The sequence below is a fragment of the Pelophylax lessonae genome, assembly GCF_965119305.1.
Source record: "Pelophylax lessonae genome assembly, chromosome: 4".
Lineage (NCBI taxonomy): Eukaryota > Metazoa > Chordata > Amphibia > Anura > Ranidae > Pelophylax > Pelophylax lessonae.
The window spans coordinates 277572685-277716863 of NC_138771.1; the positions used below are offsets into that span (position 1 = coordinate 277572685).

Below are 144179 nucleotides of genomic sequence, written 5' to 3' on the forward strand. Positions count from 1 at the left end.
TTGCTTTCCACCACCCCCCCTCCCCTTTTTTTTTTTTTATTTTACTTATCTATTATACTTTATTCCCTTTTCGGTTTTTCCTTCTCTTTTTTTTATCCTGTGTTCTGCGATCAAAAAATCTGCACTATTTTATCGTGGGTGGTCATAGGTTTGCATATGTTGCCTGATAGTGGGGTTTGTCCTATGGTAGTCTTGGGAAAGGCCTAGCGGCCGGGTGATTGAACCCTGGGGACCTCTGTACTTATTTGCTGGTGTGTGATTCCAAAATATTTCAAAGTGTGTTCTAATGCATAAATATTTACCCCACAGTTTGTATATCAACTTTGCACTGTATCTGTTGTTAAGAGATGATGCAGTATTATATCTCCTACGATTCTTGTATTTTCTGCAATGTTTGTTCTGTTTGTTATTTAATAAACTTTGGATTAAAAAAAATAAATCTCAGATATTTGGCCCGAGTGAATAACAGCTGGTCTGACAGAAGCCTACCGTTTATTGAGGGGGGGGGGGGGCAGGGCATCCCCCTGTCAGAATACAATAGCTTAGTAGGGGAGATTGCTGTACTAACCTTGGGTCATTAGTACAGCAGCTCTGACCGGAGCTGTCAGTTTTTTCCTCGCTGGGTTAAAGGAAAAAAAGTTAGCAGTGTGTACCAGGCTTAAGTATGAATGGTTAAAAAGAAAACTGTTAAGATTCAAACAAAAGCATTTCCCTTTGTGAGGTTAAAAAGGGACTTTTCTCTTGTGAGGTTACACTGTTAGTTTTGGGATTTTTTTTGTGCTTACCAAAGACCAACAACGCTAGAATGTAGAAAAAGAACTTAATGACCTTGTGTCTCTTTTCATAATCATAACAAAACACAAGACATGCCTTGAATCAGAATGCGAATACATCGTGTTCCCTGAAGTTTAGAAACTAAAAAGGAATTTTGCACTAAGCAAAGACAAAAAAACAAAAATAATATGCTGCTACAGATGACGCCCTGGAAGGAGGGCGAAATGCGTCTAGCTATTGGCTGAAGCGTCCTGCATCACGATGACGTCATATCCGGCCGGTGGAGCGCACGCTGCGAGAGCAGCTAACCACCGAGCCATCTTTCTGTTCATTTTTAATCTATGCTTGTAAGTAGGTTTCTATTTATTTCAATAAAATATTACTCTTATGTACTTCACCATGGTGGGCTTTATATTTTTATGAGGACACCCTGGATCTATATACCATTGGCAATAAGGATTTATCTCCTAAGCTAGGTCCCTAAGGCTGCTCCCACCAGGATGTATGGTCACACACCAGGAGATTATATTGTCCAACGCCCGATTTCCATCTGCTTGTGGTGAGTAGGGAAACATAAGGGGAGCACCAGCACTCTTGTTTCAAGCAATTGGAGCACCTTAACATTAGCACTGAAGGACTAATTAATATATATTATTGCACAATTTTTTTTTTGCACTTTTTGCACACATTTATTTATTGAAGTATCACAGTGCATGGACATTTGAATTGAAGGACCATTTATGTATTTATTTATGATATTCTAAGCACATTTGAATCGTATTCAGTTTTTATTGATGTGAATTATTGATAATTATACACATTGATTTATGCATATTGGGTTATTGTCACATAAGTTAGCAGCGCTGATTATTTTAGTTTCTTATGCTATATTGCATTTGTGGTTATACATGGCTGCTGACTAAGACACTTGATTTGCAGCACAATTCGAACAATGTGCCAAAGTGCATATATAGCCATATTTTTTTTAAATTTGAAAGAAGTAGGGATTATTGCTGTCTTTTATCTTGCTGGGGAGATTCACACTCACTATTTCTTCTGTCTACCATTATCACCTGGACAGAAAGCAATGGAAAATCCAATATTTTAAGCTTAGTACACACTAGTAGTGGGCTGAACAAAAAAAAAAACTGAAAGCTCAGGGGGAGCCACTGTACTAACTATGCAATGTTAGTACAGTGATTTCTCCTGCTGTGCTACTGTGTTCTAACAGGGTGATGCCCCCCCCCGCCAGAATATTCTCGCCATCGCTCGCAGCCATTGACCGAGAGTGTCTGCCGGTCCTTTTTTTCGGTCATGCCCCATCGACAGAAACTAGTCATGCGGCCAGCTTCTGTCTGACCAGCTGCAGGACACATGGGCAAAATTTCAGCTGGTTTCCGCCACCCGACATTTGAGCCATGTGTACTAGGCTTAAGAGTTGTCACCAGAATGGGAAAAAAAGGAAAGTCTTACAATGGAGACACCTGTTCAAGTGACAACTGTATAAGAGGGGAACTTCTCTCTCTTTGTAGAGATTTGGAGGAAGACTTAGTTAGCTACATGCTTTTAGGAGTGATTTCTGCAGCATGGCACCCTTTTATGCTAAAGTATACCTAAAGAAAAAATACTTTTGTAGATGGGAAGCAGTTCGAAGCACAATAAGGTTCTTATTGTCTGTGTCCCTGTAAGATACAGTAGACTCTCTAATTGTCCTGATCACCAGTATTATCAGGAAAGGAAGTGAGGGTAAATCCCAAATTTTGGGTTGCCCCCAGAACAGGACTAGAGGGGAAAGTCGATAAGGACGCCTTCTTCCTCGACAACTTAAAAGGAGATTTTCCTCAAACTGGAAGGATATCATATCATTTATTGCTGAGTATACTGGACACGTGAAGGGAAATCTCCTTAATAAGAAACAGATGGCAAAAAACTGACATCATTTTTAACCCTCCTCTAATCTATCCAAAATTAAAAAAAAAAAAAAAAAAGTTTTGACTCCATGTGTGCTTTAATGCTGTCTGCTCTGAAGAATGATGATACCTCTCATAATAAAGGGGAATCTGAAATATGATCCTTGGAATCCTTGTATTTCACTTGTGTATGCAAGCTATAAATGTATCTCTGAGGAAACATGTGTCATATTTCAAATTAGGCAAATTTAAAGGAACTGAAAGTGACAGTAGGCGACAGCTGACTTTGATAATGAGATAATCTTGTAGATCCGAGGGAAAAAAAATGCAGAACATAGAAAGTAGGAATAATGTGTGGCAACATGAAAATAATCCTGTGTAAATTGTTAGAAAACATATCATTTATTGAGAGAACAGGAAATGTATCACAATTGATATACAGTCAGGTCCATAAATATTGGGACATCAACACAATTCTAATCCTTTTGGCACTATACACCACCATAATGGATTTGAAATGAAACAAACAAAATGTGCTTTAACTGCAGACTTTCAGCTTTGATTTGAGGGTATTTACATCCAAATCAGGTGAAAGGTGTAGGAATTACAACAGTTTGTATATGTGCCTCCCACTTTTTAAGGGACCAAAAGTAATGGGACAATTGGCTGCTCAGCTGTTCCATGGCCTGGTGTGTGTTAATCCCTCATTATTCCATATATTTGCATTTGGAATCTGTTGCTGTCAACTCTCAATATGAGATCCAAAGAGCTGTCACTATAAGTGAAGCAAGCCATTATTAGGCTGAAAAAACAAAACAAACCCATCAGAGAGATAGCAAAAACATTAGGTGGGGCCAAATCAACTGTTTGGAACATCCTTAAAAAGAAAGAACGCACCGGTGAGCTCAGCAACACCAAAAGACCCGGAAGACCACGGAAAACAATTGTGGTGGATGACCAAAAAATTATTTCCTTGGTGAAGAAAACACCCTTCACAATAGTTGGCCAGATCAAGAACACTCTCCAGGAGGTAGGTGTATGTGTGTCAAAGTCAACAATCAAGAGAAGACTTCACCAGAGTGAATACAGAGGGTTCACCACAAGATGTAAACCATTGGTGAGCCTAAAAAATAGGAAGGCCAGATTAGAGTTTGCCAAACAACATCTAAAGAAGCCTTCACAGTTCTGGAACAACATCCTATGGACAGATGAGACCAAGATCAACTTGTACCAAAGTGATGGGAAGAGAAGAGTATGGAGAAGGAAAGGAACTGCTCATGATCCAAAGCATACCAAATCATCAATGAAGCATGGTGGTGGTAGTGTCATGGCGTGGGCATGTATGGCTGCCAATGGAACTGGTTCTCTTGTATTTATTGATGATGTGACTGCTGACAAAAGCAGCAGGATGAATTCTGAAGTGTTTTGGGCAATATTATCTGCTCATATTCAGCCAAATGCTTCAGAACTCATTGGACGGCGCTTCACAGTGCAGATGGACAATGACCCGAAGCATACTGCGAAAGCAACCAAAGAGTTTTTTAAGGGAAAGAAGTGGAATGTTATGCAATGGCCAAGTCAATCACCTGACCTGAATCCGATTGAGCATGCATTTCACTTGCTGAAGACAAAACTGAAGGGAAAATGCCCCAAGAACAAGCAGGAACTGAAGATACTTGCAGTAGAGGCCTGGCAGAGCATTACCAGGGATGAAACCCAGAGTCTGGTGATGTCTATGCATTCCAGACTTCAGGCTGTAATTGACTGCAAAGGATTTGCAACCAAGTATTAAAAAGTGAAAGTTAGATTTATGATTGTTAATCTGTCCCATTACTTTTGGTCCCTTAAAAAGTGGGAGGCACAAATACAAACTGTTGTAATTCCTTTACCATTCACCTGATTTGGATGTAAATACCCTCAAATTAAAGCTGAAAGTCTGCAGTTAAAGCACATCTTGTTTGTTTCATTTCAAATCCATTGTGGTGGTGTATAGAGCCAAAAAGATTAGAATTGTGTCAATGTCCTAATATTTATGGACCTGACTGTACATACGGAAATATGAAGGTAAGATCAGTGATTTGAAAACTTTTCTGAAGTGAAAAAAAATTAATTGAAAATGTGTTTTATTTTTGAAAAGAATTAGAAAAAGTCATCAAATTGTGACTAAAGAGGTATCAAATAATCTTAAAGTGATAGAATTCAGGAGCAATGATGGTGACAATGTTCTACTAAATTCATAATGTCTTTTAAATAGGTTGAAGGTTAAGGAAAATCCATCACAGTTAAAATTAGCACATACTTGAAAAGTACGGACCAGACACTTACTGGTATAACCCAGGGTGAACTGTAGTTGCTCAGCATTGACATTAGGAAACATTGAAATCGATATTGCAGGGGTCCTGGTTTGAAGGACTTTCATGGCACAAAAGCAGCCTTAAAGTTTCCTAGTAATTAATGCCAGGAGAGACTTTTGGCATGTGCGGGTAGACAGAGAAGTTATTCAGGTCCATGACCTGTTTCTGTGCATGCCCACATGTTCTACAGGGCTCTGTTAGGTTCTGTAGTTGGGAGATCTGCACATGCATGGGATATAAAAATGTTGGCACCGGTGAAAGAGGTGAGGCCATAATTAGGAGGACTTAAGTTCCTCTTTAGGGATAATTAGTTTACTGAAATGAAGGTATGTTCCGTTGGATGTTTTACGAACACTTTTTGAATTGCCTGATAAATATTGCTACCATAGACTGATTTCTATATTTTAAAACAGCTGCTAAGTATGGCTCCAGTGGGCTAAGAAGAATTAATTTTCAAAAATCATGCCATCTGAGGTCATTATAGTCCAATCTATTCTGTTTGATTCAATGAGCTCATCATGTTGAAGAAAAAAAAATATATATTCAAGCAATGTTAGTTTGCACAGATATCTAATCCAGGGGTAAGCAAGCTTGGAGAAGTGAAGATCAACCTGGACAACGTGGAGGAGATCAAAGATCACCAGGGTTTAGTGCCCTATTCTTTTTTTAAAAGAAACTATCTAGCAAGCTTTCAATAAAAGGTAAAGACATAAATTAAGAAAACTTAGAAAATTCTAATAAAATGAATGCCACTGTAATAATATAAACTCAGCCTATCTCAAAATTTACCTTCAGTGAGACACTTGCTATTCATTTTCATTTAATTATTTTTTCATGTCTGGGTAATAATTGGTCACCCCTTAAGCCTGAAGCTGGAGTCCATCATAAAAGCAGAACATTTGGTACTGCAGGCTGATTTGCTTGACTTGTTTCAGGTCTGGCTGGCCTTAATGGTAGTCTGGCTATCTGTTCTGAGTTCTGGCCAGCGCAAATAGTATGTAGGGCAGTGTCCAAGGGTCAGCAGTACGTAGGGCAGTGTACAAAGGTCAGTAGTATGTTGGGCAGTGTAAAGAGGTCTGTAGTTTGTACGGCAGTGTCCAGGGGTCAATAGTAAGTAGGGCAGTCTACATACAGAGGTCAGAAGGATGTAGGGCAGTTTACAGAGGCCAGCAGTATGAAGAGCAGTGTATAGGGACAGGGGTGAGCAGGTCAGGGGTTAGTATAACAAAGGACAGGAGTCTGCAGGGTAGAGGACAGGGCATCAGCAGGGCAGAGGACAGGGTGTCAGCAGGACAGTGGATGAGGTTTTAGAAGGGGGGTCAGAAAGGCCCAGTACTAGGGGGGGGTCAAAAGGGCATGGTAATTGGGGGAGCAGGAGGGCACTGTAATGGGAGGTCGGGAGGGCATGGTAAAGAGAGGTTAGGAGGGCATGGTACTGGGGGGGTCAGAAGGGCACTGTACTGGGGGTTCAGGAAGGCATGGTACTGAAGGGGCAGGAGGGCACAGTACAGGGGGCAGGAATGCAGAGTACTGGGGGACCAGTAGGGCATGGTGTGGGGGGGGCAGGAGTGCATGGTACTGGGGGGTGTTAGGAGGCAACAGTACTGGGGCTGTCAGGAGGGCATGGTAATGGGGGTCAGGAGGGCATGGTACTGGGCGGTCAGGAGAGCACAGTACTGGGAGGTCAGGAGGGCACAGTACTGGAGGTCAGGAGGGCATGGTACTGGGGATCAGGAGGGTACAATACTGGGGGTGTCAGGAGGGTATGGTACTGGGGGTCAGGAGGGCATGGTACTTGGGGACAGGAGGGCACAGTATTGGGAGTCAGGAGGGTATGAAACTGTGGTGTCAGCAGGGCATAGAAGCACAGGAAAGCTGCTGTGGCAGATCTACCTGCAACTGATTCCCACCAACCCTGCTCTCTTCTCCATCTCACATATTATTACCCATAAACACCACAAGCCCTTGAATGGATCAGAGAGAAGGAATGGTGGGTTGAGAGTACTACACTCAGAGAAAAAGCTCAGGCATGTTTGGAAGAAAGCCCAAAGCCCAAATGAACCCTCAGTTTTATTCAGCTAAATACATTTCAGGTACATCATCATTTTTTATTATTTGTGTATGTTATTATGAATATACAGAGTGGTACTGTAAATATATATTTTTTTTATTTCCTCGTTATTTGGATGCATATATACAGAAAGACCCTGAGATTATGTGGTGTTAATACTGCTGCCCCCCTTTTGTTGCTGCCCATGGTAAAGTGCCTTTTGGATCGATATTTGTGACCCCATGCACACGTGACCTATTCACCTTTAAGTTTAGGGACATTCTGTCAGAACAGTTTTCTGTATGATAATGTGGGACAGGAACTATGAAGACAACCACTAGGGACTTTCTAGCCCTCTCCCTAGGAATGCAATCTCACCACATTTTACATCTATAGTTAAACATGTGATTTCCTGCTTCCTCCTTTTAGCATTTCCATATGTGTGATGATATCATCATGCATGTGGAGCTGCATGCGTACACTCATCAGGCACTCAGTGACATCATGCAGCACCATCAAGCGTGATTCATGAACATGGCTGGCCTGATGGAGAGTGGTAGGTAGGAGATAAAAGGAGAGGGTATTTTTTCACACATTTTCTTGTTTCCAACAGAGCATTTGTGTCAGGTCCTATATATATAATGGCTAATTACATATTATATGCCACTTGTGGACCAATGGGGGTGTATATACGAGAGACCTAAGACCAAACTTAGTATAGGCTCAGAAGGAATATTTCAACAGTATAAGCAATACTGTAAGAGAAGTCCAGTTGAATCCGAATGGGCGTTGTTGCGCATGTGCGGGCATGCTAGAGTGTGCACAAGAGGAAATGTGTGCAAATGTACGCGTGTACGTGTGTGCAAATGTACGTGCATGCATTGGTGCCAAACAGCCTATTTAAGCCGAACAATGGCATGAACACATTGCTGAGTGGTCTTTCAGCTTATTCCTTTTTACCTGTGCCCTGATTTGTTTTTTGCCTAACTGTGTTTTACCCGGCTTAACCTCGACCCTCCTCTGGATTCTCGCCTGCCTACCTGTGATCTCGGCCTGTGCTTTGACCTTGCTCTTGTACCTTGCTGCCCAACTCCGGCTTGTATCCTGACCCTGCTATTGTCTCATGTTCCTCTACCTGCATTGCCCGGCTGTTAATGACTCCTTTGCTTGTGTTGTGGCTATGCTGCTGCCTACTGATCCAGCGTCATGGAGTTCCAGTTACGGGTGTCTGTCCGGTGATCCATGGCCATCAGTTTCCTGTCAAGCCTCAGTGAGACATAACATGATTTAAAGAACTATAGGCAAAACTTTTTTCAATTTGTAAAAGAGGGCTGTAAACCCTATCAGTTTTTTTTTTTTTTTTGCTATCTGTGTCTCATTGGGGAGATTTACCTTCGTCCCATAGCCAAAACAGAAAGTGAGAGAAAATCTCTGCAAATTAAGGGAATCTAGAACTAGTGTCCCCATTAGAAGATTTCCCCTCTATTAATGTTCTGGGGACAATACAAATTTTGGGATTTTCATTTGCTTGCATTTTCAATGATAATGGAAACCAGGAAAAACAGAAAGGGTGAATCTCCCTATTGTGGGCACAGACAGCAATAAAAACCGAATCCCTCCCCTCTCTGTCCAAAACTAAAAAAATATTTAGCCATTAGTTATAATTTAATGTAAGCCGTAAACAACATGCACACATTGGAAAGATTTAAAACACTTAATTTTAAGAGAGCAGAGGCAGAGAGATGCCCTCCAAGGCTGGGAGGGAATATTGTAATCAAAGAACACCAAACAGAAATGGGAATGTTTCAAATCAACTGTATGCAAACACACTGTAAACATTATTACCATAGGCAATATGTTTAAAAGGCTAAAATTAAAACCTATGTAGCTCATGACCAAATTAAAAAAAGCTAAGTGAGTTGAGGTCACGGCGTGCTGACGTCATCCTCATTAGCGTCTAGGAAGTACGGGCGAGCGGAGCCGTCCGACCGGCGGCTGTATTCCTCTCCCTTTCCGTTTTTCTTCTCTGCACTGTAAGTGTGATTCTTTTGTTAATTAAATAAATTGTGGGATTTTATGCTATTGGCGCCCCCTCTTTTATTTCATGACTGGACTATCCACCGTATCCTGAGCTACCATTTGCGGCCACATGGGTCTCCCATTCCTGTATACGCCAGCCATTGTCATTCGCCTACTTTTTATCATCATCTGGTAAGGTTATTTAGGATTTATGGTGATACAGCTTCAGCATGCTTGTGATTCTTGCATTTCTGTATGGGCGTTTTGGATAGAGCTATCTGATAAGCTGCATTCCTATCGGTGGAGGTGTCTGTTCACATCATTTCACAACATTATTCAGCTTGATATCTTTTACTTTTGGTAAGAAGTACCTTATGGGATCTGTTGGTGGTGGTTTCTCATTCTTTCACCCTATTTTTTATACCATTTATTTAAATTTTTTGGCACTTTGATGATTCACATCTCTAGAAAGTGCTATTTTTTCTTTTATTACCCCACACTTGTTTTTGGTTTTACGCTATGGCGTTCTCACTTTTATTCCACATATAACCATACCACTGAGGGGGATCGGTCTGGACTGTGAGATCCATTGTGTATCGCCCTTGCCGAATCTCTGGAATTTGTGTTCTCATTTGGCACGTTTTTATTGGTTTCTGGTAAGCCTCCCATTCATATGGATATTCTACAAGTCATCTTTTTAATATCTGGATTTTATGGACTTTATGGACTATTCAATTATTATCTGACACAATTTTAATATTGTTTGATCACCTTTAGCACGACTTGTTATTATTATTTGTCTTTGGGGTGTTGATCACACTTGAAGTCGCTGCTTTTACACAATCTTTGTTGGATTAGCGCAGTTGTTTCTTTTAAATTTATTCACACAACTTAACAGCAGGTTGCAAAAGAGAATAGGAAAAAGCCAAAAAATATTTTCAAATATATTAATAGTAAAAAAAAAGTCAGGTCTGGCCATTTACAAGATAATTTAGAGTTGGTGACTCTGGACCAAGATAAGGCCAATTTATTCAATACTTTTTTTTTTAGCTCTGTGTATATAAAGGAAATGGGAGAGCTCAAGTCCATAATGGAGATATTATTGATATAACCCAAAAAGAACCCCAATGGCTTAAAATTTATAAGAGCCAGAAACATTTAGACAAAATGTTAACCACTTGACAACAAAAAGGTTAACCACTTGACCTCTGGAAGATTTTACCCCCTTCATGACCAGAGCATTTTTTGCTATTCGGCATTGTGATACTTTAACTGGTAATTGTGCAGTCATACAACACTGTACGCAAATTAAATGTATTATTAAATCATTTAATATTCTTTTTTTTTTACACAAATAGAGCTTTCTTTTGGTGGTATTTACTTACCACTGGGTTTTATATATTTTTTTCATTTAAATGAAAAAAGATGGAACATTTTGAAAAAGTTTTGCAAAAAACATGTCCAATAAAAATGTAAAAAATCTAATTTACTCATGAATTTAGGCCAAAACGTATTCTGCTACATGTCCTTGGTTAAAAAAAAAAAAAAAAATCTCAACAAGTGTATAATATTTGGTTTGCATCTGGTATAGATACTGGAATTTTTATTTATTTATTTTTTTATACTAGTAATAGTGGTGATCAACGACTTATAGTGGGACCGTTACTAGTACGGCGGGCAATCTGAAACTAGTTGATGCTGGCTGGGAGGTACACTAACTAACTAACTGACACTGACATCAATGTTGACACTAATACAGTGATCAGTGCTAATACTATACACTGTCACTGTACTAATAACACTGGCTGGGAAGGGGTTAACATCAAGGGGCTATCAAGGGATTAAATGCGTGCCTAACAATGTTTACTTTGTGTGTTACATGCTGCTTTTACTAAGCAATCTTGCTGTTTTTTTCCCTGCTTTGCAGGGAATAAAAAAACAGCAAGATCGTCTGCCAGTGTACAGAGCTACCTTCCCTGAATGACAGGCGATCAATCATTGGCCAGCACCTGCTGATCTGCTTGTACTGTAACAAATAACAGCACAGCCGGGGCGGTGGGTGTGCGCCCCCTGCCTGGAAGTATCAGATATGTAATCCTGCGCAGAGCGGCCACCCTGCAGCAGCATGTCTGTGTGGGGAGGTCGGCAAATGGTTAATACAGCCCCTGGACCAGATGGCATACACCCATGAGTCCTCATATGGTTAGGCTCTGGTTTTCAACGCCATTGTTACTAATTTTTAGAAACGCTTTAATGACTGGCTTGGTACAACAAGACTGGCACAATGCCAATATTTTAAAGGGGATCAAAGACTTTACCAAGTAAATACAGACCGGTTAGTTTTACTATAGTTGGGAAAGTATGTTTGATAAAAGATCACAATAATTTTTGCTTAAAAATGATATTTTAAGCAATAGACAGCATTCATGGAAAACCAAAGTTGTCAAACAAACGGCTTTTTTTTATGAAGAAGTAAGCAAGAACTTAGATAAAGGAGTGGCTGTGAGTATAGTATACTTGGACATTTTAAAAAGCATTTGGCACAGTTTCCCAAAGTCTGTAGGCTTAGAAAAGTCAGTTTGTAATTGGATAGGAAACTGGCTAAAAACCCAAATTCAGAGAGTAGTAATTAATGATTCATACTCTGAATGGTATAAGGTTATTAGTGGTGTACCCCAAGGTTCAGTATTGGGACCCTTACTTTTTTAATTGATTTATAAATGATATATCGTTTTGTAATACAAGTACCATTTCTGTGTTAGCAGATGACACAAAGCTGTGTAATGGAAGAGTATCTCTATAGGATGTCCACAACTTACAAGGAGACCCTAATGCACTATTTAACCTCTTCACGCCGTGCCTCCCGTCTCTTTAAAAAGTTTAAGATGCGGGGAGGCGTGGCTTAGGATCACGTGACCACCGTGACTGGCTGTAATGGTAGTCCCGTGGTCCGAAAACTCCTGATCGAATGCAGTGATCAGGAATTTTCGGTTAGATGTCAGTCACGGTACCAGCAGTGCGCAGGGCTCGCACTGTCAGCACAGCGCTATTAATCTCAATTCACGCAAATATGCCGCCCCTCCACGGCAAGGCCAAGGCACTGAGAAAATTAAAAGTTAGGGGTGCACCCGCGCTATGGATAGCAACACAAATACTGAACCAATATGTTTAAATTCAGAATGTGGGGATCAGATGGTTATGCTGCCTCCAACTTACCACAAGGGTAAAGAAATGTAGGGGTTGGGAGGTGTTGGTATGGGGCACTACCACCTTGCAGAGCGAATTTCTTCGTTGTATGTGATCCAAAAATGAAAGTGCACAGTGCTTGTTGGTGAGCAGATATTGTGCAAATAAAATGTTTTTTTTGTTAAAATCTTAAATGTGCAATATGGTGCAAATATATAAAAAGATGGTACTTTATAGTGTGCCGATTGGATTGTACCGTCTATGTATCACTCAACGGATGTAAACAATCATGTATAAGTGACAAGTGCAAAGAAAGTGCTAAGTGCAATTGAGTGATTTAAGCAATAAATTCTTTATTGTGGCCTCCTGTTATAGAGGAAACTGACATCCGTGGTGAATATTACAAACACTATGCAGTGTAAAGTGAGAGAATAAAACGCCTGTTGTGCGTGATGAGAGTGAGGAGTGCTAATACCGTGGGTAAAGCACTTACCAATATCCTCTCCCTTCTCACTCTAGTATACTGTGTCTCCCTTCTCTTGATGCCTGTAAGAGCTGGTTGTTCCGCACATATGGTTGCGCTTGCATCTAGGGAGTCAGTATACAAAAGACCAAGAGAGCTTCCATTGCGTAGTATAGTACAACATTGAGGGAAAAAATAGTAGCGACTCACTGTTAGGAAGTTCACCATCAGCTTGTTTGGTGTGTCTCAAGTGTTCGGCCGCGCGGTGCTTCCGCGTTCCACCGGCTGGAGCCACCTAACCGGAAGTGACATATGACGCTGCTTTGCCGCTCTACGCGTTTCGTCACTGCGACGTCATCTGGGGCGGTCAGATGACGTGATATGTGCCGGCGTCAAGGGGTTAATTTATCAACTAGGTGGCAAATGAGGTTTAATGTTAAGAAATATAAATTTATGCACTTGGGAGCTAAAAACATGCATGCATTAAACATTTTAGTACAACTGGGAGAGTCAACTGAGGTCCTACATTCACTTGGCAACACAGAGGGCTCACTTCTTCCTTGACACCAGCATACTACAGAGAAAGCCCATTGCTCTCTCTGTGAAAGCAGGGGTCATTCTACAGATGTTTAACACACTTATAATCCATTTATGGCCATTCTCACCAATCCAACAATTACCTTTTGTTAAACAGGACTGTTCAAAATTTTTGTTGATTAGGAGTCCAACTGTCAAAATACAGTGCTACAGTGGAGGGGATTCCTCTGTCCACCATAATCGTGTGGATGGAAGAATCCGCTCAAAGCTCAGCCTTATACCAGCCATAGATGATTTTACATTTAGCTGGTTAAGCAGAAACTGGCTGAATTTCAATCCATCTATGGGCAGGATGGTTGTACTAAAGTCGATCTATCGATTAACTTCAGTATAGCCAGTCCGTCATTTTTTTTCTATAATCACTTCCGCTGGCTATAGCCGCCAACCATGAGCATTGTATTCTGACAGCAGGGATACCTCCCACTGTCAGAGTAACATAGTGCAGCGGAGGGATTCTCCCATGAACACTGAGTGTTTATTGGGGAATCAAGCGATTTTCTTTCCTTTGACCTGTGGTAAAGGAAAGAAAATTTCATGATGTATGGCCAGCCTTACACTTCTGCAGAGAGACCACTGATTTCACACAGATAGCAAGGATCCTTCTTTACAGAATGTTGGCAGGGGACAGGCTTCCCTATCCAGGCTATGGTTATTTTCCAAAGAACAAACTGTAGAATTTGCAAACCTTTTGCTTTGATGCACAAGCTGTTTTTAGTTAAAGCATAAATCCATTTTGTTTGAGAACCCCCCCCCCCCCCCGAGTGATATATGTACATTGCAAGGATTTTAACAAACTTTGTTGTAGATTCCTACCTTTTGTTATTCTGGAGAAATGCGTGTGTGATTCTCTGTGCCCATGTGGGAATATGAGTCTAATGGGAGTGGTTTAATAATTATCAACCAGCTGTGCAGGTGCAGGGCTCTAATGATGAAAGCTGCTGGGCCATTATCTATTTAGACGTGTTCCTATTGGGAGTATCTCACCAAAAATGACATTTTTGTTCCGGGGGATGCCTGAAATCTGACTTGCATCTTAGATTCTGGGAAAATCAGTGATCCAATCACACAAGCAGGAAATTATGTGTCTGGGGTTGTTCTCTGGGTAGCCATATTGCATTGCATTTTCAAAAAATTCAGATTGAAAAGTAAAGGTAATTTTTAATAACATTCACATTACAATATGACTTGTGTCGCAATTGTATATGCTATATTATTTTTTCTTTATTTGCTTCTTTTTTTCCTGAAAAAGCGGAGTTACCCTTTAAATTTATACAAACAAACGAAGGGTCCCCGTGATCAGACATAAGCATTACTCAATCCCCAATGTTCCAGAAAAAACAAAAAAGACAATTTGCCCAAGGGATTTTTGAGAGTGGTGCTAAGTAACAGTACAGCAAATGTATATAAAAATACAAAGTTTATTTCAATTTACTTAAAAAACATATACATATTCACATTGATTGTGTAGAAGTAAGGTCACCGTTTTACCAATGTACATTCAAGATGCCAACATGATTAATAAGTCATTGTTCATTTGCAGACAATGTGATCTCTATGCATTTCGCGGTACAACGCCCACTTCATCAGGAGACAGCCACAGTTGGTTTATATTTGCATCAATGGAAAAACCATATCAGTCTACAAATAAATTAAAATTGTGTTCAACACTTAATAAGAAACAAAAATGCAGATTCTATTGGGCAGTACATCAGTTTCTGTAAATAGAGTCCAAAGATATATAACTAGGTATACTCATGGAAGTAAATGGGATATAACTTAAAACCACATGGTAAAAGATAAAAAAGATGACATCTAGATCTCTATTGCTGGGAGTAATTACAGCAGAAGTTCCCCCAGAGAGTAGATGGGTTACCAGGAGGTGGGGAAAAAAAGGGGCGGGACCCCCACTGCAACCCCTATAAAATAAATGAGTTGAACAGTGAAACCGTGGGAGGGATGATAATATTATTTTATTTCTAATATCATCTCTCCAACGGTTTCACTTTTCAAATCATTTTTTATGGGAGTTCTGCACTGGGTGTTGTGCCCCCTTTTTTGTCCCCCCTCCTGGTCACCCATCTTCCTCAGCTCCCGGGGGGACCTCTGCTGTCGTTACTCGCAGCAGTAGGGATCTAGATGTCATCTTTTTTAAATTTTACCATGTGGTTTTGAGTTGTACCCAATTTACTTCAATGAATATACCTAGTTATGTATCTTTGGACTCTATCTACAGAAATTGATGTACTGCCCAATAGAATCCTCCTGTTTGTTTCTTATTATATGTATATGGTTTTTAAGTCAACACAATAAAAACATCCCATCCCTTCTGTAACATAATGTTATGTGCCCTGTGTCTGTGGTATATAAAAAGTATGCCAATCTGTACCTTTATCAGAGTGTTGTCCAGGCGCTCACGTGACTCCTCAGCTCTTTCCTCTGCCCTGCTGACAGCTATAGTGGGCGGGGCCAAGCACTCCCGGTTTCGTCAGCTGGGGAGGAGAGAGGAGACAGAGTTGAGGAGTCACGTGAACGCTGGGAGATGCTCTAATATAGGTACAGATCGTCATATTTTTTATATAACACAGACACAGGGACACATAATGTTATGTTACAGAGGGGATAGGATGTTTTTATTGTAGTTATAATAGAAGCAGGAAGTGGACAAGCACTGACACAGAGCAGACAGTCAGGGAGGGGAGGGAGGGGAGGGGAGGGAGGAGAGGACGGAAGAGAGGACAGAAAAGGACAGAGCAGGGCTGCGGATGACATAGGCACGTAAACTGACCACGGTGTCAGGAATCAGGAGCCAGGATAAACAATGGTCAGTTTACAGGGGGGAGTGAATAACCAGGCAGGATCAGCCAGGTTTTTCTAGGTGATAGAAGGGGCCAAATGCACAGCACAAGCACTGTGCGGTTATTCATGCTTTAGGGGAACAGGATCTGCTTTTTTTTTTTTTTTTTTGTAGGGTAACGAACACTTTAAGGGTACCTATACTCAAATTGAATATAAAGCTATATTAACAGTCTTACTAGGATTATTCAATTAAGTAAAGGAAGGGCTGAAATACTCACCTTTCCCTGAGCAAATGTTACCCCAGGCTTACAGTTGTGCTACATAATCTGTGCTAAAGGGAACGATCACCCAGGCTGAACTCTGATTCTCCCCTTCAGCAGAGATCGCATGACCAAGAATCTAGGTCTTCACATACAAAAGCATCACTAAAGGGAACCTGGAGAAGTATTTTTTCCAGAAAGGTGAGTATTTTTCAACCCCCCAATTCTTTATTTTTGTGTCTTGATAACACAAAAAAAGCATAGTTTTTTTTTAATATTTAATTATACTGTAGCTGTAAATTACATTTTACCAAACCTTAGGGAATTGGGTAATAGAAGTGAACATGGGTACACTGGCTTTCTGTAATAAGTACACTATCAGCAATATATCTTGAATATTACCTCTAACCATTTCAAACAGGAAGCAAGTTGCAGTAAAAATGAGTAGTATTTTATACTATATGAATAGTTATTACATTTTGTATTAGAAGGAAAATTATTAATTGAATGACATTGCTTTGAATGGTAAGCCTATATCCTTCTATAAATACAGACATGATTGCAGTTGCACCTGGTCTTAGCCTTGGGGCAGGCATGGTGGTACATGTCAAGTCTCTGAACTTTATGCATATTTGTTCCCTATAGGTACATGTTTAGCTTGCGTTCAAGATTCAAATTAAAGTGAATATAAAGCAATAGTTGTTCCTGTGGTTAGACACCTATACACAGATGCAGACACACACTTTAATTACTCTACAAGTTCACAATTTTTTTAATTACACTTTACATATGCAAACATGATGTCATTCAATTTTACTTTCTTTGAATACATGGACCAAGAGAAAAGCTTCATGTTTGTCCTGGGAAAAGACATACTGGGCCCAAAAGCTCACCTAAATTATAAAAAAGAGACAGCCTTTTATTTGTTCCATTTATTTTTAACTCTGGGAAGCATGTCATATGCTTCCAATTTTGGATCATGTATTATTTGCTGAATTATTCGAGCTAGCAATGTTGGAGTCTCATAAAATGTGTGTTTACACTGATGAAATATCTGTACACTTGCAATACTTGTATAATTCCCTGGAGGTGGTGGAATAAAACAGAAACGGACAATAAAATACACTCCGCAGCAATGAAGTTTATTTAAAGTACTGCCTAAAACTTTTTATTTTAGGTTACTGACTGTTGTGACCTAGGTCAACAACTCTGTTATTTAGCTACATATAGAAAGCTTGGCTGAAATGTGCTGTGCCAGCCACCCCTTTTTCTGAAAATTTGGTATACTATCTGTTTGTTAAGGGAAAAAAAATCCTCTTTCCCAAAACTACATGGTTACAGGAGGCAAACAAATAGCACTTAAAAGTACAATACAGATAAGTAAGAAAAGTGAAAGAAAAGGCTGATATAATCCTGGCTAAAGACGTTGGAGACATTACCATATGATCTAATGTGGGTGTCAGCCTGGATTGTGTTCATTGAAGGAAACTGTATTCTCTAACAGTGCTTGGGAATAGGAGCAGGAGGGTTTTCACCAAGTGACAGTCGCTCAGCACTGGGTCTACCCCCTCCTCCTCTGCACACCTGTAAGATCCTTTTGTCTGGACTGAATATTTAAATTACATCTCTACTTTGAAAGTTCTTCTTGCAAATCCCAGGATTACAAGGTATGATTTATATTCAGTCTGAATGTTGGACATTAATGACAAAACTTATTGAGCTTTAACTAAAAAAAAGATAAGAATCATTGTAAACTCTCAGCTGTTGTTTTCTCAGTTTTAATAATTTTCGAAGTTATGATATATGGAGGAATGCAAATATTTCCAATAATTATTGTTGTTCATTTGATTAATTTGCAAAGTTCTAAAATCTGAAGTATAGATTAAGTGCTATATATTTGTTTGCATGAATGCCACAATGAATGTTAAGCATTCTGCAGTCTTACAGACACGTGGAAAGAATATCAGAGGCAATGCTATGATTTAGAGTAGTTAAACATTTTCCATTGATGACACAGAAGAACTATATATCTTTGTTAATATCTTCCAGACCACTTAATACAGCATATTACACACTGGACTTTCAGTATTGTAAACTATAGCAGTGTCCTCATCCTCAAATGTAATTGTCAGTTGTACGTAACTTAATTGTGTAAAAACAATGCATTTAACTCATGAGAAGGATAATTTTGCTGGCTGTGGTTTGTTGGAATGTTGTTATTTGACATGCTGAAATCTTGTAACATAATGATCAACATGAAAAGCATACTCTGGAACATTCTTACTATTTTATGCTTTTATGTGCATTTAAACAGCATTTAAACAGAAATACTGACTTGGAGTTTAAAATATTTATTTTTCAGATTGAAACTTGTTTGAGTTACAGTCTGTGTTAATTACTTAAATATATATATCTTAAAATAGTCATGAGTGTTCAGAAAGCCAAACAAATTATATATTCTTGTATTACTAATTCCTGTAAAATGAAATAGTAGCATTACCACATTGTGGACTACTCAGTTTCCTTGCACTGGAACTATGCATGCACATAGGATGTGCTACTGAAACATCAAGTAAGTGTATAACAGGAATCATCCTGCCCCCTTAAGCCATGTTTTAGAACCATTCAGCCATTTTACTATTATTATTATGTGTATATATGCACATAAATCACAAACTACAATATGTTAGTTTGTATTTTGCTTATAAGTAACTCTATTTATATCAGATACTGGAACAATTTACATGATTTTAATAGCAATCTGTAAGTTATCATTGCAAAAGTAGGACAGCTATCTTTATTTAATGTGCTGTTCAGCATCCGAGAGCAACCAATCACAGGTCAGCTTTTATTAATCAGACTGCAATAAACTGCTAAAAGGAGTAATCCCATTGGGTGCTGTTCATCACTGGACCTTGCGCTGTGTTTTACAAAATAAGTGCCTATTTGTGATTTAGGTATACATTCCTCCCATGTCCCATAAATTTATACTAAACAATTCAAGAACTTTTTTGGCAATGCTTTCAATTCAGCCCTTAGTTTACATTATAAATTTAAGCAAGCATGAACATAATCAGGCTTCAACTTTTTATCTGAAAAATGGTATTGTTGGAAAGTTGGAATTGAAAAGTTATTTTCCAGGGATTTGGCAAGCTAGATCTTTTCAGTCTATCCAGTGCTTTTAAACTAAAACTTTCCATAACCCAATCATACTATTTTAAAACATATGTGTGTCATAGCTTTTAAATGAACGGCAGACTTTAGGCCTCAGGATCCCATATTTCTAAGTTACATTTTTTTTAAGACATCACATATGTTTATTATAAGGTACATCAAAATAAAAAAAATGAATTTCTGATAATGCTCTGGGGGAAAATGTGCAACACTGCTACCTACATTGGCAGTTTTGAGTCATTTTGAAACTAATTACTATGTTTTGCTGAATGAACCTACAGGTTTTTATTTTTTGTTTTTGTTATTTTGCCTGATTAATAGTTTATTGGCTTTGCTAGGTAACAAGACCTCTTGAAACTAAATATTGTATCTGTTTCCAGCTTGCCATAGGCAAATGAATATATTTTGATCATTGATTGCTGAGAGGAAAGGAAGTGGTCAAAGTACTTCCTGTTTATCTAAGACTAGAAACTAGTACTCATACATGCTATCTGCCTTCAGTAGATTCCATATGATCATCCTGGAATTTTCATTGCACTAATCATTGGAATGAAATGGAAATGGCATTTTCTGGCTATATTCCTATATATAGTTCTGTATATCACGTATAAAATAATGGTGTATGATAAAATAAAGAATAATATAATATTAATATAGAAATAACTTAGCACTTCAAATTTTTGTTCTGTATAAAAGAAAAAAGGAAGGAATTATTTGATTTTATCTATATCTTATATATCTGAACACTAATTTAGATTAGCATATTAGAATTAAGATTTTAATACATGAAAGGATTTTATCTGTCATAGTTTTTTTTTTTTTTTTTAAGTCGAATATGTTCTTCTGCACAATGAGGTTTACTTCTGCTATTCTCAAATGAAAACAAAATATAATATAATATAATATACTATAATATAATATAATATAATATAATATAATATAATATAATATAATAAAATATACCCTATTTTCCGGCGTATAAGACGACTGGGCGTATAAGACGACCCCCCTATTACATGATCTACCAGTAATACTTATACTTAGGTTACCTTGGAGATATTATACTCGGCGTATAAGACGACCTCCCATTTTTGGGGGATTTTTTTGAGGTTCAAAAGTAGTCTTATACGCCAGAAAATACGGTAATATAATATACAGTAATATGGATTCATCATTCATGGTAATTGATTACAAAATTAGACAGACATTGATACATTACCATTCATGACATGACTTGCTCCTATTTCCAAGGTTAACAGCTCTTCATAAAACTGCATCTTTGAAATTTGAAACACTTATCTACATAGGTCACATACCTAATACTAGTGCAGAAAAAAAGAGAGAATGATGTGACATACCCATTAAAAAGTTACTCATGGATGAAGGCTGTCAGTCTTACTTTACATCCTGTCATACTGACATACTGTTTAAAGCTCAATGCTTAAAAATATAATTTATGTCTTATCTTATGCTATTCATATTAGATTACATCAGAATCAGAATTATATCTTGGTCATGTTAATTGCAATCCATGATTCATTGTTAAAGTCTAGTCAAAGTTAAGGTAAAGTCTACAGGCTTGGAAAGATTAGTTTGTAAATGGATAGAAAATTGGCTAAAAGATAGAATTCAGAGAGTAGTGCCTAATGATTCTTACTCTGAATGGTCTAAGGTTATCAGTGGTGTACCCCAAGGTTCAGTGTTGGGACCCTTACTTTTTAATATCTTTATAAATGATATAGGGTCTGGGATTAAAAGTACCATTTCAGTCTTTGTAGATGACACCAAGCTTTGCAATGGAATAATGTCCTTACAGGATGTCTCCAACTTACAAGCTGACCTCAATGCACTGTTTCATTGGGCAACTATGTGGCAAATGTGGTTTAATGTTGATAATGTAAAGTTATGCATTTGGGGGGTAAGAATATGCATGCATCATACATACTAGGCAGAGTAGAACTGGGGGAATCCATAGCGGAGAAGGATCTGGGTGTTCTGGTAGATCCTAAGCTTAATAATAGCATGCAATGCCAAGCTGCGGTTTCCAAAGCAAGCAAAGTCCTTTTTTGTATTACCAGAGGCATGTACTCCAGAGAGAGAGAGATATCATTTTGCCCCTGTACAAATCATTAGTAAGGCCACATCGGGAATATGCAGTTCAGTTTTGGGCACCAGTTCTCAAAAAGGATATCTGGGAACTGGAGAAAGTGCAGAGAAGGGCAACCAAACTTATAAGAGGCCGGGAGGAGCTCAGCTATGAGGAAAAATTAGAGGAACTGAATTTATTCTCTCTTGAGAGATCAAGGGGGGGATATGATCAACATGTACAAATACATAAGGGGTCCATATAATGAACTTGGTGTTGAGATATTTACTTTAAGGTCAACACAGAGGACAAGGGGGCACTCTTTATGTCTGGAGAAAAACAGATTTCATCTCCATATATACAAAGGTTTCTTCACTGTAAGAGCTGAAAATGTGGAATAGACTCCCTCCAGAGGTGATTCTGGCCAGCTCACTAGGCCAGCTCACTAGATTGCGTTAAGAAAGGCCTGGATTCTTTCCTAGGTGTACATAATATAATTGGGTACTAATATTTATAGGTAAAATTGATCCAGGGAATATCCGATTGCTTCTCGGGGGATCAGGAAGGAATTATTTTCCCCTGCTGTAGGAAATCGGATCATGCTTTGCTGGGGTTTTTTCACCTTCCTCTGGATCAACTGCAGGTATAGGATTGTGTGTATGGGATTGTATGGTTGGGTTTTCTTTACTGTTTTTTGTTTTTTATTGGTTGAGCCAGATGGACGTGGTCTTTTTTTCAACCTGACTGACTTACTATGTAATATTAAAGGCTGTAATTTTATTTTTCAAATCACCGGGGAAGTTAATGTTATTTAAGTTACAAAGCTATTATTGCAGGTTGTAAAAAATATTATAGAACAATATGATTGTTGTGAAAGTTATCAATGAGCTAAACTACATTTGAAAATAGGTGGGCTTAGATTTCAAGATGCTTGCCAGACATATGCCCCTATGCACCACTTTTAGATACACCCACATCACCAAAGTTATCTTGGGAAACAAAGCTATGAAATGGGGCAGCCCATCCCACTCAGTGGACTTTTACCCATAAATAAGTTGGTTGGTTGGTTGATTGATTGTTAACATTGGAATGTATCAGTAGATATTGCTATGGTTAAAATGCATCCCATCTTTGCCATGGATACCTGAAGGGCATGCTGATAACTCAATGTATACTACAGTTTCTGATAATTGTGATGAGTAAATAAAGTAAAAGACATCTTAATGGCCCATATATTATAATTTTTGTATCACATACTGAACCATTAGATACCTTAGGCTGCACTGAGATCAGGCTCCATCCCTCTATGCCTGCCGCTGGCACTTGGAAGCTGCACAAAAACAAAGGATGGTTAAAGGCCATGTAATTTTTCATTAACTACAAATATGTTATGCTACGTTATTTAATAAAACAGTACAAAGAGGAGTACCGTACAGAAACCCATAGATCCAAATAGAAAATGAGAAATGTCTAATAATTACAGCAGACCACAGACATTTGATTTAGTCATAGTCTAACAATATTACCAGTAGAAGAAAGAAGAAAATTAACTGTATATTATAAAACACCATTGTTTTGATGCACCTAAAAATTAATTTAGCTGATTTAAACTGATAGCTCAATTGGACATTAAAGTTTAATTCCAAGAAGAAAAATTTATTTATGACATATGCTACGTAAAAGTAAATTACTCCCAAGGATAGTTTTCCCATGTGTGAATGGTCTTACATTAGATATAATTAAAAGTTTCGTTCATCCCAGACATTACTGTAAGCACTACATTTCTGGAGCCGAAACTGACAGTTCTGACTCTAGTACAGTGAAGAATGTTCTGTCAATGGGCAGGAGGAGAGGAGGGGTGAATGAATATCACAATCTCCCCTTGTCCCATCACATAATGCCTTGTATTCTGTGAACGAGTACAAGACTTTTGTGAATGGATGAGGGGAAGGTGCAGAGCTAATAACCTTTTGTCTTTCAGTGTATGAGAGCCAGAACTGTAAGTCTCAGTGCCGAGAAGTTTGGTGCTTACAGTAGTGTTTGTGATGAATAAAACTAATAGTTTTACCTAACACAGCACCTATCCACACACGGGCACCCATCCATGGAGGCAATTTGTTTTTACAAAAAAAAATGTATGAAAAACATTTTTTCTCAAAGTTAATCTTTAAGTTTCTTTGTCTGAAAAGCCAGTGTATGTGTTACCCATAACAGCCAATCATAAGTCTTTTTTTCCAAGTATAAAATGACAGCAGAAAGTTGGATAGTTGGTAAAAATAAACAATAGCATGTTACTTCAGAAAGCAAATGTAATTGCCATTTTAGCTAAAGGAGACCTGTAGTGAGTAAGTTTCTTCCACTACTTTCTAGGCTGTCATGATGGTCTGATTGCTTCAATTTTTTCCAAGTCTCTGATGTTGAGCAAGAATAAAAAGTAGAAATATTAAGTCAATGTTGACTTTCTTGATTTGTGTGCTTTTTTCAGGTTAGTGTCTCAAAGTAGTGAAACCTGGGACTACCAGGCAAGTAGAATTTTGAGAAGAAGGTCAGCAGTGGTAGCCTCAGTGCTCTCAAAGCAAAGGTCCTTGACTGGTCAGGCTAGTGAACTGAATGACAGTTTATTTTGCAATTGTATCATGCCAGCACTATGCAAGATTAAAATGCACCTTAAACACACATTTGCCCTGTCCTTTCAATTACTAATACATTTTTCTTACAGGTTACATTACAGTGACAGTGCTAAATGATCTGACAGTATGAGGGCAGCTATCATTCTCACTTTGTTTGTCACATTCTGCTACTCCAAGCCCTTCCACCAAAGAGGCATATTTGATTTTATGCTTGAAGATGATGGATCTGGTATAGATGTCAAAGAAGATGTAGAACCAGTTGGACCTGTGTGCCCATTCCGCTGTCAATGCCACCTTCGTGTTGTCCAATGCTCTGATATTGGTAAGTTCTTTCACCACACCTTGAGGGATATTAATAGGGAATGGCTGAATCCGGTACTGCATTATTGGACCACCCGCCGGTACTCCCCCCCCCTTCTATCCATAGGATATAACTATTTGTTGAAGTAGGTGCAAAGGGAAATTAATCAATGAAGATGCAAGAGGCAGGGTTGAGAGTGGGGGGGTCTGTATAGGAATTAATGGTTAATTCTTAATAAATTCTGTTACACCACTTGTACCTACAGATAAGCCTATAATAAGGTACTGTGAATATCTCCTAAACTTGCACAGTTTAGGAGATATTCAGAGTGCATGAAGCCAGTGACATCACTGACGCATGCGCTATGAAGGTCTGGCTTACAGTACCAGACCTTCAGAGCCCCTGCCATAAATGGCGGCTCCCACACACGTCGCTCCCCCGACCACTCATGTAGCCAGAGGCGGTGAACCCATAAGGAAGATTAGGGAAGATGTCAGCCCTCTCAGTGGTGACAGCGTGGCGCTGGAGGGCTTCATTCTAAGGTAAGTTTCTCAAAGTGTGTTTGCAGGGAATTTTTTTTATTTTTTTCTAACCACATGCGGTTTACTACCGCTTTTAATACTAACTGCCTTAGGTATGTTTAGGAAACTCTGGGTTCCTTCATTTTGTACCTGTAGTCGGAGTCACAGAGTCTCTTTAGGTGTCAACCTAAACAAATGTGCTCCTTTTCACTCTCTCACTCAAGGCCCAAGGCCCATTGATTGCTGGGCAACGGTTTCTAATGATTGGGCACAGCTCATGCCTTGGACTGAGTTCTTCATTGTTAGGCAGAGGGTCAGCTTCATCTACCTAGTCTCCTCTACCAGCAGAGCTGTGGCATTCTATTTAAATGTGAAAGGGGGTAGCAGTCTGTTTCTTTGTGTCTGATGCCTGTCCCTGAGTTGCACTTATTATCTGAGACCTACCTTGACATCGGCTTGTTTCTGAATTATGTGTACTGTCTGCCACCTGTCTTGACCTTTGCCTGTTTTTAAATTATGCTTACTGTCTGCTGCCTGCTCTGACCTCTGCCTTTTTCTAGATTACGCCTTTTGTCTGTTGTCTGCCCTGACACCTACCTTTGCATAGATTATGCTTATTGTCTGCAACCTGCCCTGACCTCTGCCTGTTTCTATAATATGCATATTTTCTGCCACCTGCCCTGATCTCTGCCAGACCTAATCTACATCTGTCTCTGGATTTTACTACTGGTACTCTCCTGCCTGACTCACCTGAGGACTACAGATTCTCTTTGCTGTATGCTTGCTCTGTCTTTTGTAGCACTTGGCCAGCATTTATAGCATTGTGTATTAAGTCCTGTGGACAACCAAATCTCGAAAGGCCTGCTTGCCTTAAGTAAATGTGAAAGGTGGAATGAAAATTGCAGTAGTATCTGACCTCTGGTACTGGAGTGAGCAATACAACTGCTCTATAATGTATACAACTACAACTACAAGGAGCATGTGGCATTAAAGTGGTAGTAAAGCCTACCCTGTTTATTTGTACCAAAGGTAAACCTAAAATAAGGCCTACCAGTAGGTACAATAAATGTCTCCTATACGTGCACGGTTTAGGAGATATTTACTATAGCAGCAGCCAGTCGCGTGCACGTTGCGTTCTCAATCAACAGCTTGCCATTCATTTAGAGAGCTCTATAGCGGCTGTGACTCCTGTAGACATGCGCAGGAGAGACATCATCGCAGCTTGGCCAGTCAAACAGCCGAAGTCCGCGAACCCTGAAGGAAGACAGGGTGAAGATGGAAGCATGCTGCTAGAGAGCTTCATTCTAAGGTAAGTCTTTCATAATGTGCTGATAATTGATTATTAAGATAAAAAAAGGGGGGGGGGGCAAACGGGATTGATGTGGCATCAGGTGAGAGGAGTAGATGAGGCGCAGGGCATTATGCTCGTGCCTCCAAGCGCTCCAGCCAGGAGATGGCGGCTTCTGGGTCCTCAAAGAAGTGCACCCTATTTTCACCTTCAACCCAAAGGCGGGCCGGGAGTAGCATTGCATATTTGATGTGCTTAATGCGGAGCCTGCGTTTTGCCTCAGTAAAGGTTTTACGCCTCTGCTGCACTTCAGCTGAAAGGTCCGGGAATACAGCAATCTTGCCATTACCAAAGGGGATATTGCCCTTCTCCCTGGTCAATCTAAGGATGGCATCTCTGTCTCTGTAATTAAGTAGCTTTGCAATAAATGTACGTGGAGGCGCTCCCTGAGGTGGGGGTCTGCCTGAAAGACGATGGGCCCGCTCAACCGCGAACATAGGGGAGAAAGCAGTGCGGCCATAAGTGTTGATCAATAGCTGTTCAAGAAAGTCAGAGAGGTCAGACCCCTCAGCCCCCTCCGGCAGTCCAATCAGCCTGATATTACAGTGCTTCAGCTGGTTTTCCATATCGTCCTGTTTGAGCAGCAATTGGCTCACCTAAAGCTGGAGATGATCTGAGGCGTTCTGAAGGGGGGGCAGGGAGTCCTCCACTCCACCAAACCTGCGCTCGGTTTCCATGACACACGCCCTCAATTCCTGGAGATCCTGGTGGATCAAGGAGCTATCCACCTTGATTTCCTCGATCTTGGAGGTTAAGGATGCCTGGCAGTGAGAGATTGCCTCTCAGCTCCCGCCGTGTTCGTCTCTGCCCCCTGCCATCTTGGGGAGAGGGGTCCTTCTCATTCCGGCGGTATTTGTCAAGTTTGGCAAGTGTATCGGCTGTTTCTTTCGGCGGAGACATGGCTCGGCTGGTACAGGGCAAACTAAGGAGTGTAGCTAGCCCAATTCAGGATCTCAGGGCGGCAGGATTAGTGTAAAAAGGAGATTGTGCCAGCAGAGCTCTGCTCACCTATGTCCTACAGCATGCCACTCCAGGCCACGCCCCTCGCTAATAAGTGATTATTGTGCAGGTGACATTTTTTTGCTAATTTTTTTTTTTGGTGGTTTACTACCACTTTATCTGCAAAAGGTCTGCAGTGCTCATGGAAGTTGTTTAGAAAAGTCTGTTACCATTTGAATTTATATTTGGAAAGAATTAAAACTGACCAGATGATTGAAATGCATAAAAAAGCAAATGTTGGAAGAATCAGGTATAACGCCAACCTGCATTCATGATTGGTTACTCATGGTATCTTCAGGAAAAGGTCCAGCTTCTTGTTATGCTTCTGCAACAGACATGCTTTGATTTCCCATGAAATGTTTTACTTTGGAAAGGAGCTGATGTTCAAATTGGAACTTTTGAAAGTTTTGTTTTGGTAATATTGTTCAATTTTTCCATAACGATTTTCTGGTAAAAATAATTTTTGGAAAAAAAGGAAAGAAGCAGAAAAGGAAAACTATAAAATACAACACTAGATCGAATGTTAACTGTTCCATCTTGTTTCTTGCTTTGGATAAATGTAGTCTCATTTTTAAATATGTCATACTCATAATAAATAAAGATGATCTTATATAACAAATTCAAACAACATTTCACATTGCCATTCCTTTATTGAACAAATGGTGTAATCTGCCAAACTCTGTGATGGAAAAAAGTATACCATTTAGGTAACTGAACTCAGGTTTTCCATGATGAATGATCAATGGATGGAATAGAGGTGTGGTTTGTAAGTTACATGACCTACAGTATATAAATACTCACAACGTTTTTTGACTGACAGACTCTAATCTCAAATTAGATCTGTAACTTTTGGACTTCTTTCATCCTTAGTCCTTAATCATTTTCATCTAGATTGTCTTCAGATTTGTCTTCATAATATTTTTTTTTTGTTATACCTTTGTATATCAGTATTTCTTAAACCTTAGAAAAAAGGGGTAGGCCCCAAAAGCCTATCTTAAAAATGTAACTATTAGTGCAAACAGAAAAGTATCCTAAACAGTACCTAAAGTGGCTGTTACCTCAAGTGTCCCAAATTGCTTTAGCATAAAATATATTTTTATTCAAGCAGTGCAGTGTTTTTGCTTTTATTTTTGTTACATGGTAAACACCTCTATATTGTTGTTGAAATCCTGGTCACATGTCCCCTCTCCGATCACTGTCTGCAGCCGAGGGATCCGAGAAGTAGGGGCCCAGATGTCTCCCGACGTATGCAAGGTGCGTCAGAAGAGGAATCTGTGATCTTTGACCCCGTGGCCATGCAATATATTTTATTTTAATGTTTAAAATGTTTAGTGTGTGAAAAGATACAAGACTTACCTGCAAGCTGCTCTCTCCCTAGATTTTACAGTGTTTAAATAAATGCAGCTTTTACTACGAGTTGGGGGGGGGGGGGGGGCAGCTTCAGGTAAGCATTGTACTCCACGAAGTCCATACGAGAGGAGAGGAGAGTAGTGGAGAGGCGAGGGAGGAGGAGAGGAGAGGGGCGGGGTGGAGCAAGCAGGACTGAGAATGGAGGAGATTGTTTTCTCACTCCTGACTACAAGCTGACAGGAAGAGGGAGGGGGAGGAGGGGGGAGATGGAGAGACGCACAGAGGAGAGCTGCAGTGACGGAGACACGTATCCTGACCATGATCTGATAGCACAGCAGCCATGATAAACGTGGCCTGCTCTCAGGAGGGAAGTCAGGACCAGGCAGGATCAACCAGGTAATGTGGGAGATACAAAGGAGTAATTTAAAAAACAGAAGCACTATGCTACAGCTTGCATAATGAAGGGACAGGAGCATCATTTTTTTTGGGGGGAGGGGGGTAACAACCACTTTAACTGCCCTGATCAAATGAAATGACAAAGAATCTTATCAGAAGCATATAAAGCTCTCACAAGTGCCCCTATAGAAAGCAGTTTGCACAGAGCAGTCCCTATCCTTCTCCTCTTCGGTGCTCCTGGCTCCTTCCACTTGCTGCGTCCCCCTATCTTATCAGAAACATATAAAGCTGGAAACGTATACAAACACATTTTTAAAGGCTTGGATGCCATTGCTCATTAATCCACAGAAAGACAACTTGTTTACAGATGAAGGAAATACAGCATCTTGTTATCATAGAGGGGACAGTGAAAAAATAACCGAATGAAGACTGTTTATAGAATATCAGGGTAGCTGTCCAAAATGAGAAGCAGTAGAGAAGTTGAGTGATACAACTAGATAATAAGGCTGTTTTACTAAAGAAGTTGAAAATCTTTGCTCAAAATACTGTGTGACTATTCACTTCAATCAGCCATGCAAAAAGCAAATTCCTCTTCACTTTGAATACCCAATCATGTGTAGATGCTTTTCACATAATTGGATAATTTAGGTGAGTATTCACATCTTTGAGTGAATATTCACAACTTTCTTTAGTAAATCATCTCTGAAGACCCAAAATGCAATTGCAATACTGTTGCATGAATTAAAAAGAGCCTAGTATTCCCACTTACCATAATACAAACCTGATAGTATAGGTCTGCGCACAGGGTGTGACAGGTGTACCTTGGTACACCCTAATAACCCTGTGATTGCCCTTGCTGCCTCCCCCCCCCCCCCCACCATGTCTTTCTGCAGCGCTGCTGGCTTTCCTCCTCTCCCGTCAAATGCTGTGGCAGATAATTTTAGGATGGAGAACGGGAAAGGGGGCCAGTAAATATGTCATTTACCAGCCCCTTCTTTTTCTAAATAAACACAATGAGTGTTTGGTGCCGATCACTCATTGTGTTCATTCAGAACTAAAGCATAGTCAACAGATTGTTAATAAACAGGAAGACGCTCAGCACAGAGCAGCTCCCATTCATTCACTGTCCAGTTCAGGTAAGGCTGCAGAGAAGGTGGCTGGTGAATCTCTGACCTCAGTCCCTTTCTTTGTTTCAAAAGTGAGAGGTTTTGAGCTTTGGGGATCCCACCCTAATGCAATAGGCTGTGCACACCTATGCCTGATAGGCTGTAGGACGTGTTACTGCTAAAGGAAGTTCTCTCAACTGATAAATAACAATATAATTGATAAAGACATAAAAAGTATTACTGCTTGTGTTTAAAGTATTTCTAAACATATTTTTCTTCCTTTAAAATAGTAAACATGTCATACTTACCTGCTCTGTGCAATAGTTTTGCACAGAGCAGTCCTAAACCTCCTCCACTTGGGTCACCCGCTGGTGCTCCTGGCTCCTTCCAGTTGAAAGCTGCTTTCTTTTGGGACACTTGTGAGAGCTCACTTCCAAACCTTGCTGTCTGCATCTATTGACACAGACAGTAGAACCTGGCCCCCCACTCCCTCATCACTAGTTGTGATTGACAGCAGTAGGAGCCAATGGACTCCACAGCTGTCTCTGAGCCAATGAGGAGGGAGACAGCAAAGAGCCTCAGCTCTCATGCATATTGCTGGATTGAGATTGGATAAGTATGAGAGGGGGCTGAGAGGGGGGCTGCATGCAGACATTTTTTTTAACCTTAATGCATAGAATTCATTATGGTAAAAAAAAGGATCCATAAATTGTTTCTTAAGACTGTATGCAAAACAGCATCAAGGTACAATAATCTATTTTATAAATGTTTGATAGCTCTCAGGTATTAGAGGACATGTATTTAATTTGTTTAATAATTTATAGAACACCAGAATATATCACGTGTACTAAAGCAGAGAAGCATCTGTGGGTTAGCTGACACATGGGCTGATTCACTAATGGTGAATGGGTTGTTTTCTGTGCAAGGGAATGGGGTGAAGGTCTGCTGACTTCTACCATCCAATCTTGTGCAAGAGGAACCACTGTATTTTCCTTGCATATGATTGAATATATTTTGCAAAATTGATTCTCATCACAATAACTAAGCTAAAGGAACATTTCCTTGCAGAGTAAATAGTCTACTTGGCTTTAGTACATTTACCCTATGAAGTAAGTATCAGCTGGGTTAAAAATGTTTTGGATCAGATTTTATTTTGTGGATCAAAAACACTGTATCTTGGTTCCAGTTTAGAGCATATCAGTACATATTCTTATAGAAGAGATATGTTCCCATATGCTCTCTGGGGAAGCAACAATACAGGTCCATTGGCTGAGAAGGAAGTGCATAGGAACACAGAGGGGTTGATTTACTAAAGACCAATAGAAAGTTTACTTTCCAGTTGCACTGTCTGTCTCCAAAGCTTAAAGGATAACTCCACTTTGGTGGGGGAAAAAAATAACAAATAAAGAAAAATAATATAGCGTATACAATTGCAACACAGGTCATATTGTAATTGAATGTTATTAAAAATGACCTTTCCTTTTCAGTCTGCAACTGTTGTAATTTTCTGAAAAAGCAATGCAATATGGCTACCTGGAGCTGCTCTGTACACAGAATGTATACTGAACACACCCCAGAAACATCATTTCCTTCTTGTGTCACTGGCTCGCTGATTTTCCCAGAAGTCTGCCTAAGATACAAGTCAGATTTCAGGCATCCCCTGCAACAAAAAAAAATGTCAGTTTTTGTGAGCTACTTCCAATAGGAAATCACGTCAAAAGATATGCAGGTCCAGCAGCTTTCCTCATTAGAGCTCTGCAGGTGCACAGCTGATTAATAATTTAGAAACCACTCCCATTAGACTCACTCTCCCACATGGATATACACAAACTTACAGGGATATCTTCAGAATAACAAAAGGTAGGAATCTGCAACAAAGTTTGTTAAAATCCTTGCAATGTACAAGGATCGTCGAGAAGGGAATGTTTTTTCTCAGCAAGACAAAAACAGAAAAAATTCCCAGCTCAATTCACCAACCAGTTTGCTTACCAACCAAATTAACCTGTCCAGCAGTATGCGTTAAAAACAGGGGTTTAGATAGCACACATTTGCAAATGCATGTACAAGCTGCAGGGCCACTTCACAGCAGCCTGTATTACCTGCAGTCCTAACTCCTGTTAATTTATGAGAGTCTCCACAGTGGAATCACACGCACTCTAATGGATAGATAAGGGGCAGGTGGGCCTGGAGGTAGCCCAAACCTCCTTAAAGGCACTTGGGGGCACAGTGGATGCCCAGTTCATAGCACAATGGCAGAAGAGGCATCCAGTGTGTCCACTCACCAGGATACATCAACAACAAAAAAAAATGTTTTTTTTCTCAACAAAAGTGGAGTTACGCTTTAATGAATAAAGTGAAGATTTACTGAATTCCATCTTCCAATCAAGTGCAAGCTAATATGCAATTTGTTTCATTTTCCTTGCACGCAATTGGGTATTCTTTGCAAAGTGAGCAGTGTATTTGCCTTAGTAATTTAACCCCCAATCTGACACAGCATATTTTGCTATGCTCTCTCTTTGTGTACTGAAACAATCAGCAGTATCTTGCAATGTATGCCATTTTTTGAAGTCTCTAATGGCATATGAAAGCAACCAACAGCCTCTTGCAATATGGCAGCTCCTATGTTACATATAAATAGTTAAAGTGTATGTATAGCTAAAACTTTTTACCCTTGGATAGAGAAGGGTAGGGTTAGAAACACAGCAAGGCCGAATGGCTTTGGTGGTCAGTAGTGTGTTACTGGTAATTTCTTTTGGAAATGTGATAAGCAATGGTAGTACTCATGCCCTGCACCATCACCAGCCCTATGCTGCTATTGAGGGTTGAGTAGAACAAGTTATTTGTGTTCAAAGAAATTCTACATGAAAATGTGCCACCTCTGCTAACTTTGCCACCCTATGTTAAGGGTTTAGTAGCTAATGTAGAAACCCTGATAGGACACTGTCCCATGACACCTCTGGCAATTGTAATCACACTGTTCTTGGTAGCAGTTGGTAGCACTTGGCAGCACTTTTTTCAAAGAGGTAGTCTGAGTATCTGCAGTAGGTTGCCATGTGGTATTATCTTTTGCATCAAGTCCGTAACATTTATTTTTCATTTGGTTCACACTCCAAGGCTGTTCTGAATCAAGAGCTTAAAGCTGAGTTCCAGCATGTCTTCTATTTTAATAAAAACACCCGCAATGGTGAACTACATTATGGAATTAATAATAATATTAGGTTTACTAATTCATGTTCTATTTTAAAAAGCCACTCTTCTCTCCTCATCGAGCATGCTCCCATCTTCAGTTTTGGCATAAGAAGCCCACACGTTGCTCCTTTTGGGATATGGTGCTGCTGACTACCCAGCATGCACTTCCTGATCTCGTTCACGTGCAGTACATACAAAGCATGGCGCACCCATTGAAGCAGAGGATGCCCATTGACTTCTGGCATTGATGACACTTATATTCCAGGAGCCAACAAGTGGGCAGAAATGACGTACCTCGCCACGACGAGGTACAGCAGAAGCAGAACCTTCAGCTTCACAAATAAGGTAAAAATCTTAAGGAGAAAAAAAGGGTCACACGAGGCATTTACATGTGATCAAAAAATGCAGGGGTACAAACTTTAAAAAATGGGTGAATGTGAAAAATCCAGAATTTTAGTAGTGTCAAATACCAAAGTCAAATATAAACTATTGTGATGGTAATGGTAATGTTTTAAATAGCTACGCTGTATAACATTAAACTAATTAATATTCACCAGTAAGTGACTGCCAATGCTAATCCCAGTTAGCTAGAATGCATTTTATAACACTTCACCTGTCACTTGCTCTTTTCCACATGGTTTTAGTGACAAGTCTAAACTTAAATTGAAATGCCTTATTGGATTACACAGAAATGCAAATAACATTTTTTACACCTGAATCAAAATAGTATATCATGGGTTAAGACACTTTACTTTTGTTGTTACATGTTTCAATTTCCATGACTTCATCAATGCTACATATCAGTTTTTCATAGAATTGTCCCACTGAGAGTTTTTAATTTAAACTGTCTGATGTTCTTTTGGCATTTAGGGTGAAAATGAGAAATCTGTTCTCCAGAGCTCTTGGATTCACATTCCATCTTTAAGCTTAATTTGGAAACACTTTTGGTATAAGAGTCATAAAACGGTCAACTCCCACTCTATTCATTTCATGTCCAATGTGCTGAGGTGAACAATTTACTGGAAAGGAGAAAGGAAAGAGAGTTTAGAAAGAGAATTGAGTTTTCTATTTTATAAAGCATTCCGAGAAGGAGAATTAAAATAGAGAATACTAGGTATATTTTAAGAAAACCTCCAAACTTCAGGCAGTAATACAGTGAATATGTTGTGTGTTTTATACTGAACTGTTAGCTTTGTATAACTAACAGTTTTTCAACCAGTGGTACTTGTATACAAAAGAGTACTTCCATTGTGGTAAAGACATTTGTTTACGTCCTCTTTTTCCCCACAAACAGAGCTTTTTTTGGTGGTATTTGATCACCTGTGCAATTTTTACTTTTTGTGCTATAAACAAAAAAAGAGCATAAATTTTGAAAAAATAATATTTTCACATTTTTTATATGAAATTCCCCCCCAAAAAATGTAAAAATCAACATTTTTTTTAATTATTGGCCAATTTGTTTTCCACTACCTATGTTTGGTAAAAAAAATCACAAGAAGCGTATTTTGATTGGTTTGCACAAAAGTTATTGCGTTTACTAACTAAGGGAAAGATTTCTGTCATTTTTGGTGTTTTTTTTTTAACGAGTAATGGCGGCGATCTGCGATTTTTTTGCAGGACTGCGACATTGCGGCGGACAGATCGGACCCTTGACTGACATTTTTGACACTTTTGGGGGTACCAGTGACATTACTACAGTAATCAGTGCTATAAATATGCACTGTTACTGTAAAAATGACACTGGCAGGGAAGGGGTTAATTTTATTGGAGAGGGAGGGGTTAATGTATGCCTGGTGCTTACTAACGTGGGTGGGGGGAGGTGACTGAGTGACACAGGGACAGATCGCATGTTCAGCTATGCTGAACCCTGCAATCTGTCACTGTCTGTCACTTAGGAGATCCGCCCGCTTTGTTTACACAAGCGGGCGGATCTCCACACTCGACTCCCCGAAGATCGGGGAAGAGCAGCGGCGATCGCCGCTGCTCCTCCCCTGGCCCGACTCCCGCTGTGACTGAATACAGCGGTAACGAGCCTCCGGCGGCACGCAAGCGCCACCCACAAGGGGAGGAGTCCAGCGATGTAGGTCTACGTCGTTGGACGGGAACGAGCCAATGTGCCGCAGTAGAGGCACAGTGACTGGTCGTAAAGTGGTTAAAGTGGAAATAAACTCAGCAAAAATTCTAAATGGGCCCCATTAAGAAAATACCTTAATGTGCTATTATGTACCACATTTTAACACATTATGACAGACCTACCTATAAAAGAAAGCCCTCCGGGGCTGTATAGTCAGTGCCCGAGCGCTTCCATCTTCTCCTAGTCTTCCTTCTGGATTAACACTGTTTGACTGCTTAAATAGCCAGACCACAATGACATCACTTCCACACATGTGCATAGGAGTCACTTCATCACAGCACACAGTGTTCCTTAGGCCCCTTTCACACTTATGCAACCTAAAAGTTGCGCACTTTTACCACGATGTTACCGCAATTTCGACGCAATTTTGCCTCAATTATGACTGGACTTGAAGCAATTCCTATGTCCTCAAAACGCATTAAAACTGTCCCAAAGTAATGCAGGGACTACTTTGAAGTCATTGCGACTTGAAGTCGTGCAGATATGAATGGTATTCATTGGAAATCATGGAGTACGACTTGTCATGCGACTTTGCAGTCCCAAATCACAGGACAAGTCGCACAAGTGTGAAAGGGGCCTTAAAGGTACTCTGAGACTATTGGGGTCTATTCTGTCATTAAAACCCTACCTGTCAGTGATTTTGTTTTTTAAATTAAGTTCGATATCACTTGAAGCAGGTCCGTCAGGGATAATTAGCAGGCATCATTGGTAACTGTTTTTTAAGAGTCTACAAATTAACTGCAGCAAAGCTTTTTTTTTTATCTCTCTAATGTAAACATAGGAAAAAAAATCCTTTTTAACAGAGTTGAAAAGGTTTGAATTTGTATAAGATTTTTATTAATGTCTGCATGTCCATTGGGGGGATTCCCCACACTTTTCTGTCATTGTGATTGAGGATATACTGTATAGAAACATAGAAACATAGAATGTGTCGGCAGATAAGAACCATTTGGCCCATCTAGTCTGCCCAATATATCTGAATCCTATGAAAAATCCCTGGCCCTATCTTGTATGAAGGATAGCCTTATGCCTATCCCATGCATGCTTAAACTCCTTCACTGTATATGCAGCTATCACTTCTGCAGGAAGGTTATTCCATGCATCCACTACTCTCTCAGTAAAGTAATACTTCCTCATATTACTTTTAAACCTTTGCCCCTCTAATTTAAAATGGTGTCCTCTTGTGGTAGTTTTTCTTCTTTTAAATATGCTCTCCTCCTTTACCGAGTTGATTCCCTTTATGTATTTAAAAGTTTCTATCATATCCCCTCTGTCTCTTCTTTCTTCCAAGCTATACATGTTAAGGTCCTTTAACCTTTCCTGGTAAGTTTTTTCCTGCAATCCATGTACTAGTTTAGTAGCTCTTCTCTGAACTCTCTCTAGAGTATCTATATCCTTCTGGAGATATGGCCTCCAGTACTGCGCACAATACTCCAAGTGAGGTCTCACCAGTGTTCTGTACACCGACATAAGCACTTCTCTCTTTCTACTGCTTATACCTCTCCCTATACATCCAAGCATTCTGCTGGCATTTCGTGCTGCTCTATTACATTGTCTTCCCACCTTTAAGTCTTCTGAAATAATTACTCCTAAATCCCTTTCCTCAGATACTGAGGTCAGGACTGTGTCAAATATTCTATATTCTGCCCTTGGGTTTTTACGCCCCAGGTGCATTATCTTGCACTTATCCACATTAAATTTCAGTTGCCAGAGTTCTGACCATTCTTCTAGTTTTCCTAAATCCTTTTCCATTTGGCGTTTCCCTCCAGGAACATAAACCCTGTTACATATCTTTGTGTCATCAGCAAAAAGACAAACCTTACCATCGAGGCCTTTTGCAATATAACTTATGAAGATATTAAACAAAATTGGTCTCAGTACAGATCCCTGAGGTACCCCACTGGTAACATGACCTTGTTCTGAATGTTCTCCATTGACTACAACCCTTTGTTGTCTGTCACTCAGCCACTGCCTAATCCACTCAACAATATGGGAGTCCATGCTCAATGACTGCAGTTTATTGATAAGTCTTCTATGTGGGACAGTGTCAAAAGCCGTACTAAAATCTAGATATGCAATGTCTACTGCACCTCCACCGTCTATTATTTTAGTCACCAAGTCAAAAAAATCTCTAAGATTTGTTTGACATGATCTCCCTGAAGTAAACCCATGTTGTTTTTCATCTTGCAATCCATGGCATTTAAGATGTTCCACAATCCTATCCTTTAATAGGGTTTCCATTAATTTGCCTACTATTGATGTCAGACTCACTGGTCTATAGTTGCTCGATTCCTCCCTACTACCTTTCTTGTGAATGGGCACGACATTTGCCAATTTCCAATCTTCCGGGACGACTCCTGTTACTTTTTCTAATTTTATCAAAAACTTTATAGGGAATTTTTATTAGGTCAATTTTATTTTAGGTAGTTTTTTTTAAAGTTCATATTGATGCTTCATATGTGCTTAGTGAACAGCTACTACTTTTTTAGTAAATCAAGAGAAGTGATGGAGTTGAGTCTCTGCTCTGACCCATTTACTGTGTACATGCTCAAGCTGTTGAGCTCTGTAAACAATATCTTTTTTTCTCAACAAAGTAGATAAAAGTTGAAAACATGCCAGGATCAGTATTCAGGGCACACTACTACAAAGATCCTACCACTGCACCATGTAAAAAAAGAGTGCATGTAATCAGCTACCACCTAAACATTAAATAATATATCTACTAAGTGAAAAGCAAACATAGTGAAGAAATACTGAAGTAGATAGTAGCGCTCACAATATCACCTGTGAAACAAGTGAATAAATGGATTTAAAGTCCACAAAACAAATAAAAGTCTATATTTATATTAAACAAAAGAAATGTCCATGAAAAATGAATTTAAATCTTTCAACGACTGTCCACCACACCACGTTCACCTATGTCACCACTTCCTTATGGATGTCCACTCACCAGATGTATATGCCAAATATTCTTATATTGGCAAAAACAGCAGGTACCCACTCTAGGGTTAATGATCGTTCAAAAGTAGTGTTCAATCCTCTATGGTGCTCCATAAAAGGAATGACATAGGTGTGAAGAAGAAAAAAAATACAGATAGTGTAATAACTTAACCACTTAAGCCCCGGAGGATTTGGCTGCTAAACGACCAGGGGGTATTTTGCGATTCGGCACTGCGTGACTTTAACGGACAATTGCGCGGTCGTGCGACGCTGTACCTAAACGAATTTGGCGTCCTTTTTTTCACACAAACAGAGCTTTCTTTTGGTGGTATTTGATCACCTGTGCGATTTTTTGATCATGCGCTATAAACAAAAAAAGAGCGTAAATTTTGCAAAAATAGCAATATTTTTCACATTTTTTTATATGAAATTCCCCCCAAAAAATGTAAAAATCAAAATTTTTTAACATTTTCGGCCAATTTGTTTTATGCTACCTATGTTTGGTAAAAAAAATTGCAAAAAGCGTATTTTGATTGGTTTGCGCAAAAGTTATCGCGTTTACTAACAAAGGGAAAGATTTTTGTCATTTTTGTTGTTTTTTTTTAACGCGTAATGGCGGCGATCTGCGATTTTTTTGCGGTACTGCGACATTGCGGCGGACAGATCGGACCCTTGACTGGCATTTTTGACACTTTTGGGGTTACCAGTGACATTTCTACAGTAATCAGTGCTATATATATGCACTGTTACTGTAAAAATACACTGGTAGTGAAGGGGTTAACTTTATTTGAGAGGGAGGGGCTGTGTGTGTCCCTAGGGGCATGCTTTCTACTGTGATTGGCTGTGGCTTCAGCTGTATGAATGGTGATCAACGGTTCTACATAGTAGAACCGTATGATCATCTCTCATACACAGGGGAGAATGACAGGCAGCTTGTTTACACAAGCCGCCTGACTTTCCCCCTCTCCCCCGACGATCGCAGAGTGACCGGCGGACATCGGGTCTGCCGGTCACACGCGCGGGGGGGGTCCGTGACCACGCGGGAGTGGGAGCGCGTCTCCGGGGGCGCGCGCTCGCTCCCTAGACCCTCACAAGCAAGCGACGTAGACCTACGTCAGTTTGCCTGGGAGGGGCTGACCGCCGACGTAGATAGTCGTGCGGCGGTCGGCAAGTGGTTAAAAACACTTTATTAAAAGCCAGCTAATCCTCATGTAGTACACTCACAATGTGCATGCTAAAATGGCACATAACAAGGTAGCAGGTATGCTGACATATCTTGGTCGCGGTGGACTGAACATAAACAAATCTGTGTCTCACTCAACCACTCGCGATGTTTGGGATCGTCACTTCCGGATTTGCGTAACTTGTCACCTCCGGTTGCCGTTCAGCCACGTCCCGATGCGTTTCGTCATACCGACTTCGTCCTGGGATTCTATTTCTCCTCACGTTATGTCCCAGTTACAACGCCCACTGAAAGACCAATAGGTAGGAGATATCTCTCTAATGTAAACATAGGGAAAAAAATCCTTTTTAACAGAGTTGAAAAAGGTTCAAATTTATATTAGAATTTTATTAATGTCTGCATGTCCATTGGGGGATTCCCCACACTTTTCTGTCATTGTGAGGCAGGATATACTGTATCTCTTTCTCATTTTATCAAAAACTTTAAAGGGAATTTTTAATAGGTCAATTTTATTTCAGGTATTTCAAGTTCTTATTGATGCTTCATATGTGCTTACTTTACTAAGTAAACAGCTACTACTTTTTTAGTAAATCAAATGAAGTGATGAAGTTGAGTCTCTGCTCTGACCAATTTACTATGTACATGCTCAAGCTGTTGAGCTCTGAAAACAACATCTTTTTTTTCTCAACAAAGTAGATAAAAGCTTGTGAATTGGTATGAAGAGCTTCAGCTTATGGCTAAATATAAAAATGTTATTATGTAGAAATTCATGTTGCCCTGATTACACAAATATAATGATAAAAAAAATACAGTAACTTGGAAAATTGTAGAACCAAGAAACATACTATGACAAGCACAATAACTGTTAAAATTTCACTTTCTTTCAGGACTGGATCAAGTGCCGAAAAACATTCCTCCTGATACCACTTTACTTGATTTGCAGAACAACAAAATCGCAGAAATTAAAGATGATGATTTTAAAAACCTCAAACAGCTTCATGTGAGTTATTTTATTATTATTTATGTAAGCCTAAAAGATAAAGCAGTTTAATAAAATGCTCTGAATAAGAGATATGCTTAGAATGAACAGTCTGCATGTAATAAGAATTACATATGTAATTTGGCTCATTTCTATAAGCTACAATCTTCCCCTTTTCTGACAATGTATTTGCTACACTGTAGATTTCCCAACAGCAAGGAAAAACAGTTTTAACACACAGAAATTACATAGTTAGTGAGGTTGAAAAAAGACATCAGTCCATCCAGTTCAACCTATGATGCGTGTGTGTGTTTGCTTTTAACCGTACATTGTATACCCCTGTATGTTGTGGTCTTTAAGGTGTCCATCTAATAGTTTTTTGAAACTATCAATGCTCCCTGCTGATATGACTGCTTGTGGAAGAGAATTCCACATCCTTACCGTTCTTACAGTGAAGAACCCCTTACGCACTTTAAGGTTAAACCGCCTTTCCTCTAGTTTTAGTGAGTGGCCACGTGTCTTATTGTATCTCCTTTCTCTGAATAGTTTGTTCCTTATGCTCGGGTCACCAGTACAGTATTTGTACATTGATATCATATCCCCCCTCAATCGTCTTTTCTCCAGAGAGAAAAGGTTCAGGGCTTGTAGTCTTTCCTCATAGCTGATGTCCTCCATTCCCCTAATTATTTTTGTTGCCCTTCTCTGGACTTTCTCCAGTTCCAGCACATCCTTCCTGAGGACCGGTGCCCAGAACTGGACAGCATACTCCAGATGTGGCCGGACCAGAGTCTTGTAGAGTGGGAGAATAATCTCTTTATTTCTGGAGTGAATCCCCTTTTTTATACATCCCAGTATTCTGTTGGCTTTGCTTGCGGCGGCTTGGCATTGCATGCCACTGCCAAGCTTGTTGTCTACCAGTACCCCCAAGTCCTTTTCCATCCTAGACTCACCCAGAGGTTCCCCCCCTAGTGAGTAGCTTGCTTTCTGGTTTCTGGCCCCCAAGTGCATTACTTTACATTTATCAACATTAAACCTCATCTGCCATGTAGTTGCCCACCCCGTTATTTTGTTCAGGTCTGCTTGCAAGGTTTCCACATCCTGCATAGAAGATATTGGCATGCCTAGTTTAGTATCATCTGCAAATACTGAGATTGTGCTAGATATCCCCTCCTCTAGATCATTTATGAACAAATTAAACAGGATTGGTCCCAGGACAGAACCCTGGGGGACCCCACTTTCCACACCCGCCCAATCCGAGTACTCCCCATTAATCACCACCCTCTGTACTCTCCCCTGGAGCCAGTTCTCTATCCAGTTACTCACCTTCTGATCCATACCTACCTTCCTTAGTTTGTACAGTAATCGTTTGTGGGGAACGGTGTCAAAGGCCTTTGCAAAGTCCAGATACACCACATCCACAGGCTTACCTTTATCTAGGTGGCTGCTCACTTCATCGTAGAAGGTTAATAGATTGGTTTGGCACGAACGATTTTTCATGAATCCATGCTGATTACTACTTATAATACCGTTTTCATTACTAAAGTCTTGTATGTGGTCCCTTAACATCCCCTCCAAAATTTTGCAGACTACAGATGTTAGGCTGACCGGCCTATAGTTACCCGGGATATATCTCGGCCCCTTCTTAAATATTGGTACCACGTTGGCTTTTTTCCAATCAGCTGGCACCATACCCGTCTGTAAACTATCCTTAAAGATCAAGAATAATGGTCTGGCGATCACCTGGCTGAGCTCATTAAGAACCCTCGGGTGCAAGCCATCCGGTCCCGGGGATTTATTTATGTTAAGTTTCTCTAGTTTGGCTCTAAGTCTATCTTCTGTTAGCCATGGTGGCACTTCCTGAGGTGTATTATTTAGTTCGGCCTTACAAGCTGGGTTTGTGTAGCCCCCCGATTCTTTTGTGAAGACTGAAGAGAAGAAATGATTTAACACTTCCGCCTTTTCTCTGTCCTCAGTGGCCATATTTCCTTTATCATCTTTTATGGGGCCAATGTGTTCTGGTCTCGCTTTCTTACTGTTTATATACTTAAAAAACTTCTTGGGGTTCTTTTTGCTCTCCTCCGCTATATGTCTCTCGTGTTCTATTTTAGCCGCCCTGATTTCGTCTTTACATTTCTTATTACACTCTTTGTAGTGCTTAAATGCTGCCAATGAGCCCTCAGTCTTGTATTTTTTGAAGGCCTTTTCCTTAGCACTAATATGCATTTTTATGTTGGAGTTTAGCCATCCAGGGTTTATTTTTGCTCTTTTAAATTTATTTCCCTTTGGAATGCACTGGTCAATCCCCCTGTTTAGTATACTCTTGAAGCACTCCCATTTTTCCTCCGTGTTCTTTGTTCCCAGGGTTCTATCCCAATTGATATTTTCTAGCAGTGAGCGCAGTTTAGGGAAATTGGCTCTTTTGAAATTCAGTGTCCTTATATTACCCCTCTGCTTCCTATTACTGTAATTAATACTGAAACTTATTGACCTATGGTCACTGTTTCCCAAGTTGTCCCGTATTTCTATATCCGTGATCAGGTCTGTATCGTTGGTAATCAGTAGGTCAAGTACCGCATTGTTTCTTGTCGGTGCATTCACCATCTGACCCATGAAATTGTCCTGCAGAAATGGAATGCTAGAAATGAAAACAGTGTGAACAATGATAAATTGGCTACCAATGACATAGTCTTCAGCAATTTTCTAAAAGTGTTTTTTATCTTTTTTACAGGCATTAATCCTTGTTAACAATAAAATCAAGTCAATCAGTCCTGGTGCTTTTGCTTCTCTGACAAAACTGGAACGACTGTACTTATCAAAAAACAGCCTAAAAGAGCTTCCAACCAATATGCCAAAGTCACTTCAGGAATTACGTGTGCATGAGAACTTGTTAACAAAACTAAAGAAGTCCGTGTTTGATGGGTTAAATAACATGATTGTCATTGGTAAGTCATTTTTAAATATGGGAGTCTATGTTGATTTATTAAAACTGGAGTGAAAAATCTGCTTCAGCTCCGCACAAAAACCAATTAGCTTAATTTTTTTTTTTTGTCAAACTTTAACCTCCCTGGCGGTATTCCCAAGTGTGGTTCGGGGTGGAATTTCAGTGCCATTAGCAGTAACCCAGAGCCACACTCGGGGTACCGCCAGGGAGCATCGCTGGTTCCTGGTAGAGGGTACTTACCTTGTCCCCGGGATCCCGCGATGTGTCACTGCAGCATACGGCGACCGGATCTTCCGCCCGATGCTGTGAGCCCCGGCTTCTGTCTCCTGTGAGTATCACGTCGCAGGGGGGTGGAACCGGTGGCAAATTCAAATAGTAAAACACACAAACACACTGATATATTGTAATCCTATTGCATTACATTACAAAATAAAATAAATTGACATTAGTTTGCCCCCCAGTGCCCTTTCCTGCAGTTTTATTGTACTATATATATATATATATATATATATATATATATATGTATACACATATATATAAATATATATATATATAATATGTATATGTATGTATATATATATATATATATATATATATATAATATATGTATACGTATGTATATATATATATATATATATATATATATATATATATATATATACTTTATCTTATTTATAGTCATTTATTATATTATAATTTATGATTTTGTGTTTCAAACTTTATCATACCCGAGATGTTATAAAGAAGAACGCACAGTAAAAAAAAAATGCAAATAGTTGGTTTGGGCTGCTCGTCCTTAAGAATTACATGCAAAATAATTGTACCGCTTTCAGCAGCTAAAATCGGAAACAATCCTACCGCCAGGGAGGTTAAGGCCCTGTTTACACCTGAGGTATTTTCAGTTTGTAAAACACTCAGCTCTGAAGCTCCAAAACGCCCAACAAGCAAAATTCCATTCATTTCAATGGCCCCTTTTCACATATGAGCATTTTGTCACCTAAAGCAAAACGCCTTAAGCTCAAAAAAGAATATGAGCTTCTTTTTGGCAGATTACAAGCCTTTTTAGACCCATAGACTTCAATAGAAATGCCTGATTTGAGCAGAAAAATGCTTGTAATACCCTCAAATTGCATCTTTCGACCCCTAATTTTCTCTCCCTCTCCTCCACTCCTTCTAGTGCTTTCTATTGGCTAAACAAAAACACCTAAAACTATAAACTCTTGTAATACACTTCTAAAACGCTTTAAAAAAGCTACAAAAAAGCATTAAAAACCACACAAAAAATGCAAGTAAATCGATACGCTCAGGTGTGAATGGAACAGTGGTGGCTGGTGCATTGGGGGCAAAGGGGCTCTAATAGGGTAAAAAAAAAAGGGTGGACTTGGGGCGCAGAGCACTGCGCCCCAAGCCCACCCAGTTGTGTGACAATAGTGAATGAATATTCGCTATTGTCACAGGGATCCTCCTCCTGGGCAATCAGGAACCGGGTCTGAGACCTGTTTCCCGATTGGCTGAAAGGAGAAGCCATGCCATTGGCCATGGAGGAGGAGGGAAGAGACGCAGAAGACAGAGGGAAGAAGCCAAAGCTGAAGCCGCCGCCGCCGCCACTGCCGCCGTGTGCTGCTGCCTGCCCTCCCTCTACATATCCAGGCAAGGTGAGTGGGGGGGGGGGGGTGGTATGGTGTGCGGCCTGGTGTGGTCCAGGGGGGTAGTATGGTGCGGTCCATCTGACGCCCCCCCCACGGCCCATGAAGCACCGGCCGTCACTGGAATGAAACCTAATAGAACAAGCTGAAGTTAGAAGCTGATTGGCTACCATGCACAGCCGCACCAGACTTTTAGTAAATCAACATATATATATATATAGCGGTTTTGGCTGGTAGGTTTTCTTAATGGTATAATTTTGAATTAGTGTGAGCATCCAAACCAAAATATAGAACATTTTCTATAAAACCTGTTTTTTTTATAGTTGATGTTATTACAACACCATTGAAACCTAGCAATATGCTTTAATAAACTAAGATGTTAGGAAAAAATAAGTTGAAGCTTGCAGTTGTGTACAGTGCAGTAATTGTACTACCTATTGCATGTACATTTAGGTCTTTTTTTTTTAAATACTGACTAAATGAATTAAAATATTTTTAACCAATTGGTGGAAGTTGTCATAAAGATGGTGATGGTGATGTCTACTTCCTGTACCTGCCCAGGTTCTCATCTCAGAACTCAGTAAAGGGTATGCATTTTCCTCTTACCATGGCAGTGACAGCATCTCAAGGTTTGTTCTTATCAGCTGGGATAGTTGGTAAAATACTTAAAATTATTTTGTCATGAGAGAATTATGGAGGCTGCCATTGCTGAACATTCCTTTTGGGAATTCTTTACTTGGCTGTGAAGGTTTTTATTTGGTTTCAGTGCTGTTTAAGTCGCTGATCTGCATAAAGTATAGGGATACGCAATTATGAAATTTATTGACACTTAAAGCATGCTTGTTTTGGTCATTTGATTCTAAAGTACTTCAGTCAGACACAGCTAGGCAACTAGCTTTTTCTTGAGAAGACCGGAGTTGGCAGCCCTCATACTTCTCTCATTACTGGGTCATTCTAAGCAATTGATTGCACCCAACTAAAGACAATTGAGTAATGTTATTTTGCAACAATCAAGTCTGACCAATCAATGTTCATGCCACCAGTACATAATGTGCAAGGTCTGGACACGTAAATACTGCTTAATATGCAAAACATAGTACAGTACCTAAAGCCAGATGAAAATCTGCTGTTTGAAAGGTATGTATAGGCAAACAAGAGTTTACATTTTGTATAGAGAAGAGAAGAATCAGAACCCTTGTCTCGTTTTTGCTGTCCATGCTGTTTAGATTATAATGGCTATGTTTTTGATTTTTCTATGATCACAGGATTTGCATTTTTCCCTTCTAACTGGGATCCAAAAGGGAGGCCAACCATTAATGGTCCCTTTCCTTAATGGACTAAATCCTGGTGTCCTTGCACAGACATTGCAGCATGAATGAGACCATCCACTACAAATTTCTGGTGACAGAAGAACCTGACCCAAATATAACTTCCAGGATTTGGGAGTCAAGAAAACTATCCCTGAAAGCCTACCCTGTGTCCTTCTCCTAGCACCCTAACCCTCCTCATCCTCATACTTCTGTTGTGACTGATGTTACCCCAGGAGATGGGGAAAGGATAAAGCAGTCCTCCTTTTCCTCCTGTTGTCGTGCCTCCAGTGCCCTGTCTATTACAAACTGGAGTGTTTGCTCCGGCAGAAACTTCAGAGGGATTGTGTTGCTGATCTCTGCCATGTCACAGCTTACCATTGTGATTGCTTCCTCAAATGGTGAAAAGTCAGTACATATGTTGGGAATATGGAGCCACTGACATTGTATACAAAACACAGATCCCGAGAGCCTGTCCTTGCCCCGTACTTAAACAAATACTCACCAGTGCTGCAGCATAGTTAAGGTCATATGGCATATCAGGAGGTTTGGCAAGGAGCAAATGTGGTTTGTGTAGCTGAAAATTGCAGCCAAACACTGGCTGGGTATGATTACATAGATAGCGGTAACACTCTTCTGGCCTGCCACAGGAGATCATGGCTGTTTGCCAGGCAAGACACATGTATTAACTTTCTCTGCCAAAGTGCAGACATCAAGTTGGTGCCTTTATCACACAGAAACTTTCCTGGTGCAAGTTTGCATAGTGTTAGCCATCTTTTGATCTACCCCTGAAGAGGTGACAGAATCTCTGCCCATTCTTGCTCCTGTACTCCACGCATACCAACTGAAAAGGGGAGACTTGTGATTTTGACGATTCACTGAATGAGACCACTGATAAGGAAGGAGTAGAGGTGATTAAGATGTCACCATCACCAATTTTAAAGTCAACAGGGTGGCAAATTTATTGGTGTGACTCACCTAAAAAAGAAAAGGGCTACCAAAAAGGTAGCGCTACAAGGACTGTTGGATTTATTCACAGTGAATACACAAGGATATGTAACCCACATGACACAATTCACAGTAATGGAGCACTATGCAGCACAGTGAACACAGGGGGGTACACACCAATGGTTGTAGCCCACAGTAAAGCAATTAACTGTAATGTAGCAGTAGCACTGTGCAACTTTATGTATAGCACTGTACAGCAGTATTTTCACTCTCTGAAATCTCTGTCAGCTAGTCATACCTTAACTAACTTAAAAACAGACTGACAAAAGTCTGATGAGTGAGCTGACTTTTATAAATTAGGGGTTGGCCCATTTACAAAGTCCCATTATTTGCCAAACTATGCCATCTGACCACAGTTCAGGAAATGCATGATGGGAATTGGATGTGGGCGCAGGGGTGAAGGAATTTAATAGTTTGCCATTTTTTCTAACTGCAGACATGCAAAGATAGAGTGAAACAATACCTTCACCCTGGCTTGAATCTCATCCCTACTCTGGATATTTGATTAGAGAATGAACCTTTCAGATATTAGGAAAACCACTGTGGTGTATGTGAAGTAGTTCAGACATTAGGAGGTATTTTGTGACGAAGTTGTCACATTATTATTGGTGGTGGGATTGTGGATGTCTTTTTGACTAATTTAACTTTTTGTACCAATAAAAGATTTTCACATGTCTGCAGTCTGCAGAAAAGTAGAACAAAGGTTTAAAAGCAACTCAAGTCTGATAGGAGGACAGAAATCAAAATTAACATTGAAGATGAACTTTTAAAGACCTTCTTATAATACATGACTGTACACATGTGCTTATAAAGATTACATAGATGGCTAAATTTCCTCAATTTAAAAATCTTCAGGAAACTGGTGTAAAATGGCTTAAGGCAAGTCACACACAGTTCGAATCTAGGCCGGTCCTGGTGAGATTTGAACAGTATATGGACAGGCTGAATGTACCAAGTTGATTGATCGATCAGCTTGGGTACAACCAGCATGCCGGGTTTTACCTGCTTTAGCCACTAGCAATCACTGTTTTCTCCCTGTCTTCTCCCAGCGGGGATGGCTTCCTTGCCCTCCCTCATCCCCCGCCTGGTGAAGACAATGGCCCGGCAGGAGGGATGCCCGCATCAACACTGTCTGTGTTGATGGGGGAATCAAGCAAATTTCTTTCCTGCAACCTGTGGTACCTATTCAGACATTCAGGCAGCTATGAATGTAAAAAATGGAAATAAAAGAGGGTCTGCTTGAATGCAATAGCCTGCAGTGGAGATTGCATTGTCCACTCTGTTAGTGTAGATAGCGGAATAGGCTGAATTCTTGTTCAGCTTGCAGAAGATCAAGCTGTGCATGGTGGCCTAAATTGTACAGCCAGTTCTGCACAGCATCTGATCTCCAAAGAATTATGCCTTTTAGGAATTTATACAGTCATGATTCATGAACTGAATGTATCTCTGCAGAGTGGTGACTCCAATATTTCAAATGTGAGTTATTTTATAAATCTAATATGTTATCCCTAGTAGCAGATATACTGTATATTATTGAATCATTATGTAAGATGAACTTTTTGCATCTCTGTGTAATGGGTATTGTTCTATTTTATTTTGCAAAACAGTTAAAAATAATCTTACCTTCTACTTATTGTAAAGAGAATACTATGAAATGTCTACACCCCTAAAAACACATTCAGTTTAAGAATTTTGGAATGAATAATAACACGAAGATAAACTTTATTGGGGGTTTTCTGTTGTATTTGTAAGGTACAGTGAAGATGGATGGTATATGTTTGCAAATATATATAGCTACTGAGATAAATTAAAGTAAGCTGCATTATGTTTTACAGAACTAGGTACAAATCCAATAGATAGTTCTGGGATTGAAAAAGGAGCTTTTCAAGGCATGAAGAAACTATCCTACCTCCGCATTGCAGACACTAATATAACCAGCGTTCCTAAAGGTAAGAAAAACAAAATATTCAATTTGGCTTGTATCAATTATTTTACTGGCAATGCGAGCAACATCTTCAAACCATATAAACCTTAACAATAAACTGGGTCTGTCTATCTACCACTGACAATGCATCATCTTTCAAGACAGCAATTGCTGTCTTCAACCATAAAGTTTTAGTTAAAGATTAACTGCACATTTAGTACTGCTATATTTTATCAACAGCTCCCAAGCCTTATACCTGTCCTCATTCTAAGATCTTCATTGTGCATCCTGTACAGTTATCCTTTATACATTGCCTGTGAGTTATTTACTGAAATTATACAAGCCTAAACCTGAACCCAAGTCAGATATGATTCTTATGTGTAATGCAGGGAACTACCTTATTCCTTGATCTTGTGGCAGCCGCCAATCTTCCTCCATCCTGTCCTGTAATGTAGTTGGACCCTTAACATCATCCCGTACAATGCAGGACCAGTTGTGGCCACTGGTCCAGTACTGTAAGTGATGATGGTGATGGATGGGGAGCATGACCAAGAGAACAGGAGTCACTTCATGGGACTGATCGTCCATTCTGGTGGTGAAGAAACTATGCATTAAGATAAAAAGCCTTCTGTGTGCAGCAGTTCCCCTCAGCCCCCCCTAATACTTACCTGAGCCCCCCTCTAGATCCAGCGATGTTGCTAAGGGTGTCTCAGCTGCCTGCGTCTTCCCTCCTCATTGGCTGAGACGGCAGCACCATTGGCTCCTGCTGCTGTCAATTAAAGCCAGTTAGCCAATGAGGAAAGAATGGGGCGGGGCTGGGCCATAGCTCCGTGTCTGAATGAACAAACACAGAGCTGCAGCTTGGCTCGGGTGCCCCCCTAGCAAGCTGCTTGCTGTGGGGGCACTCAAAAGGAGGAAGGGGCCAAGAGTGCTGAAGAGAAGGATCCGGGCTGCTCTGTACAAAACCACTGCACAGAGCAGGTAAGTATAATATCTTTGATATTTTTAACTAAAAAAAGCAAAAAAAAAACAAGACTTTAGTATTGGTTTAAGAGACAACATTTGACCATTATGCTTGCAAGCACTAAAATATTGGTTTACTTTTTAGAAATGTCTGTCAAAGAGTGTGAATGAGTATGTAGGGTACTATATATGTACACAATACTCATTTATGTAGGGGAGTGGATATTTGGGGGCCCCCGTTATTTAAAAGGGGAACAGGATGTAGGGTGAGGCCCTTTTACCAATTTTGATGCGTTAGTGCTACAGTAGTTTATCCCGAGAAGTATGATTGCGTGATTAAGATGTTGCTGTGGTGTAGTGTGACTGAATAGTGTTTTTTTATTTTTTTATTTTGGTGAACTAACCCTATAAATCTAAAAAATGCCCTATCAAGATAAAATAAAAAACAATATGCCCCAAATAAATAATTAAAAAAAAAAAACACCACCCTTCTGAAACTTAAAAAAAATAACTTTGAAAGGGATAGTAGCTTAAAGGGGCCTCTGACTTTAAATCAAGCAGAAAATAAAAATAAAAACATAAAAGCCACCAATAATAAGAACAAATGAAGCAAATAGGTTAATTGCTCTAAGAACTAGCAATTAAAATGAAAATACAGTTTCCTAACTGGCCCTTGTCTCTCCATATGCTGATATGCAGTTTGTCACTTTTCCCTATCCTTCCTACAGCACTTTCTAATACACCGACACTATGGCACTTCCCTTCTTTCCTTTTGTAATGAGGTGACTGTCTTATCTCCCCCCCCCCCCCCCTTTTTGACCCTTATAAGTCTGCTGGTCATAATACAAAGGTCATGCATCATAGTTGAAAAATAGTATTCTAATTTTAAATTTTAAATTTCTAAAACTTTAAATCTACACATACATTTACCAGGGCCATGAATTTAGAACTCACGGGAGTTGCCTTGAACTTTATGATAGTGAAACACCAAAAGTTTACCAAACCTTTAAAATGTATGTAAATATTAACAGTGAACTTTTCCTACTTGCTCCCATTTGGTCATTGAAATGCACCATTTAAACAATTTGTTATATCTGTTTGATAAGAACAATAAACCCTGTTGATTTTGTCAGAAGTACAGAGCTGCCCTGTGTCCTATACATATCTTCATTGTTATCTCTCAAATCTTCCTAGTTCTTGTTGGACAACAACAGAAAGGTTAGCCTTTATGTTGTAGAGATATCAGAATGGGAGCGATTGAGTATTTTAGTAAAAGACTTTGGATATGGTTGACACCACTCATGTCACAAACATTAAATTTTTTGTCAGAACACAACAGGGTTTAAAGGTTCAACCTTACAAAAAAAAGAAAAAACTGCCTATGCAGGTAAGGGGTGCTTGTAGATAAAAATAAACTGTGCAGATCTGACTAAAGTTGAATATTACTATAGGTGTAGGCCATTTACATAGCTCCCAAAGCCTTAAGCTGGTCATGGATGCCCCCCCCCCCCAACACTGGCAGAACATAAAAGCTCCTTGGGGGGACGGGGGAATCAAGTGATTTTCTTTCCTGCAACCACGGGTTGAAAAAAAAAAATAAGGAAAATTTATATAATTTATTGCCTGCCTTACTGCTTACCTCCACTGTCACAGGAAGGAGCTTTTCCTCTAATTTAAACCCCCTCACATGCACTTTCTTCCCCCTGAAACAGAAGCTCTGAGCTCAGCATTTGAGACCTCCCTCCTGTGATGGAGAAGGTGAGCAGTAACAACTAGGCCTAAATTAGCAATGTCCTACTTCCTGTAAGTATTCCAGTCAGGCTTCAGGAGGCACGTAAATGACCTACATCTAAAGCAAGGCCGTAAATGGCCTAAAGCACCTAAAGCACACACCTATATTCAACTTAGATCAGAGCTGCAGAGTTTTCATCTACAGATCCCCCTTACCGGCATAGGCAGTTTTACGATACAGGTGAACTAACCCTTTAAAGTAATTGTAAGCATACAATGTTGTAGACAATTTCAAATTCTGTTATAACTATGCAAGTACCATAATTAATTTTGATTCGTTTTCAACATTATCTTTCCTACCTGTTAAAAAGTTCTTTCATTTCTCTATAGACCCACAGCTGGATGTGTCATCTCATGCGCAGAGGAGTGAAGCGCAGCATCTCAAATTAATTTAAAAAAACACTATATCAACATCAATTGATATCTGGAGAATCTAACACCCTAGAGTGAGGGATTATACATTTTACTCCTCTGCGCATGGGACATATTAGAGATTGGATTACATACTAGTGGAACATAGATTACTGGATGTAATGGTTAAAACGTCTATTGAAGTAATAACAATGTCTGACCATGCACCCGTAACAGTGGAAATTAAGCTAGCAGAGGTACAAAATAAGGTAAATAACTGGAGTCATTAATACAAGATCGGGAGATTGAAGAAAAAATAAAGAAAGAAATAGAGCAATATTTTATGTTAAATATGACACAGGAGAGATCGCAAGCTACAATATGGGAAGCCCATAAGGCCTATATTAGGGGGATCTTACTTATCAATAGGGACACAAAAAAAGAAAGAAAGATTGAACAAAATAAACAAAGGAACTACAGTATATGAGTTAGAACAAAGGCTTAAAAAAGAAAAAGGAAGAGATATACATCTGTTAAAAAGAGATTAAATAAATATGCTAAGGGAGCAGAAAACAAGGCAAATCTTTAATAAAGTAAGTAAAGAAAGATATCAAGGGGGAAATAAACCGGGAAAATACTTGGCAAATATACTAAGGAAAAAAAGTTGATAAGCTTTATAGAAAGAGTAAAAAACAGGACAGGAAAATGCGTATATTCAGCAATAGGTATTGCAGGAGTATTTCAGAAGTTTTATAATGCACTATATGCAGTAAAATCACCCCAGGAACTTACATAAAAGAAGCTAAATTACCCAAATTAAAGGAGGGAACATTGGTAGAATTAGAGAGACCTATAACTCAGGAGGAAATCTCCAAAGCTTTAAAGAAGACAGTCACGAGAAAGAGCCCAGGGCTGGATGGCTTCCCGGCTATTTACTACAAAAAATTCAAAGAAATATTAGCTACAAAACTATGTTCATACTGTAACTCTTTAGAGGACGGAAGTGAAATGAGAAAGGAATCACTGCTGGCTCATATCCCAGTGATACCAAAGGAAGATAAGGATGGTAGGCAATGTTCTAGTTAATAACCAATATCATTACTAAATGCAGATACAAAACTATATGTTAAAATACTAGCCACTAGATTGAAGGGATTAATGCCAGAATGGATACATATGGATCAAGTTGGGTTCCTCGCTGGGAGGGAAGGAAAAGACAATGGGGTGAGAACATTGTTACTCTTACAAAAAGTAAAAAAAGATGGACCCCAGCTCTATTCCTGTCAGTAGATGCTGAAAAAACATTTGACAGGGTAGACTGGGGATTAATAATAGTAACATGGGAAGAGTTAGGGATTGGCCCAAGAATTAGCCATTGGATCAAAATGTTATACAAACAGCCAACAGTTAAGATAAATGGGACACTGTCCCAAGCCTTTGAATTGAACAATTGAATGAGACAGGGGTGCCCTTTTCACCCTTACTGTTCACATTGACGCTGGAACCTTCACTTGCAACTATTAGAAATAGTATAGATATAAAGGGAGTAATAGGAGAGGAGGAAAACAATTGGCAGCATATGTGGATGATATTTTGTTTTATGTCTCTAGCCCTAGAACAACCCTACCAAATATAATGAAACTTCTGAAATACTATTGAGAACTATCAAATTTCAAAATTAACCCCTTAAAGTCAGAAATTTTAAATATAAATATAGACAAAAAAGAGGAACAATGCTTGCAAGAAGAATTTCCATTTAAATGGCAGAGAAAATGAAAATATTTTGGGGTAAAAATAACAGCAAAATGGAATGATCTGTACCAAATAAATTATATACCGCTATTAGGTTAAATCAAAGAAGAGTTAAGAAAATATTCAACAAGATCACTCTCCTCGGTAGGACTTATAAATGTAATTAAAATGGGAATCTTACCAAAAATACTCTATAAGTTCCAAATGCTCCCGATATATGTGTCACAGGGTTATTTTAATATATTAACCACTTGCCGACCAGTCACGTTGACTGTACTGCGGCAAAGTGGCTCGTTATCGTCTGGCGACGTAGACCTACGTCACCAGACATTCCCCTCCTGCTGTATTCAGTTACAGCGGGAGTCGGGCTAAATACATTTTGGCCTAAATATATGACAAAAATTGAATATATTGGATATTCTTTAACTGTCAAAGTAGAAAAATACTGTTATTTTTTCAAAATTGTCGCTTTTTTTAATTAATATCGCAAAAAATGAAAATCGCACAGGTGATCAAATACCACCAAAGGAAAGCTCTGTTTGTGGGAAAAAAAGGATGTAAATTTCGTTTGGGTTGCGCAATTGTCAGTTAAAGTCGCACAGTGCCAAATCGCAAAAAGTGGCCTGGACGTAAGACAGCAAAATCCTCCGGTGGTAAAGTGGTTAAAAAAAAGGATACTTGGGTTCATATGGCAAAACAAAAAAAAAACAAGAATACAGTTTGCAATAATAAGTAACGATAAAACACAAGGAGGTTTAGCTGTCCCAGATTTTAAAAGATATTATAATGTGGTTCTATTAACAAGAGTTATTGATTGGACCTTTAATTTGCAAGGGAAAAGTTGGGTTAAAATAGAAAACACGTTAAGAAAGACACTATTTAATAAGGTGATTTGGGTACCACAACAACACATCACCTCTCTAAAGGCACATGCACATTCACAATGTATGTGATTAAGGTGTGGGATTTATTGTACAGACAAAGGAATTTGTCCACTAATACCGCTTTCGGAAAAAAATTGTTTTTTACCAGAGAATGAGACAATATTTTGAGCATGGATAAAAGATACAAATGCACAGTTATAGGATATAATGAATGAGGGGGAAATATTCACAATGCAGGAATTATTGTTGATAGATGAAATAAGATATCATCAATTAAAACACTTTGCCACATCCAATAAGATCAGGAGAAAACGTATTACCATTTGAAAAAATCATCAGCCTACAGGTTGCTCTGAAGCACTGTGTATCCCAGAATTATAAGATTCTCAATAAAATGGCGTAGCCAGTCAGCCCTCCCTTTCATGGAAAACGGAAGACGGAGCTCAGGGCAAACTGGAACGAGCAAGAAAAAGAGAAAATATTGAAATTAGCAGAGGGTACTGCAATAGACATAAACAAGAGGTAAATTATCTACAAGTGTTTGTCAAGGTGGTATATAACACCTACTGAAGCACATAAATACCAACTGGAAAAATCACTTTTCTGGGTGGGGTGGGTGTTAGGCTGAACAAACTACCTAATACAGACATGCTGTTTGTGTACAGTGTCCTGTACCTCTGAATGGTCAGCCAAAGGATAAAAAATGACCATGCAAGCGCAGCTTAGCTTTTGTGCTTTGTGTGGTCAGTTTAGAACAAGGAAGGTAGGTGACTGGCAGGATTACTCAGGTACTTCAGATGAAATAAGTACACTTATAAAATGCACATATGTGAACACACATACCCTAATAAAATAATTAGGGTAACATACACTTTAAATGCTATGAAATGTATTTTACATTACCGTATAGTATTTAGCACATTTAACACATTAGTATTTAACACATTTGGAACTATAATGCAATATACAATTGAGCCAGGGATAAACAAACTGCCCGTTTTACACACATTATAATTTGTATGAAGTGAGTTGTGGAAAAAAATGGGAACATTCTATATCACCCTAAAATTGTGAAGCAGGTTAGCTTACTTGTGGATACATTGGGGTTGATTTACTAAAACCGGAGAGTGCAAATTCTGGTGCAGCTGTGCATGGTAGCCAATGAGCTTCTTACTTCAGCTTGTTCAATTAAGCTTTGGCAATACAACCTGGAAGCTGATTGGTTTCTATGCAGAGCTGCACCAGATTTTGTACTCTCCAGTTTTAGTAAATCAATCCCATTGCTAATAAGCTGTATGTAGAAAAAGCATCAATGGAAACAATTCAAGTTTGCAAATGCATAACTATAATAAAACATGCTGAGTTGCTGGCCTTGGCTTTGTATCAACCAGAAGTTCATTTTAATGACCATTGAATTTCCTATGAGTTAGCTGATTGGCAGTCAGTAAAGGTATTTTAAGGACATTCTAATGTTAAACTTTTTTTGATTTCTACAGCTGTTTAAAATGTCTCATCCATTTATTGGCTGACTAATAAGGGAGTTTCCCTAAATGTGTCTGCATTTGTGACTAGGCAGTTTGTACCCCTGTATTTTTTATTCAAGGGTGTTGCTTATTTCTATGTACACAAATGACACTCACTGAGGACAGACACTAAAAATCTACATTAATCTTTTTACTGGGTAGAAAGATTAATTTCTTAAAACCATGAAGTGAATTGAGAAACTGAGAAGTTCCTTTTAGAAATGTCGGCCACTTTTTTTTTTTTGCCCATTGCGAGCCTTATAGGGCCAGTTTTTTATATCTCTATGTACTTTATCAACATGATGCAATGCAGAAGGTTCTGTGTAGTAAAGTTGAACCCTAGGCAAACAGCTAAATACACAAATGAAATACAAATACGGTATAAGAGTTGTTTCAGCTGCCAAAGGATTTGTAATTATGTCCATCCATTTCTGAAATTTACACAGCTCTACTACATACCACAGTCCTGTTTGACAAGGCAGGAAACTAAACCTGATTTTTCTCTGCCGCAGTTCAGTAACACTTATGGGTCTTATTCTTCCCTGTAATTGGACAGTAAATAGAGAGGCAGCAAATATGAAGTCCACCACTCTGTCACTCTTTCCTCTTCTCCTATTAGTATTCTCCTGCATGTTTAACGCAGTATATTTCAGTGCGTTAGTGCATGTTAAACGCAGTATATTGCAGTGCGTCAGTGCAGTTTTACTGCAGTATATTGTAGAGTGTCAGTAGAGTGTGTCTGTGTAGTGAGTACTCAAGTTAAAGTGAAACATACACCACTTTCTACTGATTAAAGTGCATCCACATAAACATTTCCCCATTGTTAATAAATGTTGTTAATAAGCTCCCTTATCATGTCTGGGGACCAACAAGAGGAGACAGATGTTCCCATGGCACTGTGAGGGAGCCAGCAGCATCTATGTACACAGGCAAAGGTGGACGTGGTCCTTCCTCAGGCAGGGCATCATTTCCTCTGTTTAGTTATGTTGCTTGTTCTATCCAGCCACAGCATGCAGAGGAGATGGTGAACTAGCTTACTAAATCATCCTCGTCCTTCTCATACTCCATCACCTAAGCAAAGACTAGTGCGCAGCTGCCAGAGTGGCTTATTCTGCCTACTTGTCCTCCACCAACACCCAAAGCCCAATTTTTCTGCCACTGTTTGACTGGGGCATATCATATACATTTTTGACAGCAAGGCCAATTCTTGCTTTCATCAGTACCTCTATAGGGTTAGGGTGTGAAGGCACCACCAACATCCAAAGCCCAATTTGTCAGCACCTGTTACTTCAGCAAAAGTCTGTGAAAGAGAAACCAGAATTTATGCAAATTTTGTTACTAGTGCATTACATTGTGGCCTCATCATACAGACTGACTCCCGAACTAATTATTTCCAAAATAAAGAAAACTTGCAGGGAAAATGTCATTTTTTGGCTTTATAAATGTCATTTTTGCTGCAGCAGCTTCTATACATGATACAGATGTGCCACTTTACATGCAGACTAAAGGGGCCCCCCAGGCACTATATTAAAATTCATTTTTCATTTTTATTGTTATTTCTCATTTTTATGTTTTCACTTTAAGCATCAGTAAATTGCTGCTTATTAAAAAAAATGATGTTTTTTACAAACTTTTTTCATTAATACATGTCCCCAGGGCAGTACCCGGACCCCCATAATCATTGTATACCCAATTACTTACATATAAGCCTTCAAAATGGGCATGTTTGATTTTTCCAGCTTGGGTCCCATAGACTTCAATAGGGATCGTTATTCAGTTCCGAACGTTTGTGATGTTCGAAAGTTCTGCCACAAACCGAACAAGGGGTCATTCGGCCCATCCCTAGTGCACATATATATATATAGTTATTATAAAATATACTTACAGGTGAATGTTGTAGCAAAGTTCAGTTGCAGGGTCCCCTGAGGATGATCAGATGAGCACGGTGTCAGAGACCAGTGTGAAGACTTGTGTGAAGACAAGTTCTGCGTTGATGGAGAGATCTTCCAACCATTGTCAAACCAGTCTGGAATGCAGCCTCTGTGCAGAAGCTGTTGCGTGACACCAGAACTCAGAGTCACCTGTCTACTCTGTGTCTTAGTCCCTAGTGGCTTCTAAACTGTCATGTGACTGGACTTCTAACTACCTGAAGTGGCAGTTGGATGCCAAACCTGGCTCTAGCCTATGCTGGTTTTTCAGCCCTAAGCTAAAACTAGCTATAGAATCCCAGACCAATAAGGAAAAAGTTAACTAAAATAACAGAAGCTGCATATAAACTTGAATACAATAAACAGGTTGACCTACTAACTTACAGCAAGGTGACCACTACGCACACTCACCATATCACCGACTTAGTTAACTGGTATGTTTCATGTAAGATATCAACAAGGCAGATATACAGCTGCAAAAAAAAGTATGTGAACCCTTTGGATGATATGGATTTCTGCACAAATTGGTCATAAAATGTGATCTGATCATCATCTAAGTCACAACAATAGACAATCACAGTCTGCTTAAACTAATAACACACAAAGAATGAAATGTACCATGTTTTTATTGAACATACCATGTAAACATTCACAGTGCAGGTGGAAAAAGTATGTGAATCCCTAGACTAATGACATCTCCAAGAGCTAATTGAAGTGAGATGTCAGCCAACTGAAGTCAAATCAATGAGATGAGATTGGAGGTGTTTGTTACAGCTGCCCTGCCCTAAAAAAAAAACACACACCAGTTCTGGGTTTGCTTTTCACAAGAAGCATTGCCTGATGTGAATGATGCCTCGCACAAAAGAGCTCTCAGAAGACCTACGATTAAGAATTGTTGACTTGCATAAAGCTGGAAAGGGTTATAAAAGTATCTCCAAAAGCCTTGCTGTTCATCAGTCCACGGTAAGACAAATTGTCTATAAATGGAGAATGTTCAGCACTGCTGCTACTCTCCCTAGGAGTGGCCGTCCTGTAAAGATGACTGCAAGAGCACAGCGCAGACTGCTCAATGAGGTGAAGAAGAATCCTAGAGTGTCAGCTAAAGACTTACAAAAGTCACTGGCAAATGCTAACATCCCTGTTAGAGAATCTACAATACGTAAAACACTAAACAAGAATGGATTTCATGGGAGGATACCACAGAGGAAGCCACTGCTGTCCAAACAAAACATTGCTGCACGTTTACAGTTTGCACAAGAGCACCTGGATGTTCCACAGCAGTACTGGCAAAATATTCTGTGGACAGATGAAACCAAAGTTGAGTTGTTTGGAAGAAACACACAACACTATGTGTGGCGAAAAGAGGCACAGAACACCAACATCAAAACCTCCTCCTAACTGTGAAGTATGGTGGTGGGGGCATCATGTTTTGGGGCTGTTTTGCTGCGTCAGGGCCTGGACGGATTGCTATCATCAAAGGAAAAATGAATTCCCAAGTTTATCAAGACATTTTGCAGGAGAACTTAAGGCCATCTGTCTACCAGCTGAAGCTCAACAGAAGATGGGTGTTGCAACAGGACAATGACCCAAAGCATAGAAGTAAATCAACAACAGAATAGCTTAAACATAAGAAAATACGCCTTCTGAAGTGGCCCAGTCAGAGTCCTGACCTCAGCCCGATTTAAATGCTGAGGCATGACCTCAAGAAAGCGATTCACACCAGACATCCCAAGAATATTGCTTAACTGAAACAGTTCTGTAAAGAGGAATGGTCAAGAATTACTCCTGACTGTTGTGCATGTCTGATCTGCAACTACAGGAAACGTTTGGTTGAAGTTATTGCTGCCAAAGGAGGCTCAACCAGTTATTAAATCCAAGGGTTCACATACTTTTTCCACCTGCACTGTGAATGTTTACATGGTGTGTTCAATAAAAACATGGCAACATTTCATTCTTTGTGTGTTATTAGTTTAAGCAGACTGTGATTGTCTATTGTTGTGACTTAGATGATGATCAGATCACATTTTATGACCAATTTGTGCAGAAATCCATATCATTCCAAAGGGTTCAAATACTTTTTCTTGCAGCTGTATATATATATATATATATATATATATATATATATATATATCTATATATATATAAACAGTATATACAGTATATACAAACATATATATAGATAGAGAGAGAGATAGATATAGATATATCTATATATATATCTATATCTATATATATATATATATATATATTAGTATATATATACACCCAGACGCTATGGGCAACAATAGTAAATGATTTAACTTATGAGCACTTGCCTGATAATCCCTAGCAACAACTTTCCAATGGACAAGACATGTGGTCTCAGACTTTCTTTCTCCAATTCCTCCTTCTGGGGGTTTCAACCCACCAACCCAGAGACAGGAAGTGCATACAATAAATATATCAGTAGCCCAGGCAATTACAAATACAGATAGTAGAGGGCAGCAGATCCCTATACATGTATTAATAAATGCAGTACAGAGCTAGATTAATTTGTGTCTTTTATCTTTTATCTGCCTGGACTTCAGTTGTAACTGTTGGTGTAAAATATAACAAAATAAAGAAAATGGGGTAGAGACAATAAAGGTATTCCCTGCATGCAATCACCGAATTAGGTATAGGTATATGTAAAAACAGATAAATGGACTTATCACTGTACTATTGCTATTTTATTGTGTAGGCTCCAGGTTGGAGGTTGTTCTTAACCAGCAAGGCTCTAATGCTGCTGCAGTAGAGGTTGAATGTCTGACTCTCTAGCAGGAATACCTAGATCACAAAAAAAAAAAAAATGGCACATCATTTTTCAGATAAAACAATTTCCATATATGTGTTTTTTTCTGTTTAGTTATCTATTTGTTTACATTTCAGCTTTAATGTTTTTATGGAAATCATACTTTATTTCAAATAATTACTACTGTACAATTTCCACTTTTCACTTTTGAGGGAAAATTCTTTATTTTTCATTTTCTAGACGAATACACAGTATCTTAGTGATTTTTTATAAATTGTATTGATTTACATTTTTGTGTGTCCCAAACCTTCTATATTTTACCCTAAAAAAATGGTCAGGTCTAATTATTTGATGCCAATGTGGTAATTGGTCTAAATTATCTGAATAATCATATTTATTAATTACTAAGGGTTCAGCTTTTTTGTAGTCAGTTCTTCAATAAAGCTCTACATTTCTCATTAGAATGTGTACATCAGTTGCTATTCTTTATTTTAAATGTCTACTTTGTCCAATTCCTGGCACAGCTTTGAAAATGCAACTTGCCCTGAACCTGTTAGGACAAAAATATATGGGCTGCCCTGTACCTGTAGGCTAGGTGCTGTCTTCTTTATCCTTTCTTTACTACTTGCTGGGTCACTGACCTGGAACAAGTATGTGCATATCAGTTGTTTAGATAAGTAATACAGGGCCTTCACAAACAATTTCTGTCCTGACAGATTCACTTTAAGGTACACTAAAGCTGAAAAAGATGGAGGATTAGTTACATTAACCACTCATGCTCTGGAAGATTTTACCACCTTCATGACCAGGTCCTTTTTTGCCATTTAGCACTGCGCTAATTGAACTGGCTATTGCAAGATCATGCAACACTGTAACCAAATGAAATTGATATCATTTTTTTCACACAAATAGAACTTTCTTTTGGTGGTATTTTATTTTTAATTATATAAATGAAAAAAAGTCAGACAATTTTGAAAAAAAAAACCATTTTTTTTACTTTCTGATATAAAACATTTCCAATAAACAATGTAAAAAAAATCTAGTTCCTTAATACATTCAGGCCAAACTGTATTCTGCTACATGTCCTTGGTAAAATAAATTCCCAATAAATATATATTAACTAGTTTGCGTGAAATATATAGCAACTACAAACAATGATATATATACAGTGGGTACGGAAAGTATTCAGACCCCCTTAAATTTTTCACTCTTTGTTATATTGCAGCCATTTGCTAAAATCATTTAAGTTCATTCTTCTTCCTCATGAATGTACACATAGCACCCCATACTGACAGAAAAACACAGAATTTTTGACATTGTTGCAGATTTATTAAAAAAGAAAAACTGAAATATCACATGGTCCTAAGTATTCAGACCCTTTGCTGTGACACTCATATATTTAACTCTTTTTTAACTTTTTCTTCTGATCATCCTTGAGATGGTTCTACACCTTCATTTGAGTCCAGCTGTGTTTGATTATACTGATTGGACTTGATTAGGAAAGCCACACACCTGTCTATATAAGACCTTCCAGATCACAATGCATGTCAGAGCAAATGAGAATCATGAGGTCAAAGGAACTGCCTAAAAGAGCTCAGAGACAGAATTGTGGCAAGGCACAGATCTGGCCAAGGTTACAAAAAGATTTCTGCTGCACTTAAGGTTCCTAAGAGCACAGTGGCCTCCATAATCCTCAAATGGAAGACGTTTGGGATGACCAGAACCCTTCCTAGAGCTGGCCGTCCGGCCAAACTGAGCTATCGGGGGAGAAGAGCTTTGGTGAGAGAGGTAAAGAAGAACCCAAAGATCACTCTGGCTGAGCTCCAGAGATGCAGTCAGGAGATGGGAGAAAGTTGTAGAAAGTCAACCATCACTGCAGCCCTCCACCAGTCGGGGCTTTATGGCAGAGTGGCCCGACGGAAGCCTCTCCTCAGTGTAAGACACATGAAAGCCCGAATGGAGTTTGCTAAAAAAACACCTGAAGGACTCCAAGATGGTGAGAAATAAGATTCTCTGGTCTGATGAGACCAAAATAGAACTTTATGGCCTTAATTCTAAGCGGTATGTGTGGAGAAAACCAGGCACTGCTCATCACCTGTCCAATACAGTCCCAACAGTGAAGCATGGTGGTGGCAGCATCATGCTGTGCGGGTGTTTTTCAGCTGCAGGGACAGGACGACTGGTTGCAATCGAGGGAAAGATGAATGCCGCCAAGTACAGGGATATCCTGGACAAAATCCTTCTCCAGAGTGCTCTGGACCTCAGACTGGGCCAAAGGTTTACCTTCCAACAAGACAATGACCCTAAGCACACAGCTAAAATAACGAAGGAGTGGCTTCACAACAACTCCGTGACTGTTCTTGAATGGCCCAGCCAGAGCCCTGACTTAAACCCAATTGAGCATCTCTGGAGAGACCTAAAAATGGCTGTCCACCAACGTTTACCATCCAACCTGACAGAACTGGAGAGGATCTGCAAGGAGGAATGGCAGAGGATCCCCAAATCCAGGTGTGAAAGACTTGTTGCATCTTTCCCAAAAAGACTCCTGGCTGTATTAGATCAAAAGGGGGCTTCTACTAAATACTGAGCAAAGGGTCTGAATACTTAGGACCGTGTGATATTTCAGTTTTTCTTTTTTAATAAATCTGCAACAATGTCAACAATTCTGTGTTTTTCTGTCAGTATGGGGTGCTATGTGTACATTCATGAGGAAGAAGAATGAACCTAAATGATTTTAGCAAATGGCTGCAATATAACAAAGAGTGAAAAATTTAAGGGGGTCTGAATACTTTCCGTACCCACTGTATATACTGGAATTTTTTATATTTTTTTATACTAGTAATGGCGGTGATCAGTGACTTATAGTGGGACTGTGATAGTGCGGAGAAAGAAATCTGATACATCACTGCTGTACGTTGAGAGCCCTGTGTTGTTTACCAGCACAGGGCTCACTTCTGTCATTCGCTCAGCCGATCCTGGCCATAAGTCATTGGCCAGGACCCACTGATTGCCTTGTGTTATAAAAAATAGCAGCACAGCCGGGGTTGACGCATGCGCCCCCTACCCATAAAAACCACATCACATACATTTATATATGATCTGGTGCAGCAGGGCAGTTGGGGTCCTTAAGAGGTTAAGAATAAAAAACTAAAACATTTATATTTATAACATTCTAATATCTTTATGCATGTAAACATATGGACCCTAGTAAAAAGAAGCGGGAAGCCATCCGCCCGCGTTCTTAACAACCATGAGTCATCAACTGTCTGATTCATGATGTCAGAAGGGGGCGGTGCCACACGTGACGTAGACAGGTGGCCCTGCCACTTCCCTTTAAAAGAACTATTAAACAGAGGAGCCTGCAGTAGGCATAGCACCTCCATGTCGGCGAGAGCAATTTCTTTTTCTTTTCCGGTGGGGTGGGCGGCGTGATTGATGACAGATCTACATGGGGGGGATACTGTTTTTTTTTTTTTAATAAAGGATTTGTCAAAAACTGTGTTTGTGTTTTTATTATTTTTTGACACTTTTTTGGTAAACGGGTATGGGTAATATGTACCCGATACACGTTCACATGGGGGGGTGGAGATCTGGGGCCCCCTTGTTAAAGGGGGCTCCCGAATTCTGATAAACCCCCCCCACCTGCAGACCCAAACAACCACAGCCCAGGGTTGTCAGGAAGAGGCCCTTGTCCCCATCAACATGCCCCCTGCCCCAAAGTACCCACCGCCCCCTACTGCCCCAAAGCATCCACCCCCCATGTTGAGGGCATGTGGCCTGGTATGGTTCAGGGGGGGCTTGTCTGTCTACTGAGTGTATAAAGAGAAGGTGTTAGTTACTTTCAGAAAGTCTTGAGAACCCTTTAGGCAGTCTCCCTACCAGTACTGTTGTTGGATTTGTCCACAAGTTTTTAGAGGTGGCCACACAAAGAAAGAATAAACACAAAGTATAACTATTCAAAACAGCCCTAATGACACTTTTCTGGTGGTAATTTCCTTAGGAACTGCCTGCACCTAATTTAGGCAAGCCTGAGCCAGTGTCAGTACCATTAGTGACACATTCAGCAAATTCAGGTAGTTTTTACTACCACCAGTCTTTATGGCAGTGGCAAATTCATAAGGAATTACAGCCAGTTCTCTGATAAGGAAACTGACAGTAATTAAAGTGGTTGTAAACCTCAGACATGAAATATAACAAAGCATATCTCTCTAGAGCACATGTGTCAAATACAAGGCCCGGGGGCTGAATCTGGCCCAACAGGCCATTTCATGTGGCCCACGCACCTCTCCTGCAGCACCCCCCTCATCGCTGTTTCACCTTGTCTCAGCAATTGGCAGCAGGAGAGGTGGACAGAACTCCTCCGCCAGATCCTGTGCACCTCCGTGCAGCCCTGGAGAGGCTTGTCTCTGCCCCCTTATTTCAGCAGTTGCATCAGAGATCCCACAGAACCTGTACCTCTCAGTGCAACCATAGCACCCCCTCGTCTCCTTCTCCCCTGGTCTCGGCATTTAGCAGACTCCAGCAGCTGGCTCCAGCCCTCCTCGGGTCCTTCTCCAGACCCTGCAATTTTTGCTTCCTAGCACCACTCCCTAGCTTCTTCCCAGCAGCAGCATAAGGTAAGGGGGGTGCACTGTGATGTAAGGGAGGGTGGGCGGCATGACTTCTGGTCATAGGAGGCTCTTGGCATTTGATGTAAGGGGGGGGGGGTTGCTCTGGATATCTAGTCTTACAGATACAACTGGCCCTTTGAAAGGAACCATAATGCTAATGCGCCCTGTGATGAAATTGGGTTTGACACCCCTGCTCTGGAGTGTGTACTTGTCTCAATCCGGAGCACTAAGTGTCATTTCTGTCTGCTGTTTCATTCTTCTGCTATCTGCATGAGTCACTTCTGACAAGTTCACATGACACTGTTGTTAATTCATCAATCTCACCCAAATCAGCTTTCTGTTTTTTTTTTTTTCAGATGTAAGAACTTCAGTTTTAGATTTCAATTGTGGCACCACCTGTTCATGAAATGGGATATTGAAGTGTGATGATTGTCTGTTAACACTTATGCAACACATAAAACTGAATTTAGACTACCAAATTATATAAACAATAGTAGAATCACTCTTCTTCTGTAACTTATGAGGGTTTTGTGAGGGGTTAGACCCCTTCATTTTATTACATAGGTAAACAGATGTGAGTCAGAATTAGATGGAATATTTCAGTACACATTAGAAATGCCCTTACAGAAAATTTGTGATAAAAATATGAACATTTCTCTGTAAGTCTCCATGCACACTGGCATAAAAGTCACTGCTATTACAGGAGTTTTGTGTTTTGCCTGTAGAAGCAGCTCAATGTTATCCTATGTGTCAATGCACATTAGGATGATTACAGGCATAGTTTAGGAACAACGTTTAAAGGCAGAAAAAAAACCCTTCTGGTTTGCATTTCTGATTGGAGCTTTCTGGCAGAAAAAACGCAAAACTCTCCTAAACTCGCCTAAACTATGTACAAAAAACTCTCTATATGAGCGTTTTTGTCTTCCAAGGGAACTGGCGTTTTTTTTAAGCCCAGTGTGCATGGAGTCTTACAGAGAAATGTTCATATTTTTATAATATTGTTAAAAATGTTCTTTAGCTTTAGCCTTGTGACTTTTCATAAACCCTAGTGAATTTGATGTAATTTTTTTTTTATAAGGTATGAACATTGATTCTAGCTAATGTGCTTTATTTTTCTTTTTGGATTAGGTTTGCCAACTTCTCTAACTGAACTGCATCTTGATGGTAACAAAATTGCAAAAGTTGATGCTGACAGTTTCAATGGACTGAACAACCTTGCAAAGTAAGTATGGTAATAAAGCTAGTTTATTCCTTGCCTATAAACAGATTATTTTGATTAAATAACTGTTTGATGTTAGGGATGAGCAGGGGAATGGATGAACAACCTGGCTAGTTCACCAACCTTAAAGTGATTGTAAATGCTATTTTTTTTTAATAACAAGCATGTTATACTTACCGTCTCTGTGCAAGCAGCCCTGACCCTCCTCTTCTTTTGGGTCTCCTATCGGCGCTCCTGACTCCTCCTCTTCTCTTCACCCAAAGAAGTGGCACACTTCCTATAGTGGCACACCTGTGGGGTCGTTCCCGAGCCGTGCAGTCTATATCTATTGACACAGACAGTGTGGCTCCATCCTGGATCCCTCATCACATGCTTTGATTGACAGCAGTGGGAGCCAATGGCTATTAATCTGCCCTGTGAGGAGAGAGAGGAGAGAGAGCAGAGAGAGCCACTGCTCTTGAGCACAGGGCTGGGCCAAGAATGGGCTCAGGTAAGTATATGAGGATCTGAGGGGGAGCTGCACAGAGAAATGTTTTTTACCTTAATGCATAAGGTAAAAAAAAAAAAAAAAATGCTACCTTTACAACCTCCAGCTAAAGTTGTAAACAAGCAGGTGAAGATCCTGGGTGATGTCATTGACCATATCAGTCAAACCCATATTTGATCAATGACATCTCCCAGCATTCCCAATGCTGTTTACCTTACAGTGAGCTAGTGATCTTTCATTTGTGATGAGAGTAGCAGCAGAAAAGTAGCATCGATTGGTGAGTGGCTGAGGGTCAACATCATCAGGCGTATAGTAGAGTATGGCTAGAGATCTTCTCTAACCACCTAAGAATTACTCTGTGCTTTGTGAAAGACATGGCACAGACTTATTAAGCTGGGGCTGCATGCTCTGATTCCTCTTCTTGCCTCTGCATTCAGCTAATAACGCTGCAGGTTCTGCTCCTATAGTGTCATCACTGACCATGGCCACATTTGGTCAATGGCCATGGCCACATTTGGTCAATGATATCAGCCACCACCCCACACCTTTGTTTACATTCAACTATCGCCTGGAAATTTTTTATACAATGAGGAGTAGTGACAGGAGAAAACCGGAGGTCGTTTTTTTTTTTTGGTGGGTTGGCAGGCATTGTTTATCATGATTGACAAGAATCTGCAATGTCTGATGACATCATGACTGATAATCAATTTACTTGGTGGGACATTTTTCCTATGTACCCCTTACTCATTCACATGGAGGGGGGGGGGCTATATCTAGTGGGCCCCTTATTTTTAAAGGGGGTTCCCGATTCCAGTTTTTAAAGTCCCCCAGCCTGCAGACCCCCACAGTGACCAGGCAAGAGTTTTAGGGAAGAAGACCCTGTCCACATCAACAAGGGACAAGGAGCTCTGTTACGGTGTTTCCCTGGCATGTTGAGGCATGGGGTCTGCATGGTGTATGCTCATTCCCCCCTTTCCTTGACAGGCTACATACTCAAATGAGGGCATAGTATGTATTTTTTATGAACCCCATGTTGCATGATGCACCCCCTGAAAATCTGTAGCAGAGCTTCATCAAAGGTATGGATCCAGTATGACATTTTAGAAATAATAATTTTAAAAAATGCCAGTTATTTACATTTCCCTGCCACATTCTTTTTAGTAAAAGATGGCCTTGGGACTCCCCCACCCCCTAGGGTCCTTCAAAATACACAGAAAGCCGCTAAGGGTCTGGCATGCATTTTTTTTTTTGGGGGGGGGGGGGTCCCTAGCTGTTTTTTTTTTTTGTAAAGAAAAAAAAAGCCAAGCTGGCAGGTAGAAATCATTTACCATAAACTGAAATGGCATTTTTGATGTAGTATATTGTATATGTCAAACAGATGTGCCACCTCACAGTTACTTTTAGGACATTCTCAAGCATGTTCTTTAAAAAAAAAAATGCCTTTTTAATGTTTCACTTTAGGCAATAATCACTGCTCCTTGTATTTGTACAAATCCCTCAATGCTCAGTCCTCCTTGCTCGATTGACTTGAAAATGTCCAAAACTCATTTTAAAATTTCAGATACAAATCAATAGGGTTTAAAATTCAAACCTTCAGCACAGTTCAACAAACCTCCTGCAAACCAAACCCAGGTACATTTGGCTCATCCATATCCACAACTTTATGTTTACACTACCATCCTATGGGCTGTAGATATAATAATTATTCGCAGTAAGATTAGCCTAAGATCTGAAAGGTATTTCAAGGGTTCCTTTTAATAAGGTTGAAAAAGGCTGCCCTAGAGGCTACAATAATTGGAAGGCAAGCACCGACATACAACGCACTTTCTAAATACCTCATCCTTTCTCAGATAACACATTCCAGACTGCACAAAATGTGCTTTTGTGAATTTTTAAAGGAAGCACCTGAAATATACAGCATACCTTGGGCATGTACAAATTCCAAAATATCTTATGTGGTACACTGCTTTGCTAGAGAGGTATTAGAGTTCATTATACAGCTGCTGTCATTATCAGTAGCAAATGTTTTTTTTTTTTTTAACTGACAGTTAAAAATTATGATGACTTTAGGTCAATGAATCAGTAGAAAAATCTAAGGTAAATTCTAAGGTTGTACTTTACTCCTAGGCATTTCTCCTATTCCTTAAGGCATTGTCCAAATGACATGATTTATTAAACACCATTAATAATGCATTATTGATATTAAGGCTGGAAGTATAGATTGTAAGAGATTGTAGGCACCAAACACCTGCCAGCTAGTCCTTCGTAGCATTCAATAAATAAATAACTAAAAGATTCAGCCTGTAAAAGAATATTAATAATATTAATAATAAATACCTGTTTTGCTGCAGTTGAAAGGAATCTTCACTAACCTACAGAGCTGCGGTTACCATTGGTAAAGTCAGCATCCAACATATCTGAGTGTTTCACATCTAGTCCATCATTTATTAAATGCAAACATGCAGGTGCATTGGGTAAGATTTTTTAAAGAAGTAGAGATTGTTCACTTAGCATAGTAAATGAAGTAAAGCTTTCTCTAATCAAATCATGTACAAAACAAACCCCTGCCTTTTCATTATCCCTAAAACATGGTTGAGTATTTATAGTGAGCAAAGGTTTACCTTGCTTTTTGAGCTAAGTGAGTATTGACTTTGTTAAGGGAGCATTCACTTTACTGAAGCCGGGTTCACACTTATGCGAATTGGATGCAGGTTTCCCTGCATCCAATTTGCATGATAGGAGAATGTGACCAGCTCTCAATAGAGCCAGATCACACAGCTCCAGGGAGGCCGTAGTTCACATTTAAAAAGGGTCCTGTGTGTCTTTTGCACAGAATCAGGTGCAAATTCAGCCAAAAGTTTTTACCTGCTTTGCACCTAAATCAGTAAACAGGGATGCACAGGACCCCATGCTGTGAACCGCGACCGCAGCATATGTGAACAGAGCCTAGAGCACAGTCTTTCCTGCTTTAGGAAATCATAACCATTAGATTAAGCAATGTCAGCAGATGGTCTTGTAAAAGGTACAAATATGTAAACAATAGCAAAACACACCAGCAGTTAGAGTGGTTGTTAAGCCACTGGTTTATGTTTATACAATCCCCTCTGTTTAATACCAATATGTACCCTAGTGTCTGTGCTATATGAAAAAAATGCAGGTTTCTACTTTATTTTACAGCGCATCCCAGCGCTCACGTGACTCCTCAGCTCTCTCATCTCCCGGGCTGACATCTACAGCGGGAAGGCCCGAGAATTCCCGCTGACGTCAGCTGGGGAGGAGGGGAGGAAAGTAGGAGAGCGCCAAGGAGTCACGTGAGCACCGGGAAGACGCTGTAAAATAAGGTAGAAATCTAAATTTCATATAGCATAGACACTGGGGTACACATTGTTATTAAACAAAGGGAATTGTATAAACATATAACAATTATTAAGGCAGTAGGAGGGGACACTGTCAGGAGCAGACAGGCAGGGAGAGGAGGAGAGGATGGAGGAGAGCAGAGAGGAGAGCTTCGGATGATGGAGGCATGTAAACTGACCACGGTGTCAGGGCTCAGAAGCCATGATAAACTGTGGTTGGTTAACGGGGGGGAAGGCAGAACCAGGCAGGATCAGCCAGGTTTTTTATATGATAGAAGGGGCCAAAATACATATAACAATTATTAAGGCAGCAGGAGGGGACACTCTCAGGAGCAGACAGGCAGGGAGAGGATGGAGGAGAGCAGAGAGGAGAGCTGCGGATGATGGAGGCATGTAAACTGACCACGGTGTCAGGGCTCAGAAGCCATGATAAACTATGGTTGGTTTACAGGGGGGAAGGCAGAACCAGGCAGGATCAGCCAGGTTTTTTATATGATACAAGGGGCAAAATTACATATCACAATCACTGTGCTGCATAACATGCTTTAGGGAAACATGATCTTTTTTTTTTTTCTAGGGTAACCAATGCTTGTACACACTACTATTTTTTTTTTCAACCCATCGGATTGAACAAAAAACCATGACAGCACAGGTCATTGCCACTGTACTAACAATCCAATGTTAGTACAACGATTTCCCCTGCTGTGCTTTTGTGTTCTGACAGGGAGATGTCCACCCCACCAGAACACTCCGTTCAGCACTGCCAGCTATTGGCTGAGAGCGCTTCTTGGAAACTGATCTGCAGACCTTTTTCGGTCATGACCCTTTGGCTGGCTTCTGTCAGACCGGCTGCAGTACACACAGGCCGAATGTCGGCCAGTTTTATTGAACCGGTCGATGCCACCCAACATTCAACCCCTGTGTACTAGGATTAAGTAAACAACAGAAGCCAGACCTAGACAGTTGCCAGTAAGCTTATATAAATGTTTCTATTTCCAGACATACACCAAAAATACCATTTGTTATTTGCCCCTCTATGTAATAGGTCCAGTATTTTCTTAGATAAGAAAACAGAAACAATTGAGTACTGTCTATGATACTTATTTTATTTGCACCAACATCCACATTTTCAGGACAAGCCTTTGGAGAATACCCCCTAAAGCAGTACTAATACACAAAGTTTTAGCAGATTGTTAAGTAAAACAAGGGGGTTTATTTACTAAAGGCAAATCCACTGTGCACTGCAAGTGCACTTGGAAGTGCACGTGGAAGTGCAGTCATGTAGATCTAAGGGGGGAGATCTGAAATGAGGGAAAGCTCTGCTGATTTCTATCATCCAATCATGTGCATGCAAAATTTTATTTTCCTTGCATGTCCCCCTCAGATCTACAGACACTGCACTTCCAAGTGCACTTCCAAGTGCACTTGCAGTGCACTTGTAGTGCACAGTCGATTTACCTTTAGTAAATAAACCCCCATGTCTGAGGGAAACCCCCCCCCCCCCCCACAAACATACACAGCAATGGTAATGAAACCTGGATTTCTGCTAATTAGACATTAGTACTGCTTGGACTTTGAAGAAGGGAGCACACCCCAAAATCATATGTAAAGCGCTGCGTAAATTAATGCTGCTATATAAGTACCTGTAATAATAATAATAATAATAGTCTTGTCCCGAAAACCTGGATGCCAGTGCAAATAAAAAAGGAAGGATTTTTTTCCTTGTTGGAGCAAATTTGTTCAAGCTTTATTGTTTTTTTTTTTTTACCTTGCTTTGGATCAACTGATTGTGTTTTTTCTCCTCAGAGATTGTCTTTCTTAACATTTTGCTAAAACTTTGTGCATTAGTACTGCTTTGACCTTGTAGAAGGAGATATACCCTACTGCTCAATTGTTTCTATTGCAAGTGCACCAATATGGCTACAATCACCTCAAGTTAGATAAGGAAAGTAATTTAAAAAAGTGCATTCTTTTCTTCTGGTCAGTAATTCAATGTATGGATGCAAAAGGGTAAGCAACAAGCAATTTTGAAAAGGTCAGCAATAGCAGCTTTCATTTTAGTCTCATAAAATCTTTCTACAGTATTAGGCTAAGCAAATATTCTGTCTCTGCCTCCTTATGGCAAAGTTTTGTAGCAGTTAACTCCATGTTTTGCTTTTTCAGGGCACACAATTGTTCTTCCACATTTTACTCAGTGCTTTACAAATATTCAAATATTTACGTCCTCCCAGAACGATGCTTGGTCACATATTATTTGATGGTGCAATATCTGTGCTCTTGTAGAACAACAACTATATAGTGTAAAAGCCTATGTAAGCAATCTATTAAATTAAAAAAACAATTTGATTGTACAATCTCCTTTAGATTTAGTAACAAGAATGCATTGTGTGAGTGTGCCTATCCAGTTGTAACAAATGGTGCCAATTAAAATTTTATATAGCCAATTTACAATAACTGATGCTTGACATTGTGGTTTTATGGTACTTAAACATTGCCAAGTCACCCAAGAGGCCATTTGAAGCAGCTGCTAGAATGATGAAAGATTGTATCTAATAATATATATATTTTTTTTATCATATGACTGTGTTTTATGTTTATTTTTGTAGCTGTAATGGGAGGTGGCATCGTCCCCAAAATGTCTTCAATGTTTTTATATGATTTATTTCCCATCTGTTTTTTGTCTGGCGATCCTTCCTTTATTTCCATGGTTTGAGCCAATGTTGAGCCAAAGGCTTTGAGAGAAGCCTTTGCTGTATGAGATTCACCTCACCAGAGCTACTGAGCTTGTTTAAATATGTTGTTCTGGGGAGCACTGCACCTGTGTGAGGGCTGGTTTGCATTGGTGTAATGCCAGACATCCCATGTGATTCACACTGCATTGCTGTGCAGATCACATGCGATGTCTGTACGATGCGAATTCGGCAATACCAACTGTATGGCTGAATTCGCATCGCATTTGGACCAAACTCGTGTAGGATCCTTTTTTGTTGTCTGCACCAGAATCGGATCGCATGGGTGTGAACAGATCTGATTCCTGTCCAAATTCACAGTTTGCACTGCGATCTGCGAACTGATCTGGGGATATCATTAACTCTGTATTGACACTCTCAGCAGTTCGCAGAGGGCAGTGTGAAATGCCCGCGATTCAGGTGCAATGCGGGAACCCGCACTGGATTTGCAGGGTCTCCCGCATTGTGCCAGTGTGAACCGGACCTGAAATGTAAAGTGCTTGTGCATGAAACTCTGCTAAGTGACTATGAGCCTGTACTTTTAACATGCTCAACTTCACTGAGCTGACTACCTGTTTGTGTTTGTGTGTGTGTGCGGGCACACACAAATGCGCACACAGACATGCAGGCAGCATGATGCCTTGGACAGGCAAAAATGATACCTTGGATAGCATCTGCCCCCAACGCAGCATATTATCTACAGCATTTATTACCTGGGGTCTTCTGTATATTTACATTTCCATAATGCTCCCAATCTCTGTGTATAATATACTATCCATCCACCTTCCTCACTGACAAAATAAAACTGCGTGCAGTGCATTCAGTTGTTTTGCTTGGGATTCCTTTGAAAACATCCATGAGATCATGATGAAAGTAAAGGGGTAGATGTTTTTTCCCCATCAAACACTAACCCTTTATTATGCCTACACATACACTATATTACCAAACATATTATGATGCCTGCCTTTACACACACATGAACTTTAATGGCATCCCAGTCTTAGTCCAATGGGTTCAATAATGAGTTATCCCACCCTTTGCAACTATAACAGCTTCAACTCTTCTGGGAAGGCTGCTAACAAGGTTTAGGAGTGTGTTTACAGGAAAATTTCACCATTCTTCCAGAAGTGCATTTGTGAGGTCAGGCACTGATGCTGGAAAATAAGCCTGGCTCGCAGTCTCCGATCAATTTCATCTTTAAAAGTGTTCTGTTAGGTTGAGGTCCGCACTCTGTGCAGGCCTGTCAAGTTGCTCCACTCCAAACTCGCTCATCCATGTCTTTATGGACCTTGCTTTGTGAACTGGTGCACCGTCATGTCCCAACAGGAAACTGTTCCCACAAAGTTGGGAGCATGAAATTGTCCAAAATGTCTTGGTATGTTGACGCCTTAAGAGTTCCCTTCACTGGAACTAAGCCCAACCCCTGAAAAACAACCCCACACCATAATCCCCCTTCCACCAAATGATTTGGACCAGTGCACAAAGCAAGGTCCATAAAAACATGGATGAGTGAGTTCAGGGTGGAGGAACTTCACTGGCCTGCACTAGGGATGGGTTGAACACCTCCCTGTTCGGTTTGCACCAGAACATCTCAAACAGGGAAAAAGTTCTAGCAAACATGCAAACTCTATTAAAGGCACACAAACATGAAAAAAAGTCCTAATTTTAAAAGCTTATGTGCAAGTTATTGCCAAAAAAAGTGTATGGGGGCCTGGGTACTACCCTGGGGGACATGTATCAATGCAAAACATTTTTTTAAGACCATAGTTTTTAAAGGAGCAGTGATTTTAATGATAATTAAAGTGAAACATTAAAAATAAAAAAATCCTTTAAAATGTCGGGGGGTGTCCCCTTAGTCTGTCTGTAAAGTGGTGCATCTGTGCGATGTAAAGAGCCTGCTACAGCAATACTGACATTTCTAAAGGAAAATATGTCATTTAAACTTGCTCGTGGCTGTAATGTTTTGCCGGCTCCCAGCAATACAGATAAAAAAATGGCGTAGGGTCCCCCCCAAAATCCATTCCAGACCCTTATCCAAACATGGGGACAAGGTGCTTTGGGGGGCACCCCAAAGCACCCTCTCTATGTTGAGGGCAAGAGGCCTGGTACGGTTCAGGGGGTGGGGCACTCACTTGCCCCACCCATTTCTGGCCTACCAGGCTGCATGCTCAGATACGGGTGTGGTATGGATTTTGGGGGGGACCCCACGCTGTTTTATTTTTAAAAATTTGGCGTGGAGTTCCACTTTAAATCTGTACCAGACCCAAAGGATCCCCCGAACTGTTTTTACCCCCCATTTTTTCAATTTACATTTATTTTTACAAAAAATCAGCTCTCTTAGTAGGGAGGCCTTAACAACCTATTGATGGTGCACTCGGCGGGCAAACATCCTGCTAAGTGCTGAGAGAGTTCAGGTGTTAGGCAAGTACCTGAATGGGCGATGTTCAGGCCAAACGAATGCTCGGCCCAAACTCTAATTGTGCCTGAACACTGTAACCCCTCACAGTTACTCTTGCTGGGCACAAGAACGGGCCCTGGTGTTAAAAATTAGAAAAAAAATTTAATTACATGCACCTCTCATACAGGTGTAGAAACATCGAGCGCTGAGTGTTGGTGGTGCCTGAACACTGTAACTTCCACAGTTACCCTTGCTGAGCACAGGAATGGGCACTGCTATTAAAAATTTGAAAAAAAATAAAATTACATGCACCTGTCAAACAGGTGCAGAAAAATTGGGCATTTGGTGTTGGTGGTGTCCTATACCAAAAACATTTGTTTTGTTTTTTGGAAGTTAGCATAATCAAGAATCAGGGATTGGATAGGCAGGATAGGCAGTCTTCATGGGATCCCAGATTCCTAACAAATTCAATCAGTTACTTCAGCATCATGTGCTTGATAGCTGCTGTTGATCCAGGACTGATTCATTTTGATAAATGGCAGCCGGTCAATGGAGTCTGTGGACAGTCACACTCTTTTTTCTGTCACAAAACCTCCAGCAGCACTGAATGACCATTCAGAAAGGATACTGGAATCAGGACAGGCCAGTAGCTCGATTGCCTATTGAGCAAGTTCTGGCCAGTGGTCAGTGGTCAAGACCAGTAACCCAGTGGATGCTCAGTTGCAAAGGTCTCCAAGACTGCTCTTGCCCCTAGATAATCCTGCACCATATGATGCAGATGCTGCTGATGCTTGCTTAAACCTAACAGCACTGAGAACTAAAGAATTGTTTAAAGGCATCTGTGAGTCCGCTTCCTTCTCCACCACTCTTCCTTTGGCCGAACACAGCCTCAGAAACACGTTGTCCAGGAAGTGGTAACCCTCCCAATGTTTGGAAAGGTGTTATGTAAATTTTTCTTCAAGGCGTCCTCAAGATGTTTAATCCTCTGCTCCTTCTGTGAAGGCAGGATAAGCTCTGCAACTTTACCCTTGTAAACGTGGATCAAGAAGGGTTGACAGCCAGTAATGATCCCTGGGGTTTCTGGGGACCGAAAACCATCCCTTGAAGTCTGCTGTATGTTATTCTCTACATCCAGGCTCCCAATCCTCTTCCTCTTCCTCCTGTGCATTTTGCAGCCCCACAGGGATGGTATCTACATAAAGGGGGCCTTGTGGGAAAAGGAAGTCCTCCCCTTCCTCCCTCTGTTCTGCCTCAAGTGCCCTATCCATGATTCCACAAAGCAGGAAGACTATATAGAGGGATAGCGTCACTGGTGCATGCATTGTCGCAGCTCACCATACTTGTGGCCTCCCCAAATGGTGACAGGACAGTGCATGCATCCTTTATCAGCAGCCACTGGCTAGGTGAAAAGAAGTCAAGCGCCCCTGAGCCTGTCCTTGTGCCATACTCACACAGGTACTTATTGGTGGCCCTCTGGTGCATGTGCAGCCACTGCAGCATTGCCAATGTTGAGTTCCACCTACTGTGCATGTCATAAATGAGGCGGTTGGTGGGCAGTTTGAATTCCTATTGAATGTTAGCCATCTGAGCACTGGCATTGTATGACCGCCGGAAATGGCCACAGACTTTTCTGGCCTGCCTCAGAAGATCTTTTAAGGTACCTGTTCAAGAAATGCTGCACCACCAAATTCAAGACATGTACCAAGCATGGAACATGTGTCAAGTGTCCCTGTCGGAGGGTGGAGAGAAGCTTCATGCCATTGTCGCATACAACTGTTCCTGGCTCAAACTGCCATGGCGTCAACCACTGCATGACATCTTTTAGCCTGACTGCTTGCATAGCCCCTTGACCACTTAGGGAGCACTGCTGGTTCAGAGGACAATTCAGCAGAAGAGTCCATAGAGGAAGAAGAAGAGGGAGGGTGGAACAGACAGATGTGGCAGAATCACCACTAGCTTTTTGGAGGCGTGGGGGCTGAGCAAGTTCGAGCACTGAACCCTGTCCTGCATTCTTCTGAGCTGCCAGCAGAGTTACTCAGTGCTTCATGAAGGGAATGTAACGTTCCTGACCATGCCTGCTGGACCACGAGTCAGCAGTAATGTGAACCTTGCTGCTGACGGCTCTGTCCAACAAGGCCAAAACATTGCCTTCCACATGATGGTACAGAGCTGGATAAGCCTTACGTGAAAATACATTTCTTTTTTGAACCTGCCACTGTGGTAAAGCAGATTCCGCTAATTTACGAAAGGAGGCAGAGTCTACCAGATGAAAAGGCAGCATTTGTAGTGCTAGCAATTTTGCATGTGGATGGCTGGGACAGTATTTTTTTTTTTTTTTGTTCTTCAACTGGGGTAGCGAAATTTGCCTGGTGAAATCAACAGGTGGTGTACTGCTAGTAGATTAGGTACAAGTACCTGTGACACCCATTGCTATATCATCATTCCTCTCAGTGCAGGTTTTTGAAAAGAATTGAGGTATAGTAGGGGTAGAGATCCCAGACGAGGAGCAAGGAGAAGTCTGCATTTTTTATGATGTTGGTCTTTCAGGTGCTGTTGCCAATGGATTGCATGGCATGGTGCCCAAGCGGCTGGTGTTATGGCCACGCTTGATCCGCTTCAGACAGAGATTGTAAACAGCAATGCTGCAGTCTGCTGCACATGTGTTTAAAAAATCCCACGCCAATGAACTTTTGGAGGTCAGCGGGGAGTTAGCAGCACCCTGCACCTGTGGAGCTCTGTTGTGTGATGTAATAGGGTGGCTGCCCTTAAACTGGCCCCTGGAGGGCATTCTGCCTCATTGGAGTTATGTCTCCTCCTCACTATCCTCCTCTGTTGTCTCAGGCACCCAAGTAAAGTCAGTGACCTCATCATCCCCTCCCTCCTCCTCACTGGAGCAAACTTGGCAGTATGCTGCTGCTGGGAGAACATGACTGCTAGTTTCTTGTCCATCATTGGCACCCCCTCTCTCTAGACTCAAGTTACTCCCTTCCTCAACCTGGGAACCCACATCGGAGCATTCAAATTGCTGTGTATCCCCCGCAGCATATAACTGACACTATGATCAAATAAATAAGGTGACTCCTCTATGTATAATGGTGGGGCTATATAAGGAGTAGCTGTGGACAATGAGCCTGTAGAATAGGCCACTTTGGCAGCTGCAGTGGAGGTCAAACTATTATGAACCTGCCTGATGGAGGATGAGGACGGCTTAGTTATCCACTCCACCAACTCTTCTGCATGTTGTGGCTCAATAACACGGCCAGCACCGGTAAAAGAGGATAAACATGCCCCACCTGCACAGGATGCACTATGTCTGCAACCACCACTTTTCACTGTAGACACAGAGGCTGCTTGCCCTCTTTTAGTGGCCTGTGAGTGTCTGCCTCTGATTGTTGGCCTTTTGGACATGATGGGCATTTTTTGGGAGGAGTTTTATAACGTTTTATTATAAAATGTGGGATGGAAATATGGTGCTTTGGTGCAATATATTTGTGTCTAATGCATTATAAACCATTTTATTATTGTTTTTTATTTTTGGGGGGATTTTTATAACTTTTTACTATAGAGTGTGGGAAGGGAATATGGTGCTTGGGTGCAATATTTATGTGCTTGGTGCACTATAAACCGTTCTAATAAAGAAAAAAGGGAAACACTGCTGACGCAGAGGAGGAATTCCTGCAATGTAGAATGGATGAACAGCAACTATGCCCTCAAAATTGTTAGTGCTGCAGGAAAAAAAAAAGGAAACCACTGCTAATGCAGAAGGAATAGCACCTGGGATGTAGAAGGGGGGACAGCAATTATGCCCTAAATATTATTAGTGCTGCTGCGCCACAAAAAAAAGAAAATCACTGCTGACGCAGAAGGAATAGCACCTGCGATGCAGAAGGGGGACAGCAATTATGCCCTAAATATTATTAGTGCTGCTGTGCCACAAAAAACAAACAAAAAAAAAACAAAAAAGAAAACCACTGCTGACGTAGAAGGAATAGCACTGGTGACACAGATGGGGGAGTACTAATAAGGCAGCAACAGAACCTAATGCTGCAAAAAAAATAATTAAAGAAACTTTTTAATGAAAAAGAAAAAATTGGATTAGTGGGGTGACACCAATACCAACACTTCAGTGGCACCATTACACTTTTGTTACACAAGAATCACAGCACAGCATTATACTACACTGACTGCACTAAACTGACTTAACTGACTGAACACACAATCCACTAACTACCTGCCTTATCTCCACTAACACACTTCACAGGGCTGCCGTGTAAGCAGTCTTTTATAGTTTGGGGTGTGGACTTAGCCCCTAAACCATGGTTGGCTAAAGGCACCCTGCCTTTGGCCAATCTTGGCTCTGACAGGACATTGTGCTGTGATTGGCCAAAGCATACAGGTCAGGTGCATGTATGGCCAATCACCATCAATTAATGCACTGCGAGATTGCAAAACTCCCAGGTGTTCGTGTGTTCATCAAACACCTGATGTTTAAGATTAACGTATGTTAGAATCGAAAATAAAACCCATCCCTAGTCCTGGCCTTAACTGGATATTACATCTTTGGGATGAATTCGAGCGAAGACTGCAAGCCAGGCCTTCTCGTCGACATCAGTGCCTGACCTCACAAATGCACTTCTGGAAGAATGGTCAAACATTCCCTTAGACACACTCCTAAAACTTGTGGACAGCCTTCCCTGAAGAGTTCAAGCTGTTATAGCAGCAAAGGGTTGGCTAACTCACTATTGAAGACTACAGACTAAGACTGAGATGCCATTAAAGTTAATGTATGTGTAAAGGCAGGTGTCCCAATACTTTTGGTAATATAATGTATATTGTACAACAAAAGAAAATATAAACAAATAATCAAAATGGTTTATTTTTTATGAATATCTCTATTTGAAAATATTTTTTCTTGTTTATACATATATACAAATGTTACATTGTTTGTCGTTATGGTTGCAGATTGGGGTTGAGCTACAACAATATCATTAGTGTTGAAAATGGGTCCATTTCTGATGTACCTCATTTACGGGAGCTACATTTAGATCACAACAGTCTGACACAGGTGCCTGGTGGACTCAATGAACACAAATACATCCAGGTAGAGTATGAGTTTTCTTCTGTAGTTTTTTATTTTAATTGAAGGTCTCAGTCAACCAATGCAACTGTCCCCAAAGTTTCTTCTGTGTCACCAGTCATAACACATTTAGTGTTATATCTTCATGAAGAAATAAGGAATATGAGAAATATTCCTTGTTTCTTCATAAAGATATACCACTCTTCACACCTACTGATGTCATCAAGTGTGCTTCATATCCCTCACTTGCAGCACCAATGGAAGATGTTAGTATGGTACCTTATATCTCTTCCTGCCAGAATACAATTCCTAAGATCCAAACCACATTGTGGGATAACTCTTGTGAACTTACCAAAATAATGAAATACAAATTACAGTTTTATTGTATAAGGCATAACAGTAAGCCAACAGCTTGTTGAGGTGGACAAAAAAGGTCCATAAGATCCTTACTTTAATTGCAGTATTCATAGCATTGTTTTAGCAGCATGTGCCTGCTGTTAGAATACAGTGTCATTCACAGTAGGCATTACTAGGTAAGCTGTATTAATATACAGATAACTACATGCAACGACTTCTGGTGACATCAGTAATGAGAACATCCCAGTCCAGAAGGTAATTACTGTGTGGCACACTAACTGTGGAGCAAAAAAAATGTTGCTGCACTTTCACCAAAAGGGTATCTACCATGCATTCTAAAGTAAACTGATGAAGTTGGATTTTGCCTTTAAGCATATTTGTTTATACAATTTGAGGTTAGACACTATTGCTTAGAATTATTTAAAAGCAATATGACCATATGATATCTTAGTGTAGATAGGCTCACTGCAGTTATTTTATTAATATTTTCACTTATATTTGATTTTAGAAGTGTATAGTATTTGTATGTATTGCATATTGAATTATAGTAAGAAACCTTAGCAAATTAAAGACATTTCAGCCAATACATATTAAGGGTGGTCATACATGGATTGAAATTTGGCTGGTTCAACAGGGACAGTCTAAGATTCGACCCATCTATGGGCAGGCTGATTGTACCCAACTCAATCAATTGATCGACTTAGCTACAACCAGCCTGTCATATTTTTTACATGAAATTACTGCTGGCGGCTATAGCTATAATCATAGCGTTCTGCCAGCCAGGAAGGCTCCCCCGTGCCCCCCACTCCTGGCAGAACACAATAGCACTGTGGAAAGGATTTCCCAATAAACACTGACTGTTAATGGGGGTATCAAGTGATTGTCTTTCCTTCCACCCATAGTGAAGGTAAGAAAATGAAATAATCTATAGGCCGCATAAGCCAGAGTTCACTGCAATCTTCTAGTTTGTTTTGATGGGAAACCCAGTTTGCTCAAGTAGACTTTGAAGTGACACAAGGCACCACTTACCAGTTCATGCCAACCATTACGCAACATATGCAACAGTCCCTAAATCAAGAAGATATCATCTATGACTGGTTTGTGGCTTCCTAGCAAATAAGAATGCATAGTGTTCACTGTATTAGTCATGGATACAAAATTGTCATAGTTCATAATATTTGTGAAAAAAAAATAGGATTGTGTATTTATCTGTGACCACAAAGTTAAAGGCATTCTAATGTATAGAAAACCCATTTGGAGAGTTGTCACCAGAACAGTTGTCCCTATTGGAAACTTTCTTCTCTATTTATTTATTTTTTTGTAACAACTGTAAAGTTGTGGGTTTCTGTGTCAATGACAATGTTAATCAGTAAAACTTCAGGAGCGCTATGTGAGCTCTGTTGAGCCCTGCTGGAATGTACAGTGGGAGTCACACTTCTAGCTCCCTGGTAGCTATGAGAACGGTGACTATGATGAAAACCGGTTCCAGTGCTTTACCTCCACCCTTCCTTCTCCTTTGTCAATCGCAAAGGATTGCTGCAACATCATCCCTTTACTTTGTGAAGGACACAGTAGAGGGAGGGGACAACAGCACTTGAACTGGTGCCTATTATAGACACTTTTCTGATGCATTGTGGAGCTGAAAATGGGACTTTACATGCCAGAAATAATTAGCAGAGCTTAAAGAGGTTCGTGAAATATAAAAAAAAATATTTTTGTACTTGCCCCAAAATTATTTTCTTGGGATTTATTAGGAGACATGCTAGCATACAAAGCTGTTAATCAGCCAGATACAACCCCTCCTAATCTCATCATGGTCCATTTTTGTGGAAAAGCATTCAAAGAAACTGTTTATTAAGACAGAGGGGTAGGGCCTGTGTCCCCTACTGAACTCAAAAGGTATATTATGGTAAGTACAAAAATCTTATTTTCTTTATCATTCATTAGGAGACATATGGTTAATTATAACACAAGAGGGAAGTCCAAAAGTAGTCCAACTGTTAGGGCTGCAAGATTTCCTCCTTGATTAGTGATGTACACCCTTGCTGTGGTGTTGTTCAACTGAATCTGGGTCAGAATTTCCAAAGCCGAGGGGTCCAATGGTGAGAAATAACCACATTTCTCAAAGTTCCAATATGCTGATTGGGAGGCAAGGATTCTCCAGTGACTAATTCTCCTGCAAAAGGGTGTCCAGGACTCCTTCCAGGCCTATTAGGCAACCATCATAAGAACCTGAATGAAGGATTGCACTGAATGATGAAAAGAAAGATTTCCTAAACTTCAAGGCTGAATTTGTGTGTCACAAGGCTAGGAATAACCTGGCCCTGGGCATCAGTCACATGTGACTAACCATTGACTGCTCCTTCTTGTTCCCTGCGGGCCAAATTTTTAGTTGCAATAGTCTGAAGTGGAATTGGGCACACAGTGCTGCCTCAAAGAAGCCAACCATCAAGCCAAGCTCATGCAAGGAAAAGGGTTGGCCAGCTCTTGGACTCGTACAAATCTGGGAGTGGAGCGTAAGGAGTTTGTCTTTCAGAATAAAAAAAAACGTGGATTGGGTCATATCTAGTAGGGAACCTAGATACTTTAAATGATTTACCAGTTTGAGAGCTTATTTCTGAAGTTTAGAGAACCAGCTGAATGTCTGCAGAGTTTGAACATTTTGGTGGACAAAAATAAAGTGCTCTGTGGCAAGACTTATGCTGTCTGTATGCTGACACGTATCTCACTGTAAAAAAAACAGAGCAAAAACTATGAGAAGGATTTGTAAGCATTTTTTGTTCCAATTTTCAACAGACCAACTAAAACATTTCAGCTAAAGGGTCCTCTGCATATTTACTGATTGGAGACCCATTTTAAATATCAGACTCAGGTTGTCCAGCTCTAGACAGGTATCCACTGCATTAATAAGCACTGAAATCATATCCTTAAGCCTAGAAATAATGTCAGCTGGCTGAAGCTCCTCAAGACACAAACTCATCTATAAAGTACAGGTTACAGTCCTCTTCATCCCCAGATCAGTTCACAGGGGAAGCTGCAGCTGCAGGCAAATCAGAGACAAACACTGAAGGAGAATGTGAAGAAGCATGCTTGCATGCCCTGCATTCTGAGTCAGATATCATGGAGGTGATTTTTGCCATAAAATCTGATATGGTTGGAGAAAATTGCTCCCTGAATAATTTAGAGGAGAGGGACATGCCTAAGAGAGTCATGGAAGACTCCAAGGAGCAGAAGGACTCTAGCAAGGGATCACAATCAATTCCAGGCCCTTGGGCAGAAATGCTGTAAGCCACCCAAACTGACATTGGATTTGGAGCCATAAGGCCCACAGGACAAATCCCTCTGTGCTTATCATCTGTCATACAGCAAATGTGCAGACCTCAAAAGGAGTACTTACGGACCAACTGCAGGAGCTGGGAAGAGTACCACGCAGTTCCAGAGTAGCATGCTCCAACCGGAAAGATGTTTCCCCCTTCACTGGGCATACTCCCTAAGGAGTCTTAAGGGGCACCAGGTATACTGCGTCCCTGACTGTAAAGTGGCTGACTTACACTGTATAATTGGTGCTGTGGCAGTGCCCAGTGCCCTAGTGTCATTATAAAGGCTGTTCCTGCATCTTTGGCATAGCAGTGTCTTCATATGGCCCTAAAGGCTATGTCGAGGATTAGCTGAGTCAGAAAACGGCATAAACAAGCTTTCTGGCTCAGCAGTAAATATAAAATCTTTATTTCAGAACAAGAGAATTTTGATAGAAGTATAACAAGTTTTGCTTCTCTCAGACAAAAAAGACAGCCATTCTCCCAAGACACTCTCTAAAAAACACAAAAAAAACTGAAACATAATGGGAGCCAGAGGGGTTATATGTGGCTGAATACCAGCTGTGTTTGCTAGTGTGCAATCTTCTCTAGGCAGCAGTATAACCCTTTTGTATCATAATTAACCTTGTGCACACTAATGAATGATTAGGAAAAAATATTTTACAAAAAAACAAATATTAAAGGTTAACAAAAAAGTGAAATTACATATGTCTGGAGTGGGGGATTTAACTTGTCTTACATGTATACTAACAGAAATGATAATGGGATTTTTCAGGTTGTGTACCTCCACAACAACAAAATTGCTGCTGTCTCAACAAATGATTTCTGCCCCACTGGATACAACACAAAGAAGGCTTCATATACAGGCATCAGCCTTTTCAGCAATCCTGTCCACTACTGGGAAATCCAGCCAGCCACATTCCGATGTGTATATGAACGCTCTGCTATTCAAATTGGAAACTACAAGTAAAAATGATTTGCTGGCCAATGTATTTTATTTCAATTAAATGTTCCTTTGTTTGTCTGCATATTTGTTTCAAAAACCTTAGTAACAAATAAAAAGTCAAATACTGGAAATGGCCCCAAATAATAATTTCATGTTTCATGAAACATTGGCTTCTTGGATCGAAAAGAGGGTTTGCTAGTGATGCAGTTCATGATGCATACCCATTGTATGAAGGCAATTGATACTGCATGAAACATGGACTTTTATTGATGTACAATATTAAGAAATTTCATATTAATTATAAACACAGAGAAAAATTGCATGCATTAGTGAATCAAGTGTGAGGCTCTTGCACAAAAAAAGAAGAGAAGTTTTAATAATGTTTAGCTTTCAACCACTAAAACATTTCAAAAGTTGGTCTTGAATAAACAGATGTAGTCAGAGTTAAAGTTTGATTCTATCTACTTTGCCTTTTGGGATAATTTACTAAAGTGTGTAAAATATGCTCCAATTCAATGAACATTTTCTAGATCTGCTTTTCTGAAATTTTCCTAAAAAAGTTTTTTTGACATCAGCACAGACTTCTTGAGTTTACACCTTTTATTAAGTTATTTCCTAAGTTTGCCAAAAGTGAGATATCCTGCAACTTTTTTTAAATAACTGAACCTATATATGTATTTAACAATTCAGAAGAGGCAGAATTAGCATACATGAACAATATAGGCTACGTGGTACTTTAAGTGAGACACCAGCAGGTAATGCCCAGATTCTCCATCTCTGTATCATTATTAGCATACATAGCACAATTGTTGAAGACATTTTAAATTAGTGAAATGGCTTTTATTCAGTTAGGGATAAGTCCTCTAAACCAAAAATTATAAAATTGTTCTGATGGGTGAAGTCTTTCCTCTTGATATCTTATTGTTGTAGCATTCATATTTATACCCCTGCCAAGTTCCTTACACACTGGTCACATTCTTACCACTGAATTATTAATTCATCAGTTATTTTATATAAATGAGGATTGGGCAGGAGAATCACAGTCCCTCATTCAGCTTTGTAACAACTATAGTAGAGCAAAGATTCTGGATGGGAGTGTGAAAACCCGCAAGAGAGGTAAGAATCCAATGGATGGTTCAAGCCAGTGGTATCTACCCAAAACCCCACATTTCCATTAAGTATTTTGTATTTCAATAGGGATATATTAATGGAACAAATACACAATACACAAGTCAAGTGCATTACAGATGGATTGTAGCTGCAAAAAAAAAAAATAATTCAGAAATTGGCCATTTATAGAGGGTACCAATGATTACTTTAGGAGACCAGGATCACATGCTTTGAAGTAAACAAGCTAGAATAATTTGGTTATTTCAGCTTGTTTTCTGTGGATGTTGCAATAGCAAGCTAATGACACACCTTAGTGCTAATGGAGAGAATGTCGGACAGGACAGCACAATGGAAGTGCATGCGAGCTCTTCTGAATAGGAAATTGAGAGTTTTTACCTCTTTATGTCTGCCTGCCTACATTTTTATTCTTCTGATAAACAGGCAATGCATATTTTGCGTTACATTAACAGGCCACAATTTTTATTTTATAATAGTATGTAAAACTTCAGATAAAACCACATTCATAATGTGTTCCCTTATATATTTCTCTACATAATGGATGATTTAGTTCCAAAAGTACATATGAAATATGTCATGTGTACACGTCCTTCAGCTGTGTAGTGTTCTATATAACCTAACTAGCTATTGTTCTCACTATACATATTGTAGTTTAGAAAGCTTATATTAAAACTACAAATTAGGTCATTTGCACCTGTAATGAAAAACCATAGTCCACTATTCCAAAAATCAACACTATGCTGATGGCCTCTCCTAAGGACTTGTGGATTTGAATTAGGTATTACACTAAATCCATGGAATGTTTGGCTATTCTACTGGTTTGCAGTGTATATTAATGTTGTTCAAAGTCATAGTCAGTTACAGATATACTGTACATGTCTGTTAGATGTATGTGTGTTACAGTACAGTATTGTATTGTAAGTGGAACTGTTTCGTGTTTAATAAGGAAAAATTTGTAAAGTGCATTAAAATGTCAAAAGCTCACACATGTTGAATTTTGTAAATGATCCGTGTGATGTCTTTTTTGGTACAGTGTATTAGTGTGGATTTGTTGACACTATGCAGATCAAAAGTTTATAATGATATATAATTTTCTATATGCACAATCAGAACAATTGTTTAAAAGAAATGTTAAATGAGAGAAATATCTGTGCCATTTGTTAATCACGTTTGAAGCAAACTAGTTTCTTGTATGTTATGATGACACTGTACATGATTTAATCATATACAGGCCCATGTATGGAGCAAGTGGAGCTGGAGCTAACAACTAGTTATTAGAGTATTTGTTCAAATTTGTTATGATCTGGTGAATTGCAAATATGCAGTCTGTTTGCATGACTTATCATCAACCACAGATCACTTTGAACCATTTGCCTATTTACTCCATAATTCCATGCTCCCTTTTGAAGCGCATACATACACGGTAAGGCACCCAATACTAAGGGTGTGCTGCATCATCGAAACCTAACATAGAAATTACCCAAGGGGATTGTCAGGAGTCAGCAGCTGGGATGACCAGATATGTGTAACTACACCAAGAAATTGGGACCAGACCATATGTATATATCTTTAAAGTGAGATTTATTTACAATGAATGAAAGATAATCACACAGCAGCAAGCAATAAACATAAGAATGCATGCAAATCAAAACCGAATGATAAAACTGCAGCAATCTAACCAACTAACAATATATACAAACATATACAAATAAATACAAAATGAGGAACACAGGTAACAGGGAATACCAGGGATGAAAGGAAGGGGGGGGATTAAGACTTGCTAAAGGAACAAGAGTAAGCAGCTGGGTACAGGATGCAAGGCTGGCTCAGGAGCAGGATAAACAGGCATAAGGATCTGGCAGCAGGCATGGTAATCAAAACACTGACACAAGGTGTATTAAACTGGCCATACATTATACAAGTTTCCTATTCAATTTCCTTTAGATTTACCCTTAACTATGTAGTGCAAAGGTCTGTCTGATTGCATACAAATTGAAAGTGTTTAGATATGACCTCATATTATATGGTTTTGGTAAATCTTAAGCATAATTGTACAAGAGATTTGTTATATTTTATGGCCAGCATTCATAGAGACAGGCTTAAATACCACAAATACCCAGTGAAGTGAACAGACTCAGATGATACACAGAGATGACACAAATCTCCCTACATAAGTTTTACTTGTATATGTGCTGTCTTCTGCTTTCTATACTGTTTATAAAGTGCACTTCCTTTTAAAATTTTCTCTTCCTGATTCACCTGTTGGAGGGAAGTTTGGCCATACCCTGTGAGACAGCTGATTGGAGGAAAGTCACACACCCCCTCTTCACATAGACAGAATCATGAAGAGCTGTGCTGTGAATAGACCAGCTTTCTGCTAATCTATTTATAGCATCCACCCGACACAAAATTCAGCCTGATTTTATCTCAGTTGACAGAGAACTTGTCAAACTTAATGCTGATAACAGAAGAATGGAGCAGAAGAAAGGCACAGGACTTAGGGCTTTGAAGAGAGAAAAGAAAACACTACAGATAGATGTGCCCAGAATGGGGTTTACATCCACTTTAAGTACCCTCCCAGCAGCTGGGGCCAGGTGAAGCTGATTGATGGGAACCTGCTGTCTTCCGAGAGACATCTGTTGGACACCAGAACTGCAACTTCCACCCAGGGAATGACAGTGCCACCAACAGATGAACCAGATCCCGTCAGGTATAAATAGTGTTGAGGTACATCCTACAAATAAGATTATGGGGTTGGTTTATTAAACCTGGAGAGTGCAAAATCTGGTGAAGTTGTGCATTGTAGCCAATCAGCTTCTAACTTCTGTTTGTTCAATTATGCTTTGACAAAAAAAAAAAAAAAGAACCTGGAAGGTGATTGGCACCACACGTTCAACATAAAATGTGATCCCCTTTTGTCTGACTTACATTTTTTCGGATGGAAAACAGGACATTTTCTACTACTAGTAGGGGAACTCAAAGGGGGCTTAAAAGTCCCCTCTACTAGTTTAACAATTAGATCACATCACATGGGGATAAATCCGATTATATTAAAATCTAGATTCAAACAAATCTCTGCACTTGGCATTACTTGCAGTTTACATATATTTTACAAGCTATTCACAGAAACCTAAATATGAAATATGCAACGTAAAGTTTGTTTTTATTCCAGGGCAATAAGCCCTGTAAATAAGAGCATTAAGTGAGGGGTGAAGAGAGGTAAGTGGTAAAGAAAAAAGAGGGGAAAAGAGTGGAGGGTGGGGAAGGATGAGAAGAAACACTGGGATAGGGGATATAGGGAGTAAAGAAATAGTGTAGTGTGGTGAGGGACCAGTCAGTATGATAACCAATAACTGGGCCATTAGAGTTATTAGAAGTACCAGTAATGGCCTGCAGTGATGGAGAAGCTACACTCCCAAGAACAAATTAAATGGCACTCAACATTTCAATAATGTGCTGGAGTTTAACAAATGCGACTCTTATTTCCTTTTGAAATAAGCCTCTCTTGTTTGCCCTGCTTGGTCATAAATAATGCAATACACATCAGAAACTATATCCAGTATATGTGATGTATACCATATTTAGATAATTACAATAAAAAAATAAAGTGTGGCTTTTAAGCTTAAGAAAATGGGACAGACTAACCATGTTTGCTCATTGTGACAATCACCCTTCATTCTCAAAGCTGTTTTAGAAAAAAATGACATGGAATTGAGCTGGCTGCTATAGGCGGCAAATCCGCTTTCCTTTTGTCCAGTTAGCATATATCAAACCCCATAAATGCAGTAAGGCTTTTTATTTGTATTAAAGCAGCCAGAACAACTTGACCTAGTAGTATAGATAAACTCTTAAACTGAAATCAAACAGCTTTTACTGCATTAAATGTGTGAGATCTCTGGAAATTATACTATTTATAAAAACATTGGCAAAGCAGTTTACCCAGTGCATGTACATAAGCTCTGTGTGAATTGGGCAAAATAAAAAGTTTTTAGGCCATTTCCCTTTTTGGTCGAATGTTTTTCATTGGTTTAAAAAAAGAGAATTTTCAGTGAAACGTAATGCTTTCTAGTGGCCAAATGCAAAGTTTTTATTTTAACTCATGGAAAACTTTTGACTAGTACAGAAAATACCTAACAACATTATTTCATGTGAATGCACATGCACTTTCACTGGGCAAATTGCTATGCAACTTTTTTATAAATACACCCCAAAGTATGCATATTAAATGAAAAATCTATTATTTTGGCTACAATCACATAGTCTGTTTTAGTTCAAATATTCTGTTAAAATATTCTGATGTAGAAATATATTTATTTAGAGTGTTCCTGTTCCCTTCTACGTGTTTATTATTACAGTTATAAAACTTTGGAAACATTTTAAAGCTTTGGTTGGTGATGTAAAGTTAAGTAAAGGGCAGTGACTTATTTTGCCAGTGTTGTACACTCATAGCAAAAATCTCCACTCATCTGCTTTTGTGTTTGCCAATCAAATGGACACTGCTCACTCAAAATCTTTAATTCCCTTTCTTCTTTTGTAAATTAGATATTTGTACATAGGACATTAATGAAAATATATGATTTAAAATTACATGTATGATTAAGAATCTCACATAATAGCTAAGATCTAGGGTGTGATTTCACTTTTTTTTTTTAGTGCTACTAAGTACATCAGGTTACCCTTGATTGATCTCCATGGTTAACCAAGGGCTACCTGTAAACCATGTTACATGGCATATGCCCAATTCATTTTGTATGTTTACAATATGTTGCAAATAGTTGTGTCAATCTGTTGCCTGGTCATGCTTCATAGAGTAGCTAAATTCACAGTCATCACTTAAAGCATATTTACACTTAATTTGGCTGCAAAACTGGAAATACACTTTAGGGGTGAGTTGTTGGCAGTTCTGCCTTATACTCTATAAAGAGGATCTACTTGGAATAAATAATTTGTTAGGTAAACATTGTATTACATGGTTAGAGAATCAAAATGCTAAAATGATGGTGGTAATTGTTTAAAACTTTACTGTCTTTATTCATATAAATCAACTGTTGATCTAAAAAAGTTGAGTGCTCACCCATGATTCTAGAGTATACCATCTGAGCATTTACATCTTGAGAATTTGGGTTTTCTTTGCCAAAAGCTCTCTCTAAGAAAGAGAAATGATTTATAGTCAACCCTGACAAGCCAATAACTGACTTTCTTGCTATACCTTAGCAGTTTAATCTACACAGTATATTTCCTATTTAAAGGGGTCTAGAAAGGATGGTCACACACATAGATATGGTTATTATGTGTTTACTATTTAACCACTTAAGCCCCAGAGGATTTGGCTGCTCAAAGACCAGGGCCCTTTTTTCAACTTGGCACTGCGTGAACTTAACCGACAATTGCGCGGTCATGCAATTCTGTACCCAATTTACGTTCGAGCTAAGTACGAGCTTTCTTAAGTACGAGCTTTCTTTTGGTGGTATTTGATCATCTCTGCGCTTTTTATTTTTTTGCGATATTAATGAAAAATGAGCGAAAATTTTGAGAAAAAATTACATTTTCAACTTTGTCTTTTAAAAAATATCCAATATACTCAATTTATGTCATATGTTTTGGCCAAAATGTATTTAGCTACATGTCTTTGACAAAAAAAATCTCAATGAGCGTATTTTTATTGGTTTGCGCAAAAGTTATAGCATCTACAAACGATGGTGTAAATACTGGAATTTACGCAGCTTTAATTTCTTCAATCTCATTTCATGAAGTGCTAAAATGGCAGGGCAGTACAAAACCCCCCCAAATTACCACTTTTTGGAAAGTAGACATCCTAAGGAATGTCCTGAGAGGCATGTTGAGCTCATTGAATATTTCATTTTTTTGTCACAGGTGTTTGAAAAATGACTAAAGAAAAAAAAAATATTTTTACACAAAGTTGTCATTGAAATGATATATTGCTCACACATGCCATGGGTATATGTGTAATTACACCCCAAAATACATTCTGCTGCTTCTCCTGAATACAGGGATACCATATATGTGAGACTTTTTGAGAGCCTAGCTGTGTACGGGACCCCGAAAACCAATCCCCACCATCAGAATTTCAAAGGGCGTACATTTTTCATTGCATTTTCTCACTACCTATAACGGTTTAGGAGGCCCTGAAATGTCAAGATACCACAAACCCCCCCCCCCAAATTACCCCATTTTGGAAAGTAGACACCCCAAGCTGTTTGCTGAGAGGCATGGTGAGTCCACGGAATATTTTATATTTTGCCGCAAGTTTTGGGAAAATTACAATTTTTTTTCATTTGTTTTTCAACACAAAGTTGTCACTAAAAGATAACGTTCTCACACATAACATGGGTATATGTGGAATAACACCTCAAAATACATTCTGCTGCTTCTCCTGAGTATGAGGATACCACATGTGTGAGACTTTTTGGGAGCCTAGCTGTGTACGGGACCCCGAAAATCAATCACCATCTTCAGGTTTTCTAATGGCGTAAATTTTTGATTTTACTCTTCACTACCCATCCATCCCAGTTTCAGAGGCCCTGAAATTTCAAGATAGCACAACCCCCCCCCCTAAGTTTCGGGAATGTGACAATTTGTTTTTTTTTTTTTTACACAAACTTGTCACTAAATGATATATTGCTCACGCATGCCATGGGTATATGTAAAAATAACACCCCAAAATACATTCTGCTGCTTCTCCTGAGTACAGGGATACCACATGTGTGGGACTTTTTGGGAGCCTAGCTGTGTATCCCGAAAACCAATCCCCACCTTCAGGTTTTCTAATGGCGTAAATTTTGTATTTTACCTCCTCACTACCCGTCACAGTTTCAGAGGCCCTGAAATTTCAAGATAGCACAAAACCCCCCCAAATGACCCCATTTTGCAAAGTAGACACCCCCAGCTATTTGCTGAGAGGCATGGTGAGTCCATGGAATATTTTATATTTTGTCACAAGTTCCCGGGAAATATATTATTTTTTTTATTTTTATTTTTTTACACAAAGTTGTCACTTATTGATATATTGCTCACACATGCCATGGGTATATGTAAAATGACATGCCAAAATACATTCTGCTGCTTCTCCTGAGTACAGGGATACCCCATGTGTGAGACTTTTTTGCAGTCTAGCCGAGTACAGGACCCCGAAAATCAATCACCACTTTCAGGCTTTCCAAGGGCGTAAATTGTTGATTTCACTCCTGACTACCTATCACAGTTTCGGAGGCCATGGACTTAGGGCAAAATATAAAATACTCCATGGACTCAATATGCCTCTTAGCAAATAGCTTTGGGTGTCTACTTTTCAAAAAGGGGTCATTTGGGGGGTGTTTGAACTGTCCCGGCATTTTATGCTCAATCTTAGCCACCATCACCCACTCTTCTAACCACTTGAAAACCAAGCCTTTTCTGTGACATTTTGTTTAGCTGAAAAAATAATTATTACTTTGAACCCCCAAACATTATATATTTCTTTAAAGCAGAGGCCCTACAGAACAAAATGGTGGATGTTGCAATTTTTTTTGTCACACGGTATTTGCGCACAGATTTTCCAAACGCAATTTCTGCGAAAAAAATTGTTTGGTAAAATTGAAAAGGTGATCTAATGCCGAGTACATAGACATCAAACATGACATGCTTTACATATTGCGCACGCCTGTGCAGCGGCAACAAATTACGTACATTTTTAAAAGCCTTTAAAAGTCTTTACAGATTACCACTTTAGACTTACAGAGGAGGTCTACTTCAAGAATTAGTGCCCTCGACCTGGCATTTGCGGCAATACCTCACATGCATGCTGCAATTGCGGTTTACATATAACACTAGACCAACGCTTGTGTGCGCCTTTGCGCGCAAGCACGGGGGGACAGGGGGGGCTTAATTTTTTATTTTTTTTTATTTTGCTTTTTCATGTTATTTTGACACCTTTACTTTCGTTTTTTTTTTTTAATCATTTTTATTGTTATCACAGTGAATTTAAATATCCCCTATAATAGCAATCTGTAGTGACAGGTACTCTTTTTTAAAAAAAATTTAGACTCTAGATCTCTTCTCTGACCTTAACGCATCTGACCATACCAAAATTGGTGTGATAAGATGCTTTCCTAATTTCCCAATGGCGCTGTTTATTTCTGGTGAAACATAAGTCATGAAATGCTCGTAGCTTCCGGTATCTTAGGCCATAGAGATGATTGGAGCCATTCTCATCTCCAATCAACTCTATGGTTAGATAACTGAACCACCAGCTGCACTCTTGGGTTAACCGGTGGGACAGGAGAGCCCGAGAACAACCACAGAAGGTGGCGGAAGGCGGCAGGAGGGGGGAGTCCCCTCCCACTGCATGTAAAAGCAGTCTAGCGGCCAATTATCCGCTAGGATTGCTTTTACATGTAAGCCGACCGCTGGCTGTAAAAAACGATACCAAGGTGATGCCTAAATCTGCAGGCATCATCCTGGTATAACCACTCAAAGTCCAGCAACGTACCAGTACATTGCTGGTCTTTGTTTGGCATATAGTGTAGGTTTTTTTTTTTTTCATGTAGCCTGTTTGCTGAACAAAAAAAAAATAGAACCTAACAGAAATCACCACAGGAATATTGTGTAGTATTACACACCATTAACCACTTGCCGACCACCGCAAGTACATTTACTGCGCTCCCGCCCCCACTCGTTCACTGAGGTCCCCATGCGAGTGACCGGCGGCTCCGATGTCCACCGGCCACTCACAATCTCCCGCTGGAGAGGGAGAAAGGCAGGCGGCTAATGTAAACAAATCTCCCTAGTGTAACAGCAGAGACTTTACGATCCTGCTATGTAGGATCGTATGTCTCTGTGGTTACATAAAAAGCCGCGCCCCTTGACAGTTAGAAGCACGCCCCTAGGGACACGCTTAACCCCTGGATCTCTAATAAAGTTAATCCCTTCCCTGCCAGTGTCATTTTTACAGTAACAGTGCATATGTATAGCACTGATTACTGTAGTAATGTCACTGGTACTCAAAAATGTCAGTCAGGAGTTGTAATGTTCTGGTACCTCTGGTACCCTTGTTCCATATTTCTCCTTTGCTAATTGCCTCCCATCTTGTGTAACAAGAGACGCATATACCTTTAAGACCGGGTGACATCATTGCCGAGCGCCGCTATGAGCGGCTATTTCAATCGCCGGCTTTCTCTCACTCATCGCTCGTTCAAACCACATGTTCACCGCACCTTCTCCTGTGAAGTCGGAGCTGCTGACATTTCCTTTGCTGAACTGACGCTGGAACCTCGCCGCTGATCCGTATCTCGCTACGGGATCACCTCTCTATCTATGGACATTGTTACTACTAACCTATCTAAGTGATAAGTACCCCACAGGGGATTCCTTACTAACCAATCTCCTACTATTATCTACTGCAATTACCAGGACTATCTATCTATCTATTCCATACCATCTGCATAGACTGTTAGCTCTTGGGACTACCTTCAACTATCCTTGCACTAGGTTACTCTGTCTAAATATACTCCATCTGTGTCCTCTTACCATCTGCACTATACTAGACATCAGAACCTATCTGCTTTACCATCACCTGCAACTCTCCTAATATTACTCCTAGTAATCACCATACAACCTGTCTCTCATCTATACATTCTCATATGTTCTATCCCTCCACTAAAACATCTGATTGAGTATATGTATATTGCATAACAGGCTGTACACCGTGATGAAGTCCTGAGAGTTGGATAGGTTTATTCAACAGTATCTCTACAAGGCTACTGAGTGTGATAATTCTGCAGCTGAAAATCCATCCATTAACAAAAACGCATGAACGTTACAGATTGAACGAGCCTTAAAAAAAATATGGATTCAGCAGAATTACCCACTCATGTACTACAATTAAAACAGCAAGTAGATGCATTGATCCTTGCGCTTACAGAGGTACAAAACGAAAATCAGACCTTGAGACAGCAGGTTGGCCGTCTCACACAGCTTTCTGCTACTCAGCCCCGTGAGCCTAAGATAAACCCTCCTCTAGTGTTTTCTGGTGATCGGAGCAAATTTCGTGAATTTAAAAACGCATGTCGTTTACTTTTTTTGTTAAAACCTCTAACCTACACCACTGACCAAATTAAAGTTTGTACCATCATCTCCTATTTAACGGGTGAACCCCAGGCCTGGGCAGACGCTCTCTTTGAAAAGGATGATCCACTCCTTAATTCTTACCCTCTATTCCTAGCACAACTCGCTAGTTTATATGAAGACACCAATAAGCAGAGTACCGCTGATACCCAGAAACGGGCCTTGAAACAAGGAAGGAGACCCGTTGAAGATTTCGTGGCAAATTTTAAAAGATGGTCCCCTGATTCAGGGTGGAACGACACATCTTTGAGAACGCAGTTTAGACTCGACCTATCTGAGGCCGTTAAAGACGAGCTCGCCCGAGCGGATTTACCTGGCACTCTGGAGGGACTGATACAGACCAGTATCAATATTGACAGACGACTACGAGAAAGAAAGGCTGAGAAGATGGGCTCACCATTTTCCAGTCCTTCTCGGATGTTGCCTGCTGACCCTACTCCTATGGAAGTAGGAATGATACGCCCACCTCTGACCCTTTCTGAACGTGCCAGAAGGAAGACCGAACATCTCTGCATGTACTGCGCATCCCCGAATCATTTGATAAGCGGCTGTCCCCTTGTCCGCAGAAAAGAGGGTGAATGTTCAAATGTCTTGCTAGGCAGACTCACAACTTCCTTTTCTAATCCTTATCTTTTTGTTCATTTAACATTGCAGTGGGACCAAACTAGGATCACCACCAAGGCTATGATCGACACAGGATCTTGTGGAAACTACATTGACATTTGTTTTGTCTCCCTTAATAAAATACCTATTGTTTCAAAACCCAAACCTGTCTCCGTTAGTTTTATTAACGGTACCCCCCTATCCTCTGGTCCTATCACCAGTCAGACACAGGCACTCCTTGTAACTGCTGACGAGTCTCATGTGGAGACCACCACCTTTGATGTGTTAACATCACCACATTTCCCAATCATTTTGGGACTTCCCTGGTTACACATACATCAACCAATCATCGATTGGAAAACAAGAACGCTAGCGTTCTCTTCTCACTATTGTGAAACGACGTGTAATCTCCCCACATATGATAGGATCCTGTCTGTAGTGCCGGATGACATTATACCCAAGTGTTATCAAGACTTATCGGAGGTTTTCCTTGAAAAAAACGCTCAAATGCTACCTCCTCATAGGGACTATGATTGTTGTATCGATCTACTCCCTAATAGCAAGTTGCCCTTCGGACATGTTTATCCTCTCTCACAGGATGAACTCTCTCATCTTAAAGAGTATCTGGATGAGAACTTGGCAAAAGGATTCATCCGACCTTCTACTTCCTCCACTCCTGCTGGACTCTTCTTTGTCCGCAATAAGGATTCTAGCCTTAGGCCTATCATTGATTTCAGACAATTAAATGCCATTACAATAAAGGATCGTTATCCTTTACCTCTTATTCCTGAACTTATCGAACAGGTGCGTGGAGCTTCTCTCTTTTCAAAATTGGACCTAAAAGGGGCATACAATTTAATTCGAATCCGTAAAGGGGATGAATGGAAGACGGCATTCAGAACCAGATACGGACTGTTTGAGTACCTTGTAATGCCATTTGGGCTATGTAATGCTCCCGCAGCCTTCCAACGGTTTATAAATGAGATATTCAGAGACTTGCTTGACGTTTGTGTTGTAGTATATTTGGACGATATACTTATCTATTCTCATTCCTTACCTGAGCACATAAAACATGTGAGACTTGTGTTGTCAAGACTACTTGCACATAACTTATATGTTAAATCAAAAAAATGTTTGTTTCATAAAGAGGAAGTACTATTCCTAGGATATATTATATCAAAAAATGGAATCAAGATGGACATGAGCAAAATATCCTGCATTCTAGATTGGCCTGTGCCAACCACTCGCAAAGCATTGCAAAGGTTCCTAGGATTCTCTAACTACTATAGGAAATTCATTAAGAACTTCTCTGCGATTGTGAAACCTCTCACACAACTCACAAGCACGAAGAAACCATTTAATTGGTCAAAAGAAGCAGATAGAGCATTCTGTCTGCTGAAATCAAGCTTCACTACTGCCCCCATACTATGCCATCCAGACCCATCCCTTCAATACATCTTGGAGGTAGATGCGTCAAATATGGCAGTAGGAGCAGTTCTCTCACAACGACCAACAAACACCTCACCTCTTCACCCAGTTGCTTTCTTCTCAAAGTCATTAAGCAGCCCCGAGGTGAACTACCCAGTAGGAGAGAAGGAGTTATTAGCCATAAAACTGGCGTTAGAGAATTGGCGACATCTACTTGAGGGCACTCAATTGCCAATCCTGATATATACTGATCACAAAAACCTTCAATACCTTCAGACTAATAGAACTCTTTCCCACCGGCAGGTTCGGTGGTCGTTATTCTTTCTGAGGTTTAATTTTTTTAGTGACTTATACGCCCGCAGACAAAAATAAAAAAGCGGATGCACTTTCATGACTAGCCGAGAAAGATTCTACCGAGGTTCCCTCAGTTCCTATAATACCACTTGAACGTATTATCGGTGTCATTCGCTCCCTGAAGGAAGAGATTTTGCACAGCATAGGACTGGACTCACCTCCACCACAACTAACTACTGACGCAGAAGGCTTCCTCTATTACAACGATAAATTATACATACCCCCTACTATGCGAACCAAGATCTTGGAATTGTCGCATGATGTACCTATGGCAGGACATATGGGTATGACTAAAACTTTAAATCTACTTACTAGGCAGTTTTGGTGGCCAGACATGAAGACAACCGTAAAAAAGTTTGTTTCATCTTGTGATATCTGTGCAAGGTCTAAAATCGACAACACGAAACCATCGGGGTTACTTTGTAGTTTACCGATACCCCAGGTTCCGTGGGAAGTGGTATTCTTAGACTTCATAGTGGAACTACCACCTTCCAAAGGATTCAACACCATCTTGGTATCAGTGGACCATCTGACCAAGATGGCACATTTTACTCCTATCCGAAGACTACCTTCGTCCAAACAAACAGCGGAATTACTTGTGAAACATGTCTTTAAGATACATGGTATTCCAAAAACACTGCTGTCTGACCGTGGTTCACAATTTATCTCAAAGTTTTGGCTAGCTCTATGTCAGATACTACGAATAGAGCGTAAACTTACTTCTCCATACCACCCTCAGACCAACGGACAGACAGAGAGAGTTAACCAGTGCATTGAACAGTATCTGCGTTGCTACACTTCGTATCTACAGGACGATTGGGCAGATCTCCTCCCGCTGGCGGAATTCGCCTATAACAACGCGACTCATAGCACTACTAAACAAAGTCCATTTTACCTAAATTACGGGTTTCATCCCACACTCCTTCCACCACGTATCTTGCCATCAAGTAATCCATTGGCATCTGATTATCTTGCCCAGATAAAGGATTCTCTGGGATTACTCAACAATACCATATCACATGCTCATAGCCAACAAAAGAGGTACTACGACCTCCGTAGGAAACCCTCTCCCCAATATGCCATTGGGGATCTTGTTTGGCTTTCTACAAAAAATCTGAGATTAAAAATCCCTAGTAAAAAACTTGGACCTCTATTTCTGGGACCTTTCCCAATAGAGAAGCTTATTGGAAAAGCTGCAGTACAACTCACATTACCAGCAGACCTCAAGATACATCCTATCTTCCATGTGTCTCTACTGAAGCCCCATGTTCCTAACCAAGGAATAAGGCCTACTATCTCGCCTCCACCTCCTGTACAAGTGGAAGGTGGAGAAGAATTTGAGATAAAAGAAATTTTGGATTCCCGTTTCAATAGAAGAAGACTCCATTATCTTGTACGATGGAAGAACTATGGGCCCCAAGATGACACCTGGCTGGATACCTCCGATATACATGCCCCTAGACTGATTCGCAATTTCCACTCGAAATATCCAGAAAAACCAGTTCTAGAGGCCTTCCGGAGCCGGCCTTAAGGGGGGGGGGTACTGTAATGTTCTGGTACCTCTGGTACCCTTGTTCCATATTTCTCCTTTGCTAATTGCGTCCCATCTTGTGTAACAAGAGACGCATATACCTTTAAGACCGGATGACATCATTGCTGAGCGGCTATTTCAATCGCCGGCTTTCTCTCACTCATCGCTTGTTCAAACCACATGTTCACCGCACCTTCTCCTGTGAAGTCGGAGCTGCTGACATTTCCTTTGCTGAACTGACGCCGTAACCTCGCCGCTGATCCGTATCTCGCTACGGGATCACCTCTCTATCTATGGACATTGTTACTACTAACCTATCTAAGTGATAAGTACCCCACAGGGGATTCCTTACTAACCAATCTCCTACTATCATCTACTGCAATTACCAGGACTATCTATCTATCTATTCCATACCATCTGCATAGACTGTTAGCTCTTGGGACTACCTTCAACTATCCTTGCACTAGGTTACTCTGTCTAAATATACTCCATCTGTGTCCTCTTACCATCTGCACTATACTAGACATCAGAACCTATCTGCTTTACCATCACCTGCAACTCTCCTAATATTACTCCTAGTAATCACCATACAACCTGTCTCTCATCTATACATTCTCATATGTTCTATCCCTCCACTAAAACATCTGATTGAGTATATGTATATTGCATAACAGGCTGTACACCGTGATGAAGTCCTGAGAGTTGGATAGGTTTATTCAACAGTATCTCTACAAGGCTACTGAGTGTGATAATTCTGCAGCTGAAAATCCATCCATTAACAAAAACGCATGAACGTTACAGGAGTCCGATCTGTCTGCTGCAATGTCGCAGTCCCGCAAAAAAACCACAGATCGCCGCCATAAAAAAAACAATAAAAATTACATAAATCTTTCCCGTAGTTATTAAACGCAATAACTTTTGCGCAAACCAATTAAAATACGCTTATTGCGATTTTTTTTACCAAAAATATGTAGCAGAAAACAAATTGGCCTAAACTGTTAAAAAATTTAGATTTTTACCTTTTTTTTTGAGAATTTCATATAAAAAAATTTGAAAAATATTGTTATTTTTTTCAAAATTTCGCTCTTTTTTTGTTTACAGCGCAAAAAATAAAGATCGCATCGGTGATGAAATGCCACCAAAAGAAAGCTCTGTTTGTGGGAAAAAAGGAAGTCAATTTAATTTGGGTACAGTGTTGCACCTAATTGTCCGTTAAAGTCATGCAGTGCAGAATCGCAAAATAGGCCCTGTTCTTTGAGCAGGAAAATCCTCCGGGGCTTAAGTGGTTAACCGCCCAACAACCAAACCCACTGATTTAATGGAGGGTATACATGACAATATTCCACATATACCTAAAGGTATTTTAACTGCAGTGGTGAAATCAACCTGCCACAGCTGCTGCCATCAGAGGTATCCATATATGCTGAGCACAAACAAGCTGTTTGTGTGAGAATATATAAAATCAGTGTGGCAGCCGAAGGGTACCTGCAAGAGAAACAGGTTAAGAAAAGAATGAAAAACAAACAAAGAACAGTAAAAGTACAGTAGGAAGAATAGAAGAGCATAAAAATAACTGACATGACAACTGTTTTTGGCTTTTTTATTTTATATTTTTTTGTATTTTTTTTTTTAACACTTTTTTTTTGTGAACTGCAATTTTCAAGCTTGGGTCTCTCAAAATGTCGATAGCCATCTAACACCTTTTGAGATCCTGTGTTTGTGTGCCCTACACTATGTCGTGCTGTACCCTACACTAATACTCTACTAGTGTGTGGTAGCGCTCGAAACATTCCCCGATGCAGAGACCAGGTTGGTCAGGACAGGTGGGACAATAATAGCGGGTGTCACACCTAAATCCACGCCTGCTACAGACACGACATCTTCTTTGGGGGCGTCTTGGGGTAGGGATACTCGGGAGGACATGTGAAAAATGCCTCTCATGCAGCCGGCTCACTGCATCTGGAAGGGGAAGTTGGACAGGAACATCTCCTGGGTACAGGTTGGCATTGATGATCGCTTCCTGGAATTCTAGGAAGGATCTGGTTCGTCCTGACGCCCTGTATAGGACAAAGGAGTACAGCATAGCCAATTGGAATAAATAAACAGACACTTTTTTGTACCAGCATTTGGCTTTACGGGCAACTAAATACGGAGCCAAAAGCTGGTCGTTAAGGTCCACCCCTCCCATATTAAGGTTATATTCGTGGACACAGAGGGGTTTCTCCATAAGTAATCTGGACTGTCGTGTCTGCGTGAAGGGAGGACAGAACGAAAACATTCCGTGTAACCCTCCACTTCACTGCAAGCAATTTGTCAGTTTTCAAGCAGGCTCTCTCCCCCGACTAAGAGGGGAATTTACAAGCCATTGGGGGAAGCCCCGGTTATTAGGTCACATGGTGCCACATGCGCCAATTTGTAATTCGAGCAGGTGACTAAATAGTGGCATGCTTGTGTAAAAATTGTCCACGTACAAATGGTACCCCTTTCCGGATAAGGGTGACATCAAGTCCCAAACTATCTTGCCCCTGCTCCCTATGTAGTCTGGGCAGTTTGGGGGCTCCACAGAGCTATCTTTTCCCTCGTAGACCCGGAAACTAACTGTATAGCCTGTGGCCCTGTCACAGAGCTTATACAGCTTGACCTCATATCTGGCACGCTTGCTGGGGAGGTACTGTTTCATAGCAAGACCGCCAGTAAATTTAATCAGGGACTCGTCAACGCAGACAACTTGTTCGGGGGTAAACAAGGCTGCAAACCGCTGATTAAAGTGGTCTACGAGGGGCCGAATTTTGTGGACCAGATCATATTCAGGGTCTCCCCAAGGACGACAGATTTCATTGTTGTTGAAATGCATAAATCGCAGAATTTGCTCGTATCTCACCCTTGACATGGAGGCAGAGTACACGTGCATATGGTGAATTGGGCTAGTGGACCAATATAGCCGCAATTCACTCTTTTTGGTTAGGCCCATGTTCAGGGAAAGGCCCAGAAAGATTTTAAAATCGGGAACCATTAAAGGTTTCCAGCCGGATGGTCTGGCAAAAGGCGAATTTGGGTTGGCGGCGATGAATTGACGTGCATATAAATTTGATTGATCCACAATAGATCTGAAAAGATCTTCCCTGAAGAACAGCTCATAAAAATCCAGTGGCGTAAAATTGGCTTTTTCCACGTGGATTCCAGGTTGGGCAGTGAATGGGGGAAGTACTGGCGCTGTAGTATCAGTGGGTTGCCAATTGGGATATGCCAGCGCATCAGGGAGGGCACTACGGACTCTACAGGCCTGTATTTGAATACGCGGTGGCTGCAGGCCACTACTCGTGCTAGCCACTGCACCAGCTTCAACTGCACTTATGGGACTCGCCATGTCACCAAGTGTTTCTGCAGTGATGGTTGTACTAGGTCCAGGGTGTACTAGGCCGCTGGCGCTTACCAGGCCACCAGAAGGATGAGCGGCACTAGTACCGATGCTCTGCTCCATACAAGCACCCTGCGATTCCTGCATTTCAGCATCTCCAGAATGGGGTCGGGTACGCCTGATTCTAACAGGGACCCATCCGTCATCGGAGCTATCTGTCAGGGAGCCGCTGCTCACTTCAGGTTTGTATACTGACCCTGATTCTGCCAGTGAGGCTTCCCCATCGCTCTCATCTGACATGGTCAGTATACTGTAAGCCTCTGCACTACTGTACCAACGTTTGCTCATTTTAGTAACTAAATTTACCGGTACAGTAGTGTGACTCACAAGTAAAAAAAGCACCTGGTTGTCAAGGACTATTTCAACCGCTACCAAAAAAACTGCTAATGCTAGCAGGGATCAGGCCTGGCTCTGCTAACACAGCGGTTTTGTGTGTTGTGTTTTTTTGTAAGTGACAGTAATCTATTGCTTACTACACTTGCCTGGGTGGGGTGGGTGGGCTGGGAGGAGGGGTTAAACGCAGGTGCTGGCAGGAATCAGTGCTGATCGTGCAAACACCGCGTTTTGGGAACCCTAAACTATGGGGACGCTAGTATAGTTCTGATCAGATATTGATCTGTTCAAACACTATACTAGTAATGGAAGTGTGTGTGTGTGTGTGTGTATGTGTGTGTGTGTATGTGGTAATCAAGGGGTTATTTCAAACTATGTGCCGGGGATCTGCGCTAAACCTACTTAGAACAGAAAATAATTTGTGAGCGCTAACTCAAGTCACAATCACACTAATACAAAAATACAGTAAATCACTATATTACATGTGTATAGTATGCAATGTGACAGGGGGGGAAGGGGTTAACTGGGGGTGATCAGGGGAGGATCAGGGGGTTAAATCTTTATTTGGGGGGTGGCGGGTATTCTAAGAAACGGCCGCAAGCGCTAAACCTGGTCACAAGTCACACTTATAAGGGTATATAGGAAACTGCTATATACTGTATGCAGTGTGTGTTGTGAGAGGGGGTGTAGGGGTTAACTGGGGGTGATCAGGGGGATAAATCTTTATTGGGGGGTGGCGGGGACCCTAAACCTTCTTGGAACAGAAACGAACTCGCTAGTGCTAACTCAAGTCACAATCACACTAATGCAAAATACAGTAAAAAACTATATTACGTGTGCATTACTGTACAACGTGACAGGGGAAAAGGGGTTAACTGGGGGTGATAAGGGGGGATAAGGGGGGTTAAATATTTATTGGGGGGAGGGTTGGTGGGTATCCTAAGTATAAAAGGAACGGCCGCAAGCGCTAAACCTAATCACAAGTCACACTTATACGGGTATATAGGAAAATGCTATATGCTGTATACAGTGTGTGTTGTGAAAGGGGGTGTAGGGGTGATCAGGTGGGGGGATCAGGGGGTTACATTTTTATTGGGGGGGTGGCGGGGACCCTAAACCGCCTTGGGACAGAAAATAACTTGCTAGCACTAACTCAAGTCACAATCACACTAATGCAAAATACAGTTAAACACTATATTACATGTGTATTAGTGTGCAATGTGACAGGGGGAAAGGGGTTAACTGGGGGTGAACAGGGGGGGATCAGGGGGTTAAATCTTTATTTGGGGGGTGGCGGGTATTCTAAGTATAAAAGGAACGGCCGCAAGCGCTAAACCTGGTCACAAGCCACACTTATAAGGGTATATAGGAAAATGCTATATACTGTATACAGTGTGTGTTTTGACAGGGGGTGTAGGGGTTAACTGGGGGGGCGATCGGGGGTTAAGTGTGCCTATCTAAGTGTGTGTGAGTGTGCTTGGTGCAGTACTCACAGTTTAGATCTGCTCTCTCCTCTCGATGAATCCAAAAAGGATCATGGGAGGGGAGAGCAGGTCTTTTCTGTACCTGTGTTTACATTTCACAGAACAGAATCTGATTGGGCCGGACCGATCAACAAGTCCAAGCCAAAAATCATTGACCTGGACCTGATGACTGATCGGTTCTGAACCCAATCAGGTCATTAGCGTGGGAGCGTGCCCGGGAGCAGCAGGAACGAGCGACGTGGCGATACGTCGCTTTGCCTGCACGGGGCTGACCACCTCAGTACATGTACTGATGGCGGTCGGCAAGTGGTTAATGTGGAGAACTGATCATGCCGCAAACATTTCTTACTAGTTATGCTTTTTTCCCTGAAGCATTTTTTCAGATTGTTGCTACAACAAAAAAAAACACAATGTTTACTGGTGAATTTATCCTATCTGCTTTATATGCAAAGTTATCCAGGAAGCCAAAAGTTTTTAGAACAAAATACATCTATTTGTACATAGTCTGCATTAGGATGTACTTTAGCACATTGCTCATCCTCCTTTAAAGCCTTCTACCATTGGTCTCTACCAACTTCACACCTCAGATGTCTACCTCACATGGTCTCCAAATTACACAATATTCAGTGCAGATGTGTAAAATTAAAATAAATGTAAAATGCCAGCTGTACACTATAAGGTCAATACCATAAAACCTCATAAAAAATATAATGAAATAAAGTGCAGCGCAATAAAAATAGAAAAAAAATACAGCGTACTGATAAAAAGGGACACCTTATTAAATGATACAGCCTAGATATGTGAACACAATTCAATCAGTAAATGAGCAGTCGGAACCTAAGGAATAATGCAGCATAAAAAAATAAACACAATTAAATCAGTCCATATGCAACCGGAGAGTGACAAGATGACAGCAACTGTGGAAAAGATAGTGCTTTCATATAACATGCAGTTGTTAAACGTGAACCTCAGCCCATCCACCACAGACAAATACTGCCTCTCACCTCCTGAATTTGACCTAAAAGGTCACACAGCATAATCCCAAGGTATAGCATGTTAACTCCTGTATACAGCTCCCGGCATGGATAGGAACATCTCCGTGTGACTCCGTGTGTATATGTAAACACAAAACACAAAATCTAGTCCTCTCTGTATATTCCACATTTTATTAAATAAAGATAAAATCCTACTTACAATGGGAGCACAAGTGCATGTAATCAGCTTTAATAATCAAACCAAAAATATGGCTGTGGGGCATGTCATACTTTGCTCTTCCTCCCGTACGCGTTATGTCAGCGGGATCAGAGCAACACATTCAACCTGCTTTTATATGCAGGCGCTACACCATCCGTCTCTCTGAGGAGGAGGGGAACCCCCCCCTACCTTACAGATAGGAACAATCTGCCCTTTAGATAAGGTACTGTGGAAGTTCAAGGCTAATAAAACACAAGAGCATGTCTTACGCTTACCTAAATCACAGATCTGAATGCATACCTCAGTTACAGTGCCATATGAATACATAATCACAGAATAATGAAAGGCATAGCCAACCCACAAATCTTATATATATATATATATATATATATATATATATATATATATATATATATATATATATATATATATATATATTCACAGCATTAAGGGGAACTCTTCCACCATTATATTTTTAATACCCAAGATTGGATGGAATCCATACCCAATCTTACTGAACTTCTTTTTAAAGGGACATAGACTGCAGCCATCTTCACAATACATTGTGCAAAAAGGTAAATCAGCGTGGGACACATAAAGAAAATAGAGCAGCTATATAGAACCTTCTTCACTAACAGGAGAAATGAACTATAGACAAATATGTATACAGCGCTATATAAAATCAAATAAAGTGACAATGTGCATCATATAAATCAATAAACTCGCTTACAGTGCAATATATATTCCTCTTAGGTGCAATATATAATGTCCATAAAGTGCATTCAAAGTAAAGTGCATAGGAGTCCACTAAAATATAAATATAACCGTGGTTTAAAATTCAATAAAGTGCTTGATAGATGTTTCCATATAAAAGTGCAAGTGACACCACCACCGTTTAGCCACCAGATGGCCTCTCACCTCACTGAAGCATTAAACCAGCATTGAATCCTCAATAAAAAATGCCACTTCCTGGATCAATCTCAGTGAAGCATTAAACCAGCATTGAATCCTCAATAAAAAATGCGACTTCCTCGATCGATCTCTCACCATCCCATGGACATGATATGTGAATAAATATAATGAGGCATCTAAGTGTACACTGCTATTATCCTTTAATTGATTCACATTCAAAGTAGAATTGCACTCACATGAATCAGCACAATGGGCTTGTGCGGACCGTACACGCCAAAAACAGTAGCTGTCGGGAGCCGTGCTGGTGGGTCACCGCTCGTCTGTCCAGGTCTCCGTCCCCTATACGCGTAGCGTCTTATGCTTTCGTATCACGACTTCCTCAGTAGGGGATCTTCACAATACAAGTAAAAATAAATATAAAATTTACATATTTTTTATACATATAAAATAATTGTACATAAGAAATCACAAACCCAATCAGCAATACCAAAACGTACATAAAAAAGTCTCTATATAAAATCTGGAGAGAGCGGCGCCGGCTTAGTGTAGCATAAATTTATTGATACAAAATGAATGTAGCAACTTACTATGAGGTAAGGATAAACTGGTATGATGGGCATGGCGAGATCATCTATCTTCTTCTCCTAGGGAAGTGCAGTGGAGGAGGGTGGTTTGGTACCGGTGAATCCGTGGAGCAGCTGTTGTTCAGCAGCTTGTCCGTGGGTTTGAGCGGTGATCCTACCACCTATTGGATTCCTTTCTCCGCTACTTCATACCCCCCTCCTCTTTTTTATCCCCCCTCACCAATCTTGTCCCCCCCCTCCTTACTTTGTACTACCTACCAATACTAGAGAGCGCCATGACATCACCCACATCTATATAAAATCTATCTGTCGGAGATAAAACAGTTCAGATCAATGTCAACATTCGTGCCTGCAGGCGTCAAGACCTTTGTTTCATAAATCCAAAACGACTCCCTGCTGTTTAATTGTTGTATAAAATCGCCTCCCCTCCAATGTTGCGAAACCTTCTCTTTACGCCAAAATTTGAGGTCATTGGGTTTCCGTTGGTGACAGATCCTAAAATGTCTTGATACACTGTGATTGGTGCAATCTTTTTAAATATTGTTTACATGATCGCCTATATGTACATGCAGGGCCCTAGACGTCCTACCGACATACTGTTATTTTATGTAATTTTTAAATCTTGGTCACTCATCCTCATTCTTTATAATTCAATCATATTGTTCCTTAGTTGTCTCTTCACTATTCTTCTTCTAATATATATGCTGATTACTGTTCTATCTGAAGGAGGTGTGAACAAATAATGAGGGTTTGAATCATGAGAACAAGTAACACGGTTTGGAAGTATTACTGATAGGAGCGTACGGTTGCAAACATCCCTTAATTACATCCAAGTGAAGAAGAAAACCCTCAAAGGGGGGGGACTTTAAATGGCCACAAGAGAGGAAATAACATCTCACTGCTTATAGCATATGAGAAAGTAAAAAAATATACAAAAACTTTATTCAGGAAAAAACATCTAAAGGATAAAAACATTGAATGCAAAGGTGTGATGGCTATTCATACAGTATGTATATAGTACAGCATAATAGGTTCAAGTGTTCCCACTATGAATCACCGGTCAAATTAACTCAAGATGGTAGACACAGTGTGGAGGTCGCGTGAGGAGGGTAATTAATGAGTGACTGATGTTTGAGGGAATAATGATCATTAGTGGATAATAGAGTGAGTGAGGTTTGGAGGCAGACTAAGTATTATTAGGTATAGGAGTCACTTGAGCTCCTAATAATTTTTGGAATATTTTCAGTAGACCGTGCACCTCTTTTGCACAGGTTTGCTACTGCATTTAGCCACAAGTGAATTGCCAAAAAAAAACAAAACAGAAAACAGTAACCAAATTGTTTATTTTGTACTTTTTCCCTGTCCTCTTTTATCTAGCATTAAACATTGGCTTAGAAATGCCTTATGGCAAATAAAGTTTGGACAGGATGTTAAATTGATCATCTAGGCAAGTGTTTTCCTTTACCAGGTTTAAAATAAAAGACCTTCTTTTATTAAATAAATTAAAAATTTGCTAGAATACAATAATATTTTTTATATTTCATTTTATTTATATAAGAAATAGTGTTTAAAATGTTGGATGCTAGACAGTTTTTCATTTTTTTAATGTGTACCCAATCCTGTCAGAAAAAAAACAAAAATTATACTAATATTTTATGTTATCATCTTTATCCAAAATGCACATATACAGTATCTAATTTTATAATTTAGGTGTTTTTCCTATTAATATAGTATTTGTATGTAAAGGACGCTAAGGTTTATTTTTCATATTGGTTTATGGCCGCTGAGAAAAAGCTCAAGATATTGTACAAAATCAATTAGCAACAACCATCAACATGCTAATGCTTTTTATAGTAACCTGTATAAGGCCCCTTTCGCACGATTAGACCGATCAGGTCCGCCTGTCCGTTTTTCAGGCGGACCTGATCGGACCACCCATTCTCCTCTATGTATGTCCTGCACGCATATGTAAACAGTGTTCACATCAGACTTGTGATGTATAGCCGTGAACGTCAGAGCAAGAACAATAATTCTAGCACCAGATCTCCTTTGTAACTCTAAAATGGAAACCGGTTCAACCCTGCTTGCATTTGCTGTCTTCCCCAGGTTGTAAGGTCTGAGCTCAGTGATACTGCAATTAAGGAAATAGTCAACCACACATGCGTGTGTTTTGAGAGCTCACGCCAGTGATGGTGAGGCAGCGCAGTAACAGCTGTGAGCATCTTAGCAACCTCTTAACATCAAAGCAGGAAGGGATGATGCCATCTCTGTTAGTTTTCCAGGCAGGCTTTGGGAGGTACATAAATAGCCTACACCTATCGCAAGAGCATTATCCAACTTTAGTTACACCTGCGCAGTTTGTTTTTATCTACAGGTGGCCCTTACATGCATAGAAAGTTTTTTTTTTGTTTTTTTTGTTTTGGTAAAGGTGAACTGACCCTTTAGGGTTACAAGTTTAAACATATTTATTAGACTTTAAATCTAAGACATCATCAGAAAATATTAGATTTACAAAAGTCCATTACCATGCACTCATAAAGCTGAAGATAGAGGTTTATGTGGGTACAGTATAGAACAGGTTTATTTCAATCAAAATCAAAATAAGATGAGACATTTACATTTTTTAATCCATCAATGCAAAAACAACTTACTAGTTTTGTGGAAATATTCCAAATTTTAATGGTAAAAAAAGAAGCTAGCGTGGTGGTACTACATGCAATAGTAAAGGGGCAAGTGTGTCCTATTAATGATAAATGGTGCACATGTTGCAGGCCAGTCTAGAGACCGTTAATCAAGATGGCAGGCAACAGTGTTAGTGCGTGCATGGAACAGCGTGTAGTGATGACGTTTTTTGTAATTAAAGGCGTAAAACCCACGGATATCTACAGAAGACTTCAAATACGGTACAATGATGAGATGCTCAGCCGCAGTAAGACATTTGAATGGTGTAAACATTTCAAATATGGCCATATGTCTGTCAGTGATAATCTCGGCTGTGGTGGTTCCCAGCCCACAGCAGTTATTCCTGTGAACATTCAGCGCGTGGAATGCTTTATACTGGATAATTGACGCATAACCTGTCGTGAAATTTGGTCCCTCGGAGGTCAGCATTTCAGCCCCAATAATAAACTGAAGCACGCTGTCCTAGGAAGGTTCAGGCATGCTGACAAATCTTTCTATGCCGAAGCTTTCCAGGCATTAGTTAAATGCTGGGGTAAATTTATAAATGTAGCAGGGGAGCATGTCAAAAAAAAATAAATGCAGTTTCCACTCCTTGAAATGTATTCTTTTATTATATCAGCTCAAAAGTCCCAGTTTGTCTTGAACTCGTATAAAGTTATGTGCATTTCACTATAACTGTAATCAATTAACCATAAAGTGTTCTTTCTCCTTTTCATAAAGAGGCCTATTCAAATTATAAAAACATAATCTTTCTTGAAAGCAAATTTTAAGAACAGACAGGATGTGTACTTAACAAAATGTGGGGGAAGTGTCAATATAGTACTAGTTACATTACATCTTACCTTAAGAAGATGAATTGGAACAGCAAATATATGATTCACCTGTTCCAAAACTGTTTCTGACATGGACACAGAGGACCAAAATCCAGGATTCTTTTGAAAAACCAACTATACCACATGACCAAAAAAATTCAGATTCAGACACATTCAGAAAAATTATGTGCTAACAGTAATGTCACAAAAAAACACATCCAAGATTATAAACAAATACTTTTACAGGGTTCTTTGGTACAGTCACGTGACATCATGGATCTTCCTTCAGTGGTGGTCAAGTCCTGAATGCTGCAGAGAATGGTGCCAAGTAATGTACCAGTGTGCTTTGCGCATCGAATTATCTGTTTTTTTAAAGCCTGACTTCAGATAAAAATGTTAAGCTTTGAACAGAGTGGTTAAGGGCTTTACTATATGTTACATTTTGATTGACATCTGTGACTTAACTGAGGAGATTTTTTTGTGACTTTTTGCTGCTGTGACCCCAGGGCAAGAAATAGAGGGAAAAAACTCATCAGGATGGTGTTTTTTTTCTGTCATTGTTCTCATTGAGGATATTTTCTTTCCTGATGAGGTCCCTCCATCATAACTGTCACTCTATTTCAGATTCTTTGTCATTTTTACCACTACAAGGCATTTCCCAAGTATTTTCTGTCCTGTCATTGGGGTTGATATACTAAGGGCAAACCAAGGCAAAGGAAGTTGCAATCTGCCCAGAGCTTAGTAAATATGGTGGAATTTTACTTTGCAAATAATACCCAATCATGTTCAAGGGAGAAAAAACAGTTTTGCCTCATTTATTAGGTTCTGAGGAGAATTCCCATGCAAAGTACCCATTTCCCTTTAGTAAATCAACCCCCATTGCCTATTCCACTATCACCAGCCCATGATTTTCCTTAACCTTTATTAGATAAACTTGTTTGTCTGGGTGTTTTCTAATCACCCACCACCTTCCAATGATTTTTGTACAGGTTTTACTGTTTCTACCAAAACAGTACCACTGCCACTTTCCATAAAACATACAGCACCATGGGGAATGAAGAATATTTGGCATGTTTATGTGATCTGAAGAGGGAGACCAAGGGGTATCCTGACTCTATGTCTAGATTAACCTTACCCTGAAGTCAAGAGGTTTCATAAGATCCTACATTGACTACGGAGAGAGAGACAACTAAATTGTGTACTCAGCAATCTAAGATGGCCACCTGGAATACTGTTGTCACTACTACTGACACCTAGCATGGTTAGCAGTCTGACGTGGAATGAAGATTCCCAGCCAGGTAGTTTAGCCAAGAAAATTATAATTTTTTTCAATAAAAACACAATTTATTTATATTTTTACTGTGGAACTGGATTGTAAATATAACAGCAATGTCTTCTGTTAAAACTGTTCTTTTCTAGACTTTCAGTAATGTGGAAACTTTTATCAATGATTTGGAACAAACCAACAGTGTATTTTGGCATACAACCTTCAATACACAAACTACACAAAAATAAATTGCCATGTCCTGGAACTATATATTGCAGTTTTCAGTATTCTGGAAATTATCTATTTTATTAACTAAATTAGTTCACCTTATAATGCATTGGGTTTTGGAAAGAGTCAACAAAGAGCTGTCAAACATAAAATGTAATCTTTATTGAAACACAAGTCAATTTCCACAGCAAACTACACCACAGGACCAGCATATCAACACCTACTCTTACCTTTAACATACACCTTGAATATTTACTTCTTGTCCAACCTGTGTTTTTCAATCACTTGATCGGCATCTATATCTGACTGACATTGCAATCAGGATTCTTAAATAGTACCTACATGACTTCCAATCTGAATTCAATAATCCAGTTTTACCTGCAACTGAATTTTTATGTGTAAATCATGTGTTCTAATTCTAGAGAGGAGGCTTGGGTGCATCTATCTCTATATTGAATGGATGAATAAACCTAGATAATGGCTTTATTTGTGGAGACAGACTTGTCTCTCTTTTTTTTTTACTAAGGAATATGTTTGTTCTAAGTAAAGTAATATCTTTATTTTCACTTGTTTAATAATTCACAGTATATTATACTGTCCAACATAGTTAATCGTTAACAATATTGCCTTACAATGCTCAATAATCAGAGGTTTCAAACCCACCTGGGACATTATCTCCACAGGGTTGTTCTGTGTTTTTCCTGTAGTTTTCATTCTACGATCCAAACATTTGAGGTGAAATGGGATCTGATAAACTTGGCCTTGGTGAATATGATGGTAGTATGGTAAGGACTCTATACTCTGTGCTCCCTCTGATCATGAAATTATGTGAATGGTTTAAAATACTCTTGAAAACACTAAAGAATGAATCAGCACAACACCTATTTTTTCATAAATAAATAAAACTAGTAAATGTTAATTTGCAGGTAGGCTATAAGAAAGTTAGCTTGTGTCATAGATTTTCATTTGCTTTTCTCTGTACTTGTAATATGAACAATGAAACAAACAAAGATAAAATTCCCAGTTCAATTTGCCAACCAGTCTGCTTACCAACCAAATTGGCCTGTCTAACAGTGTGCTAACTAAACCCCTGTATTGACGCAAACTGTTAGACAGGCCAATTTGGTTGGTAAGCAGACTGGTTGGCAAATTGAACTGGGAATTTTATCTTTGTTTGTTTCATGTGCGTTGCCCTTCCATGTGTTCTTTGCTATGAAGGCCAGTTATAGGTGGGGGCAGAGGCCATTTTCTTTGTTGTATATGTGTACTGGTGAGTGGACATACTGGGTGCCTTTGCTGTAATACTATCAGCTGGGCTTCCATTATGCCCCCAATTACCTTTCAGGAGGGATGGGCCACCTCCAGGCTCACCTGCCCCCTATCTATCCATTAGCTTGCATGTGCTCCCACTGTGGAGACTCTTTAAAATTCATTAGAGTTAGGACTGCAGGTAACAGGGAGCCTTGACGTGGCCCTGCAGCTTTCACATGCGTTTGCAAATGTGTGCTAACTAAACCCCTGTATTGACGCAAACTGTTAGACAGGCCAATTTGGTTGGTAAGCAGACTGGTTGGCAAATTGAACTGGGAATTTTATCTTTGTTTGTTTCATGTGCGTTGCCCTTCCATGTGTTCTTTGCTATGAAGGCCAGTTATAGGTGGGGGCAGAGGCCATTTTCTTTGTTGTATATGTGTACTGGTGAGTGGACATACTGGGTGCCTTTGCTGTAATACTATCAGCTGGGCTTCCATTATGCCCCCAATTACCTTTCAGGAGGGATGGGCCACCTCCAGGCTCACCTGCCCCCTATCTATCCATTAGCTTGCATGTGCTCCCACTGTGGAGACTCTTTAAAATTCATTAGAGTTAGGACTGCAGGTAACAGGGAGCCTTGACGTGGCCCTGCAGCTTTCACATGCGTTTGCTAATGTGTGCTAACTAAACCCCTGTATTGACGCAAACTGTTAGACAGGCCAATTTGGTTGGTAAGCAGACTGGTTGGCAAATTGAACTGGGAATTTTATCTTTGTTTGTTTCATGTGCGTTGCCCTTCCATGTGTTCTTTGCTATGAAGGCCAGTTATAGGTGGGGGCAGAGGCCATTTTCTTTGTTGTATATGTGTACTGGTGAGTGGACATACTGGGTGCCTTTGCTGTAATACTATCAGCTGGGCTTCCATTATGCCCCCAATTACCTTTCAGGAGGGATGGGCCACCTCCAGGCTCACCTGCCCCCTATCTATCCATTAGCTTGCATGTGCTCCCACTGTGGAGACTCTTTAAAATTCATTAGAGTTAGGACTGCAGGTAACAGGGAGCCTTGACGTGGCCCTGCAGCTTTCACATGCGTTTGCAAATGTGTGCTAACTAAACCCCTGTATTGACGCAAACTGTTAGACAGGCCAATTTGGTTGGTAAGCAGACTGGTTGGCAAATTGAACTGGGAATTTTATCTTTGTTTGTTTCATGTGCGTTGCCCTTCCATGTGTTCTTTGCTATGAAGGCCAGTTATAGGTGGGGGCAGAGGCCATTTTCTTTGTTGTATATGTGTACTGGTGAGTGGACATACTGGGTGCCTTTGCTGTAATACTATCAGCTGGGCTTCCATTATGCCCCCAATTACCTTTCAGGAGGGATGGGCCACCTCCAGGCTCACCTGCCCCCTATCTATCCATTAGCTTGCATGTGCTCCCACTGTGGAGACTCTTTAAAATTCATTAGAGTTAGGACTGCAGGTAACAGGGAGCCTTGACGTGGCCCTGCAGCTTTCACATGCGTTTGCAAATGTGTGCTAACTAAACCCCTGTATTGACGCAAACTGTTAGACAGGCCAATTTGGTTGGTAAGCAGACTGGTTGGCAAATTGAACTGGGAATTTTATCTTTGTTTGTTTCATGTGCGTTGCCCTTCCATGTGTTCTTTGCTATGAAGGCCAGTTATAGGTGGGGGCAGAGGCCATTTTCTTTGTTGTATATGTGTACTGGTGAGTGGACATACTGGGTGCCTTTGCTGTAATACTATCAGCTGGGCTTCCATTATGCCCCCAATTACCTTTCAGGAGGGATGGGCCACCTCCAGGCTCACCTGCCCCCTATCTATCCATTAGCTTGCATGTGCTCCCACTGTGGAGACTCTTTAAAATTCATTAGAGTTAGGACTGCAGGTAACAGGGAGCCTTGACGTGGCCCTGCAGCTTTCACATGCGTTTGCAAATGTGTGCTAACTAAACCCCTGTATTGACGCAAACTGTTAGACAGGCCAATTTGGTTGGTAAGCAGACTGGTTGGCAAATTGAACTGGGAATTTTATCTTTGTTTGTTTCATGTGCGTTGCCCTTCCATGTGTTCTTTGCTATGAAGGCCAGTTATAGGTGGGGGCAGAGGCCATTTTCTTTGTTGTATATGTGTACTGGTGAGTGGACATACTGGGTGCCTTTGCTGTAATACTATCAGCTGGGCTTCCATTATGCCCCCAATTACCTTTCAGGAGGGATGGGCCACCTCCAGGCTCACCTGCCCCCTATCTATCCATTAGCTTGCATGTGCTCCCACTGTGGAGACTCTTTAAAATTCATTAGAGTTAGGACTGCAGGTAACAGGGAGCCTTGACGTGGCCCTGCAGCTTTCACATGCGTTTGCAAATGTGTGCTAACTAAACCCCTGTATTGACGCAAACTGTTAGACAGGCCAATTTGGTTGGTAAGCAGACTGGTTGGCAAATTGAACTGGGAATTTTATCTTTGTTTGTTTCATGTGCGTTGCCCTTCCATGTGTTCTTTGCTATGAAGGCCAGTTATAGGTGGGGGCAGAGGCCATTTTCTTTGTTGTATATGTGTACTGGTGAGTGGACATACTGGGTGCCTTTGCTGTAATACTATCAGCTGGGCTTCCATTATGCCCCCAATTACCTTTCAGGAGGGATGGGCCACCTCCAGGCTCACCTGCCCCCTATCTATCCATTAGCTTGCATGTGCTCCCACTGTGGAGACTCTTTAAAATTCATTAGAGTTAGGACTGCAGGTAACAGGGAGCCTTGACGTGGCCCTGCAGCTTTCACATGCGTTTGCAAATGTGTGCTAACTAAACCCCTGTATTGACGCAAACTGTTAGACAGGCCAATTTGGTTGGTAAGCAGACTGGTTGGCAAATTGAACTGGGAATTTTATCTTTGTTTGTTTCATGTGCGTTGCCCTTCCATGTGTTCTTTGCTATGAAGGCCAGTTATAGGTGGGGGCAGAGGCCATTTTCTTTGTTGAATATGAACAATGACACTGATTTACTAAAGAAGTAGAGATTTTTCACATCACAAAATTATTGTTTATTTGCAAAGTGCTTTTTTCACTGAGTTTATCAGAGCACAGGTTTGTGTTCATTTTAATTAACAAAGTGCACATGACTGGGCATTCAAGTGAATCTTATTTACTAACATTCATCTCTTAAGTGAACAGCCTCAAGTACTTTAGTAGGTCGAAACCACTGAATGAATTTAAACGAGCTTACATTTGAATTAAATAGATCCAAAATAAATAAAGCATTTTTATATTTGTTTATCATTTTCGTTATATCCTAAATGAGAATACATGATTGATTAAGATAACTCAAGAAAAATTAAAAAAAATATATATTTTACAACCACCTAATACATGCTAAGCAGAAAAAATAGGCTGCACCAATTGCCTAAACAAGGCACATATTTATTTATTTATGTATGTGTTATAACAATAATTTTTTTTTTTTTTTTTTAGTAGTAATAGTTTTTCACTTGATCCAAGTACAATAGTCTACATTTTGTAGTATGAAACCATTTGGAAATAAAAATAATACAATTTAAGAATGTGGACAACAAGTTTGCCCAGAAAAAGTAGAGTAGTTATTCTTTATAAATGTTTCCATTTATTTGTTTTACTAGCTGTAGAGAAGTCCGCTTTGGGACACTGCATTTGTATTTGAATGAGATGCAGCAAGAGGATGGAAAAAAAATATTTTTTTTTTTTGTCAAAGTAGAATAACATGTGTGGAACAGAATGGGAAGCTCGTTTGGAAAAACTAGTAACGCATAAAACTACCAAGAGTTTTATATCTTGCCCAAACCCAGGAAAAAAATGTACTTCACTGTTTATTTTTGTTTTAAAGAGAAGTCTGCGCTGGGTGACATTGAAATGTGCTAAGGTATTTCAAGAATAATATGAGCAGGAAAAATAACTTTTCATTTTATATAACAAGACCTTTGGAAAAAAAACTAACACAAATCCTCCAAGGTGTGTCTTCATTTCCAGCAACAGCAAAAATGATTATGTATTTTTTTTTTTTACCTTACTAGTGGTGGATAATTGTGTATTAGGGAATGTATGTATGAATTTGCCACTTCAAGGAAAATATTTTTTTCACTGTGGTGTAACACAGGTAAAATAGTATTTTAAACACACAACAGCATGAAGGATATTTTTCAGCCAACAGCAAGTAAAAAAAAAAATGTGTACCTTGAGTCAGGTTGTTTGAGATTTTTTTTAAGTGTTGGTGACTTTAAGGAGTTCAGTGTTTTTGAAGCACAGGCAGGGCTAATAGAGAACTATACACTATTCCAGTTTCACTTCTATCTCTAGGACCCTCAGAATAAACTTTGACTTTGCTTAAAGTGGAGGTAAACCCATAGATTTAACAGTTTAAAAAAAAAGGTACATTTCTGGCACGTGTCGGTAATGTAACTATCACATTGGTTCTGCTCTCAACCACACTGTCAAACCATCCAATGGCTGGTGTCATAACTGATCACATTTGCAGCATCATGGCAGTTGAAGATTAAACAGAGGCCAACATGGCAGCTTCCTTGACTGAAAAAGATAGGAGGGTTTACTTCCACTTTAACTTTGCTGCATCTGTTTGTGACAGAGACCAAGTCACAATGAGACATTCATCTTGATAAATCATAATTATACCTGGTACAGCAAGGTAATATCTGTGTTTTCAATCACTCTAGGGAAAAGTGACACAAAATGGTGACAGTGCTGGCAGTAAAACACTGCAGTGAAGTAAAAAAGAATTTCAAATAATACGTGTTTTTGAATTTAACAATAACTAAACTTGATTGTATCAGCAGTGATGTGCAATCATCCATTCAAGCCTATTTGTGCAATCAGCGGTTGCGAGCTTGATCATTACTTTGTAACCGGGTAGGTGTTGTGTACTGACCTAAAATAGTACTGTATATGTTTCTTTAGTGTCTTGAAAATTGGGGAATCAGATTTGCTTATCTCCACTCAGACCTGAATCGTGTTAACCAAGATAATTTCAATGTTTCTACCATGTACTTTGGCTTTCCTTCTTGGTGTCTCAGACCTATGACCTCAATATAATATATTTGTTCACACGTGTGGCTTTTGTTGTTGATCATTTATTTCTCCTCCGTTCATTACTCTTAATATAAATTGGGATGCTTGCCTTTACACGCACATGAACTTTAATGGTATCCCAGTCTTAGTCCGTAATACTCACTATTGGGTTGGCCCATCCTTTGCAGGCTATAACCAACGCTGTATCTTGGCCTAGGCCAACAAGGCCCAGGCCTAGGGCGGCACTTTGCAGGGGGGCATCAAAAAAAGCTGCCCCTGCATGAAAAAAACAGCCTCCTCCTGGCTCCTGCATGATAAGAGTCCCTACCACTTGCCAGTCTTATGGGCTGGACTGGGCCGGGTGGCAGGGCTTAGGATGCAAATCGGTCTGGCCCCCTCATAAAGTGGCCGCACTGCTGCCAGTATGATAATACTGGCTGGCGGCCGATGACTGGCGGTCACACTTAATAAAACTGGCGGCCGTCAATACTAGTAAGTGTGGCACTGGCAACAGGTCTTAGCAGCCTAATGCTCTGCCTACCCTCCGGGCTTTTGTAGTCTTTTGGATGAGAAGTAAAGCTGGAACATATACTTTTTTTGCTCAGGGTTTTTGCAACCTGCTGATTTGTCTTAGGTTTTTCTCTATAGGAACATCTTAATGCCAGTTAATCCTGTTTTATTTAGCAAAATGTATTGTAATTAAACATACACAGGTAAAAGATCTTTCAGTCTGTGTGTTGACAAATTTTGGGGTAATTTTTGGCCTGATTGAGTTCTAATGCTTTCACTATTAAACGGGTTTGTGAATGTCACATGACTACCTTCAAATGGAACTGTAGTTGGGCAGGTCCCCATCCCCAATGTTTCTCCTGGGATAAGTGGCACTGACAGCCAAAAGCAGTACCTGTGTTGTCAGATCAGCATTGTATGTCCAATAATCCACAAATATGGATTTAGCCCAACCCTATCTGCTGGTCCAATGTGATGTCATTTAGGGGTATTTTAGCAGGTGAATATGAGCACTTCCGCCACTTGAAGTGCTTTTGTTATAACTTGGCAATGGCATTTGTTCTCACATCAGTTTGGGATGTTTCAGTGATCATTCAGAATTGATTTACAGGTGCACTTGACCTCCTTCTGACCTATATTTACTTGTGCTTAATGCAGATTTTGCATCCCAATAGACTTGCATAGGTATGAAAAACCTACTTGAAGCAAAGCCTCTTAACACAGCTTAGGGTCTATTCACACCAGCCACTGGATTGGTGATGCCTTAAGAGGAAGGGGTGTGGTTTGCAGATGACAGTGGATTTTTTAAACATGATGGGATGTGGCCTTGGCAGGAAGGGGTGGGCCATATTTAAATTAGGGGGTGCACGAGTTTAGTCAGGCCTAGGGCAGCACAAAACCTAAATACATCACTGGCTATAACAGCTTCAGCTCTTCTGGGAAGTCTGTCCACAAGGTTTAGAAGTGTGTCTAAGGGAACGTTTGACCATTATTCCAGAAGCGCATTTATGAGGTTGGACGAGAAGGACTGGATCGCAGAGTCTGCTCTAATTCATACCAAAGATGTTCTAATGAGATGAGGTTGGGATTCTGTGCAGGCCAGTCAAGTTCATCCACCCCAAACTCGCTCATCAATGTCTTTTTGTAATATAGTGTATATGAGCATAGGTAAAAGCAAATGTTTTGTTAACATGCATTGGTGCGTTGGGTTGCATTTTAACATGCACCACATTGCACTGTTATACTTGTTTCTTAACTTCACTAAGCTTAATTTTTATTTTTTTGCATTAGGAAGGTGATTATTTGTTGAAATAATTAACAGCACAGAATGTACAGCAGAAAAATAAAGTACATGCATAGAACAAAAACAGTCAGTGAGTGACTTGATTATTACTAAAGTGGAGTAGACAAGCACGTACCCGCAGCTTAACGTGTGCACAAATAGAGGTCATGACAGGAATACATGTAGACTTATGCAGGTGAATAGACCTTCAATGAGGAGGCATCATTACATTATAGTAAATGTTCCATAAATAAATATGATGATAATTACAGCTTATACTAAGTATTCAAAATGGTATCATAAGGAGAGTTAGTTTAGGAAGAATAAACTGGGCTGGCGCAACACTAATCCCAGTTAGTTCAGGTCAGATTAAATGAAAAGTGTGAATATACGCTAGTGCTGGCTTGTTGTAGCCAGCAGTTCCATATTTTATTGTACTTGGGGGGACACCCTCTATGAAGATAAATACAATTTTTGTAGGGCAAGGATGCATTGGCCTCCGAAAGCCAGGCTTGAAATGAACAGCCTGCATCCAGCCCCTGGCTATCATTTTTTTTGCACATAATAGAATTTCATGGAGAAATGTAGTCATGAATTTATCTACTTCAGGATCAGGAAGAATCCCAAGCATGCAATATTTAGGATTTAGAGAAAGGGGGATCCCACCGTGTCTTGAGGGAACTGCACTGTTTATGGCCAATATCCCTGAAAAAATTGGGCAGGCCAATAATAATTTGAGCACATAGAGCATAGAGGACTACTATTCATTGTGTGAAATTTAGAAATCCAAATAGGGATTAAGTAGGTTCTATGGAGTATATATTATTGTGTTAAACAATCTGACAGTCTGGGAAATACCAGTTTACAACCATCTAAAGCTTGCTCCTAATCCTCTTCATTCAAAAAATGTATGTCTACTTCCCAATGAGATTTAGGCTGGTAGGCATGTTTTGTGTCTTCTTGAGCTGTAATAAGCCTATTGTAGAATGTGGAGATCAACATTTGCAGTTCCAGACCAAATACCACATCCAGAAGAAGGGCCAAGGTCAACTCTGGGAGAGTGCTGGAAAACCGGGTACTCGAGGCATGTCTCAACTGTACGTATCTGAAAAACATGGAATTAGGGAACAAAAAATCCTTTTTAATATGTGAAAGGATTTGAGACCATCTGGGATATAGCAGTGCTTCAAATAATGAATACAAAATACAAATATACAAATTATTAGAGACCCATGTCTCTGGACTAGGAAGTGCAGGCAGCATTTTGTTGTGCCACAAGGAAGAGGAGTCATGAATCAGGGGGGAATTTAATTTGGTCAAGGTTAGGTCCCAGATCCATTTGTGTTGGTGCAAGAGGTTGATACAATCATCGGCCACTCCAACACCCTTCAATCCGTACAGCACTGCACACAGGTGGTGTAAAGAAGTGCGCCCACTGGAGTACAGACCAAGGCTTGATACAGTTACTGGTCAGTTTTGTCTATGTGGTACAGATGAGATAATTGAGCAGCCAACTAGTAAAGGTTCAAGTCCAGCATGGTTGTGCTGCCATGATTAGTTTGGTTTTGTGTGTGCAAAGGGAAGCTTATGCCTACCAATACCTCAGATAAAGGATTTCAGCGTAGAACTAAGCTTCCTTTTTAAAGGAAACTTTAATGAACTGTTTAAAAAAGTGGGTCCTTTTCCTTTTATTAATGTGCAGGGCAGCTCACATCAGAGCAAATCACTGGTGTGGACTGCTCCTATTGAAATACATTGCTTTTATGATGTGTATATGCTGCATGCATTGATCAATGCATGTCAGTGCATCTGGTGTGAATGGAGCTTAGGCCTGCTGCACACAACCCACTGGGTTGAACTAAAACAAACTGAGGAGCTCTCTGTAATACCAGATTTTGTGTCCCCCACCAGAACACAAGTGTTAAGCTGGATACACACTATACAATATTCTTTATATTTTTTTCTTTAGAATCACCAAAACCATATAATATGAGATCAAACCTAAACACTTTAAATTTGTATGCAATCATGCAGGTCCTTGCACTACATAGTTGAAGGTAAATCTAAAGGAAATTGAACAATAAAAGTTGTATAGTGTGTATCCAGCTTTTGCACTCACAGCCATTAGCTGACAGAGCTGATCGGATACCAATCAGCTGCTGGTTTTCCAGCATGCCTGTTCGATATAAGCTGTTCAGCTGGCTTCTGTTGAACAGGCGGATGTAAGCATGGCCGAATGTCAGCTGGTTTCTGTTGAACTGGCTGATACCAGTCGATATGCGGCCTGTGTGTATCAGGCTGGAATGTGCAACACCTGTATCTCTACTTCAGTACAAAACAAGTCTTCTCCTCAATGAGCCTACTTACAAAAGGTAGACTATCACCTGCTAGAAATTATTAGGAGGTCAGCACTTATCATCATATCCTATTATAGTGGGCTTACTTTTGAGGGATACTGTAACACTGCTATATATATATATATATATATATATATATATATATATATATATATATATATATATATACAGTACTGTGAAAAGGTTTTAGGCAGGTGTAAAGAAATGCTGTAAAATAAGTATGTTTTCAACAATATATTTTCTTCCTGACCAGGCTATTTTTTGTGTTACCGGACTGCATTATTTTAACTGACAATTGCGCATCCGTGCGACACTGCACAAAAGTAAAATGTCCTTTTTTTCCCCCACAAATAGATGCATTCTTTGGTTGTATTTGATCACCTCTGTGTTTTTTTGTTTTTTGCACTATAAACAAAAAAAAAAAAAAACATATAATAAAAAAACATTTTTTTCTGCTATAAAACATATCCAATAAAAAAAATTGGAAAAATTATAATTTCTTCCTCAATTTAGGCCAATATGTATTTTGCTACAGATTTTTGGTTAAAAAAAAAAATCCCAATATCCTACTACTGCTCACACCCTTATCCCACTCTCCAACCCTCCCTGTCTAATGTCACTTCAGCTTCTGTCTTAACTACACTCGCTAGGCTATACTATGATTTTGTTTACTTTATTAGAACTGTTTGTCTAATCATTTATGCTTCACTGGTTTACTATTGTACTCTGTACTACTACATGTTATGTTTTATATTCTCAATAAAAAGTTTGGAAAAAAATCCCAATAAGCGTATATTGATTGGTTTGTACAAATGTTATAGCCTATGGGATATTTTTCTTTATTGATTTTTTATTTTACTAGTAATGGTGGTGATCAGCAAATTATAATGGGACTGTGATATTGCTGCAGACCTTCTGACACTAACTGACACTTTTGACACTTTTTTGGGAACCAGTGACACTAATACAGTGACCAGTTCTAAAAATTTGCATTGTCACTGTACTAATGACACTGGCTGGGAAGGCGTTAACATCGGGGACTATCAAGGGTTAACTGTGTGCCTAGCCTGTGTTTTACTACAGTGTGGGAGGTGCTTTAACTAGGGGAAGGCATGGATCCTAGTCCCTGCTTTGCAAAAACACAAGATTTATGCCTTTCCTCCTGTCAGAATCTGCCTTGCAGTTCTGTCTCTGTGGCTGAAGATTGACGGGTGCTGATGGACATCGAGTCCATGGTACCTGCTGATCTTCTCCCACTGTGTGTAATCACAGTGGGAACGAGCCAGCAGTGGTGCGCTTTCGTGCCCCCTGCCCAGAAGTGCTGGATCACATATATATATGTGATCCTGCGCACAGGGGCCGCCCTGTAGCAGTAAGACTGATATAGGGAGATCAGCAAGCGGTTCATTTTACAATGCCTTGAAAAGTACCACATTTTGTTATTTGATACAGTGCCTTTAAAAAGTATCCATGCCCCATGTAATTCTCCACATTTTGTCATGTTACAACAACAAATTAAATGTACTTTATTGGGATTTTATGTGATAGACCAACACAAAGTGACACATAATTGTGAAGTGGAAGGAAAAGGAGAAATGTTTTTTTACAATTTTTTACAAATAAATATCAGAAAAGTGTGGCGTGCATTTGTATTTAGCACCCTTTACTCTGATACCCCTAACTAAAATCTAGTGGAACCAATTACCTTTAGAAGTCACCTAATTAGTAAATAGAGTCCATCTGTGTGTAATTTAATATCAGTATAAATACAGCTGTTCTGTGAAACACTCAGAAATTTTTTAGAGACACTTAGTGAACAAACAGCATCATGAAGGCCAAGGAACACACCATACAGGTCAGTGATAAAGTTGTGGAGAAATGTAAAGCAGGGTTAGGTTATAAAACAATATCCCAAGCTTTGAACATCTCACAGAGCACTTTTCAATCCATCATCGAAAATGGAAAGAGTACAGCACAATTGCAAACCTACCAAGACATGGCCATCAACCTAAACTTACAGGTCGAGCAAGGAGAGCATTAATCAGAGAAGCCGGCAAGAGGCCCATGGTAACTCTGGAGAAGCTGCAGAGATCCACAGCCCAGGTGGAAGGTCAACTATTAGCCACACTATGTGTAGCGTAAAACTAACACTGCACATCACCCTGAACATACCATCCCCAACATGGTGGTGGCAAACATCATGTTGTGGGAATGCTCTTCTTTAGCAGGGACAGGGAAGTTGGTCAGAGTTGATGAGAATATGGATGAAGCCAAATACAGGTCAAATCTGCAAAAGACTTAAGACTGGGGCAGAGATTCACCTTCCAGCAGGACAGCGACCCTAAACATGCAGCCAGAGCTACAATGGAATGGTTTAGATCAAAGCATATTCATGTGTTAGAATAGCTCAGTCAAAGTCAAGACCTTAATCCAATTGAGAATCTGTGGCAAGACTTAAAAATTGCTGTTCACAGACGCTCTCCAAACAATCTTACATAGTTACATATAGTTACATAGTTAGTGAGGTTGAAAAAAGACATCAGTCCATCCAGTTCAACCTATGATGTGTGTGTGTGTTTGCTTTTAACCGTACATTGTATACCCCTGTATGTTGTGGTCTCTAAGGTGCCCATCTAATAGTTTTTTGAAACTATCAATGCTCCCCGCCGACACGACTGCTTGTGGAAGAGAATTCCACATCCTTACCGCTCTTACAGTGAAGAACCCCTTACGCATTTTAAGGTTAAACTGCCTTTCCTCTAGTTTTAGTGAGTGGCCACGTGTCTTATTGTATTCTCTTACTCTGAATAGTTTGTTCCTTATGCTAGGATTGCCAGTACAGTATTTGTACATTGATATCATATCCCCCCTCAATCGTCTCTTCTGAATAAGTTCAGTGCTTGTAGTCTTTTCTCATAGCTGATGTCCTCCATTCCCCTAATTATTTTTGTTGCCATTCTCTGGACTCTTTCCAATTCCAGCACATCCTTCCTGAGGACCGGTGCCCAGAACTGGACAGCATACTCCAGATGTGGCCGGACCAGAGTCTTGTAGAGCGGGAGAATAATCTCTTTATTTCTGGAGTGAATCCCCTTTTTTATACATCCCAGTATTCTGTTGGCTTTGCTTGCAGCGGCTTGGCATTGCATGCCACTGCCAAGCCTGTTGTCTACCAGTACCCCCAAGTCTTGTTCCATCCTAGACTCACCCAGAGGTTCCCCCTCTAGTGAGTAGCTTGCTTTCTGGTTTCTGGCCCCCAAGTGCATTACTTTACATTTTTCAACATTAAACCTCATCTGCCATGTAGTTGCCCACCTTGTTATTTTGTTCAGGTCCGCTTGTAAGGTTTCCACATCCCTCATAGAAGATATTGGCATGATTAGTTTAGTATCATCCGCAAATACTGAGATAGTACTAGATATCCCCTCCTCTAGATCATTTATGAATAAATTAAACAGCATTGGCCCCAGAACAGAACCCTGGGGGACCCCACTTTCCACACCCGCCCAATCCGAGTACTCCCCATTAATCATCACCCTCTGGACTCTCCCCTGGAGCCAGTTCTCTATCCAGGTACTCACCTTATGGTCCATACCTACCTTCCTTAGTTTGTACAGTGGGGAACGGTGTCAAAGGCCTTTGCAAAGTCCAGATACACCACATCCACAGGCTTTCCTTTATCTAGGTGGCAGCTCACTTCATCGTAGAAGGTAAGTAGATTGGTTTGGCAAGAACGATTTTTCATAAATCCATGCTGATTACTACTAATAATACTGTTTTCATTACTAAAGTCTTGTATGTGGTCCCTTAATATCCCCTCCAAAATCTTGCAGACTACAGATGTTAGGCTGACCGGCCTATAGTTACCCGTATACACCTCGGCCCCTTTTTAAATATTGGTACCACGTTGGCTTTTTTCCAATCGGCTGGCACCATACCCGTCTGTAAACTATCCTTAAAGATCAAGAATAATGGTCTGGCAATAACCTGGCTGAGCTCTTTAAGAACCCTCGGGTGCAAGCCATCCGGTCCCGGTGATTTATTTATGTTTAGTTTCTCTAGTTTAGTTCTAAGTCTATCTTCTGTTAGCCATGGCGGTATTTCCTGAGGTGTGTTGTTTAGTTTGGCCTTACAAGCTGGGTTCGTGTAGCCCCCCGATTCTTTTGTGAAGACTGAAGAGAAGAAATTATTTAACACTTTCTCCTTTTCTCTGTCCTCAGTGGCCATATTTCCTTTGTCATCTTTTATGGGGCCAATGTGTTCTGGCCTCGCTTTCTTACTGTTTATATACTTAAAGAATTTCTTGGGGTTCTTTTTACTCTCCTCCGCTATATGTCTCTCGTGTTCTATTTTAGCCTGATTTCATCTTTACATTTCTTATTACACTCTTTGTAATGCTTAAATGCTGCCAATGACCCCTCAGTCTTGTATTATTTGAAGGCCTTTTCTTTAGCACTAATATGCATTTTTATGTTGGAGTTTAGCCACCCAGGGTTTAATTTTGCTCTTTTAAATTTATTTCCCTTTGGAATGCACTGGTCAATCCCCTTGTTAAGTATGCTCTTGAAGCCCTCCCATTTTTCCTCCATGTTCTTTGTTCCCAGGGTTCTATCCCAATTGATATTTTCTAGCAGCGAGCGCAGTTTTGGGAAATTGGCTCTTTTGAAATTCAGCGTCCTTATATTACCCCTCTGCTTCCTATAACTGTAATTAATACTGAAACTTATTGACCTATGGTCACTGTTTCCTAAGTTGCCCCGTATTTCTATATCCGTGAGCAGGTCTGTATTGTTGGTAATCAGTAGGTCAAGTACCGCATTGTTTCTTGTCGGGGCATTCACCATCTGACCCATGAAATTGTCCTGCAAAATATTTAGGAACTGCCTAGCCTTGGCTGAGTGTGCGGTTCCTTCTGCCCAGTCTATATCTGGATAATTAACGTCCCCCATTATAATGACATTTCCCATCCTTGCTGCCAATCCTATTTGTAAAATGAGGTCCGCCTCCCCCTCATCCCTCAGGTTGGGGGGCCTATAGCATACGCCCAATATTACCTTCCCCACAGTGCCTTCCCTTTGAAGTTCTACCCATAGGGATTCTGCCTCGTCCATAGCTCCATTATTAATATCATCCCTCATATTTACCTGTACACTGTTCTTAATATACAGACATACCCCTCCCCCTTTTTTACCTTCTCTATCTCTGCGATAAAGGGAATACCCCTGAATGGTCGCCATCCAGTCATGAGAGCTGTCGAACCAAGTCTCAATTATCCCCACAAAATCTAAGTCCTCCTCAAACATCAGTTGCTCCAGCTCTCCCATCTTGTTGGCCAGGCTTCTAGCATTGGTATACAAACCTCTTAATTTTGACCGGTTACATATATCCTCATTTGATGTTTTTAGGCTGCTCTCTTGATTTTTCCCCATACCCACCCTGGGTATAGGAGCTCCGAACACCCTACCGCTAATGCCCCCATTTCTGCCCTCTGAAACTTGCTTTCCACTGGCTAATTCTACATCTGTACCCTCCCCCCCATCACCTAGTTTAAAAGCCCCTCTAACTTTTTGGCCATCCTCTCACCCAGTACGGCTGCACCCTCCCATTTAGGTGCAATCCGTCCCTACCAAAGAGCCGGTGGCCGACTGAGAAGTCGGCCCAGTTCCCCAGGAACCCGAAACCCTCCTTACTACACCAGCTCCTCAGACACTTGTTAACTTCCCTAATCTCCCGCTGCCTCTCTGGTGTGGCTCGAGGTACAGGTAGTATTTCGGTAGACACACCTGGAAATTTGAAAGTCCATGCCTGTTGGATCAACAAAACCATTTGTATGCTCATATAATTGTTTATAGGCTCTGATACAGCACCTTTATGCATTTTTTGTCTTCCTGATTGTTTTTAAAATTGTATATTCAGTAAAATTGTTATATTTTACATTGTGACTACTTGATCAATACCGTACCGAGAAAGTCCCAACACTTTATTTCCCCTCCCCCCCCCCTTTGACCATACTGGGAGGTTGGTCTTTGGTATATTCCCCCTGTTTTTTGTATAAACCTTCAAGGGATGTAGGTACCGAATAACCCTGTTCATTTAAACCCAGGCCCCCCTTTATATCCCTTTAATTTTGGACATACAAAAGGAGTGTTAATTATTGGTCGATACAATCGGCCTCCCTGGTGGTCCGAGGGGGTCCTGGTGGGTCTTGGAAATAATGTAGATAATCAGGATGTTAAAAATTTCCACCTTTAAATACTAAAATTCCTTCTTAGATAGTAGTCCCGCCTCCATTACTAAGAACAATTTCTCTATGAGCCTTTGCACCAGTTTTGGAAAGGGGTTATGTGGCATTTGACAATATGTTTTTTTTTTTCGTTCAGTTTGTTTTTATTAACCACTTGCCGACTGCCTAACGACGATTTACGTCGGCAGTCAGCCCCTCACAGGCAAATCGACATAGGTCTACGTTGCTAGCCTGTGAGGCTCTAGGGAGCGAGCACGTGCCGCCAGAGGTGCGCTCCTGCTCGCTCACGGACCCCCCCGCGCTCGTGCCCTGCCAGCACTCGGGATTGTCCGTTACAGCGGGAGAAAGGCAGGCGGCTAATGTAAACACAGCCGTCTGTCATTCTCCCCTGTGTAAGAATGGAGATCATACGGTTCTGCTATGTAGGACCATTGATCTCTGTTCTTACACCTCAAGCCACATCCAATCACAGTAAGAAACACGCCCCTAGGGACACATTTAACCCCTCCCTCTCAAAAAAAGTTAACTCCTTCACTGCCAGTGTCATTTTTACAGTAACAGTGCATATGTATAGCACTGATTACTGTAGTAATGTCACTGGTTACCCCAAAAGTGTCAAAAATGTCAGTCAAGGGTCATATCTGACATAGGAGGAGTTAACTCTAAGGATTATCTCTGAAATGTTGGGGGCAAGGTTTGATTTCCATTCACTGGTAATTGTCAAACAGGCAGCATATAGTATATGAGAGAAAACTGTATTAAACTGAATGGGGACCCTATCCATATTCAGGCAAAGTAAAGCTAAATCAGGGGAAGGGGAAATTAAAAGGCCTGTGACTTTAGCTAAAAGAAAAAATACCTCCCTCCGTGAAACTTCAAAAACCCTTACAGCCTCACATAGTATGAAGTAGGTTCCCCACTTCTCCACATTGGTGCCACCATAGGAGAGAAGCATCAGAGTAAAGGTGTGTTAACTTAAAGGGTGTTAAAAAAAAGCGCCTGTGGAGAAACCTGATGGAGGTATCCCAATGTTGCACAAGGTGCTTAAGGGTATTGGATATACAGTATTTCACAAAAGTGAGTACACCCCTCACATTTTTTTAACCACTTAAGCCCCGGAAGATTTTACCCCCTTCCTGACCAGGGCCTATTTTTAGATTCGGCACTGCGTGACTTTAACGGACAATTGGCCAGTCATGCGACGATGTACCCAAATGAAATTGACGTCCTTTTTTCCCCACAAAGCTTTCTTTTGGTGGTATTTGATCACCTGTGCGATTTTTTGATCATGCACTATAAACAAAAAAAGAGCGACAATTTTGCAAAAATAACAATATTTTTCACATTTTTTTATATTTTTTTACAAAAAAAATGTAAAAATCAAAATTTTTTAACATTTTAGGCCAATTTGTTTTCTGCTACATATGTTTGGTAAAAAAAATTGCAATAAGCGTATTTTGATTGGTTTGCGCAAAAGTTATTGCGTTTACTAACTAAGGGAAAGATTTTTGTCATTTTTATTGTTTTTTTTTTTTTAAAGAGTAATGGCGGCGATCTGCGATTTTTTTTGCGGGACTGCGACATTGCGGCGGACAAATCGGACCCTTGACTGACATTTTTGACACTTTTGGGGATACCAGGGACATTACTACAGTAATCAGTGCTATACATATGCACTGTTACTGTAAAAATGACACTGGCAGGGGAGGGGTTAACTTTATTAGAGCTGCAGTGGCTATTTGTGTCCCTAGGGGCGTGCTTCTTAGGCTCCATGTACACGGGACGTTGTTAAAAGTCCCTTTGAATGCTGGAATTTTTAGGACGTTTGAAACGTCCGTTCGGTCGCGTTTGTACCCGCGTTTAGCGGCGTTTGCGTTTAGAACCGTTCCTAGAGGTCAAAAAAATTATTCCCCTTTAAAATGGAAAAACGCGAACTGCGTTCGGACGCGTTTGTGCGCTTGAAACGCCGGGAAACACACGTTCGAACGCAAATAATTTGTGTTCTAAAAAAAGTCCCTGAACGCAACTGCCTGCAAATGACTGTAAACGACCTGGTGTACATGGACAGATAAGATAAAATGTAGATGGGTTCAGGGGCTTCTGAAAAAAACGCCCAACTGCTCCTAAACGGCCATTTCCAGCATCCCGTGTACATGGAGCCTTACTGTTGTGGGATGTGGCTTTTCATGTAACAGCAGAGATATACGATCCTACATAGCAGGACCGTATGATCTCTGCTGTTACACAAGGGAAAATGACAGGTGGCTTTGTTTGCATTAGCCTTCTGCCTTTCTCCCTCTGTAACCGACGATCGCAAGTGAGCAGAGGGAGTGAACGGCCGCTCACACGCGTGGGGGGGTCCGTGAGCAAGCGGGAGCATGCCTCCGGCGGTGCGCGCTCGCTCCCTAGAGCCTTACAGGCTAGTGACGTACCCCTACGTCACTTTGCCTGTGAGGGGATGACTGCTGCCGAATATAGTCGTGTGGCAGTCGGCAAGTGGTTAAAATATTTCATTATATCTTTTCATGTGACAACACTGAAGAAATTACACTTTGCTACAATGCAAAGTAGTGAGTGTATAGCTTGTATAACAGTGTAAATTTGCTGCCCCCTCAAAATAACTCCACCAATATACATTGGTTTGGTTGGAAAAGAGTAAGCCAGTTTTGGAGATTTGCCTTGCCACAGATACTGCTTAAAAAAGCTTTTCTACACTAGAAAAGACGCTGGGTGGGATAGGGATAGGGATGGTCCTAAGACAATATACGTTTTTTGATCCTTAAGTTGTCTATTGACTTTGGTAACATAGTCATCCTCATTTATCCCAACCACATTTCCCCCCTTATCACTACTTTTAATTACAATATTTGGGGCACTCTTTAGTTCCCTCAAGGCCTTACATTCTTCACCTGTTAAATTGTCCCTCATTCTCTAGTTCCAGTCTACCTTTTTAAGATCTAAATGCACTAAGTCTAGAAATAGGCTTACCCATTTATTATTCTCTAGTCCCTCTTCTATTCCTAACTCATTTCCTCTTCATCACTTTTCTCCCATTCCTCATTTTCATCTCAAAGGGATATCCAATCTTGTAAAGCTTGTTCATCCTGGTTAGATAGTACCATGTCTTTACCCCCCATATCCTCCACCGTAGCTGGTTTATCAAAACATGTTCTAAAGATTACTTTTCTTAGAAAGAGGTTGAGGTCTTTAAATAACTCAAATTCACTCATAACATTAGTTGGGGGAGAAAGATAGCCCTTTTTGGAGGAGTAAGATGTGCCTAGTTTGTAAATTATAACCCAATAGGTTATTTACCTTAAGATCCTCTGATTTACCACCCACCACTGCCTTGCTCCTTCTCAGCCTCACTGTAGAATTTCTTTCTCTTCTCCTTGACTTCTGTCTTTCACGTTTCCCCTGTTTGGGCCCTTCTTTTGGTTTTTGGAACCCCCCTCTGTACCTCCCCCAGCCTCTAAAAAAAAAAAAAAAAAAAAAAGAGACTGACTTAGAAGAAGATCCCTCTTCACTATCAGATGAGGAGTTCCTACCTCTAGCTGAAGTGTAATGCCTTTGTCTAGATCTACTCCTTCTCCTATTAATAGTAAGGTCAAAGATGGTTCCCCTGCTCCAATCTTCCATGTCCCTTCTGAATTTGAATTGTTTAGTGGTCTTTAAATTATTTTGGGTTCTCTCTACCTTTCTTTTCAGTAGATCATTAAGCCTGGCAAATTCAGGTTCCTCATTGAGGGGATCCAACTGTATTACACTCTCTTCAATCTGTTTATTGACCTCCTCCAGCTGTAATCTCTCTTCCTCAACAATCAAACTCATAACCTTTAATGTCCATCTCAAGACAGGCAGACTTCCACTTTTTCAAAAATCTCTCTGTATGTAAATGTTCTGATGGTACCACTCTTTCCCTTAATCCCCTAGATATCATGCAGTGTTCAATGTATCATCTGAGGGAAGAGATGTCCCATTTCAAATTTAAATATGTAATTGTCAACATTCTTATGAATCTTCATTATTTCCTTGATGGTACCTAATGTCAGGGGGTTGTCTGTTATCACTGGAAAGGGCTAATTTAATTTTCATCCTCAATGTCATGTCCCAATATAAATGCCATCAACACCTTGTCACCAGCCACCTTAAACCTACAAATTTAAAACAGTTGGTACAGGGTGGAAATGTTCTCAGCAATCAGTTTAATTGACACTCACCTCTAAACGAATGGATCTTTGAAACCTAATATAATAAGCATATAACATAATTTGTTATCGTCCACAAAGGGTGGTACCTAAGCGAGGGAGAAGGAAAATTCAATTCCATTATGTGCAGGTCAGCATACCTAATGTAATGTCAAAACAAAAAAAGAGGGAAAGAGATCCCAAGGAATGTACTTATAATGCTCGCCCACAAAATGGTAATATAAACAACTATATTTAATTTTATTCAAGAACTATAATATAGGGGAAAAACACAGACACATACGTGTCATGACACACCTCCTCCCGACACCATTAATGACAACTTTGTTATAAAAAAACATAAAACAGAGTCCGGACTCAATGGCAGTAAAATTAAGAATGAACTATGAGTAGCAAAATTATTGTTACAATCACTATAAAGTCACCAGCCAGTATATCCCTCTCCAATGGGAGCTTGTATATTTATGAATCGCGCTGTGTGTGATAGAAGGCTAATGGGTGGTGAGAAAAAATGATGGAGATCTCACAGAGATATATCATATATCATAATAGTTGAAAGCTGTGAGAGTGTATTGCTTCAATGGAAGCTTAATTAGCTGATGATATACAAGGCTTCTGTTATCTGCAGGCTTGTTAAAGCAAGTGAATAAATAAAGTGTTGCACTAATAAAAGTGCTCAGTCCTGAATCAAGTCCCAAATTTCAATCAATCCCATGATGAAAAGAAGTAGTAAGTCTTTTAACCAAGGATCAGAGATGAAACAAATCAAATTCCCTCCACTGCAGGGGTCGATCACACCGAACAGATAAGGTATGCTCTTACCAGAAGACCAGGACCCCTAATAGGAAGGTTAAACACGCTATGGGGTTTGCTCCAACAGAGATTGCAATATCTCCCGATATAATTCACAGTGAAGGACATGAACTCCCAATGAGTAATGTGAATAAATAAAACACTTTATAGTTGTAGCATAATTCCCAGCCATTGTGCTGGATGTGGGTCCGCCTGGGTTACCGCTAACAACAACAGCACATGTAAGCATGTTCTCCAAGTGTGCACACTGAGACAATGACAAGTCCAGTATCTTTGGGTTTTTATATTTATTGAGAACTTGGATGGGAGAAGGCATGAGTGGGATACTCCTTTAGCTCAACTATGCACAATTTGCTGGGGACAACTGAAAAATGCCTGTTGACGCTGACTTGATGCTGGCTTGATGCCGGTCAACGCCGGTTAACGCTGGTTAATGCTAGCCTGCTGCCTGTTAACACTGAACTGACTTCTGATTACCGCTTTGTGACCCAAAGTCTTTTGAAGCTCCCTTGGGCACTCCTTGCTGAGATAGCTACTTTATCACTGCTGCACTGCTGAACACTTGTACGCTTCAGGACCCGCACTGGCACCCTCTCTCACACACTTATCTTCAGGGCTTAGACTCTGGCACCCCTTTGCTAAGCCTTCTTTACAGGTTAGCTGGCTCCCGGATCCCTCTGACCTTCTGGAGTGGTCCTCTATCCTAGGCAGACCCCTTGGCAGTTTACAGCACTCACAACACCTGGAAACCTCTGCCCAGCAGCTCCACTCGGTCCACAGCCCACTGGATCCCTCTCTGCAGCTCAGCTCAACCTTCTGTCCTCTAGGCCAACTGCCCAGGACACTTTCCTCACGCTGACAGGAGGAGAGACAGCCATCACCCTCCTCCTGGGACTCTGCTTCCCTCCAAAGACCACGCGTCATGTGCTCCCCTGAGACCTATACCCTATCCCAGGATGCTTTGCGGCAGATTCTGCCCTCTGAGATAGATACAAGTTCTGGTGTACTTTGTTCAGGTTTCCTCCACTGTCCAATAAGAGCCCTCATTGGACACAGTGGGGAGACTCCCCAGATTCAACAGACACCCTTTAGAGCCCATAACAGCCTAACTAAATGATCAGGCCCTCCTGATATGCAGACAGGGCCACCCATATGCTTCTTCCTAGCACCTACCTAGGAGGGTGCTACATTGTGTAAAACCTTAAAAACTGGTATTTATTTTGAAAGAATGACACTCACATAATTGGATAAGATATAAACATGAATCAAAACACATTCAGGCAGGCAAAATGGCGTCTGCCTTTACTTCAGGGTGGCGTGATGACGTAGACAATTAACTCCGTCCTGTGCTTTTCTTCACAATGGGACTTCTTCCGGGGGAACCTATCATGAGATGATACATCTGCTGTTTCCGTGATCCCTGTTGGAGCATGTGCAATAGGGGAAAACTGCATAGCATATCGAACTTTAACCTTCCTAGCGGTATTCCCGAGTGTGACTCGGGGTAAGATTTTAGTGCCAAAAGCGGTAACCCCGAGTCACACTCGGGGTAGCGCTAAGAAGATCGCTGGATGCTGGAGGAGGTTTTACTTACCTTTTCTCCGGGATCCAGCGAAGACTGCGAGCGGTGTGCGGCGGCGGAGCTCTCTCCCGATCGTCTGCGAGCCCCGGCTTCCGTCTCCGGCGACGTGACGTCCGCCGGGGGGTGGAACCGGCGGCAAATTCGAATGTAAAATGCACCAAACACACTGATATCGTTCAAAATAAAATAAAATCACATTACATTACCCCCCAGTGCCCTTTCCTGCAGTTTTACTGTACTTTTTATGTAAATATATGTATATATATATATATATATATATATATATACATATATATACAGTATATATATATATACGTATATATATACACATATACATATATATATATATATATATATATATATATATATATATACACACACACACACATATTATATATATATATATATATATATATATATATATATATATACATATATATATATATATACATATATATGTATATATATATATATATATATATATATATATATATATATATATATATATATATATATATATATATACGTAATTCTTGTGAATGAGCAGCCCAAACCAACTGTATACATTATATATATATATATATATATATATATATATATATATATATATAATATATATATAATATATGTATATATGTATACATAATATATGTATACATACATATATATATATATATATATATATATATATATATATAATATGTATAATAAATGTATACAGTTGGTTTGGGCTGCTCATTCACAAGAATTACATGCTTTCAGCACCTAAAATAATGGTACCGCTTTCAGCACCTAAAATCCAAAAGAATCATACCGCCAGGGAGGTTAAAGACGTAAAATTAAGAATGAACCATATGCAGCATAATTATTGTCACAATCACTATAAAGTCACCAGCCAGTATATCCCTCTCCAAAGGGAGCTTGTATATTTATGAATTGCACTGCGTGTAATTGAGGGCTAATGGGTGGTGATAAAAAATGATGGACATCTCACAGAGATATATCATATATCACAAGAGTTGAAGTACTTCCTGAAAGCTGTGAGAGTATTTTGCTACAGACTTATTAAACCAAGTGTCAAGATAGGGTGATTCACCTTTTCATGCCAAGGTGAATCAGGAATGCAATAATTTAATTAATAACAGATAAATAAAGTCAACATCTAGATCTGTACCCTTATCCAAAACAATGATATTATGTTGCAAGTAAAAACAGATGATAAATAAAAATGTATGCTTAGTTGAAATTAATATCACCACACAGACATCCCTGTTTGTGCCTTTGTACATCGATGAATTACCCATACAGATAACGATCTATTCGAGCCATTCAGGGGCAGATGTCTCATGTGGGGAAGATGCAAATAGCTGATCTCAGGTTGCTGGACGGGATGTCAGTGTAAAAAAGTTATCCTCCTCTGAGATTTGGGTCTGATATTTCCTCAGAGAGGCACAGAGGACTGTCAATTAAGGACAGTTATACCTGCTGATCCTTATTCGGCACTGTGCTAATTCCACCAACAAAGTTGAAATGATTACACTTTATCTGTGTGCTTATTGCCACGTATGCATCTAATGGATCCCCCATACATAGACCGATTTAACAGATAAAATCTGTGATAATTATCCCATGAAAAGCGTGTGCAAATGGTTATTTCACAAGCTGTTTGTAAGGGCGGTTGGTCGAGAGGTCATATACTAGTTATATGAGGGATCTTTGCCGAGTGGTGTCTAAAAACAGCACTTAAGTAATGACTTCAAACAAACATGCCCGCTGTCCCCAAGTGTGATATTGTTTCAGTTCATCCCTGGGGATAGAATAGCCCGAGCTGTGATATGCTTGTCGGGGAGTGAAAAATTCACTGTTAGCGAAGTTTCTCCTCACATCGGTTGTTTATGGACGAATAAACACAGTAGAGCCGTATGAGACAAAGGGCAGATTCCTGGTTTGGATAATGATCAGGTTTGCCTTGGGCTGCTGTTTCGGCCATGCCTATCCACACTTTAGCCAGTCTCTCTTCATACAGGTAGTTCTAATGGGGTGTATGCGGTAAATCCGTATGAAGTAAAAGGCAAGTTTCTAGATAGGATGTTTCCGCCGTGCATGTCCACACCTGTGTGGTGATAGCCACAGCTTTGCTCTGCTCATCAGTCAATCAAGGTAGCTGTAATCATGATTATTGTATATGCTGGTTCTGCATGTTGAGCTGCACTCTGTAGCAGGGAGCTACAAACAGTAAACGAGTTTTGCATGCTTCCTGTGAGCGCAGGCTTCATCAGGACTACTAGGGGGCACTCCTGAAACCTCTATTTATGGGCTGCAATTACCATAATTCTGCCCATTATTTTAGGTGGCCCCTAATCAAATTAAAATCACACATATATACACACAAGAAGGAGATGACTGGTGACCATTTTAACTATGTTAAGTTAGCTCAATAAGGACATATCTTTAAACATTTTGGAGGTTCTGACACATAACAGATTATTATAATATATAAATAAAGACCTATATGCATAGAAAATACACAAGGGAAAAATTTCAAATGTGGTCCTACTATACAATTACCACTTAAGGTAGAATATAAGGACCTAGATTCACCTGGGCAGAATATTTGTACATAATGCCCGTTTAGTTTGTATTTGTTTATTTTTCCCTTTTATTTTTCCAAAAACACTCCAAAGTTAAGTTCAATGTTCAAGCCCCCCAGAGGTTAAGTACCAAGGTCCCAATTTAAAGGTAAAAAAAAAATGTTTCCAATGTACAAAATGCAAAGTGAGCGAAATGAAGAAAAATCTAAATCAAATCAATATTTGGTGGGACTACCTTTTGGCTTCAAACTGGCATTGATTTTTCTAGGTACACACAGAGCTTGTGCACACAGTTTTTGAAAGAACTCATCAGGTAGGATGTTCCAAACATTTTGGAAAACTAATGTTGAAAAAATAGGTGCGCTAAACAAATGTAATAAGCGAATACCATAAAGGTGAACACATAATAGATATGCAAATCAATGTATCTTAATAACTGTGATATAGTGAACCACTGAAGGCTAGAATGATACAAATTCAAATGGGTGCAAAAATTAATAAATTAATGAAAGTCCATAAAGTCCAGTTAAGAGGTTTTCACCAAAGTGTATTGTGAAATTGTGAAGAAAACAACTTCAAGTGATGTCTCCCGTGCTGTGAAACAGTGATTCCCACCACCGACAGGCTTTCCTCCTTACCAGATGGGATAAGGTTAGGTGCAGAGTAAAAACTCAATTGAGCCGGTTGGAAAAGGAGGAAATTTCACTGTGGTTCCACCCTGTGATAGGACCTAAGTGGCCTCTTACCAGATGATGTATGAAACAAAGGCACTGGGTAATCTCCTGAGTGGATCTCTCTTCAATGTAACGGATATTGGTAGTTCCCTCCGCTAAGTCTGTATGTCCGTTTCCTTATAATACTCCCCAGGATGTCATGTGAGGAAAGGAATAGGCAGACAATGGTGTAATACCCCCGAGAAAATTTAATAAAAAAGGTAATGCACTTACATAGGTTGCGGGCAAACAAACAGAGTATCCAATGGTACGCCTATGCCCGGCTGCAGATCGGGCAATGCGTGACGTCTGTGGCGGTGCGACACGCCTCCTCTCTGACGCGTTTCTTCTGACAAGGACAGTTCGCTTTAGGAGGAAACGCGTCAGAGAGGAGCGCCGCATCGTCATCACCCATCGCCGTAGACCGCGCTGCAGGCAGCCACGGTTACTCTCCCATCGGTACAGGTTCCTAGCAAATTGTAAAAGACGTCCCATGTAAGTGCGCCTTGTATTTCATATGAATAAATGTAAGAAGGTACTGCACTATGGTCTGGTTTTTGTCTTGGTGAGATACTTGCGGGAACATTACCATTGGTACCAGAGAGATATCGCCCAGAGTGAGGATACCCAGGAGAGAGGACAGGCACCATCTAGGAGTATAAGATCCAGCTCTCTAAGACCTACTGTCTGGTAAGAGGCTTATCCTCCCATTTGAGTGATTTACATCTCCCCCCTGGGCACCTATATCACATCTGGAGTTGTTATATATGCCCTTGAATATTCTGATTTCTGGTAAGGGGCCAGTCCTTAACATGGTGGTGGGATTATCTGCACCTGACAGCTAAAGTGGATTTTTCTTTTCTGGATTTCTCCACATTCCACTGGGAACATTGTTTCTGACTTTCATGCACTTTCACCTTTGCTTTTCACTGTTATTTCCACTGCACTGCAGAGGAACAGTGGCTATTTCACTTGGATTTTTTTTTTCAACTTAATTGAGAATATTACTTTGGACTCTATGCACTTTATTTATCTTCACTTGAGTGTAATTTTGTTTACAGTGTTGATATAGTTATTGAGAATTAACTATCACAGACATGAGAGTTGTATGACTATTTGTTCACTTTATTGGTATTTTGGTCAATTTTAATTTGGTTGGTCGACACCCATCAGCTTAGCGCACCTGCTTTTTTATACACATATTTATCCCCATTTTGGTTCTAAGGTTGCAGCTTTTCTGATTTTCACATCCTGCACACTTTTTTACATACACACTTGTTATATTCTTCACCGACAGTTGGAGCTCATGTAAAACAATTCCCAATGTGGATTGGTATATAACAAAGAAGACAGGATGATAGATTATAATCCTAAGAAATCTGGTATCTGCTTCAATGTCTGTGTTCAGTATGATGAAGAATTGTGATACTTGCAGTCTGGACCTGGAGCAGGTGCCCTTTCACCAAATCCTGATGGCCGTCTATGAGGGCCCTGGGGAACAGGCGATGCAGTCTTCCACGTTCTTTGGTCTGAAAACCAGACCAGTGTCTGCAGCACTCATGCATGATACTCCCACCAGCATGCTTGACTGTAGGCAAGACACACTTGTCTTTGTACACCTCACCAGGTTGCTCCCACTCACGCTTGACAATATCTAAACCAAATAAATTTATCTTGATCTCGTCAGACCACAGGACATGATTCCAGTAATCCATGTCCTTAGTCTGCTTGTCTTCAGCAAACAGTTTGCGGGCTTTCTTGTGCATCATCTTTAGAAGAGGCTTCCTTCTGGGATGGCGTATGGTCTGAGCACTGACAGGCTGACCCCCCACCACTTCAACCTCTGCAGCAATGCTGGCAGCACTTGTCTATTTCCCAAAGACAACCTCTGGATATGACGCTGAGCATGTGCACTCAACTTCTTTGGTCGACCATGGTGATGCCTGTTCTCAGTGGAACATATCCTGTTAAACCACTGTATGGTCTTGGCCATCGTGCTGCAGCTCAGTTTCAGGGTCTTGGCAACCTTCTTATAGCCTAGGCCAACTTTATGTAGAGCAACAATTTTTTTTGACAGATCCTCAGAGAGTTCTTGCCATGAGATGCCATGTTGAACTTCCAGTGACCAGTTTTAGGAAATAGGAGCGATAACGCCAAATTTAACACACCTGCTCCCCATTTACACCTGAGACCTTTTAACACGAATGAATCACATGACACCGGGGAGGGAAAAGGGCTAATTGGGCCCATTTGGACATTTTCACTTAGGGGTGTAGTCCCTTTTGTTGCCAGCGGTTTAGACATGAATGGCTGTGTGTTGAGTTATTTTGAGGGGACAGCAAATTTACACTGTTATACAAGCTGTACACTCACTACTTTACATTGTAGCAAAGTGTCATTTCTTCAGTGTTGTCACATGAAAAAATATAATAAAATATTTACAAAAATGTGTGGGGTGTACTCACTTTTGTAAGATACTGTATTTTGGTACAGCATTGCACGACTGTGCATTTGTCAGTTAAAGTAACACAGTGCCGTATCTCAAAAAAATGGCCTGATCATTAACCTCCCTGGCAGTATTCCCGAGTGTTGCTCGGGGTGGAATTTCAGTGCCATTAGCGGTAACTCCGAGCCACACTCAGGGTACCGCCAGGGAGCATCGCTGGATCCTGGAAGAGAGGTTACTTACCTTGTCCCCAGGATCCCGCAATGTATTCCAGCAGCATACGGCGGCTGAATCTTCCGCCTGATGCTGTGAACCCCGTCTTCTGTCTCCTGCGAGCGTCGCAGGGGGTGGAACAGGCGGCAAATTCAAAAAATAAAACACACAAACACACTGATATATTGTAATCCTATTGGATTACATTACTAAATAAAATAAGCTGACATTAGTTTGCCCCCCAGTGCCCTTGCCTGCAGTTTTACTGTACTTTATATATATATATATATATATATATATACACACTTTAACTTATTTATAGTTATTTATTATATTATAATTTATGATTTTGTGTTTCAAACTTTATCATACCCACAGAACGCACAGTAAAAAAAATCATATGTAAATAGTAAGTTTGGGCTGCTCGTCCTCAAGAATTACATGCAAAACTTTTGCATATATATATATATATATATATATATATATATATATATATATACAGTGGGTACGGAAAGTATTCAGACCCCCTTAAATTTTTCACTCTTTGTTATATTGCAGCCATTTGCTAAAATCATTTAGGTTCATTCTTCTTCCTCATGAATGTACACATAGCACCCCATACTGACAGAAAAACACAGAATTGTTGACATTGTTGCAGATTTATTAAAAAAGAAAAACTGAAATATCACATGGTCCTAAGTATTCAGACCCTTTGCTGTGACACTCATATATTTAACTCAGGTGCTTTCCATTTCTTCTGATCATCCTTGAGATGGTTCTACAC

General features: G+C 40.2%; 1 protein-coding gene across 1 annotated transcript; it reads left to right on the forward strand.

Moving 5' to 3' along the window:
- The first annotated feature begins 17802 nt into the window (after positions 1-17802).
- DCN (decorin) lies at positions 17803-86193 on the forward strand. Its single transcript, XM_082254466.1, has 8 exons — positions 17803-18076; positions 24389-24621; positions 40654-40766; positions 43474-43687; positions 49483-49596; positions 67272-67365; positions 81295-81433; positions 85859-86193. The coding sequence occupies exons 2-8, from the start codon at positions 24426-24428 to the stop codon at positions 86051-86053; spliced, it is 1065 nt and encodes a 354-aa protein (XP_082110592.1). The 5' UTR covers positions 17803-18076; positions 24389-24425; the 3' UTR covers positions 86054-86193.
- The last annotated feature ends 57986 nt before the right edge of the window (positions 86194-144179 follow it).

Excerpts from the sequence above, each read along its gene's own strand:
- DCN (XM_082254466.1), top strand. The coding sequence starts at position 24,426 with ATGAGGGCAGCTATCATTCTCACTTTGTTTGTCACATTCTGCTACTCC. Across the intron at positions 43,688-49,482 it reads AAATAACATGATTGTCATTG|AACTAGGTACAAATCCAATA; the intron begins GTAAGTCATTTT and ends TATGTTTTACAG. Across the intron at positions 49,597-67,271 it reads TATAACCAGCGTTCCTAAAG|GTTTGCCAACTTCTCTAACT; the intron begins GTAAGAAAAACA and ends TTTTTGGATTAG.